General features: G+C 31.5%; 8 protein-coding genes, 1 non-coding gene and 2 pseudogenes across 17 annotated transcripts; 6 read left to right on the forward strand and 5 right to left on the reverse strand.

The window, feature by feature from the left end:
- Positions 1–20,250: 20,250 nt before the first annotated feature.
- Positions 20,251–21,093, reverse strand: LOC113851001 (ruBisCO-associated protein-like). The gene has a single exon (XM_027481500.1). It carries the CDS (start codon positions 21,091–21,093, stop codon positions 20,251–20,253), a length of 843 nt encoding a protein of 280 aa, XP_027337301.1.
- Positions 21,094–35,475: 14,382 nt separating this feature from the next.
- LOC113850313 (protein transport Sec1a-like) lies at positions 35,476–57,188 on the forward strand. Its single transcript, XM_027480801.1, has 21 exons — positions 35,476–35,551; positions 35,961–36,016; positions 36,137–36,218; positions 36,911–36,989; positions 38,327–38,377; positions 38,531–38,627; positions 38,725–38,757; positions 39,287–39,412; positions 44,748–44,939; positions 45,017–45,100; positions 45,186–45,284; positions 45,367–45,443; positions 52,530–52,626; positions 52,815–52,940; positions 53,028–53,123; positions 53,555–53,677; positions 53,907–53,984; positions 55,169–55,371; positions 55,600–55,690; positions 55,777–55,866; positions 57,135–57,188. Exons 1-21 carry the CDS (start codon positions 35,476–35,478, stop codon positions 57,186–57,188), a joined length of 2,010 nt encoding a protein of 669 aa, XP_027336602.1.
- A 5,277-nt stretch (positions 57,189–62,465) lies between these two features.
- LOC113849385 (ATP-dependent RNA helicase DEAH13) lies at positions 62,466–69,664 on the forward strand. Of its 4 annotated transcripts, XM_027479271.1 has the most exons (13): positions 62,466–62,572; positions 62,735–62,795; positions 62,892–62,964; positions 63,051–63,125; positions 63,215–63,264; positions 63,384–63,444; positions 63,539–63,850; positions 64,220–64,465; positions 64,561–64,776; positions 65,308–65,424; positions 65,550–66,764; positions 67,213–68,745; positions 69,054–69,587. In XM_027479271.1, exons 2-12 carry the CDS (start codon positions 62,755–62,757, stop codon positions 68,725–68,727), a joined length of 3,921 nt encoding a protein of 1,306 aa, XP_027335072.1. In that variant the 5' UTR covers positions 62,466–62,572; positions 62,735–62,754; the 3' UTR covers positions 68,728–68,745; positions 69,054–69,587. The 4 variants fall into 4 exon arrangements, with proteins under 4 accessions (XP_027335072.1, XP_027335070.1, XP_027335069.1 ...); XM_027479269.1 differs by lacking the exon at positions 62,466–62,572 and having other exon boundaries at positions 62,621–62,795; positions 69,054–69,588; XM_027479268.1 differs by lacking the exon at positions 62,466–62,572 and having other exon boundaries at positions 62,680–62,795; positions 62,892–62,988; positions 69,054–69,664.
- A 132-nt stretch (positions 69,665–69,796) lies between these two features.
- On the reverse strand, positions 69,797–69,869 carry TRNAK-CUU. Its single transcript has one exon. It is a non-coding gene; the product is annotated as a tRNA-Lys (tRNA).
- Positions 69,870–72,468: 2,599 nt separating this feature from the next.
- Positions 72,469–78,117, reverse strand: LOC113849501 (ATP-dependent DNA helicase 2 subunit KU80). Of its 2 annotated transcripts, none has more exons than XM_027479451.1 (12): positions 77,930–78,117; positions 77,645–77,737; positions 77,317–77,368; positions 76,771–76,902; positions 75,800–76,203; positions 74,671–74,957; positions 74,373–74,568; positions 74,047–74,253; positions 73,546–73,713; positions 73,144–73,467; positions 72,900–73,030; positions 72,469–72,732 (listed from the first exon to the last, which is right to left on the reverse strand). In XM_027479451.1, the coding sequence occupies exons 1-12, from the start codon at positions 77,942–77,944 to the stop codon at positions 72,672–72,674; spliced, it is 2,070 nt and encodes a 689-aa protein (XP_027335252.1). In that variant the 5' UTR covers positions 77,945–78,117; the 3' UTR covers positions 72,469–72,671. The 2 variants fall into 2 exon arrangements, with proteins under 2 accessions (XP_027335252.1, XP_027335253.1); XM_027479452.1 differs by having other exon boundaries at positions 72,610–72,732; positions 73,144–73,458; positions 77,930–78,050.
- Positions 78,118–79,765: 1,648 nt separating this feature from the next.
- LOC113850238 lies at positions 79,766–82,448 on the forward strand. Of its 2 annotated transcripts, XM_027480690.1 has the most exons (7): positions 79,766–80,124; positions 80,219–80,275; positions 80,633–80,758; positions 81,361–81,430; positions 81,547–81,639; positions 81,757–81,870; positions 82,153–82,448. In XM_027480690.1, the coding sequence occupies exons 1-7, from the start codon at positions 79,931–79,933 to the stop codon at positions 82,204–82,206; spliced, it is 708 nt and encodes a 235-aa protein (XP_027336491.1). In that variant the 5' UTR covers positions 79,766–79,930; the 3' UTR covers positions 82,207–82,448. The 2 variants fall into 2 exon arrangements, with proteins under 2 accessions (XP_027336491.1, XP_027336492.1); XM_027480691.1 differs by lacking the exon at positions 80,633–80,758 and having other exon boundaries at positions 82,153–82,433.
- Positions 82,449–84,321: 1,873 nt separating this feature from the next.
- LOC113849626 (proteasome subunit beta type-1) lies at positions 84,322–87,599 on the reverse strand. 2 transcript variants are annotated; one of them, XM_027479657.1, is made up of 7 exons: positions 87,434–87,599; positions 87,235–87,342; positions 86,922–87,003; positions 85,359–85,488; positions 85,141–85,283; positions 84,965–85,051; positions 84,322–84,889 (listed from the first exon to the last, which is right to left on the reverse strand). In XM_027479657.1, the coding sequence occupies exons 1-7, from the start codon at positions 87,478–87,480 to the stop codon at positions 84,815–84,817; spliced, it is 672 nt and encodes a 223-aa protein (XP_027335458.1). In that variant the 5' UTR covers positions 87,481–87,599; the 3' UTR covers positions 84,322–84,814. The 2 variants fall into 2 exon arrangements, with proteins under 2 accessions (XP_027335458.1, XP_027335459.1); XM_027479658.1 differs by having other exon boundaries at positions 84,492–84,885; positions 84,961–85,051; positions 87,434–87,583.
- Positions 87,600–88,264: 665 nt separating this feature from the next.
- On the forward strand, positions 88,265–91,065 carry LOC113851506 (pentatricopeptide repeat-containing protein At1g09220, mitochondrial). The gene is made up of 2 exons (XM_027482008.1): positions 88,265–89,993; positions 90,931–91,065. The coding sequence occupies exon 1, from the start codon at positions 88,296–88,298 to the stop codon at positions 89,850–89,852; it is 1,557 nt and encodes a 518-aa protein (XP_027337809.1). The 5' UTR covers positions 88,265–88,295; the 3' UTR covers positions 89,853–89,993; positions 90,931–91,065.
- An 857-nt stretch (positions 91,066–91,922) lies between these two features.
- Positions 91,923–97,577, reverse strand: LOC113850232 (tRNA 2'-phosphotransferase 1-like). 3 transcript variants are annotated; one of them, XM_027480677.1, is made up of 8 exons: positions 97,339–97,577; positions 96,355–96,471; positions 95,903–96,050; positions 94,699–94,788; positions 93,636–93,690; positions 93,222–93,344; positions 92,409–92,465; positions 91,923–92,255 (listed from the first exon to the last, which is right to left on the reverse strand). In XM_027480677.1, the coding sequence occupies exons 1-8, from the start codon at positions 97,518–97,520 to the stop codon at positions 92,131–92,133; spliced, it is 897 nt and encodes a 298-aa protein (XP_027336478.1). In that variant the 5' UTR covers positions 97,521–97,577; the 3' UTR covers positions 91,923–92,130. The 3 variants fall into 3 exon arrangements, with proteins under 3 accessions (XP_027336478.1, XP_027336480.1, XP_027336479.1); XM_027480679.1 differs by having other exon boundaries at positions 91,992–92,255; positions 96,355–96,456; positions 97,339–97,555; XM_027480678.1 differs by having other exon boundaries at positions 91,992–92,255; positions 96,355–96,462; positions 97,339–97,555.
- Positions 97,578–114,664: 17,087 nt separating this feature from the next.
- On the forward strand, positions 114,665–117,287 carry LOC113851002 (annotated as a pseudogene).
- A 358-nt stretch (positions 117,288–117,645) lies between these two features.
- On the forward strand, positions 117,646–119,957 carry LOC113851003 (annotated as a pseudogene).
- The last annotated feature ends 5,325 nt before the right edge of the window (positions 119,958–125,282 follow it).

The raw sequence follows: 125,282 nt of genomic DNA on the forward strand, positions 1-125,282 counted from the left end.
AAATTTACATAATACATTATTGAACTTGTATAGAATTTGATGTGAAAAAATGAAATAAAAAGAAGTTGTAACGGTGTGGTTTACGATAATATGAATAATTTGTCTTTAGTAAAATAATATGTTATTCAATAATGACTAATTAGTATGCTAGCTAATTTATTAGCTCAACTAGCTCATCATGACCAAGTGGATTATATTTTTTTAGACCAAGATCCTTGTTGTACTCTGTTATCTTTGCTAGACCAAATGCATTGGGTTTAAGTGTCTTAGATCTTGCTATTAGAATTTTTATTTTTATTGCTCAAGTGGTTCCCTCGTTTGATATATAAAAAAATATTTTTAAATTATGCATTAAGAAAATAATTATTAAATAAGGGAAAAATAAAAGAAAACAAACAAATGTGAATAAAAAAGAGGATCTTAAGAATAAACACCCGTTAATGTGAAAAAGGATGGGTCTTGGGAATTGAATGACTTGCTTAAATTTCAGTCATATAAATTTGTACACACTGGATAAGTGATTCTGAACTTATACCCAACAATATAGACAAATTGACGGACGAGGATTAAAAACAACGAAGTACACGTGCTTTGAACTACCTAATATTTCGAGCTAGTTAGAATGCACAAGATACACAGCTCGTAAACAACTTGAAATAGTTATAACCCCAAGGCAAGTAGAAAGCTAAAAATTCATAACAAAGTCTTTAGTTGATTTAGTATAATTATTTATTTTAGAAAAAAATAATATGAATTTTTACCAAAATAAATAAAGAGATAATAATGGGTTTAGATATTTTTTTTGTCTGCTAATAAAAAGGGCTTAAGAGAAAAAACAAACAAACCCTGTATTACAATCCTAGGATGCCGCATTCATTCTTAAAAAAGATAGTAAAGAAGGGTGAGCCTTGTCAAAATAGAAAAAAGCTACCTCACTCTCAGCGCCTATTTTAGCCAACCAATCTGCATGTTGATTGACTTCTTTAAGAACATTGCTAAAGCTAATGAGCCTAATACCTTTTAACAAATTCCTAATCCTCCTAATTACAGAAAATAAAGGATAAATGTAGTATAGAGTCAAACCTAGGTCGATTCATGAAGACATATTCTCAGTCAAATTTAATTTTAGGTTTTCTTTTAAAAAATACAAATAAGGTTTTTGGAGTTTTAAAAATTGCAATTAATCAAATTAAATTACGAATAAAATTAAAGTGAGTAAGAGATGAATTAAAAAATATCAATCCATAAAATACCAATTGCGTGTAACTCTGACTATCACAGTATCTAAAGATTTAAATCCATGTTTGAACAATCACCCAATTCAATTATTAATTCAATCAAATAACCTAATTGAATAGAGTTATGAATTAAATTAAATAATCATTTAACCTAATGCGCATTCAGGTGATCTTTATCTTGGATGAGACGATGATCTTGATTCTAAAGACCTGACAGAAATAGAAAGCTGGCATGAGATCAACTAGTACTTGATTCTTAGTGTTGGAATATATTTTGGGCTGTCTAGAACTTGAATTGTTATTTTTTTTTTGTGATATAGTTATTTTGGCCATGTAAATATTATTTTAAATCTCATGTGTTTGACAAATATTTTGTAAATTACTGTATAAAATATGTATAAATACAGGCCTTGTACCAATGTTTGTAAATATTTATTTCAGATAATTATAACTTATGTTTACTGCTATTTACTTAATATTTTTTGGATTGGCAGACTTTGTAAATAACCTTATTCACAAATAGATATTTTATCTATTTATACTTACAATATTTGCCATATACAAAAATTTTATACATTATGCTGAACTTATATAAATGGAATAAACAACTTTCAAAATTTAAAAATTTAAGATGGTACACATTACCATAGGAATCCCATCACCCATTTTTACAATTTTAGTGTTTTGATTCATCAAGTCCATCTCCTCTGTGGATCGTTTCTAAGTTCATGGTGCTCCGTAACCTTTGAATGAGGCCTCTCAATCTCACCTTCGAAGTGTTTCTAGCCTTCCTTAGCACGCAGATGCCTCGGAGCGGCTAGGGAAATGAACCATAGCAACGCCTCCTTAGCCTCATTTGTTTTGAAATCAAAGAATTTTAGGCAAAAAAAACCTTTAGTCATATATATAAATAGAAAGTCCCTGTAGAAGGGACATTATTTTCAATTTTCATGGGAGGATGATTTACAGTAACAAACAGACTATAGAGGGTAAGAGTTTAATGAAAAATTTGAATGACATATTGATGTAGAAATACAATGATAATAAATACTACGATGTTCAATCTGTTTATCACTATTTTTATAATTTCTTCACTTCATGTAGCTATATAGTTGTGTCTAGCGTAAGCCTGACGCAAAATTTGAAAGGTCACTGTACTGAGAAAAGTAGTAGTATTCATGTGGCGTCTATTGATTAAGGTAATTCCAGTGTAAAGGAATTTGACCAAACGCAGATTGACGATTCCATTACAAGCTTTTAAGTTGTGTGATACTAAAAATGATGAAATTTTATTTTTCTGTATTAAAGTATTTCTATGAGATTGTAGTACATGGCGTTTGAAGGATTTTGTATTAGAATATGCTTACCTAAAAATTTACATAATACATTATTGAACTTGTATAGAATTTGATGTGAAAAAATGAAATAAAAAGAAGTTGTAACGGTGTGGTTTACGATAATATGAATAATTTGTCTTTAGTAAAATAATATGTTATTCAATAATGACTAATTAGTATGCTAGCTAATTTATTAGCTCAACTAGCTCATCATGACCAAGTGGATTATATTTTTTTAGACCAAGATCCTTGTTGTACTCTGTTATCTTTGCTAGACCAAATGCATTGGGTTTAAGTGTCTTAGATCTTGCTATTAGAATTTTTATTTTTATTGCTCAAGTGGTTCCCTCGTTTGATATATAAAAAAATATTTTTAAATTATGCATTAAGAAAATAATTATTAAATAAGGGAAAAATAAAAGAAAACAAACAAATGTGAATAAAAAAGAGGATCTTAAGAATAAACACCCGTTAATGTGAAAAAGGATGGGTCTTGGGAATTGAATGACTTGCTTAAATTTCAGTCATATAAATTTGTACACACTGGATAAGTGATTCTGAACTTATACCCAACAATATAGACAAATTGACGGACGAGGATTAAAAACAACGAAGTACACGTGCTTTGAACTACCTAATATTTCGAGCTAGTTAGAATGCACAAGATACACAGCTCGTAAACAACTTGAAATAGTTATAACCCCAAGGCAAGTAGAAAGCTAAAAATTCATAACAAAGTCTTTAGTTGATTTAGTATAATTATTTATTTTAGAAAAAAATAATATGAATTTTTACCAAAATAAATAAAGAGATAATAATGGGTTTAGATATTTTTTTTGTCTGCTAATAAAAAGGGCTTAAGAGAAAAAACAAACAAACCCTGTATTACAATCCTAGGATGCCGCATTCATTCTTAAAAAAGATAGTAAAGAAGGGTGAGCCTTGTCAAAATAGAAAAAAGCTACCTCACTCTCAGCGCCTATTTTAGCCAACCAATCTGCATGTTGATTGACTTCTTTAAGAACATTGCTAAAGCTAATGAGCCTAATACCTTTTAACAAATTCCTAATCCTCCTAATTACAGAAAATAAAGGATAAATGTAGTATAGAGTCAAACCTAGGTCGATTCATGAAGACATATTCTCAGTCAAATTTAATTTTAGGTTTTCTTTTAAAAAATACAAATAAGGTTTTTGGAGTTTTAAAAATTGCAATTAATCAAATTAAATTACGAATAAAATTAAAGTGAGTAAGAGATGAATTAAAAAATATCAATCCATAAAATACCAATTGCGTGTAACTCTGACTATCACAGTATCTAAAGATTTAAATCCATGTTTGAACAATCACCCAATTCAATTATTAATTCAATCAAATAACCTAATTGAATAGAGTTATGAATTAAATTAAATAATCATTTAACCTAATGCGCATTCAGGTGATCTTTATCTTGGATGAGACGATGATCTTGATTCTAAAGACCTGACAGAAATAGAAAGCTGGCATGAGATCAACTAGTACTTGATTCTTAGTGTTGGAATATATTTTGGGCTGTCTAGAACTTGAATTGTTATTTTTTTTTTGTGATATAGTTATTTTGGCCATGTAAATATTATTTTAAATCTCATGTGTTTGACAAATATTTTGTAAATTACTGTATAAAATATGTATAAATACAGGCCTTGTACCAATGTTTGTAAATATTTATTTCAGATAATTATAACTTATGTTTACTGCTATTTACTTAATATTTTTTGGATTGGCAGACTTTGTAAATAACCTTATTCACAAATAGATATTTTATCTATTTATACTTACAATATTTGCCATATACAAAAATTTTATACATTATGCTGAACTTATATAAATGGAATAAACAACTTTCAAAATTTAAAAATTTAAGATGGTACACATTACCATAGGAATCCCATCACCCATTTTTACAATTTTAGTGTTTTGATTCATCAAGTCCATCTCCTCTGTGGATCGTTTCTAAGTTCATGGTGCTCCGTAACCTTTGAATGAGGCCTCTCAATCTCACCTTCGAAGTGTTTCTAGCCTTCCTTAGCACGCAGATGCCTCGGAGCGGCTAGGGAAATGAACCATAGCAACGCCTCCTTAGCCTCATTTGTTTTGAAATCAAAGAATTTTAGGCAAAAAAAACCTTTAGTCATATATATAAATAGAAAGTCCCTGTAGAAGGGACATTATTTTCAATTTTCATGGGAGGATGATTTACAGTAACAAACAGACTATAGAGGGTAAGAGTTTAATGAAAAATTTGAATGACATATTGATGTAGAAATACAATGATAATAAATACTACGATGTTCAATCTGTTTATCACTATTTTTATAATTTCTTCACTTCATGTAGCTATATAGTTGTGTCTAGCGTAAGCCTGACGCAAAATTTGAAAGGTCACTGTACTGAGAAAAGTAGTAGTATTCATGTGGCGTCTATTGATTAAGGTAATTCCAGTGTAAAGGAATTTGACCAAACGCAGATTGACGATTCCATTACAAGCTTTTAAGTTGTGTGATACTAAAAATGATGAAATTTTATTTTTCTGTATTAAAGTATTTCTATGAGATTGTAGTACATGGCGTTTGAAGGATTTTGTATTAGAATATGCTTACCTAAAAATTTACATAATACATTATTGAACTTGTATAGAATTTGATGTGAAAAAATGAAATAAAAAGAAGTTGTAACGGTGTGGTTTACGATAATATGAATAATTTGTCTTTAGTAAAATAATATGTTATTCAATAATGACTAATTAGTATGCTAGCTAATTTATTAGCTCAACTAGCTCATCATGACCAAGTGGATTATATTTTTTTAGACCAAGATCCTTGTTGTACTCTGTTATCTTTGCTAGACCAAATGCATTGGGTTTAAGTGTCTTAGATCTTGCTATTAGAATTTTTATTTTTATTGCTCAAGTGGTTCCCTCGTTTGATATATAAAAAAATATTTTTAAATTATGCATTAAGAAAATAATTATTAAATAAGGGAAAAATAAAAGAAAACAAACAAATGTGAATAAAAAAGAGGATCTTAAGAATAAACACCCGTTAATGTGAAAAAGGATGGGTCTTGGGAATTGAATGACTTGCTTAAATTTCAGTCATATAAATTTGTACACACTGGATAAGTGATTCTGAACTTATACCCAACAATATAGACAAATTGACGGACGAGGATTAAAAACAACGAAGTACACGTGCTTTGAACTACCTAATATTTCGAGCTAGTTAGAATGCACAAGATACACAGCTCGTAAACAACTTGAAATAGTTATAACCCCAAGGCAAGTAGAAAGCTAAAAATTCATAACAAAGTCTTTAGTTGATTTAGTATAATTATTTATTTTAGAAAAAAATAATATGAATTTTTACCAAAATAAATAAAGAGATAATAATGGGTTTAGATATTTTTTTTGTCTGCTAATAAAAAGGGCTTAAGAGAAAAAACAAACAAACCCTGTATTACAATCCTAGGATGCCGCATTCATTCTTAAAAAAGATAGTAAAGAAGGGTGAGCCTTGTCAAAATAGAAAAAAGCTACCTCACTCTCAGCGCCTATTTTAGCCAACCAATCTGCATGTTGATTGACTTCTTTAAGAACATTGCTAAAGCTAATGAGCCTAATACCTTTTAACAAATTCCTAATCCTCCTAATTACAGAAAATAAAGGATAAATGTAGTATAGAGTCAAACCTAGGTCGATTCATGAAGACATATTCTCAGTCAAATTTAATTTTAGGTTTTCTTTTAAAAAATACAAATAAGGTTTTTGGAGTTTTAAAAATTGCAATTAATCAAATTAAATTACGAATAAAATTAAAGTGAGTAAGAGATGAATTAAAAAATATCAATCCATAAAATACCAATTGCGTGTAACTCTGACTATCACAGTATCTAAAGATTTAAATCCATGTTTGAACAATCACCCAATTCAATTATTAATTCAATCAAATAACCTAATTGAATAGAGTTATGAATTAAATTAAATAATCATTTAACCTAATGCGCATTCAGGTGATCTTTATCTTGGATGAGACGATGATCTTGATTCTAAAGACCTGACAGAAATAGAAAGCTGGCATGAGATCAACTAGTACTTGATTCTTAGTGTTGGAATATATTTTGGGCTGTCTAGAACTTGAATTGTTATTTTTTTTTTGTGATATAGTTATTTTGGCCATGTAAATATTATTTTAAATCTCATGTGTTTGACAAATATTTTGTAAATTACTGTATAAAATATGTATAAATACAGGCCTTGTACCAATGTTTGTAAATATTTATTTCAGATAATTATAACTTATGTTTACTGCTATTTACTTAATATTTTTTGGATTGGCAGACTTTGTAAATAACCTTATTCACAAATAGATATTTTATCTATTTATACTTACAATATTTGCCATATACAAAAATTTTATACATTATGCTGAACTTATATAAATGGAATAAACAACTTTCAAAATTTAAAAATTTAAGATGGTACACATTACCATAGGAATCCCATCACCCATTTTTACAATTTTAGTGTTTTGATTCATCAAGTCCATCTCCTCTGTGGATCGTTTCTAAGTTCATGGTGCTCCGTAACCTTTGAATGAGGCCTCTCAATCTCACCTTCGAAGTGTTTCTAGCCTTCCTTAGCACGCAGATGCCTCGGAGCGGCTAGGGAAATGAACCATAGCAACGCCTCCTTAGCCTCATTTGTTTTGAAATCAAAGAATTTTAGGCAAAAAAAACCTTTAGTCATATATATAAATAGAAAGTCCCTGTAGAAGGGACATTATTTTCAATTTTCATGGGAGGATGATTTACAGTAACAAACAGACTATAGAGGGTAAGAGTTTAATGAAAAATTTGAATGACATATTGATGTAGAAATACAATGATAATAAATACTACGATGTTCAATCTGTTTATCACTATTTTTATAATTTCTTCACTTCATGTAGCTATATAGTTGTGTCTAGCGTAAGCCTGACGCAAAATTTGAAAGGTCACTGTACTGAGAAAAGTAGTAGTATTCATGTGGCGTCTATTGATTAAGGTAATTCCAGTGTAAAGGAATTTGACCAAACGCAGATTGACGATTCCATTACAAGCTTTTAAGTTGTGTGATACTAAAAATGATGAAATTTTATTTTTCTGTATTAAAGTATTTCTATGAGATTGTAGTACATGGCGTTTGAAGGATTTTGTATTAGAATATGCTTACCTAAAAATTTACATAATACATTATTGAACTTGTATAGAATTTGATGTGAAAAAATGAAATAAAAAGAAGTTGTAACGGTGTGGTTTACGATAATATGAATAATTTGTCTTTAGTAAAATAATATGTTATTCAATAATGACTAATTAGTATGCTAGCTAATTTATTAGCTCAACTAGCTCATCATGACCAAGTGGATTATATTTTTTTAGACCAAGATCCTTGTTGTACTCTGTTATCTTTGCTAGACCAAATGCATTGGGTTTAAGTGTCTTAGATCTTGCTATTAGAATTTTTATTTTTATTGCTCAAGTGGTTCCCTCGTTTGATATATAAAAAAATATTTTTAAATTATGCATTAAGAAAATAATTATTAAATAAGGGAAAAATAAAAGAAAACAAACAAATGTGAATAAAAAAGAGGATCTTAAGAATAAACACCCGTTAATGTGAAAAAGGATGGGTCTTGGGAATTGAATGACTTGCTTAAATTTCAGTCATATAAATTTGTACACACTGGATAAGTGATTCTGAACTTATACCCAACAATATAGACAAATTGACGGACGAGGATTAAAAACAACGAAGTACACGTGCTTTGAACTACCTAATATTTCGAGCTAGTTAGAATGCACAAGATACACAGCTCGTAAACAACTTGAAATAGTTATAACCCCAAGGCAAGTAGAAAGCTAAAAATTCATAACAAAGTCTTTAGTTGATTTAGTATAATTATTTATTTTAGAAAAAAATAATATGAATTTTTACCAAAATAAATAAAGAGATAATAATGGGTTTAGATATTTTTTTTGTCTGCTAATAAAAAGGGCTTAAGAGAAAAAACAAACAAACCCTGTATTACAATCCTAGGATGCCGCATTCATTCTTAAAAAAGATAGTAAAGAAGGGTGAGCCTTGTCAAAATAGAAAAAAGCTACCTCACTCTCAGCGCCTATTTTAGCCAACCAATCTGCATGTTGATTGACTTCTTTAAGAACATTGCTAAAGCTAATGAGCCTAATACCTTTTAACAAATTCCTAATCCTCCTAATTACAGAAAATAAAGGATAAATGTAGTATAGAGTCAAACCTAGGTCGATTCATGAAGACATATTCTCAGTCAAATTTAATTTTAGGTTTTCTTTTAAAAAATACAAATAAGGTTTTTGGAGTTTTAAAAATTGCAATTAATCAAATTAAATTACGAATAAAATTAAAGTGAGTAAGAGATGAATTAAAAAATATCAATCCATAAAATACCAATTGCGTGTAACTCTGACTATCACAGTATCTAAAGATTTAAATCCATGTTTGAACAATCACCCAATTCAATTATTAATTCAATCAAATAACCTAATTGAATAGAGTTATGAATTAAATTAAATAATCATTTAACCTAATGCGCATTCAGGTGATCTTTATCTTGGATGAGACGATGATCTTGATTCTAAAGACCTGACAGAAATAGAAAGCTGGCATGAGATCAACTAGTACTTGATTCTTAGTGTTGGAATATATTTTGGGCTGTCTAGAACTTGAATTGTTATTTTTTTTTTGTGATATAGTTATTTTGGCCATGTAAATATTATTTTAAATCTCATGTGTTTGACAAATATTTTGTAAATTACTGTATAAAATATGTATAAATACAGGCCTTGTACCAATGTTTGTAAATATTTATTTCAGATAATTATAACTTATGTTTACTGCTATTTACTTAATATTTTTTGGATTGGCAGACTTTGTAAATAACCTTATTCACAAATAGATATTTTATCTATTTATACTTACAATATTTGCCATATACAAAAATTTTATACATTATGCTGAACTTATATAAATGGAATAAACAACTTTCAAAATTTAAAAATTTAAGATGGTACACATTACCATAGGAATCCCATCACCCATTTTTACAATTTTAGTGTTTTGATTCATCAAGTCCATCTCCTCTGTGGATCGTTTCTAAGTTCATGGTGCTCCGTAACCTTTGAATGAGGCCTCTCAATCTCACCTTTGAAGTGTTTCTAGCCTTCCTTAGCACGCAGATGCCTCGGAGCGGCTAGGGAAATGAACCATAGCAACGCCTCCTTAGCCTCATTTGTTTTGAAATCAAAGAATTTTAGGCAAAAAAAACCTTTAGTCATATATATAAATAGAAAGTCCCTGTAGAAGGGACATTATTTTCAATTTTCATGGGAGGATGATTTACAGTAACAAACAGACTATAGAGGGTAAGAGTTTAATGAAAAATTTGAATGACATATTGATGTAGAAATACAATGATAATAAATACTACGATGTTCAATCTGTTTATCACTATTTTTATAATTTCTTCACTTCATGTAGCTATATAGTTGTGTCTAGCGTAAGCCTGACGCAAAATTTGAAAGGTCACTGTACTGAGAAAAGTAGTAGTATTCATGTGGCGTCTATTGATTAAGGTAATTCCAGTGTAAAGGAATTTGACCAAACGCAAATTGACGATTCCATTACAAGCTTTTAAGTTGTGTGATACTAAAAATGATGAAATTTTATTTTTCTGTATTAAAGTATTTCTATGAGATTGTAGTACATGGCGTTTGAAGGATTTTGTATTAGAATATGCTTACCTAAAAATTTACATAATACATTATTGAACTTGTATAGAATTTGATGTGAAAAAATGAAATAAAAAGAAGTTGTAACGGTGTGGTTTACGATAATATGAATAATTTGTCTTTAGTAAAATAATATGTTATTCAATAATGACTAATTAGTATGCTTGCTAATTTATTAGCTCAACTAGCTCATCATGACCAAGTGGATTATATTTTTTTAGACCAAGATCCTTGTTTTACTCTGTTATCTTTGCTAGACCAAATGCATTGGGTTTAAGTGTCTTAGATCTTGCTATTAGAATTTTTATTTTTATTGCTCAAGTGGTTCCTTCGTTTGATATATAAAAAAATATTTTTAAATTATGCATTAAGAAAATAATTATTAAATAAGGGAAAAATAAAAGAAAACAAACAAATGTGAATAAAAAAGAGGATCTTAGGAATAAACACCCGTTAATGTGAAAAAGGATGGGTATTGGGAATTGAATGACTTGCTTAAATATCATACCGAAAATTTCAGTCATATAAATTTGTACACACTGGATAATTGATTCTGAACTTATATCCCAACAATCTAGACAAATTGACGGAGGAGGATTAAAAACAACGAAATACACGTGCTATGAACTACCTAATATTTCGAGCTAGTTAGAATGCACAAGATACACAGCTCGTATCTATCCACATAAGTTTGAGCTGCATTTTAACAGGAAGTTATCACCTAACAAGACTTTGGCGACATTTATAATAGCAGCACCATTCTTATGATTAGCCTTGTCACAAAAGAGGTAAAATTTAATATCATACTTAATTTTATGCAACAAAGAGTTATTATTATGAGGGAAATTCTAGAAGATATAATTATTCCTATTTTTCCACAAATTTCAACTAATTATTCCAAACGAATTTTTTCATGGGGGTAAGAAAGAGAATTTTCTTTAGACAGATTGTAATCCAGCCAAATATTTAGGCCTTGGCTAAAGAAAGGAGTCCAATGTCCAAGAAGAATAAGTGATTCTACACTTGTCTAACAAACCAGTGGTCCCTAAGGATAAGAATAAGAGTTTCAGCTTTTTTCCCACACCTGGAATAGACAAGAGCGCTAGACATGCCTCAAAGCATCTTTCAGCCTTTGTTAAGAGACCATCATGGCCTACTTTCCATAAGACTGAAAGCTTTTTCGAGGAGTTTATCTTCTAGCTCCTAGACTGGAAATAACTAAAACTTGTAAAATTATTCTAAGTCCACATTCGAGGAGTTTTGAAGATTTTCTAGTCCTTGGACTGAAAATAACTAAAACCGATCGAAAAATAAGAATGACAAGAAAATTATTCCAAGTCCACAAGATTGAAAGTCTTTGTAGCATTTTCAAGTCCCTGACACACAGAAGCGGTTACTATCAGTTGAAGGTTTAAGACACAAAGAATGATCGTGGGAGAAAGTAGTTATGAGAAAAGTCACAACCGTTAGCACGATCAGAAGCAGTCGTGGCACGTGTAGAAGCCAGTTACTAAGAAATGACCGCGAAAAGAGGAAAACGGTGGTGGTCCACTTGACTATAAATACTACAAAGCTTCCTTTTCCAATGGGATGACTTTTTGGAACCCAAACACTACACCCAAACTCTCTGCATGCTGAAACATTGCACCGCGCTAGACACCAATTACCAAGAGACTCACAATCATTGTTTTTCACTGTGAAGAGTCGTACGTTTACATTCCTGCACATTTACATTTCTGTTCTTTATCTTCAATTTTGTTTTACTTGTTTCTGTTCCAACAATTTAGTTCTTGTTTGATACGCTTATGTAAAATTTCTATGTTTAATTCAGTTCTACGTTATTACTGTTCACTATTCCTACATAATAATATGCTTCACGACATCCATTTAATCATTTTAATTACAACACACTCAAAAGAAGCCAAGATAACCTAAAATTCATTCCCCATATTGCTCTTGGATTTATTTGTTTATAATTACATCAACTTATACCTATTCGCTTTGAATTTTAGGAATGAGGGTAATAGAAATCTCATTCATAGCAGCAATATTAGAAGGGTTTTTAAAAATATCAGAGACAAAGTTAATGATAAAAGGAGCTAAGAATTTCAATAATTTTTATAGAATAAAGCATCAATTCTATATGGACTAAGACCTTTAAAATTACCTATGCTGAACACAGAGATTTTAACTTCTTTTGTAGTTAGGTCAAAGTTTAAGATAGCTATCTTAGATTCTATAAAAAAAGGGGGAAGGAAGCTTCAGTGAGAAGGTTGGAATCACTAGAGCAAGGTTAAGAATAAAAATTCTTGAAATAGTTTACAGCCTGATTCCTAAGTTTAAGAGGGTGATATTCCCAATTATTTGTGTCAACTCTAAGAACCTCATTTAAATTATTTTGTCTACGGATCAAAACAGCTTTATGAAAGAAGCTATTGCTTTTATCCCTCAACTTTAACCAACTAAATTTGTAATGATGAAACCAGAAAACTTCTTCATGGTTTAGGATATTTTGATATTCAACCTATAGAGACTTTAAGAGCTGACTAAGCAAAGGATTATTACCTAAGGCTAATTTGCAGGAGATACCCCTAATCTTATTCAATAACCTCTTTTTTTTTAAAAAAAATATTGCTAAAAGTATTAAATTCCAACCAGTGATATATATATATTAAAAGAGCTTATATTTTCAGTCTAAGATTTAGAGGACACCCAATGGTTTTTTACTTGGTTAGGAAAATAACGGTGAGACAACCAAGGGGCCAAGAACTTAAAGGAATTATAATAAGGAACAAAGCTATTTTTATCTTTAATTTTGAGTCAAAGACCAACATTATCAGATTTAAGGAAAGGCAACTGAATAAGAGAGCTATTCTGAAACAACATCCTCCAAGAGTCATTTATGATAACTCTGTCAATTCTTTCCTTAAAGTTACCTTTGTGCCAAGTGAATGGATTTTCTTAAAATCCTAAGTCTTTTAAGCCACAACCATCCAGACATTCAGCAAATTGTTGAGTGAGACTCAAATTAGGTGATCTACCCCCAAATTTTTCCTTTTCATAAAGGATTGAATTAAAGTCTCCAGCTACACATCAGGATTTATAACAGTAGAGCAGAACTTAGTCAAAAGCTTCAAGCAATCAGCTTTTAGCCCTTCCTGGAGGAGAACGTGTATAGAAGACAAGATCCAATCCCTTTACCCCATACTAATATTTAGGTGGATAATGTATTTATTTTATTCCTATAATATTGACTTTAACTTTACTAGTATTCTAACAGCACCATATTCTCCCAGAAAATCTAATGGCATCCACTTTAACTGAGCCATCTAGGTTTATTTTTCTAATCACCCTATTAGCCTTATCGGAATAATTCTATATTCAAAAAGTGTAACACCTTATTCATTTCAAAATATTTCAAAATATAATATTTTTTGCAATTGGAAGGAGATAATAAAAATTTCATTTCAACTGACTTCGAATACAGTGTTCTAATAAAGTATTTCAACATATGAGATGGATTATAAATTTGAATCAAAATAATGCTACATGACCTATTTTGTACATCACAAATTTCAAAATAATTTCCTAAATCCTATAGCAGTTTCACGCATCTCATTCACTGAGCTTGGTGCTGGTTGTTTTAGTCACCTAAAAAATAAATATAAGGGTGAGTCCTCTACACTATCACATACACAAACATAAAGACTCACCTTGCATACTCCACACGTTTCCTAACTTAATTAAAATCATACATTACATAAACATGAATTAATTCTTTATAACATTGCACATGTCATATTCACAATACTATAGCAAGTCAACCATACACAACATCATTCCACATCGATCCATACACAAGTGCGCTCACTACACCTTCAATCAATCTACACACATGTGCGATCACTGCATGTTAGTCACGCTCACTATAGCTCTGTGATCACAGTTTCCGGACACCCCCAACCTAAAGGTCTTACTCAGTTTCATAGCATGGATAGTAATCGGTTAGCCCCTACCTCACGAATATAACGTGTGCGGTCACGGGCCCTTAGCAAAAGTGTTGGTTAGAGGTTGAGTCTGGAGAAGAGTGTATAGCCTGTGGTGCACCCACACTCACTGTTGGTGTCACCACCACCCTCTTTTTCCTAAGGTATTTCTACCGCCCCTATCTTCCACACCTCTAGTGTATCGCTATAACCATTCATGTAACATCCTCGTTTTTATATTTATTATTATAGTATTGAATGTTGGTTATATTTGTGAAGTTATTTCAATTTTAGAGAGTTTAAATGATATAGGTTGCAGGATATCTAGTTGTAGCGAGATATCTCTCGTTGTGGCGAGAAGCATTCTGATGCTCTCTCACTGTAGCTAGAATTCTCTCGCTATAGCGAGGATGCTCTCGCTATAGCTAGAATGACAGACAATAAAGTATAATTTTGTCTTATTTTTTCGCTGTAGCGAGAAATGGCTTGTTGTAGCAAGAATGTCACGAGTCTAGGAGTATTTAAGAGTTTCCAAGTTAGAAAACTTGGATTACAATCCAAGTTTCGAGCTCTCCCTTGTTCTCTCGACCCCTGACCCTCTCTTCTCAGAAAATCTCTCTAAAACCTCAACTTTCTTTCAAATCCAAGCTTGGAAACTTCATCAATCAACTCCAAATAAGTTCTTGGAGCTTTGTTTTCTCTTTTTGGGTGTTTTCTAAGTTTCTCCTTTCTCAAAATGTTCTTTTTTGTGATATCTAGGAAGATCTTGGTTCTTTCACCTAAAATCCTTCACAAAATCTCTTTCAAAACTTCATCTCAAGGTAAGAAGGGCTCTATTTTGTTATTTTAAGCATAATAATTATTTTGTAACCATGAGAATACTTTACGTCTGTGTTTTAGTATGATTCTTATGATTGATTGATATTGAATTATTATGAAAAATATGTTTGGCTGATTTTGGGTGTTAAAGATATGTTCGAGTAGTCCGTTTGTTTGGAATTTAGTTTGGAAGTGCTTTACTAAGCACGATCTCTTACTTGAATAATGAGTTTAATACGAAAGGGAGTATGAGATAAGTGTAAGAAGCTGAATGGTTCTAGTGTTAATAGTTACAAAGATACACTAGAGGTATAGAGCCTGGAGACGATAGGAAATCTGGGAAAAATGTAGGGTGGTGAGCGACATTTGCGCATGTGTACACATTCTTTCTAAGAGCGAATGCGCCATATGGCCTCACACTCATTTCTTGACTATACCTTTGCTAAGAGGCCCGTTATTGTATACGTTGTATCCATATGCATGGACTAACCGACGACTATTTACCTAGTTGTGTAAGACCTCAAGAACTGCTGGAGGTATCGTATAATTGTGATCACAATGCACTGAATGTGCGTATCCGAAAGAGAGCAACATAATAATTATGAATATGTGTATGTCTAATATATTGCTTTGAGATTTATGTTATTATGATTCCTTGTATTCCATGACATTGATTGTGTTGTTATGTTAGTCTTTAAAGTAATATTATGTTTTAAATGATAAGATAAGTGCTCATCCTTACTGATAATTTTAGGAAACCAGGATGACAAATCTGCAGGGAAGAGTTAGGCTGGTAGATAGTTTTGTAGACTTTAGATTAAATTACGTATTTAATGAATATCAACGTGTAAATCATTTTAAATTTGTTGTATTGGTAGAGAATGACCCTAGGGTTTATGTCATGATAGAGATGAATTTTGCTTGTAGTATTCCATTCGACTTTCCTAGGAGTAGGATAGACCAAACCTTATGTGTATATATGTATAAGGGTACAGTTAGAATCCCAGCAGCCCTTACTTACTTATACACCTACCATGACCACGACTCTCTAGGAAGACCTACCCGTTGGACCTTTGAGCACATCACGGGAACAGAGGTCAGAGCTGACTCTGGCAATGGGTATCTGGGATCTAATGACGATTTAGACTCCGAGGACCTAGTCGAGAAGAAGAGTTGAAAGGCTGGAGATGAGTATAACTGAGGCTGCTCTGGGATCCTTTTTGTAGTATTTGGTGTTGTAATTATTATTTTGATCTTTAAAAACTCAAACATACAGTTTGTAAATTAATATACTGTATTGTAAAGTTTATGTATAGCCTTTTTCTTTACTTTTGATTATGGTAATTTTGGAAGTTTTATGCTATTGCAATATTCTATGGATTTAAATAGAAATATTTGATTAAATTGTAGTAATTACTTCTGAGAAAATTTTATGGTATCCAAATTTCATATTGAAATAGAATTGAAATGAAAAATTATTTATATGTACTGAATTTGAAATAAGGACGTTACAATTCACACTTTTCAACCATTTCAAACACAATCACGTTCACCATGTCATTTGCACACATTCATCCACATTCTCAATCAATGGCATGTTTACATATGTTTAACCACGTTATACTCAAACACAAAATTTTCATCACAACTTATTGCGAATCACACCATTTTCATCACAGACATTATCCAATATCAATCACATTATGAATAACATGAAATTTTCATCAATACACACATTTTCCTACGCTCTATCTCAATCACAAGCCATTGCATAGCATCATAAACAAATTTTAAACACAAGAGATATGGTAGAGTCCCTCCTTACCTCGAAATGAAGACCCATTACAAAATCGATGGTAGAATGGCTCCCCACACGGATTTTTGTCCTAAATACATGGAAAACTCCATGAGAAACTAAGGACAACGAATAGAGGGTGAAAACAAAACCTTAACTCATAAAACTTACCTCCAAACAACCAAAACATGATAATAATCTTCAAGCTAGGATACAAACGGTATTGGAGGCAATTTAATTGGTGAAAACGGGTTAAGGGTCAAGACAATCGAAGGAGAGATGAAGGGAAAGAGTAGGAAATGAGTTTTCCGAACCCAAAACACCTCAAATACCTTAGGAGTCATAATATTTCGCTACAGCGAGACATCTCTCGCTACAGTGAGGCTCATTCTCGCTACAGCGAAAATATCAGATAAAACTGCACCTTATTTTCTGCATAATCTTGTTAAAGCGAGACCCTCTTGCTATAGCAAAGCTGAATCCATAAAACACCTCTTCTTTGTTGCCCTCATGCTATAGCGAGAACGCAACAGAGACACTCACATCTCCTATGACCTTCTTGCTATAGCGAGAAAGCAATAGAGACAAGCCAACTTGTCCAAGACTTCTCGCAATAGCGAGAATGACCCTACAGCACACATTAGCCTATACTCTCAGGCATTTTCAATCCAACCATAAGTCAACAGCCACACATTAAATCACCACATACACATACACACATATCGACATCACCAACATAAATCACAAAGCACATCTAAATCACGACATATATATATATATATATATATATATATATATATATATAGTTGACAAGTTACCTCTTTCTACACGCTTGTACTTTATTAGTTTGGTTAAATAAGGTAACTTTTCAACTGTTAGATTATTTGATTTGCACGACTAAGATTTTGTGTAAGTCTAAAAACCTTACACCTGATGTCAATAGATCCTATCTCATATATATATACACATATATATATATATATATATAATTGTTAGAAAATAATTACAAAACTCAAGGCATTACAAAAAGGGCAATGAAGTGCAATTTATAAATTGTAATTAGGTCATTTATCAATTTATAGAAAGTTTTATTCCCAGCACCCCTTCAATTTCAAAAAAGATAATTTATAAAGCTAAAGATTATAATTTGTAGCATCTATATCGTGCTGGTATTTGCCTAAATTACCATCCACAGAGAAGGGGATTTTAGAGTTATCAGGATCTATATCTTTTATTTAATCTAGGTCCATGCATAGGGGTATATAATCCTTCAAAAAGGATGTGTTTATAATCCTCCATGCTATCAAATTTTAAAGAATCATTTTTCCCCAAAATATTACCTGATTTTGTTATTTTAAAAACTAAAGCTAATTGATTTACCTAGGAGTTTCAGCAGAAGGGTATATTTCCAAAGGGAGCACCATTACTCATAATCATCTAGAGGAATTTTTAGATCTGGACACAAGTTTTAGGGTTTATCAGCAGTTTCATCATTATCTTCAGTCTCGGACAATATTCAAATAATCCAACACAATTTTAACTATTTCTTCATCATTTAAAATTGGATCTATCTCATTTGACTCTAAAACTTTATATTTATAGATAAAAGATTTAAAAGAGCTAGGTTTAGATGACACTTGGTTCGCTTTTGGTTCATCAGACCGCTCACCCTCTTGCATGTCCAAGACATGCGCTGCCATAGGAATTCCATCACCTATTTTTACCGTTTTAGTGTTTTGATCCACCAAATCCATCTCCTCTGTGGATTGTTTCTAAGTTCATGGTACTCCATAATCTTTGAATCCACTAGAGCAGTGAAGGAGGCCTCTCAATCTCACCTTCAAAGTGTTTTTAGCCTTCCTTAGCACGCAGGCTAGGGCAATGAATCCTAGCAACGCCTCCTTAGCCTCCTTTGTTTTGAAATGAAAGAATGAATCTTGGAGCTTATGTGAAACCCTAGTATCCTGGGTTTAAATATTTACCCAAACCTAAGCACCCACAAAGTATGGTACAACGAATCAATGTGTCCGGTAAGCAACAAATTCAAACCGTGACTAACTATTTTGAATAGAAAGTTAATTAAACAATGAAAAATGGTTTACATAACATACCTCTAATTGCAACTCTTAGAGCTTGACCTGCATAAAGAGATTGTTCAACTCATTTTATTTGACTATAACAAGGCTTCTCTTTTTCTTTTCTTTTTTTTGTTAGTATCATCTGTGTACTGGTTGACTAGTTAAAATTGATTAGAATTTATTATATTTTTAGGGGAACAACTTAGTACGTTTATTTATTAGCTAAATTGAGACATTAACGAAAGTGAAGAAAAATTAGATTCACACGTAGAACTTCTTGCCAAAGTACTGTTATGCAAAGAAAATAAATCATTATATTATGTGTGGACAATTTTTATTGGGTTGTTTTTATTTCTTTTATTCCATCTCTTAGAAAGAAAAATAAATAAATCAAAATATTTAATAGCATGACTATATATTTATACAAAATTTCTACCTCAAGCATATGCAATGTAGTCGTAAACAGTCAAGTAAAATCTAATTCACGAAATCATTCAATTTATAAACCACATCGTTGTTATAAAGACCATAATGTCAGAGGAAACATTATTATTGGACATAGAGGAAAAGTTATAAGCGTCTATGCTGTAAAATAGATTTTCAATAGAATAAAAAATACATCCATAGTAGAATCATAATTATAAAATATGACCCTAATCAAAATGCATACACTTGTCTTATACACTACCAAGATAGTGAAAAAAATATATACTTTATAAATTAGATTCACGCGTAGAACTTCTTTTAAAAAAAATAAATACTGTTCTGCAAACTAACGAATCAGTAGACCATGCGTGAAGAATATTTAAATATTATCACAGTTAGTGTAAGTCTTAGTTCATTTTTGTGACATTTTATGTTCTGGAAATATGTGAAATCATGCTCGCAAACGGAATTGATAAATTATTCATGAAACATGAAAGAGCATGTATAGAGATTTAACACACCATTTGCATTACTTTTTGAAATTCAAAACATAATATGTAGTATAGTAATTTGGCTTGCATGGCAAGTGCTTCACATAGGCAAATAGACCACGTACCAAGCCCATTTATTTAATTCAATCATAGGTCTTATTCTATGTATAGTAATACATACAGCTAGCTAGCTAGCTAGCCTATTACGATTATTATAGCTGGAAGCTTGAATTGTTCAGGCCAAGGCCATAGATAGCAGTCCAAGGATCCACTCTGATGGATAGGAGATGGAAGATGCAGAGTCAGTAACAATATTAATGGATGAACCATTAACTGTTCCCTGATTTTGAAGTGCATAGTAGGCAACAAAGAAGAGGGGTGGTGAAATGGTAGCCCAATCACTCTGTTTGGCGCTGTAGCCAACCAAGAAGTTATCTACCGTCGTATATTGTTTGGCTATATTTCCAACCTTTTCCTCCAAGTCTTCCACCGGATTTTTAGGATCAGGCGTAAACCCAGGGTAGCATTGATAATCAACAACATTAATAATACTGTTGTACTTTTTGAACAAGGGGACGTAGAACTTATCACCGTTAGCAAAGTTTGGAGCAATGGAAGCCCTAGTGATGACTTTATCTCCCTTTAGGTTGTCTATGAGTTGGCCAATGCAAGTGACAAAGTCATCTGCTGTGATTGCAGGCACAATTTTGTCATAGCGAACATCAATTCCATCCAAATTGTAGTCTGCGATGATCCTTTTCAGCGATTCAGTGGCATTGGTAATCCATGCACGTGTATCAGTGCCACAGTCGAAGGGGAATTGTTCACCGTTGTTTCCAATACTAACTAGCACTTTAACTGTTGTCCTGCGGGCACTGTCTTTGAACTGCTTAATCTTCGCCGGAGTGACTTTTTCGGTGTCCCAGTAAGGAATGAACTTTCCCTTGGTTGAGTTTATCCCATCGTAGTCTCTAGCATAGGCCAGAACCAGTTGGAATTCATTCGCACATCTAGGGATCTTTTTAGGGTATGAGAATGAGTCATCATTGGCGTATTCACGAAACACATTGAACCCCATTATGGCAAGTATAGAAATAGGAGTTTCGGATATGAACAAAACAGTTGTTGCTATTTTGTATGTTTGGTGTGATGAAACCACACTCCACTCCTTCCCTTATATAGTAGAGCTCAAAGCCTCCTTGCCAAAGTTGACTAATACAATCCAATGGAAAAGGAGTCATGAATATTATATACAAATCATAAAAATATTTACAAGAAAACTGTTGAAGGTTTTAAAAATTATTAGAAAGGAGAAAAACTATAATCAAAACTGAAAAAATTTGGCAAGTTTATGAATGTGATATATCTTTTTTATTTAAATATAATATTTTATATATTTATTGATTTTATTTATCTGTGCTTGCATATATATAAATTTTATGTGTAATTTGAAAATTGGTATTACGTCCGCCTCTTAACTGAGATGATTCTGATAATTTTATATACAAATCATAAATGAGAACAAGCTGAGTAGGCTTCAATTATATTCGAACGCGGCAAAATTAATGAGTGAGTACATATTGGAGTTTTAATCAAATAATTAGTTTGCGGAACCACTTATGCAGTGGGTACAAATTTATATCACTCGTTAACTTTTAGATATGAATAATGAGTGAGTCTTAATTTCCTAACTCCTACGACCAATCCTTTTTCACATTACTGGATTCTTTTGCGGAGGAAATGAGACATACCAATGATTAAATAGATTAGGATTCACATTAAATTTTTATTTTATAATTTATTTAATTTTAATAATTAATTACTAAAACATAAAAAATGTTATTTGATAATTTTAGGAAAAAAACTCTTTAGTAATATATATATAAATAGTGATGCATAAAAAAGTCCTTGGAAAAGGAAAATTGTTTTCATGGAAGGATTATTTACAATAACAAAGAGACTACAAGAGGATAGAAGTTCGATAAAAAATTTGAATGACATGTTCATGTAGAAATATAATGATAATAAATATTATAAATGTTCAATTCATTTATCACTACTTTTATAATTTGTTCAGTGCAAGTAGTTAGGTAGTTGTGTCTAACGTAAGCTTTACGAAAAATTTGGAAAGTTACTATAATCAAGAAAGTAGTAGTATTTGTGTTGCGTCAATTGCTTAATGTCTTAGATCCTGTTATTAGAATTTTTATTTTTATTGCTCAAGTGGTTTAAAAAAATATTTTTAAATTATGCATTAAGAAAATAATTATTAAATAAGGGGAAAATAAAAGAAAACAAACAAATGTGAATAAAAAAGAGGATCTTAGGAATAAACACCCGTTAATGTGAAAAAGGATGGGTATTGGGAATTGAATGACTTGCTTAAATATCATACCGAAAATTTCAGTCATATAAATTTGTACACACTGGATAATTGATTCTGAACTTATATCCCAACAATCTAGACAAATTGACGGAGGAGGATTAAAAACAACGAAATACACGTGCTATGAACTACCTAATATTTCGAGCTAGTTAGAATGCACAAGATACACAGCTCGTATCTATCCACATAAGTTTGAGCTGCATTTTAACAGGAAGTTATCACCTAACAAGACTTTGGCGACATTTATAATAGCAGCACCAATCTTACGATTAGCCTTGTCACAAAAGAGGTAAAATTCAATATCATACTTAATTTTATGCAACAAAGAGTTATTATTATGAGGGAAATTCTAGAAGATATAATTATTCCTATTTTTTCACAAAATTTAAGTAACTATTCCAAACGGATTTTTTCGTGGGGGAAAGAAAGAGAATTTTGTTTAGGCAGATTGTAATCCAGCCTGTTATTTAGGCCTTTGCTAAAGAAAGAAGTCCAATATTCAAGAAGAATAAGTTTATTCTACATTTGTCTAACAAACCAGTGGTCCCTAAGGATAAGAATAACAGTTTCAGCTTTTTCCCTACACCTAAAATAGATAGGAGAGCTAGACATGCCTCAAAGGCACCTTTCAGCCTTTGTTGAGAGCCTATCATGGCCTACTTTCCACAAAAAGATAGTAATTTTAGGAGGACTCTCCCAATCTCACACAAGTTTGAAGATATTATTATAATTTCTTTCCTTTTTCCTTAGTAATTAGGTTATATGCATTTTTTATGAAAAAAAAATACCATTATTAGAGAATTTTTAAAAAAAGAGATCCTAACATCGTGACCAAACAAAAGGAGGGATTTGAGCAATAGAATCACATGAAGAGGCAGAAAAAATAAATCTAATTCTAGGCCAATTCCAACCCGCTTAGAAGAGAACATGGCTATAAGCTCATTCAACTTAACCTTAAGAATATAGTACAAGGCATAACTAGAAAGATTCTCATGACTCTGAACTCAATTATCCTCCTAAAATTTTATGGTCAGCTCATCCTCTATAATACATCCTAACCCTTTAGAAAAAGAACTCCAAATAGACAACATTATTTTCTATAATTGAGAATGATTTCGAGTGTTTCTAAAGTTAGGGTTCCTTCTAAGGGAAAACTTATATTTGCAGCATAAAAGCTTAGATAATTGGGAGAAGTTATGAGTCTCTACCAAAGTTTCATAATATAAGCCCGATTCACAAGACGAATGTCCCTAAAGTTCAACCCTCAACCTTTAGGTTTAAAAATTTTATCTCAACTAATTAAATGGCATTTTTTGCTACCCAGGGACCACAAATAAATTTTTTGCAGATACTATCATCTCTTTACACACAGATTTAGGTATGATCATAGATTGGATAAAGTAAGTAGGCATGCTTATAATACAAGCCTCAGCTAGAGTTACTCTTCCTGTCATAGATAAAGCTTTCATTTTTCATAAAGATAATTTTTATTAACTTTATCAATTATAAAGGAAAACTCTTGTCTAGAAGGATTGAGATGGCTAATAGGGCTACCCAAGTATTATCCAAAATGAAAAGTATAATTAATTCCTAAACTAAGATAATCTCTTAAGATAGAAAAGGATCACAATATTTAGAAAAAAAGATAGAGGACTTTTCCTTATTTATTGAAAGACCTAAGGCTAAATAGAATTTACTTAGAGCAGTACTAATTACATTAGCATTATACCTACGCTGAACAAGAAGGTTTTAACTTCTTCTATAGTTAAGTCAGAGTTTAAGACAGCTATCGTAGATTCCATATGAGGTGAGAAGGAAGATTCAAGAGAATGTTAGAGCCACTAGAACAAGGTTAAGAATAAAGATTCTTGAAATAGTTTATAACCTGATTTCCAAGTTTAATGGGGTCATACTTCCAGTTATTTGTGTCGTCTCTAAGAGCCTCAATTAAATTATTTTGTTCACATATCAAAACAGTTTTACGAAAGAAGCTATTGTTTCTATCACTCAACTATAAACAATTGGATTTATAATGATAAAACAAGAAAACTTTTTCATGGTTCAAGATATTTTGGTATTCAGCCGATTTATGAGCTAAGGATAGAAACAATATAAAGGCTAATTTACAAGAGATACCCTAATCCTATTCAATAACTTCTTTTAAAATTGCCAAAAAGTATTTAATTCCAATCAATGATATATATATATATATATATATATATATATATATATATATATATATATATTAAAAGAGCTTATATTTTTCAGTTTAAGATTTATAGGTCACCCAAGAGTTTTTTTGCTTAGTTAGGAAATCACGGTCAGGCAACCAGGGCCAAAAATTTAAAGGAATTATTAAAAGTAGTGAGAATTAGTCGACTTTTTTGTAAGAATTTTTTTAAAATTGAAAGAAAGTTGATTACAAACAATTTTTGCGCAAATGTGTTTTGAAAATTAAATAAAAGTTGATTATAATTTATTTTTATATTATGTACAGTAGCAAGAATAAAATTAATTATAATCAACTTTTATAAGGGAACATTTTTGTAAAATTTTTCAACTTACGACTTACATAATATCCGATTTATGTAACATTTTGAATGTATGAAATATAGTTTTTAAAATCTGTCACAATTTTATCTAAATCGATGTAGTACGAACATTTAATTAGCTTTGAATATTAAAATTATTTATATTTTTTTCTAATTTTATATTAATTTTTAATATTATTAATTAAATAAATTTAAATTTTAAGATAAAATTTATTACATATACTCATCAAGCTCTAATTTTATTTTTTTGAATTGACAAATTTTTTTAATTTGAACAATGTTATTATATATTTTAACTTATAATTATTTATTTACAAAATTATCTTCTATGTAAAATAAGAGATTGAAAAATTTAATATAAATATTTATATTAATTTAATTAAATAATACATATATAAAAATATAAATATTTATACTATAGAAAATAGAAATTTTCATAAAATATAAATATTATTTGATAAAATTAACACATAAGTATATTTATTCCTATAATAAGCTATAAAAATTGTTAAATTTTTTATATTTTTGATAAAAAAAATTTATCAAATCCTAATGTTTTATTTTTAGAATGGCCAAATATTTTTATTTTGAATAGTGTTATTATATATTTCTATCTATAAACTAAAATTAGATCAAACATATTCATAGGTGAATAAATTATGTAAATTTTTTTTTAAAAACTATTTAAGTACAAAAGTTAAATTTTTTATTATTCAAAATATCTCAAATTAATTTTTTTTTTTGTCTTTTTGTTGTTTTGTATCCGGTTTAATTTAGATCTAGCTCAGATCATGTACTTAGATGTGATAGGTGAATTTATCATTCAAAATTTTTTGTATATACAAATACTCAAACATGAAATGTTTCTTAAGCGATATTGAGTTGTTTATCACTTGTAGCAATCTTTATTATTACTCAAATTAATATTTTGTGCTTACGTGTCACAATATATCATTTTATTATTTTTGCTCTGAATGAGTCTTAAATTCCTAAGACCAATCCTTTTTCACATTACTGGATTTTTTTGGTAGGAAGAGGGACGTAGAATTGATTCAATAGATAAGAATTAACAAAATACATTATTTTATATTTTTATTGAAGCAAATCTTATTTTTTATTCATTTTTCTCTTATATAATAATTATTTTGCTATCGCATATTTCAAAATATAACGCTGAAGAAAATTTTAAACGCTTTCTATTTTATATTTTATTTATTCCTTTAATAAATTAAATAATAAAACATAAAAAATGTTATGATAATTTATGGGAAAATTCTTTAATAATATATATAAATAGTGGTGAATAATTTTTTCTTATGCTCTTTATTTAATTTCTAAACTATAGACTTAAATGTCTAGCTATTCATTATTACATGTATGTATTTTATGTTTTTGTTTATTACATGACATAAAAATTTAAAATTAAAATAACTTATGAAAAATACTAAATAGTGCTTAGGATAATGGTTACAGAATTAAAAGTATTTTCTATATTTTTTTTATCTTTAACATTTAAGATTTTGTACTAGAATTAAAAAAAATCATTGGTAATTTAAAATTTATTAAAAAAATATACTACCTCTTATCCTATTTATAAAAATTAATTATATATTATACATTTATACTTTATTTTAAAAATGGTCAAATTAGTATTTTATATACTAAATGTATCAATACATTCGCTTAAGATAAAGGATGGGTGTGTATCTTATTGATGCAAAATCTTACAATAAATAAAGATATAAAAAAATAAAAAATTAATGCATGTGAAAATTAGTATCTATTTCTTATAATTAGAAAATATATATATATTAATAGTTATTTTTTATAAATAAGATCAAAAGAAATTTATTTAGCTTTCCATTACCATATTCATCTTATCTTCTGTCAAACAAATATTAATTACTAAAGATAAAATTATAAAAAAATTATTTTTTGATTTTATAAAACAACAATAAAAATAAAAAATTTGTCAAAGCATTAAAAAAAGACATAAAATAAATTCTTTTATCAATTGTAGATGTAAATACCATTGAATTCCTAAGATATTACAGAAGTCAGAACCTTCATTCTAAAAATTGTATACAATGCTCCTCAAGCTTAGAAATATCATAGTAAGCACGTTTATTATATATTTTAATATTTTTTAACCAATGCATTTCTTAAATCACATGGCAAATGATATTTTGAAAAGAAATGATGTGTTACTAACAGAAGCTTACATGTCTTATAAATATATTAGAAAGTTATTTCTTTTGAAGTGTATTTCAAAAATTAAAAAGTTATAAATCGTTGATACCTTGTTTAGAAAATAAATTGTATACTACTTAATAATATTTTAAAAAATATAATTTTAACTAATTTAGGTATTAGTTTGACTCCCAAAATAAAAGAAATTAAATTCACATCTTATAACTACTTAATACTACTTAACAAAACCCTTATATTTACTCCCAAAATAAAAGGAAATTAAATCCAAATCTTATGCAAATTAAATCCATTCATGCCCTATGAAATGTAATGACATGAACTCAAAGCAATAAAGTGAGTACGTATTCGAATTTTAAGAAAATAATTAGTTTGCGGAACCACTTATGCAGTGGGTACAAATTTATATGACTCATGAAATTTTAGATATGATTAATGAGACTTAAATTCCTAAGGCCAATCCTTTTTCACATTAGTGGATTTTTTTGGGGGAGGAAGGGGACTGGGCCAGGGACAGAGAAATGATTAATAGATAAGAATTGACACAAAATTTTTATTTTATAATTTATTTAATTTTTTAATAATTAAATAATAAAACATAAAAAAAATATTATTTGACAATTTTAGGAAAAAAATCTTTAGTGATATATATAAATAGTGGTGAATGAATTTTTTTATTTGTTCTATATTTTTTTTTCTGAACTGTAGGCTTAAATGTCTATTCATTATTATCATATTTGTTGTATGTATTTTTTGTGTTTTTTCTTATTCAAAATCGTTGGACTAAATGATATAAAACTTAAATGTCTATTCATTATTGGACATTGCTTAAATTTCAGTCATATAAATTTGTACACACTGGGTAAGTGATTCTGAAATTTTTTATTAGAATTTTTTATTTTTATTGCTCAAGTGGTTCCCTCGTTTAATATATAAAAAAATATTTTTAAATTATACATTAAGAAAAATAATTATTAAATAAGGGAAAAATAAAAGAAAACAAACAAATGTGAATAGAAAAGAGGATCTTAGGAATAAAGACCCGTTAATGTGACAAAGAGACTACAATGTCCAATCCGTTTATCACTATTTCTATAATTTTTTCACTGCAGGTAGTTGGGTAGTTGTGTCTAGTGTAAGTCTTACACACTTTACTGAAAAAAGTATTAGTATTCGTGTGACATCTATTGATTAAGGTAATTTCAGTGTAAAGAAATTTGATCAAACGCAGATTGACAATTCCATCGCAAGCTTTTGATTGTGATACTAAAAATGATGAAATTTTATTTTTTTGTATTAAGATATTTTTATGAGATTGTGGTACATGGCATTCAAATGATTTGGTGTTAAAATATGTTTACCTAAAAATTTACATGAAATATTATTGAACTTGTGTAGAATTTGATGTGAAAAATTGAAATATGAAGGAGTTGTGACGGTGTAGTTTATAGTAATATGAATAATTTGGCTTTAGTAAAATAATATTTTATTCAATAATGACTAATTAGTATGTTAGCTAATTAATTAGCTCAACTAGCTCATCATGACCAAGTGGATTACATTTTTTTAAACCAAGATCCTTGTTGTACTCTGTTATCTTTAGTAGACCAAATGCGTTGGGTTTAAGTGTCTTAGATCTTTTTATTAGAATTTTTTATTTGTATTGCTCAAGTGGTTCCCTCGTTTAATATATAAAAAAATATTTTTAAATTATGCATTAAGAAAAATAATTATTAAATAAGGGAAAAATAAAAGAAAACAAACAAATGTGAATAGAAAAGAGGATCTTAGGAATAAACACCCGTTAATGTGAAAAAGGATGGGTCTTGGGAATTGAATGACTTGCATAAATTTCAGTCATATAAATTTGTACACACTGGATAAGTGATTCTGAACTTATACCCAACAATATAGACAAATTGACGGACGAGGATTAAAAACAACGAAGTACACGTGCTATGAACTACCTAATATTTCGAGCTAGTTAGAATGCACAAGATACGTAGCTCGTAAACAACTTGAAATAGTTATAACCCCAAGGCAAGTAGAAAGCTAAAAATTCATAACAAAGTCTTTAGTTGATTTAGTATAATTATTTATTTTAGAAAAAAATAATATGAATTTTTACCAAAATAAATAAAGAGATAATAATGGGTTTAGATATTTTTTTTGTCTGTTAATAAAAAGGGCTTAAGAGCAAAAAAGAAAAAGAAAAAAACAAACAAATCGTGTATTACAATCCTAGGATGCCGCATTCATTCTTAAAAAAGATAGCAAGGAAGGGTGAGCCTTGTCAAAATAGGAAAAAGCTACCTCACTCTCAGTGTCTATTTTAGCCAACCAATCTGCACGTTGATTAACTTCTCTAAAAACATGGCTAAAGCTAATGAACGTAATACCTTTTAATAAATTCCTATTCTTCTTAATTACAGAAAACAAAGAATAATTGTAGCTGAAAAATTTCACAATTAAAGAGATAGCCTCCTTAGAATCACATTCGACCCAAATTAATGAATATCATTCAAAATAAATAACAAACTTAAGCTCTTAATAGATTCTATAAAGTTCAACAACTAAAGGGGGCAGGGGTCAAAGATACTATGGAAACTAGCAACAAAGCTTCCCCAACTATCTCAAATGAGCCCTCCACAACTAGCCAATCCAAAATAATGTGAAACAAATTTATCCACATAAGTTTGACCTGCATTTTAACAGGTAGTTATCATCTAACAAGACTCTGGCGACGTTTCTAATAGCAGCACCAATCTTATGATTAGCCTTGTCACAAAAGAGGTAAAATACAATATCATAAATTTTATGCAACAAAGAGTTAGTATTATAACGGGTATTCTAGAAAATATAATTATTCTTTTTTTTTCCACAAATTTCAAGTAACTGTTCCAAACGAATTTTTTTATGGGAGTAAGAAAGAGAATTTTGTTTAGAAAAATTGTAATTCAGCCTGTTATTTAGGCCTTTGCTAAGAAAGCAGTCCAATATTCAATATTGTACTTAATAATATGTTCGAGTAGTATATTTGTTTGGAACTTAGTCCAGAAGTGCTTTAATAAGCACGATCTTTTACTTGAGTAATGGGTTTAGTACGAAAGGGAGTATGGGATAAGTGTAAAGAAGCTGAATGGACTTAGTGTGAATAGTTACAGAGATACACTAGGTATAGAGTTCGGAGACGATGGAAAATCTGGAGAAAACGTAGGGTGGTAAGCGACATTTGCGCATGTGTACAAATTCTTTCTCAGAGCGAATGCGCCACATGACCTCACACTCATTTTTTGACTAGACTCCTGACTATACCTTTGCTAAGGGGCCGTTATTGTATACGTATCTGTATAAATGGGCTAGCTAGCAACTATTTACCTAATTGAGTAAGACCTGAAGAACTGCTGGAGGCATCGTATAATTGTGATCACAATGCACTGAGAGTACGTATACAAAAGAGAGAAATATAATGATTTGTGATGGAATATATGTATATGTAATATATATTGCTTTGAGATTTTTGTTATTATGATTCCTTGTGTTCCATGACTATGATTGTGATGTGATGTTGGTCTTTAAAATATTATTATGTTTAAATAATAAAATAGAACCTCATCCTAACTAATATTTTCAAGAAACAAGGATGACTGATCATGAAAGAATTAGACTAATAGATAGTTTTGTACATAATAGACTTAATTATGTGTTTAACGAGTATCAGAGGACATTTTATTTTAAGTTTGTTGTCGTTGTTAAAGATGTACCTTGGACTTTTAACTTGTTGTATTTTGCTGTACATAGGCACTCATGATGTCCAAACTAGCAAAGATGTTAGAAAATGCACTTGGAGAAGAGAAAGTTGCCGATGTTATTGCGTTTAGAGGAGGATAAGGAATTAATGAAAATGTAGATGAGGCAATACGAGAGAGTAATAGACAAAAGAATGGCTGATGAAGAAGTAGAGATTAATATTTTGCAAGAAATCCTTCTAGGAAGGGAAAGGGAGAACCACCTTTTGCAAAAGGAATGTGAAGATAAGTAGACAAATTTGAAAGAAGTGACCAATTATTTCATAAGCTAAAGGTGGAACTTTATGAACAATGATTGCATACATGAAGAAGATGATGAACAATATATAATAGTACATATGAAATAGAAAACTCACGAAAAAAGAAATTTTAAATTTTAGATTCGCAGTATACTTTAGGGAGCCATTATATGAACCGCTCTTTAAATGACATTCACTTTGTGAAAGCAGTTCCACATAAAATCACTCTCTAATATCAATATTTATGAGTGGTTATTTAACTGCTTTTTTAAGTATAACACATTAGATAACACAAGATTTTAGAACAAGTTCACATCTCCATTTTAGCGTAGTGATTAGTCCCTATTTGAAATTCTATTCAATTTTGTCTCAGTTGTTACAGTGACATTTTCATATAAATGTCAAGTGACATTTTTCTATCATATGAAGATAAGTATTCTAAATGATTCAAATAAGCCTTAGGTTTTTTTACATCTAATTTCATGTCTTGATTTATTTTTACATGAGTATCATCTTCAACATTTTCATCTCCAATACCATCACTTGCTTGCTTTATCGTATTCTCATCCTTCTCATATTTTTATTATCCCAATATATCAAATCTTAGTCATATTCTTGTGAGGCGTTAACTTGCATAAAGTTGGATGCTATGAATTAAAAATGTATGAAGTAGAATATAAAACTTCTTTAAAGAATTTAGAAACTCCTCTAATGATTATGAAAAAATATCATTTAACACTAACATGAAAATGTCAAAATACTGATAGGGACAAAATAGAAATTAATTTTTTGTACAGGGACTGGTATATATAGAGAGAGAGATTCAATAATAAAAATGATGTTTTTGTATATAAACTAAAAGACAATTTAAACAATAGATAACTGTTTACTAATTAGAAAAGAGGACTAACATGGTTATATATTCCATAACATCATGAATAAAATTGAAAATTTTTGTATAGGGACTAATACCTATAGATGCTAAATATAAAAAGGTGCATGCCTTGTTATTGTATAGGGATTAAAAGTTCATTTGTTCTTAAAAAATATTAATGAAGTTAATATTTTTAACAAAAAATGATTTATTTAAAATATTTTAAAATGTTAAAAATTAAAATAAATCAAAATAAAGTTAAAAGACATAATTGAATTTAACTTTGATAAAAATTCTAATTTTGCCTATTTAAATTACTAATTATTATTATTATACATTGCATAATAGCCAGCATTATTCTAAGGTGTTAGTTAAGGGGGGAAAAGATAAGATCGTCTATACAATAGGTCAAATAAAGTACCATCTATACAATAAGCCAGCCTCTATACCAAGACCTCTAATCCAACATAGATAATTAGTTGGAAGAACTTTCCAATGAAGCAACCACAGGAAGTACTTCACCTTTTTCTTCTTAATTGGCAACTTCTAAAGAGTTTTCCATTTGTTGCTATTAAGTTCGATACCCTGATGTCGTCTTCACCACGTATAGCCCCGTTAGCAATATAAGATTTGTTCGTGTTACTTGCCCAAGTCCACGTATCACTATTCTCACTTCCTATAGGCCCTGACAAATTTGATGTGGTGAGGTGCACTTAATCGGGTATTGGTATAGCCATTCTTATGAAGTCCCAATTGACTTTATCCCACAAATCTTTCATTGTCATCATACTATTTGAAATATGGACAAAATCCACCTTATTGGGCAGTGCTCCAACTTTCATCCAATCTTGAAACCAAACAGAAAAATTGTCACTTCTAAGCACAAATCAAAACTCATCCCTTAGAGTGCGGTTAGCCTTCAGTATACTTCTCCAAATTGAGGAGCAATTACTATTGGCTTTTGCATCCCAGAAAGATATTCCCCTTAAGTACTTCTTTGTCAACACTTGAACCCATAATTTTTCTGGGTGAGTAATTATGTCCCAAACTAATTTCCCAAGCTGCAAAATATTTATATTCCTTGCCACCCGCACCCCTAAACCCCCCACAAGATTTGGGTTTAGTAACTATATTCCACTTAACTAAATGCAACCCTTTTGAAGCTTGACCTCTGGATGACCAAAGAAATCTCTGTGTAGTCTTTCTTATTCAACCCATTACAGATTCCACTAGCGAGATGCCAAATCTGCATGGGGTATTCTGGTAAGGATGTGATCACTGATTTTGTCAAGCATAAACGCCTTGCCTTTTTCAACAGTCTTGTCTTCCAAGTGGCCAACCGCTTTCTGACTTTGTCCAACAGGAGGTTAAATGTCTCTTTTTTCAAACGACCTTAAACCAAGGGAAAGCCCAAGTACACACCCAAGTTCGAAGCAAATCGAATAGATGATATTTCATAGAACACATCTCTCTTGACTCTAGACACTCCTTTATAACACATTGCTCAAGACTTTGTAGTATTAACATTTAGCTCAAAAACCTCAGAGAATTCTTGAAGAACTTTCATCACCAACTCTACTTGTGGGTTATCGGCCTTACAAAAATTATCCAATAATTAATACTTATAAATTATATATAGATGCTTATTAATTTCTAATTTATTTGATTAATTTATATCGTTAAAGCTATTATATTAGCAATGACACCTTAAACTTTGATGACTAAGTAATTTCAAGTTTGTTTCGATGTAACTATTGGATTAACTACTTTCTAATATTCAAATTTTACTACATAAGTTTCAGTTACTTTCTTAATTTTTTATAATTCTTTTTGATAAAATAATTCATCTTCTATCGAAAAGTTAAATGAAAAATTATTTAATATATATTAAATAACATATTTAGTTAAAATGTTAGGTATTAAAAAACTAAAAAAGAATTATTAATGAAAAATACCAAAAAATAATAATTTAATTAAATATTTTCATTAAATTAAACACATTTACTCTCATTATTTCTTTTAAGAGTCGTAAGGATAATATTATATTTAAATAAAAATACTAAATGAATATAATATCAATGTATTTGTCTATTGTTTTGTTATTGAATATATATATATATATATATATATATATATATATTTGGTTAAAATAAACTATTTAATAAAAGTAAATAATTAAAATTAAAATTAAATTTAATATAAAAATTATCTCGTAACAAACTATTAGAAGAACTTTTAAATACTGGATATAGATTTCTTTACAAACTGTATAAGTGCTGTTGAGCTCATATCATGATATTCCAGCTGTATTTTAAAACTTATCTATGTTTAAATTTTATTAAATTAAAATTATTGAATAAAATTAATTATTAAATTAATTAATAAATTTGAACTGATATAAAAATATGTGTTTATACATCTTTTATCTTACAGAAAAATATTTTTTTAAAGTAATCATACTTCTAGGTGTTTCTGGTAAATTATGAACTCTTATTATTTTTAAAGATTAAATATTTCATTAAAATAAATTAAACAGTATAAAAATTAAAATAAAACTCAGTATTAACCGAATATTTTTAGTAAAATAAATAATATAGTATTACTAAAATATAGAGAATAAAAAAATAAAAAGGTATAAGTCCATCTGGTTTTTAAAATAATTACCAGATGGTACTTCAAGCATATAAAATAGAGATTGTATATTTATTATATGATTGCTTGGTGTAATAAGAAAGTTCAGTTATTTATAATAGCTTACCGTAAAATTTGTTGTAATAAATTAAAAATATAACTTAGTTTTTAATAAGAGTCATATAAATTATTTATATTTTAAATTATCTCTCTATATAATAAATACATGTTAATTTGTGTTTGGTAATCTATTATTTTTCGCTAATAATGTATTCTTGAATGCACTTTCTCGAAGGTACTTTTTATTCTTAACAAAAATTTAGTAAAACAAAATTTAACGATCTCATTCATATTTTTATAATTTTCACCAAATTTCAATTGATATGATGTTAATGAATGTGGTGGCGCAATTCACATCCTGTAAGACTCGTGTCAGGGTGATCTTAAATTGTTACAAGGGACGAGTCGCAAAATCTAGAACAAAACGACAGCGTTTGAAGCCGGCATGAAGACGCATTTGGCTTGACATCGATGGAGATTTGAGAGCACAAAGCGTAACCGAAACTTGAGTTCCAAATCACACGTCCTACGTTCCCCCACACATATAACGAACTTTCTCACAGGCTCATTCTTCCCTTCCCAACGACTTTCTCTCTCTTTCCCTCTCTCTCTCTCCCTCTCTCTCTCTCTCTCTCTCCACCATTCTCGATTTTCAAATCTGCGTTTAGAACTCCAATCACGACCAGTTGCTGCAAGCAACAATGTCGTTATCGGATTCTGAAACATCCCATGGCGGTTCGTCCGAGTACAAGCCCTTCCGCCAAATCAGTCGTGATCGTGAGATCTATTTCCTTCACCTTCGCATTTCTCTTTTCCCTCCTTTTCCGTTTGTTTCTCGAGAAATTTTGGTTCAGAACCCTGCCTTTGAAACTTAATTTTCTCTCTGTTAAATAGAGCTCAATGCCAAAACATCCGTTCCAAGTTCTACATCTGCATTTTCATTTGGTTTAGAAATTTTTAAGCTAAACAAATATGTCATGTTTGTGATTTTTTTTAAAACTTTGGTGCGTCCAATCTACTAGAAAATGAATGAATTTATGGGTTTCTCTGATGGAATTGTGTGAAAAGAAATATGAATTTTCATAACTTATTTTTTTAGTAAAACAAATTTTAATTAAGCACTGCACATGTATTGGCTCCACTCGTGACTTGTTTCGTAATCATTTTAATGGTTGGATGCTGACAGGCTTATTATATGAAATGCTTAAATCGGCAAGGTCACCTGATTCGAAAGCATGGAAGGTGTGTCTATAGATTTTGATATGAAGATTTTATACTTCTACGTGTTTATATCTTCGCATGTCATCTTTTGTTAATTAAAGTTGACAGTTGATGTTGGTCATTTTTTTGTTACTCTAATAGGTACTCATAATGGATAAAGTCACTGTGAAAGTTATGTCACATTCGTGCAAAATGGCAGATATTACAGACCAAGAAGTTTCCTGTAAGAACCCTACAAAAGGATATGGCTTTCCGGAGTTTATCGCTTATTCTGCATTTCTTATTCAAGAACCCATTTATAGCATATTTAGAATCGTGTTTGAACATACTTAAAATCACGTTAACACAAGTTCCTGCTATGATAGAAGGAACACTTCTCGTTATCATAAAATGGTCAAATACTCACGAAGTGATTATTGATGCCAATGACACTCTCTGCTTCCAAGAATTTTGAGAAATCAAACGATAAGATTTGGAGTGCTTCTCAGTATGCATGCTATTTTAAATGACTGGAGAAAAATAAAGATAGAACTTTGCAAATTCCTTATATTCTTAGTATTAAGTTCTCTAATTAAATTATGACACATTAACACATTTAATAGTTTATTAGTACCAAAGCCCACATGTAACTTATCGTTAAATGATAGGAGAACTTGATGATAAGGAATTTTATCTAAATTTTGTCTGAAAAATAAAATCATTTGCAACAATGTCTCATTCATTAAGCCATATTATCATGTCCCAAATGAGTATTTGTCAAGCTCATTTTGAGCTGAATATTGTGCTTTAAATTAGACGTTTTCTGTTCAGTGTCGCATGTTCTCTCCTTGTATTATTCAACTAACTTTACTGCAACATCTGTTATGTGGTTGCCCTGTTGAAACATTGATATAACATGTTGATTTCTCATTACAGTGGTGGAAGACCTTTTCCGGAGAAGGCAACCATTACCATCTATGGATGTTGTTTATTACATCCAGCCTTCTAAAGAGAAGTAACTTTGTTTCTTAATTAGAAATTTCCATTTTGTTTGCCAATAGATAAAAAAAATTATGTAAAAACTAAATAATCGTTTTCTTATTCAAGGAAAAGTCTCCTATTATAACACAACATTTACTGGGATTTCCATAAGTTATGGCACCATTTTTTAACTTCCTTAGTGTTATTTAAAACACAGACTAAAATTTTGCTAATATTTGCTTCACAGCAGCCACACGAGTATGTATAGATATTCTATTTGTTTGCTTCTTTCTTATCGCCAATTTCAATCACAATATATCAGATGTATATGCTTTTTCGATACAACATGTTTAATTATCATGGAAGAAAATGCTTCAAGCTGTATCGTGATGGAAAATTCTCAGGATTTACTTTCGATTATTTGTTATCAGGAAATTATTTTGTATGAATTGTGTTTGGATGCTGCATGATATTATTGATTGAGGGTACGCTATAGGTATTTCTTAATTCAATGATAGATATCTGTAATGGGTGGGCCGGGAAAGAATAAAAGAGAGAGCAATTAAAGAAAATTCAAAAGAAATAACTAGGTAACCTAATAGCTGATTCTTCTTAGTAGGAGCCTTAACCTAAGTTTAGTGAACCATTGACACAGAAAGATTTTCTGGTTGCAAATTACTCAAAATTTTCTTGTGTATCTACACAAGTCATAGAAAATTTCCTGAAGTTCTAATGCTGGCTCTAAAATGATTTATGAATTAGTAAATTATCATGTGCACACACGTACAAAGATTTGGGGTGTACAATGTATTTGCAGAGACTCAAAAAAGTAATTCTATTGAAGGACAACCATTACCATGAGTACCGAAACTTGTATAATGCAAGATGTCAACTAAGAGACCCAAAAAAATCCAGTAAATAGCATGCTTCTCCGTGTTTCCTGCCTTAAATTATACAGTTATCCCTTTATGTATAAGTGCATTATATTATCCAATATTGAACTGCTCCCTATCATTCAATTAGCAATGGAAGTGTTTTTCTCTACACTACGGTAAAAGTGAGGATAGTATACCAGAGTTGAGACTTAAATTTAAAGTAATTATGATGTCTACTCCAAACAAAAAAAAAATCTAGATTTCTATTCTTTCCTATCTATTGGCAGTACAAGTCCACAATTTTGTGTGTTTTGTTTATCTCAAATTCTATTTCAGGGTTAATTATTTCTCTAAACCTTTTTCCAATCCCATTTTTACTCATTCAACTGTCTTCTCTTCCATGCATTATTTTGAACTGTCTTTTCTGCTATGTTATTTATTTTGTTTTCACTTGCATATTTTATCCATATTAAGCATATCTTTTGCTAGCATGCAGTGTGGTCATGTTCCTCTCTGATATGTCTGGAAGGGAGCCTCTTTACAGGAAGTATGTGAAGAATTCTGGTTTTTCCCAAATTTTAATGTCGTTTCATCTTTTATAAGCTTAATCCAAGACAAAACTGATTGTCTCTTCTTCTTTTTTTCCCTTTTTCTATTGGGGGCGGGGCTGTGTATCCTTTGTTCCTATACAATGTTTCAGAGCCTATGTATTTTTCAGTTCACCGATCCCAAAGGAACTTGTAAACCACATCAAGAGTGACACTAGTGTCTTACCTCGTATAGGTGCATTGAGAGAGGTCAGGATGTTGTTGTCCATTCTTATCTAGTATTTATCAGCAAGTAGTCATCATCAAACTGTTTTGGACTGAAACTAGGGCTGGTTCTATTTTGTAGATGAATTTGGAATACTTTCCAATAGATGGTCAGGTATGCAATGATGTAAACTATTTCAAGTTGAAAGTGTATGTCAATGTGTTTCACCCACACACAATATTGTTGAACTATTTGCCTTATTGATTAATAGTTTAGTCAATTAACCGACCTAAACTGCTATACACGATCTTGGCGTATCATAAATCCTTATATAAATGTTCACTGTACTGTCTAAGGTGTAAAAATAAGTTATCCAATAAATTTACTGATTTATATGAGGAAGTCCTGTTAACATGGTTTTATCATATGATCCCAAGGTTTTATTTCTTTTTAGCTTGCGACGGCTGAATTTAGCAATGATCTTATGGAACTTGGGATTGTAATGAATTCAAAGTCGTGATTTACATGACATGCGCAATGTATAAATACTGGGAACAACTTAATAAAAATCACCTTGACCTTTTCAAGTGTCCAACATTATTTTATTTAATTTTAAGCGAAGAATCACCTTGACCTATTTACAAAATGTTCTGAATGAGGGAGAAATTGATTTTTCTTTTTTATTGAGATCTATATAATGCAGGCGTTTACCACTGATCAAGAAACAGCAATGGGAGAACTTTATGGAAATGTTGAGAATACTCGCAGATTTAATACCTGCTTGAATACCATGGCAATTCGAATAGCTACAGTTTTTGCTTCAATGAAGGTATTACTTTCAAACCTCACATTTTATATTGTAATTAACCTAGATCAAAGTTTTAACGGACTACTTCTGTCACTCACTGTAATGAGAGACAATAAGATGGTTATAGGTACTTATTGTTTAAGTCGTGACTTTTCTTCTTCTTTTAAGCATGTTATAGTTGATCAAGACGTATGAACATTGTGTCAATCTCTACTGAATGTTTTTCAAAATCTACTTATACAAGCTATACTTGACTCTCCTATAATCCCCTTTCTTCTCTATTGTAGCTAATATCTTAAATTTTTTATCTTCACTAAGTCTGAGACAAATCTGGTAAATCAAATGGTTATCATCCCGTTTACTATTATGTTCTTTTCTATATTGTGCCAAACATGAAATATAACTTTTTTTTTGTCCCGTTCTGTCATCTACCAATCGCTACATTAGTGTCTAATACTGCAAATTGATATATTTACAGAAATTATTATATAATTCTTATTTCATTAGTTTTATTTAATGCATAAATTATTGTGAAAAAAATTAGCTGTGATCACAATTTTTTATTCATTTATGAAGGAATAAGTCGACTATTCGGTGTAGTTCATACAGATGATTTTTTGTGTATATGAGATGAGTAAGATAGTTGAAATATATTAGTTAGAATAGTTAAAAATGATAGTTGAACAAGTTTTAGTAAGATATTCAAGATATGGAGAATTGATAATTTGCTTACTTCTTCTTGGTCTTTACGATGTGATAGCATGCCTATTTATGGGCATCATCTACCATTGTATTTGGGTGTTTAAATATTTTAATATTGACAATATTCTAGAACTCTCTCTAGAATTATCTTGAAACTAGAATATAGAAATGATTTTTTATAGATTATTCCTAATAATTTTCTAGACTATTCTAGAAATTTATATTATTTTCTAGTACTCCTCCTTGATGCAAATTTTTGTAACTCCAAGTATCGTGCGTAACTATTCAAATTTTGGTCTTGGTAATGTTTTAGTAAAAATGTTTACAGCTTGATCTTCAGTTCTGCATTACTCAAACTTGATTTCTTTAGTTCCTTCTGCTTCCCTGATGATGATTGCTATGTGTTTTGTTCTGCTATGATGCACGGGATATTTTGTCATTACTATAGTTGATTTGTTGTCGCAGTAGATTGTAGTAGGCTTGTTTTGTTTTTCTCCTGTTTCTTCAAGTATTCTTCGTAACCATATTGCTTGACTTGTAGTCTCAACAGTTGTCACATATTTTGCTTCTATTGTTAATTGTGCAACTATTGCTTGCTTCTTCAAAATCCACGAGATTGTTCTTGATCCTAGTGAAAAGGCATAATCAGACGTGCTCTTCATGTCGTTGATCGATCTTGCCCAATCACTGTTGGTGTAGCCAAGTAATTTTGAAGTTGCTCATAGTTTGGTACCATATACCATACTCCTTTGTGCCTTGTAGATATCTTAAGATTTTTTTTGCTATTCCAAAATGAATTTGGCTTGGACTTTGCATGAATCTTGAAAAAAGACTTACATATACATTATGTTTGGTCATGTGGCTATGAGATATAGTAATAAGCTTCCAATTAAACTTCTATAACATGATGCATTAGCTTTTGGTGCTCCATTTTTCTTCTATTTTCTCATTTGTCACTAGTGAAGTGCCAATAGTCTTACAACTATTTAAATTTCTTGAGTAGCGCAACAACATATTTCTTTTGTGAAATAAATATTCTTTTTTTTTAGCTTTACCTCTATTCTAAGGAAGTAGTTCACCAAGTCAAGGTTGGTCATTTCAAAGGTCTTTATCATATCTTCTTTGAACTTAGCTATCATCTCCACATTATTCCCTATGCAGATAAGATCATCTACATATAAGGAGACTATGAGTATGTCATAATGACCTTGAAATTTGGTGTATAAAGTTGGCTCACTTCTGCTTCTTCTAAATCCTTGATCCATAAAGTATCGATTGATTTTGCTGTTCCATGCTCGTGGAGCTTGTTTCAATCCATATAGGGGCTTTTTAAGCCTTAGTACTTTGCCATCATTACCTTTGTTGATAAAACCTTGTGGTTGCTCCACATAAATCTCTTTTTGAGGAATGTCATTGAGAAAGATAGATTTTACATTGAGTTGATAAATGTTTCATCCTTTTTGTGTAACAAGAGCAATTAGAGTTCTTATAGTATCCAGACGAGCAACTGGAGCAAATGTCTCATTGTAATCAACTCCAAGTTGTTGTGAGTATCCTTTAGCTACTAGCTTTGCCTTGTACTTATGTATTGTGCCATCAAGATAAACACATTTTACCCCCAATGATATCTTTATCTGCAGGGCAAGCTACTAGCTCTCATGTGTTATTTTTCTCAATACCTTTGTCTCTTCTTCTATTGCCTTGACCCATATTTCTTGTTTTGATATTGCTTCAAAGCTTTCAGATTCAATTATGACCAAGCTACAAGTTTTGTATATATCCACCAAAGATCTAACCCGTTTTGGAGTAGACTCTAGTGAGGAATTTTGTTGTTGTGGGGTTGTAAAACTCTTACCTGAGACTTCTTAAATTTCTGGAGGTTGCTGCGTTGATATGTAAACATTTTTCTTAACCTTTTCATCTTTCTAATTCCAAGTAGCAATTTCATCAACTTCAACATCTCAACTAATAGTGAGCTTTTTGGTTTGCAAGTTATAGACTCGATATCCTTTAGATTGTGTGTCATACCCCAAGAAAATAAATCGTACAGTTTTATCTTATAATTTATATCTCTTCTCTTTTGGAATGTGTATATAGTAAATCGATCCAAAAACCCTTCGGTGTTTTGCTGATGGCTTTTGCCCGCTCCATGCTTCAATTGGAGTTTTATCTTGGACAGCTTTAGTTGGGCATCTATTAAGTATATAGACAGCAGTATAAATTGCTTCAGCCCAAAAAGTATTTGGTAATTCTTTCTCCTTCAACATTGATCTAGCCATCTCCATTACTATGCAGTTTTTTCTTTCAGTTAGTCCATTTTGTTGTGGAGTATATGGGATGATAAGTTGTCGCTAAATGACTTCATTCTCATAGAATTTACAAACTCATGAGAGGTATACTTTTTGGCATGATCACTTCTTAATATTTTTATCTATTTATCACTTTACTTTTTGACAAGGGCCTTAAACTTCATGAATATTTCAAAGACTTCTAATTTTGTTTTGATGAAGTAGACCTAATTCATTCTAGAAGAATAATCAATGAAAAGGATAAAATACTTGTTATTATTAAGTGACGGTGTCCGCATTGATTCACAAATATCTGTATGAACAAACTCCAATAAGTCTTTTGCTCTCCAAGCTTTCCCAGTAGAGAAAAATAGTCAATATTGCTTGCGAAGGAGACATCCTTCACAAGCTTCATTATTTTCTTCAAGACATGGGAGATCCTTCATCATATTTTTTTGATATAACAGTTATAAGGCATAAGTATAGAAGTGACCAAATCTTCGATGTCAAAGTCGTGAAGTATCAACTTTTGTTTTCATGGCATGAAGTATCAACTTTTGTTTTCATGGCAATCTTCTTATTAAAAGCTTATTGAAAAACTTTTGTTCCTTTTCTTCATTTTTACTTGACCAATCTCTTGCTTTTTATTGTCATATATCTTACATGTGTCCCCTTTGAAGTGAAGAGAATAACCTTTCTCCATCATTTGACCAACACTCAAGAGATTTTCCTTGAGGTTGGGAACTAGCAAGACATTAATAATAAGTTTCGTACATTTCTTTGTCTCCACCATAACAGTGCCTTTGCCTTTTGACTCAGTGATAGTACCGTTTCTCATTCGAACTTTCACTTTAATGGATTCATCGATATTCTTGAATATGTTTATATCTTTGGCCATGTGATTGCTACAACTACTATCTAAGTACCAATTTTTGCTCGTTTTAGTGCTGGAAACTTAGGTAGCATAGAAAAGATATGGTTCTCGATCATACTCTTTAACAAAATTTGCTTGATACTTTTGTTATGATAATATTTTTTCACATGTCCAAATTTCTTGCAATGTTGATATTGTGGTTTTTCAATATACCAACATTCTTCTTGAGCATAATTTGTCCTCTTACAAATGCTGCATGGAAGATATTTATCTTAATTGTTTATAGAGAAATTTCTAGAATTTTTTTTGTTTCTAAAAGTTTCTTCATTATTCTTTCTTCCTTCATTCCCTTTATTCTAAGACCATAATTTGAGCTTTGATTGAAAGGCATTTTCAATTGAGCTCTCATCATGCCTTTTCAACCTTTGCTCATAAGCTTTAAGGGACCCTACCAACTCTGTCACTCATAGAATAGATAGATCCTTTGTTTGTTCAATAGTGGTCAAAATTGGATCATATTTACGGAAAACTATGATTAATTTTTTAACAACTTTTTTGTCAAGAATATTTTTCCGTAAACTCTCATTTGATTAACTATTTCTTTTATTTTGGAATAGTAATCCTTTACGATCTCAGACTCTTTCATTTTTAGTCATTCAAACTCTCACTATAAAGTTTGAAATTTTACAATGCGTACATTTTTGCTTCCTTCAAACTCCTCCTGTAACATACTACATGCTTCTTTGTCTGTTGTAGCACCCATTATTCTTGGAAAAATTGCATCAGTCACAGCTTGTTGTAGATTAAACAAGGCCTTCAAATCCTTTTATTTTTTTTCCTTCAATTCTTTTCTTTGAGCTACAGTAAGGAATGATATGTTTGTTGGAGTAATGAATTCTTCTTCCACAACATGCCACAAATCTTAGAAGGTAAAATATGTCTTCATTTTTGTGTTCTAAAAATCATAATTTTCACCATTAAAAATGGTGACACAAATCATAGTTGAGTAGTGTTAGCCATGAGTTGAAAAAATTTTGGAAGTCGTTTATTTTAATTTTAGAATAGTAAGGTAATAGAATGTAGCTTTAATGCCACTGACGATTTTTTGTGTAGGTAAGAAGAGTAAAATAGTTAAAATATATTAGTTAGAATAGTTAAAAATGATAGGTAAAGAAGCTTGAGTAAGACACTCAAGAGATAGAGAATTGATAGTTTATCTACTTCTTGATTTTTACAATGAGATAGCATGCTTATTTATAGGCATCTTCTACCATTGTATTCGAGTGGTTAAATATTTTAATATTGACAATATTCTAAAACTCTCTCTAAAATTATCTTAAAATTATAATATAGAAATAATTTTTTCTAAATTGTTTCTAATAATTTTCTAGACTATTTTAAAAATTTGTATCATTTTGTAATACATAAAGTACGAATTTATAATATTTGACATCTTCTGAATGAGTATATCAATATGTTTCTATATTATTAGGAGTTACCGTATGTATGGTATCGTGCTGCAAAAGGAAGTGATGAGTCTACTCCAACAGCAACTCGTGAACTAGTTCCTACCAAGCTTGCTTGTGCTGTTTGGGACATGGTATCAAAATATAAATCTACTATTCCCAGTTTTCCACAAAATGAAACTTGTGACCTGCTCATTGTCGATAGGTCCATTGATCAGGTTAAAAATATATCTCTTCACTATGAATCTTTCCTTTTATATCTCACCTTTTGATAACTGTTTTGAATCAATCTCAGATTGCTCCTGTCATTCATGAATGGACCTATGATGCTATGTGCCATGATTTGTTGAATATGGATGGAAATAAATATACGCAAGAGGTATGATTTCTTGATAATCAAGCCTCCCCTTCATCTTGTATGCAATTTTTAGCATTTTGTTGTTTCTGATTAGAAATCATTTCAGGTTCCCAGCAAAACCGGGGGTCAACCTGAGACAAAAGAGGTCATTCTAGAAGAGAATGATTCAGTCTGGCTTGAACTTCGCCATGCACATATAGCAGATGTACGTCTCATTCCCTCTCTAATCAGTTCAAATTTCATATATTTAAAATGAAACCTCAATGCTCTTCTTACTAAAACACCAGGCTAGTGAAAGACTGCATGAAAAGTTTACCAATTTCGTATCAAAGAACAAAGCAGCACAAATTCAACAAAGTGGAAGGTTCGCATTGGCACCTTTCTCCTTACTTTATGAAAAATAGTCGTCATTACATGAAACAGTTTTTTTAATACACGCGTTAATATGCCTCATTAGATGCTTTAAATTCCATAAAGAGTGAGTATAACATTTTTTATGAATTTTAAATAATAAATATTTTTATTTTTAATAAAAAAATCTATTTTTAACTTCTTAGAGCTATTGATGAAAATAGACTATGGTAAGATTTGCATAAATAGATCTAACTTATTTTATAATTTTAAAGCATAAGCATCTATTATGTGTCATACTTTTTATTAAGATTGGTCTGCCTTTTTTAAAAGTATATTTTAGCTTATTAGACTTTTTAATAACATTGAGATATTTAATAAGTTATTAAACTATCTAAATAAGTATATCTTTATAAAAGGCATAGGACTTATATTTAAATAAGTTATAAAAAAAAATAGTTCAACATCTTAAATATGTGTAATAAAATTATATATTCTTATTTATCACTTTTAAACTACATATTTGATTTAAATAAGTAAATCACTACACATACAATTAATACAATAAAATGAACATCAATCTATAAATTCTAAGTAAATCTAGTAACGTAAAGTTTCACACTTTAAATCAAACTACTACAACTAAATAAGTTTTAGACTAAAAATTAGCAAATGCAACAAATAAAAATATAAAATATACAAACTTGACATATTTAATTAATTATTTAATATATTATTATAAATTTTTTAATTTTAAATAAGTTAGTCTATTTAATCAATTAAGTCTTTTAAAAAGCTTGCATTAAGCTAGTTACTGAAATAGGTCAAGTTAAATAAACTTCAAAAAAGTTATATCATAAATCTCTATGAACAATTTGACTTATTTCCATCCTTACATACAGCTCTTTGATACACAATGGAAAACTATATATTGATGAAATACTTCCTCATTAGGTCTTATCTGTTATTAAATTATCATGATTCATTTTGAAAATATAATATGATTAGACAACCTCTCTTCCGGGGAAATAATTATTTTTCTTTTACAAAAGTTCTCTTATAATTTTTTTACTATATTTGTTTAAATTTGAACACAAAACAAGCTACTTCAAATAACTCATGAAACATTTAACTGAAAGAAAAGAAAGGAAGATGAGAGATTTTAATGTATAAGAGAGAAAAGTTCCTAATTTAATTACGTCGAAAAGAATGGAAGGGGATTAGAGGTACCGAAGGGGTTCTCCTTGTTTGCTTTTTAAGGAAAAGAGAGGGAAAATATAACTAATATATTATTATACTCATACATGTTAATGGAAGGAATGTGACATAAAAAAAAATCTCATAATAAAGGGTGCGTTTGGATAGGTGATTAAGCAGTTATTTAATAATTTTTTGAAATAATAATGTATTATATAAATTTAATTATAAAAAAAATTATTAAAATAAGTTAAAAAATTAAAACATCTCTCCATTCTCATCGAACCAAATTTTATTCCTTAAACCTTATAGTTTTAAGTAAAAGATTTGATTGTTATGATTATATAATAATAAGAAAATAAAATATCCTAAATCCGGAATATGCTGTTATTTTTTATATATTTTTTTTGGTCCAAGCTGTTTAATGAAAGTATAAATGTCCTGTTATTAATATAGGTAAATGTGAATGTCGCAAAAAAGTTCCTGAGATTGATACTTCAACGTATAAGTCAACAATACAAGGTTAGAATTGCGTTAGATAATGGGTCCAAATGTCAGCAATTAGGTAGAACAGAATAAGTGGAGAATTGTATCTATAGTTTTTTAACTAGAATAGTTTGCGGTGTATATAAAGAATAGGAGGAAAAAAATAATAGAAGTTAGGTTTTAGACTTGGAAGAGCGATTCGGGGAGAGCACTAAGTCTCTCGATATACTTGAAAATTAGAGAGAGAACTTCATTGTAGCATCCTTGACCTTGATTCTGTATTGCGCTGTGGTAGTTTTTGCATTAAAAACTATCATTTCGTCGTTTTTAGCCCAGTTATATCGGTTGGTATTAAAGCTCCAACCTTGAGCCTGATAATTCCATCATTTTGATTGAGAGAAGGCTTATTGGTGGTTGATTAATGTTGAGCATAATTTTGATCCTTGCGAAGGCTTTAAGTTGGCTAACGCTGTTAGCAGCCAAGAAGATGCCAGAACTAGGGGCATTTTTTAAGTAACGAAGAACACAAAACGTTGCTTGATAATGAGCAAATGTCGGGTGTGAAACAAACTGACTGAAATGTTGAACCACATATGTGATGTCTGGACGAGTAGCAGTGAGATAGATGAGGTGACTTATTAAACGTTTATAAGCAGATGGATCCGTGAGGGGTGTACCAAAAGAAACATGGAGACACATGCAATAATCCATTGGAGTGAAAGTAGGGTGAGAAGCAAGCATGTCAAGAGCATACTTACATTGGTATAAATGAATACCTGATGCATTATGAGCAACTTCGAGCCCATGGAAAAACTTCAAGTCACCAAGATCCTTGATCTTAAAAATTTGATCAAGAAGCAAAGTGATATGAGTAATTTTATCAATATTATTACCAACGAGAATAATTTCATCGACGTAAACAAGAAGGGTCGTGACTGTGGTTGTCAAGAACTTGAGAAAGAGAGAGTGATCAGAAGAAGACTGCTTATATCCATGAGATAATAAAAAAGAGAAAAGTCAAGCATACCATTAACGATTGGCTTGTTTGAGATCGTAGATGGAATGTTGTAAATGACTCACCTATCCTGGCTTGGGAGTAGTCAATCCTGCAAGAAGTTGCATGTGAAGAACTTCATGAATATCACCATGTAGGAAAGCATTGTTCATGTCAAGTTGTTTGAGGTGCCAATTATGAATGGCAGCAAGGGCAAGAAGAAGACAAACAGTGGTGAGTTTGGCCACAGGAAAAAATGTGTCAAGGAAATCAAGGCCCTCCATTTGAGTGTAACCCTTGGCAACAAGGCAAGCTTTGTAACGCTTAATGATACCATATGGATTATGTTTGACCTTGTAGATCCAACGACACCCAATTGCAGTTTTGTGAGGATGAAGATCAAGTGAGAGACCAAGTATTGTTTGGTTTAAGTGCAGTGATCTCGTCATGCATGGCTTTAAGTCAACAATCAATCTTAAAAGCCTTAGCATATGACTTAGGTTCAGAGGTAGACGAAATAGACATAATATATTTGTGAAAAGATGGAGAAAGATGTTTATAAGAAAGAAAATGTTCAAGAGAATAACAAATACCTTTGGAGGAAGTGGTGCCAGTTAATGTACTGTGAAAATCCATGAGATAGGTTGGAAGTTGACGAAAATGGATTGACTGACAAAGAGGAGGGGCAGTAGGAGCAAGTGTAGGGGCAAGGTGGAGAGAGAGATGATTATCAGAAAAAGAAGACTCCGTGGGCACTGTAATATAAGGAGAGGTGGAGTTGTCTAAAATGCAATCAATTGTAAAAGATGTAGGAATGGGTAATGAAGAATTTGAAGAAGACGGAGGGCATTGGTCATGAAAGTAAGAAAAATGATCTTTGTAAAATAGGATATTACGAGAAACTTCAAGAGTCCGAAAATGCATGTTATAGCCTAGATACCCTTTTGTGTGTGGTTTGAAACCAAGAAAAATAGAAGGATGAGCATGAGGGTCTAAATTTTTGCAATGAGCAGTTAAATGTGAAGATTAGAAATATCACATGGGTGGTTATACAATTTTTCAAAAGGAGAAATATTATGCAAAAACAGAGTAAGAATGCAGTTTATGATATATGCAACATGTAAAAAAGAGCAAAACACCAAAAATTTGGGGGTAAGTTAGACTGAAAAAGTAACATGTGAGTAACATTCAAAAGGTGCTGGTGTTTGCATTCAACAATACAGTTTCATTAAGGAGTTTGAATGCAAATAGTTTGATGTATGATGCCTTTGGACAAAAAATATTGATCTATGAAAAATTTAGTACCATTATCAATGTGAATGATCTTAACATGTTTATAAATCTGATTCTCTATTTGAGTAATGAAATTGATTATGTGAGTATGAATTTCAGCTTATGAAAGCATGAGAAAAATTCAAGTGAAACGCGTGTGATCATCCACAATAGTTAAGAAATATTTGTGTCCATGGATAGAAGTTTTCGAACATAGTCCCCAGATGTCCATATGTAATAGTTCAAAAGGTTGGGATGCATAAGAATGACTTAAAGTAAAATGAAGTTTTCTTTGTTTAGCATGATGACATGTGTTACAAGCAAACGTCTTATCATTGAACAAATAAGGATAATATTGTTTCATGGACTGCATACGTTCATGAGAAATGTGACTCATATGAAAGTGCCACAAATCAATAGGTAGCTTATTACATTGACAATGAACAATACTAGAATGCACGGAATGTGAAACAATAGGATTGAGACCAAGTTGATAAAGACCACCATTTGCATCAACTATACCAATCTTCTGCCTGTTGTTCATGTCCTGTATGATGCATGAATGAGGAGAAAAAATCAGTTCACATTTGAAGGAAGAAACTAATTTAGAAATAGAAATAAGGTTGAAGGTAAAACTAGGAATGTAAAGCACATCAACCAAATAAAAGGACTTAGTGAATTTGACCACTCCAGAATGGGTAGCCATAACATGTTGACTAGTGGGCATTTTAACTACAATGGGAATCAATAGTTATGTATGATGAAAAATTTGTTAACGAAGAAGATACATGATCAATAGCTCCAGAATCTAAGATCCATATAGCCATAAGCGGTGTAATAGCAGAACAAGCAATAGACTAGCATGAATCTAAAGTAGAAGACAAAATTGAACCAATTTGATTGACATGGGACGTGTTCAATGTTGAAGTTCCACTATTTGGTTGTTGTATTAAAGCTAGCAGGACTTGAAACTGCTGAGGAGAGAAGCAAAGATCTTGGTACTCATGAACCTGTTGTTGATCATTTTTAGTGACTCTGCTATCACCAGTCATAGTATTGTTCACAATTGCATTCTTAGTGGTGTGAAACTTGTGTCCCAACAGAAAACCGTGTTTGCGATAACAAACATCTATTGTGTGCCCATTTTTCCTACAATGAACGCATATTTTCCCACTGCAATTGAACACTCCTTTATTCTTAGCATCATTATTTGAAGGAAACCAATGTTTGCAATAATAAACACTTTCATTGTGACCAGCACATCAACAATAAGTGCATGTAGACAAAGAACTAGTTGTGTTAATGATGATTTTGTTTGAAATTGTTTCCAAAAAGCTGACATTCTTCTTGTGCTGCATATGAAAAAATCTTAGAAAGTGAGTCAAAGGATCCATGAGTAAAACATGAGAACAAACATTGCTATATTGATCATTTAATCCACGCAAGAATTGCATCGTTCGATCCTCCAATTTGCGTTGAGCAATAAAAGAAAGAACACTACATGAACATTTTGTAGTGCAAGTACAAGTTGGATCGGGCCTGAAATTTTCTTGCTCATCCCAAACAAAACATAGTTTAGTAAAAAGAATCAGTCACATAGGGATCACCTTGTTTCATCGAGGAAGTTTCAAATTGTAAATCTGATATGCAGAGGAGATCTCCTTGTGAGTAACGTGATTTCAAATCCTTCCATATGCCATCGCCTTTTTCCATCCAAAGGATACTGTGACGAATTGAGAGAGAAACTGAATGAACAAGTCATGAAACTACCATATTGTTGCAGTGACGCCATGCAGTGTAAGTCAAATCAGACTTTGACGGCTGTAGTGCACTTCCATCCACAAATTCAACTTTGTTCTTAGCACTAAGAGCAGTTAACATCGATCAACTCTATGAATGATAGGTAGTTGAATCTAGCAATGGCGATAAGGGGCGGTTGCAAGACTTTCAATCGGATAAAGATAGAGATAACTATGAACCCTAGGTGTGTGTTCCGATTGTTCACTCATAATGACAAAAATACAGAAAAGAAAAACAAAGAATGATGAGTATGCAACAGAGCTCTTCATTTGAAGAGCTCATACCATAACAAAGTGTGCAATTCCATAAGGAGCAACGTAAAATAGAGAAGGAACTCAATGTGTATGAATGATCAACAATGGCTTTCTTATCTTATTATTGAAGGGTACAATGGTATATATACAAGATGATGTAAAAAAAATTAATAGAAATCAGTTATAGGAAGATTAACTAATAACTAACCAAAAAAACTAACTGTAGTTAAGAAGACAAGGGGAAAAGTCTCCTCATGAGAAGTAAAATGGTGGGCAGAGAGACGGATGGATGAAGCGGAAGCGAAAGCCAAAGAAGGATTGGGTTTGACACAAGGACCAACCCATATCAACTGAATCACCTAACTCTCTACTCTTAACTCTTTTATGGACGAGGATGGGTCATCAGTTGTGACTAAGATCAGGATCTCAGCTAGATCAATTGAGATTCTATCACTAGACCTAAAAAGCTTGCAGATTTACCTTAGTTACTAGCCCATGACGAAGGAAAAGAAATGTTAATAAAAGAACAACCCTTCCTCAATATTTTAAAAATATATATGTATAATATTTTTTATAAAAGTTATAAATTTATAATTTATTCATATTCAATATAATATGTATATCGAATTTTATTTTTTTTACCTCTTAATTATTTTCTAGATATGTCCTATCGAAGTTACAAACAGTAATGGGAGAGAAATGATAAAAAAAACTCAAAAGTTTGAATTGCCTGTAGCTGCATGCGTGTTGAGTGGAAATGTTCAAATCAAGGCAACTTGATATGGGAGAGAAAAGGCCAAGAAAGGGATAGAATTAACATGGCTGCTAGAACAATTAAGCAAGCTATAATTTGTAATACCTTTAAGACGATTAATAAATCAAAAGTAAAATATTTTTACTAAAAATTATGTTAATAGTTATCAGAAACCAAGAGAGAAGGCACATTAATAACATCTTTTAATACAAACTTTCTACCTTTAATTTATTAATCAGCACCTTTAAGGTATTAATTGGTTAACATTTGCCGAAAATTAATGGGATCAGGCAAATGTTTTAGTGCCATGAAGTTATAACCTATAAATTTGATTCTATGCAGAGATGGTAGTGAAATATCTACACGAGATTTGCAAAAAATGGTTCAAGCTTTGCCCCAATACACTGAGCAAGTCGAAAAGATTTCACTCCATGTAGAGGTGATTTAATCCTACTTTTATTGTTTTTATTACTGTTTCTAGTTGTATAGGAATAGTACGTTGCAACTTAATAATAATGGCAATGGAATGTAAGGGGACACAAGCAACATATTTTTAAACTCATGTTGATAAGGATCACAGCAAACAGAGTGTTATTTATGCTAACCGTTCTGCTTGATTCAAAGCAGATAGCTGGAAAGATCAACAAAATTATAAGAGAAACAGATCTTCGAGAGCTTGGACAGTTGGAACAAGATCTTGTTTTCGGGGATGCCGGAGCCAAGGAAGTTATTAACTTTTTAAGAACAAAACAGGTTTTGTACTGACATGTATCTGAAAGGTCAATATCATTTGCTTTTCAATACAAAATGCACACTTCATTAATTTTTGAGCCCATGCAGAGTACGACTCCTGAATATAAGTTGCGTTTGTTGATGATTTATGCCTCTGTCTATCCTGAAAAGTTTGAGGGTGATAAAGCTTCAAAGCTAATGCAGGTAATTACTAACTCCTGCACCTATGAATGTAATCTGCAAATATGCCTAGTATTCCTGCATTTTGTAACGCCAAAATTTGTAAAACAAGATATTCAATACTCTGATCAATTTATATTTTTTAAAGAAGGTTAGGGTAAATTGACTGAATCCAACTTGTGTGACTACCTAACTCTGACTGAAACCTGGATAAGGTGTCCAAGACAGAGCACGAAAAAGGCTCCTTATTACATTCAATATATTTGATTTCTGAGATCCAATCTAATTTTACAAGAAACTCAGCATCTATCAACTAATGCAATATTAAACTTTACAACTCTAGAAAAAATAATTTACCACTAGCAAGCATTATAGAATTGTGAAGTAGAAATGTGATCTTTTTAAGCTCAGCCTAAGCAGAGTCGTTACAAATATGGTTTTGTTTATCTAATCAGTTGGCAAAACTATCACCTGATGACATGAAGGTTATCAGTAATATGCAACTACTAGCAGGATCTTCAAACAAGAAGGCATCATCTACTGGTGGTGGTTTCTCGCTCAAATTCAATAACCAAAAGGTAAACATATGAGTTCATTTCACTCTTATAGAAATCAAAAGAAGAAATATGTTAAGTACGAATTTTATATTTATAAAAAGCAACTGAAATAAATATATTTGAATTGTGGATTCCTTTTCTAGGATTTTAGATATTTTAGGTTGAGGGTGATATTCATCTTGCATGCCCTTGTGTGATAACTTCTCTTTCACACCAATTTATCTGTAAAAAGGTTGTTTTCCTTGCATAGACAAAGCAAGCAGCACGCAAAGATCGTGCCGAAGAGGAAGAAACATGGCAATTATTTCGATTTTATCCCATGATAGAGGTATGATTAAATATCACACATGCTCACTTCACCAAATTTATTGCATACAAAATCCAACCCTTTTACAACCTAATTCCTTCCTTTGTATGTCTTTTTTATGTGGGGATATATTGATCTGACTACTCATTTAATTTATTATCAAAGAAAAAAGTAAAAGATGCACAAGAAGATTGATCTGCCTAATTTCCGGGTTTAGTGAAACAAGTCTGCTCCTAGTACTTTACATATTTATTAGTTATGATTAGATTTCACAAGTTACATATGAAAAACAATTTTCTCTCTACCTTAATATCATCAAATGTCATAGTTTAATTATTTTGTGCTGAGAACATTACATTTTATGCATTGAAAATGCTAGTTTCCCGCTATATTGTTCTTTCCAGTCATATGGTGGCACGTACCCATTAATATAATATAGATGGAGACATATGAAAATATGACTCGAAAATAGGATTTATAAAATAAGTTTAATGAATTAATGTTATCATTGTTTGAAGTGATATTGATTGGATAAGTTATATTCTTCTGATTTTTATTGCTAAAGAATGAAGATGAATTCTAAATTTAGCTGCTGGTAAGTGGAAGTTTTGTAGACTTAGAGGGTTAACATGTGTCTAATAAAGTACGTTGTACATTCATTTCTCTAAGACTTTGTTTGAAGTTTGGCAAGGGAAGGGAGGCAAGGAGGAGGGTGAGTTAATACAAAATCCTCCAAATTGGATAAACTTAAAAAACATAAGAATAAAAGGATTTTGGAAGGTTTACAAACTTTACCCCTCTCAGCTAAAATTTCCTAAACAAGGATAATCATTACATAAACCTTCCCCTTCACTTCCTTGTCTCCAAAAAACTAACTTCGGAACAAAGCCTAAGTTAAATCACATCGGGTGCCAACTGAAAGGTTGTAATCTAACCCACACTAGAAGAAATTTACTGCAGCCCTTCTCTTCTCCTTCAACCAACGTAAAATATGTTAAGTAATGCTTGCCTGATGACAAGGGTCGAGGGCAATTTCCTTCATGAAAGTTCTACACATGGCATATTTTCATGTGTGAGAAAGAATCTGAATAAAACTTTCCAAGTATATTACATAAGAAATCTTTTGTTTGCTTAAACACAAATATTCTTCGTTTCAGTATTGTATATGATCAAATGCAAATTATAGATGGAATTGCACTTGTCAGGAGCTCATTGAAAATCTTAGTAAGGGTGAATTGTCAAAGAATGAATATTCGTGTAAAAATGAACCAAGTCCTACTGCCAAAGGGGGCTCTGTTAGAAACAGCCAAAACACCCAGACAGCTCCCACTACTGCTCCTCATTCAATGAGATCTAGACGCACAGCAAACTGGGGACGGTCTCGTGCTTCAGATGATGGATATTCAAGGTGACATGAACTAAAACCTCAACCAAAATTTGTTTCTTTACCAAAAATATACGTGTTTGGTTTAGCTTATTTTGAATAAAAATATATCTGCCACCTTCCTGAGTGAGCTTTTGAAAAATAAGAGATTATTTCTCAAAATTTAAGTGACTCCGAACATGCTAGAATTGTGATTTAAAATGCAAAGTTTCAATTCATCCCTGAATTTATAACTTCTCCCACTTTCAATAGTGACTCCACGTTGAAGAACATGAGTACTGATTTCAAGAAGATGGGACGGCGAATCTTTGTGTTTATCATTGGAGGGGCTACTCGATCTGAGGTAGAGTATGATCAAAAACTTCTGTAACTGAATCTGGGTATATTGCAATTGTAATCTCGACTTATACTATTATTTGGTTATTTCAGCTGCGAGTTTGTCACAAATTGACAACAAAATTAAAGAGGGAAGTAATCCTAGGTACTACTTCCATGGATGATCCTCCACAATATCTTACGGTAATTAGTCCTTGTTATTCATTTTTGCAAATTTTCACACAATGAGTAGTACAGGGCCCTCATCATGCAGATTTTTATTTAATCAACGTCCTGATTGTATTTGTAGATCATCATATAGGTGCTTTATGATGTTTAAGGTTTCTTTTATGAGTTCAATCCATCTTTAATGATTCCAGTTTTTATTGCCAGGATACTTTTCTGGTCCAACTAAGTGTTTGCTTGTGTGACACTTTAAAACTGAGTTACCAAGAATTGAATTTTATTTTTTCTCTGAGAAAATTAACTTCCCAACATGATTTTTTACCTTGGTAAATGTGTAAACTCCTTTGACACAGCTACACAGACCGAGCCTAACATGATTGAGTACCTTCATTTGAAATGTTATGGTGATTCCATAGTTAAATGATATACTATCACGTCCTTGACTATGGCTTCTTTCCCATTTCAATTGGGACTGTATTTTAATCTTTGGGTTTTTTCTTTCTTCTGAAAACTAAAAATCATGTTAATTAATCACAAGGAGCTATGTAGAACATTTTCAATGCAAGAATAAGATAAAGTTAAATATAGATGGAAATATCGAGGACGAAAATTAAAACAGATTTATTCAGAGACATTTCCATCAAAATATATATTTGAAAAAATATTATAACAATAAGCATAGCTTGCTACTACATCAGGTGGATCACTTGCATAGCTTTTGTAGCACATAGAATTCAACTTTATACCCAGAAAATAGCATTCGAAGAATCAATAATCAGATGCTTGGTCACGAAGTAGAATATAGTTGGATGTCTATTTGCATTCCATGAGAGAAAAATATTACATAAAGAGTAATGTTATATCCTCTTTCTATGTATTTCGAATAATCGTCCAAAGGCTTTATCGAGTAAGTATCAGATGAAAATACGAATGCAATTAATTACTTAAAAACATAAAATGCATTCAATTCTTCATTCATTTAACAAGTAGAAGGATCTATAGGAGGATGTAAACTAATAGTAGTAAGATTTTATTAAAATAAAAATATTTATTGCACTGTTATACCTTTAATGCAATGAATGTATTTTTTTCTCAATAAAAACGTACCACTTTTAGATGCTCTCTTAGAGTTATAGTTAACAAAACTTATAAAATTATTCCCGTATAAATCATGATAGGCATATATATAGGGATTGGAAAGAAGAGTATGATCAAAGTAGTTGCTGATATTTATTTAGTTTCTCTTTTTGGTTAATTTTAATTTCCCTCGTGTGGTGAATGTGCAGAAATTGAAGTTATTGTGCGACAGTAATGTTGCACTGGATGGACTCGGGATATAAACTGTTCTAAAAGACTACTAATTATAATTACCAGCAGGTTGGCTATCCCTTTTGTATCAATTACTCGTCCATTATTGGTTAGACATTAGAAAGTTTATGCCCCTTGACAAGGGATGATCACTAGCCACGCCCTCCCCCGCCCTCAATTTTGTTTTATACAAAGTTTCTCAGGTCTGTTCGTAGTAAACACCACACCATGCTCTCATATATGAAGGGCATTTGTTCTAAGCTATTAAATTATATGTATTTCCGACGTCGACTTCCGGCAAAGGGATGCCTACATAAAGTATATAATTTTTTTTACATTTTCCATTTTTATATTCTCCTTTTTTTAATGTTGAGTATATGTTGATAAATATACATCAACAAAAAAATAAAGTTTATGGTTGAACTTCAGTTTATGGTCAAATTATAATTTAATTGGCATGTGTTGAGTTTCCGGACCAAATTATTATATTACTGAGTTAGCACCTACGTAGTCTCAGAATGTTATTGTTTATCCTTTAAAAGAATTTTGCTTTTGGTTTGACAAACTGTCATTTTCTTGTCGTCTCTCACAGCACTGTAGGCTCAGACCTTGCTTCCTCACTGAGACAATAACATCAATAATTACCACAAGAGTATCGCCCTTTCCACTTTATATATATATATATCCCTTGAGAGAATTTTTAGAAAGAAAAAGAAGAAGGAATATTTTTAAATTTTAAATTTTAAATTTTAAATATATTTATTTAAAATATAAATTTTGTCTTTCATTCTTTTCTCTTTTAAAAATTTTCTTTTCAAACAACTTTTTAAGGATTATACTTTTAAAAAAATAATCAAAAATTAAATATATGAGTATAAGAAGTAATATTTATTTAAAAAATAATAAATTATTTAATATTAATTTATGAATTATTTTTGTATTTTTCTAAAAGCCCTAAATAGCTTTTTATTTTAACATTTTTTCCTATCCTCATTGTCCTACAGAAAAACAGATCTCAACTGTTGTGTAGAATAGTGTGTATTTCTAAGTACTTTAAAATTGAAAACTAGAAAAGTTCCTAAGGTCATATTCAAATAAAACAGATAAATATTTTATATTTTTTAATTCAAAATTTATCGATTAAAATATTGAATTTTACTTAAAATAAAAATATTCAATTTTTAATTTTATAAATTTTTAAATTTATCTCACAATGTAGCATTATCATAAAATTTTACATATCTTCCGTTATATTATAAATAAGAGTCAAGTAAATAGAAATTGAAACGTACACTCTTTATAATCTACCACGTTTAAGAAAATCATATTTTAATTACATTTATTTAGTTATAATGTAACAAATTCCACGATATTAATATTTAATTAATTTTATTGGACTATATTGATTAAGAAGATATTAATTGGATTTGAATTATTAAAATATTTTAATTTTAAAATTTTAACAATTTTTACTTATATTTATTATTTTGATAATATCTTAAGTTGTAAATCGATTTTTGAAGTGATTCTTAGTTTATTGAAAAGCATTTTTTAAGGGCTTCAATTTGATAGATAATTTTTCAAAAAATAAAATTTGTAATTTATAATATTAAAATAAAACAATTACATTTTGTAATCATATTAGATCTAATTAGGAGTTGAATTTGTATTAATCATATTAGATCTAATTAAGAGTACTGTGATTCTGTAAATAATGTAGTCTTCCTCTACCATGTTTTGACTACCTTTTGAATTACCTTCATTTTTATTTCATTTTATTTTTGTTATTTTTGGATTAAGTATTTCAATTTTTAACATGAGTTACCATTTTTGTTCCTGTTTATATTCCTCTTCTGTGTTTTACATTTTTGTCTTTCTGAATCTAAACGTAGAAGACTGAAACACATTAGAATTAATTCTCTAATTCAAATTTAATAACTGATATTTGAGCTTTTGTTTTTAATCAAATTTAAATTTATTTTATCTTTTATTCTTAAGATTTGTATAATTTTATAATGTGCAGGCTTTAAGATATTTGAATTACATTATTTCTTGTGATACATTATTAACAAAAATGTATAGTTAAATTAACATTTAATTTTGCATATTAAATTTAGAATGGAGAATCACATTCGAGTTATTTTAATTTTTAATATGAGGCTAAATAAAATTTTATTAATAATAATTGAAATAAAATAAAGAAATGCTTAATTAACTAACATAAATTTAATAAATATTATATATGTTATTCATAGTAGTGAAAATTTATTTCATATGAAATAAATAATAAATATTATATATGTTATTTAATTAATTATTTATATCAAAATAATAGTGAAAATAAATTCATATTTAATAATTAATATCATATGATAACTTTGGTCTTGAATTATTATATATAATTATTTATTTTCAAATTTATTTTAAACAAATAATTTATCCAAGTTTATAACATTCGTTGCAACTGTAATATATATATATATATATATATATATATATATATATATTTTAAAATATTTGAAACTAGAACAAATTAATTATATTCATATGAGTTTAATATATATTTATCATATATAATTAATAACTAGATTTAAATAATTAAATATACTGTGAATGTAAATTAGATTAATAATCTATTGATATGTATGGTAAATTTTCTTTAAAACTATAATGATTTAAAGTATTTCACCTTTATACTCAAATTTTATCTTTAATAAAATGTTAATATTTAATAAAAATTTAAATATATTTTTTTTATAATGATAATTTGTAATAATATATATATATATATATATATATATTAGAAAAAGACATTATTCAACAAAAATTAATTGATTTTTTAACAATTTCAATTCCAAAATAAAAATATAATATTAGAATTGTGGTATTATATAATTTTTATAAAAAAATAAAAATAATAATAATCAATCAAATAACAATATATAAAAATAAAAAATATTAAATAATAAAATTAAGGCTTAAATATATCATTGGTCTTATAACATATTTTGTAATAAGTTTTTATAAATTTTTTTATTATGAATTAATCTCTGTTATGTGCTAATTAATCAAAAAATAAGCGTCATTTAATTTTTATTATTTAAAATTAATATTTATAAATAAATGTATTTTATATATTTTCAAATAAGTTTATTTTCTTTTCTTGTCACTCATTCTTCAATAATTATTTTTTAATTTTTTAATAGAATTATATTTGATATTATTTATATAATAAAATTTTATTGTTATTTAATAAATGATAAATTTATGAGAATTTTACATAATTAATTATTGTATTAAAGAATATAAAATGTAATTATATATGTTTTAAGTTTTTATATATTTTTAATCTTGATTTCAGTTCCTTTAAATAAAATTAATTTTAAAAGATAATTATTTCTAATTGTGTTAAATATTTATTATCTTACATTATATATTTAATTTTTAATTTTATTTAACATAATAAAATATTTATCATAAATAATTATAGTATTTACTTTTTAAATATATAAAGTTTATTAAATTTTAAAATAACTATATAATATTTTTTTAATTTTTATTAAAAAATCATTTTAATTTTACGATACCGTACAGGTTGATTGCTAGTTTATTAAACTTCAAACAATTTTTAAAATAATTATAAATATTAAAATTTATTATACATGAAAATAAAAATTAAATCATAAAAAATAATAAAATAAAAATATATTTGCTATAATACTCAAAAATTTGAAAGAAAATTATAAATTAACAATTATAAATTTTTTAATATTATAAAAATTAAAAAGTATTTATGGATTTTCTAATACTAACTATGTATTTTTAGTGTTTGTTATGATACCTCTTGAGAAAAAATTATATATTTTTCTAAATTTATGGTCATAAATACATAAATACTAAAAAAAAAATTTCAAATTTGTAAGTAGATTACATCTTATTAGATATAATGCTTTCTTAAAATTTGTAAGTAGATTACAAGGTCTGCTTCAAACAAATGGGAATAATTTTTTATTGTAAAAATTGAACCCATCTTATTCAAACTGAATTCAAAACTAGGGTTGGACGAAAAAATCTAATTATGCAAGTTTAATATATAACAAATATTAAATTAATTTTAAAAAATTGAATTTATATTAAACTGGTTTTTTTAAATTATCATATCTTTATAACCGATTTAATATTTTTAATTTACTTTTTATCACTAAATTTTTTATTTATTTTTTATCCAAATCTATATTGTGCATAGAGATATTATTTTATATCCTACCTCTAGACCTCTGCGGTATATTTTACGGCTGATATTTTTTTACATTTTACAAAAATTTACATCTAATATTTCACAAATTTTTTCATGACTACATTTTATAAATAATATTTTTTTAACCTTAATTCTTATAATTAAGACTAAATATTTAAAATAATATTTTCTAAAATATAATTATTATATTTAATATATAAAAATATAATAAATATTTTGAATTAATTACTAATATTATTTTTATATTTAAATATATGTTTTTAATTTCAAAAAATTTTATAACAATATTTTTATCATTATTTACTATTAGTATTTTTTTATAAGTTTTAATTTAAAATTTTATCATTAATTATTTTTAATAAAAATATATTTTAAAAATAATATATTTTATAATATAATTAATAAAAATTACTAAAATCTTTTTAAAATATACTAATTCAATTCAACAGTGTAGTAAAATAAAGTAGTTTTACATTAAAAATTAAATTTATAAATGTATTAAAAATTAATTTTGCTTTAAAGTTAAATTTAAAATTAATTTAAGATAAAACTAGATTTAAAACTAACTTAACATAAATTATTAGATTTAAAATTAGTTTCAACCAAAATCATATTTTAAATCAGTTTTAAAATAAATCTAAAATTTAAAAATAAGTTTAAAAGATAAAAATAAATTAATTTAAAATTTAATTTATATAATTAATTTTTATGCTAAATAATGTAAAGTAAAAAATATAAATTTAATTTTAATACAATATAAATATAAAAAAATTATATTATTAATTTATTAAAATATATGCAGATATAATATTATATTAATTATTATAAAAAATATTTTTTAATATAATAATCTAATAATAGTATAAAAATTATTTATAGTATATTTTATTAAATTTAAAATCAGTTTTAAATTAAATCTAAATATTAAAATAAATAAATTAAATTAATTTAAAATTGAATCTATATAATTAAATTTAAAATAAATTTAAATTTTATATAAATCCAATGCATGCTCACTCTTATCTAAAACTGGGCATGAATATGTGTTCTTATGTTAAGATGGGACTCTCTTTACCCTTTAAAACCCGGGATTTATGAAATTAAAAATTAAGCAAAGAAGAAAAGAAACCCTAGAACTCAAATTTTCTCTCAAGCACCGTACACACTCCAACTCTCATATTTATTTAAATTATATTTTAAGGATACATCTTTTCTATTTTATTCTTACTTTATTTCTTTTTTTCTTTCTGTTCCATTTGATACCTTTTTCACCCTTTACCTATGTACCTTCGGAGTTCACAAACCTCTTTCATCGTGTAGGGTAGTGCTGGTCTTGCAAGATGGAAAGTTCTGGAGGCCATCTTCCTTTCAGTTCTCAAAGGTAAATTGCCTTCTCTGATGGAAACTGAAAAAAAGGACACAAACTTGTGTAAATTACACTCTGAATGATACTTACATTTTTATTTTCTTTTTGTAGTTTGGGAGATGGTGATAGTAACACGCTAATTTTGCCGGGCAAGAGGATGAAGAAAAGAAAAGGGATGGAACGGGTAGGGACAGTTGAACATGGCTATGTTTGTCTTCATTCAATTTACATGTTTTCACAATTGGTATGATCAAAGTCCTGTTGATTTAGGAACATTGCAAAGTCCAATCAAATAAGAAACAGAAGCTGAGCAAGCCTCAGAAGAAGAAGCTCAAGAAGTTAGAGGTTTGTTGGATGGAGAAAAAGTGAATGCTTTTCATTCTCTTCTCTTTTGTTTTCAGTCTCATTTTGTGTGGTTCCCTTTGTTTATGCAGGATGACAAGGAGAAGCAACTTCTGTTGGCAAAAGCCATTAAGACAATGAAGTATGTGTGTGAATTATTCTTAAGTTGTAGTTCCTGCTTTAATGCTGTTTTCTGCAGGAAGCACTAAGCTGTTGATCAAAATTTGGAATGCCAATTTTTTCATTTGTTTTTAATTTCAGTGAAAACACACTTCCGGACTATGCATATCCTCTTTTGCAGTCGTCGTGTAATATCAATCGGGTTTGTACCATCGAAAAGCAGTGTTAATTTTATGAATAAAATAATGTGTTGAGTTGAGACAGTTTATTTACTGAAGTCAGTTGTATATTTGTAGGATGAGACTATGAAGGAAAAACGTAGGAGAGCTGTACATATATTGAAAGAAGGATTGGAGGTTTCACTTGATGGGCCCTCTAAGAAACATGAGACAGAAGAGATTCATTTGTCCCCAGTTCATCAAGTTGAAGAAAAAGACATCATTCAAATTCCACCCGTTAGAACAGGAGTTCATGGCACTGAAGTTGTAAATTATAACTATGTTCCTAAACCTATTGCTGATATTTCCGTCGACAAGAAACCTGATGAAGTCAGAAGTTCTTCTCCCACGTCTTGTTCTATTGATGAAATAAGAAGCACCTTGTCAAAGGTATAGTTCCTTCTCAAATGGAATATTGCTGTGTATGATCAAGATACAAGATATAATTCAAATCTGTCATTTGGACCATTGGATGAATAGCCCATATTTATAACACGTATGAATTAGTAAGAGTAAGCCTTAGTCTTAATATTTGTCTGTCAATTTACCTTCTTTTTGTGTAAGTAAAAATTACTCCAAATTTCAGATTCTATTTTGTTAGAAGGAATTAACTTGTTTACGCACTACACTATGCTTATATATCTGTAATGGCTGTTGAATTAAGATGTCATAGTTTGTTATTGATTGACATCATAATGATCTCCTTTGTCTTTCTGTATTTTACTCTAATACTATTTGGCATTTTTTAACATGGGACAGGATAGGACAGATGGGAACCCTAACTCCAATGTCAATGAATTGAGTAACCTTCCAGATATTTCTTCCCTGAGGTCTTCAAATGTTCCTACTGTTGTGCATGTATACAGACCAACTGAGATTGAAGACAAAAGAAAGGATCTGCCGATAGTTATGATGGAGCAAGAGATAATGGAAGCTATAAATGACCATTCTAGTGTTATCATATGTGGAGAAACTGGGTGTGGTAAAACAACCCAAGTTCCTCAGGTGAGTTTGTCTGATACCTGATTATGATGATAGTGCCTATCATTTGAATTAGCTTATCCTTTGATTATTTTCTTTTTAATTTCAAAATTTATCAGTTTCTTTATGAAGCTGGCTATGGTTCAAGTAAGGGTATTATTGGTGTTACTCAACCACGTCGGGTGGCTGTTCTTGCCACTGCCAAGCGTGTGTCATATGAGCTTGGTCTTCACCTAGGAAAGGAGGTTGGTTTTCAGGTCAGATATGATAAGAGGATTGGAGAAAGTTGCTCTATCAAGTTTATGACTGATGGAATTTTGCTACGAGAAGTTCAGGTCATTATATTTTACCCCAATATTTTGTCTAGGTTTTCATTTTGAGAAGTCCTATCAAGTTTTATCAATTTTTTTGCTGATTAACAAATGATAAATTTGTCGAAATATTTGTTCAGTTTGTGGAAATGCTGATAAGTTCATAGGAACTAAGAAACATTTGTCTGTATTAAGGATTCTTTTATGTTACTTATACTTGATAGAATGTTTGAATTTATTATTCATTATGTAATATCTTAATTCATCATTCCAAGGAAATCACCAACTTGGGAACTTCTGTTTGTTGGTAACATTATTCTATATGTGTGCATGTGAGCACATTTTAAGATGATATATATATTTCATATCACTTTAAATTGGAAAGTAAAAGTTGATTTATTTTCCACTTTCATTTGTTCATACCATGTTAACTATCATTAGCAGTTGCAAGCATCATTCTTATCAACAAAACTTATTAGTTATGCTTAAACAAGATTGGTAATAGAGTTACAGAATCATATGTGCTGATGATGTTTGATTGAATAACTGGTGCAGAATGATATTTTACTGAGGCGTTATTCTGTCATAATTCTTGATGAGGCTCATGAGAGGAGCTTGAACACAGACATTCTGATCGGAATGCTCTCACGAGTAATTAAAACTCGTCAAATGGTGAGTAAGAGAGTGATTTATTTTTCAAATGTTTACAAATGAAATATTTTAAAATTTCTTTATATAATAATTGTGGATCCAACATTCTAATAAGGATGGCCTTTTATTTTACTATTAAATGACAGATTTATAATGAACAGCAGAAGATGATGCTTTCAGGGGAAAGTATAAGTCCTGAAAAACTGGTTTTTCCACTAAAACTTGTGCTTATGAGTGCCACCTTGCGAGTACAAGACTTTACTTCTGGAAGGTTATTTTGTACTCCTCCACCTGTGATAGAAGTTCCTACAAGGCAATTTCCAGTAACAGTATACTTCTCAAAGAAAACAGAGAAAACAGATTATATTGGAGAAGCATATAAGAAGGTCTTGGCAATTCACAAGAGGTTGCCACCTGGGGGCATACTTGTCTTTGTTACAGGACAAAGGGAAGTAGAGGACTTGTGCAGGAAGTTACGCAAAGCTTCAAGGGAGTTTATCAAGAAAAATGTTGAAGGGTCCATGGAAAGTGATAGTACTGCAGTCCATGAAACAAATTCTGTTGAAGGAATCAATATTAATGAGATCAATGAAGCATTTGAGGTTCATGGAAGCTCGTCCATTCAGCAAACTGATAGATTTAGTGGCTATGATGAAGATGAGAAAGATGTAAATGAGGATGAATCAGATTTTTCTTATGATTCAGAAGCAGAGAGTGAACTGGAATTCAATGATGATGATAATCTTCAGCATTTGGAGAACAAAAGTAATAATGTGGATATCTTAGGACAGGAAGGAAGTCTTGCTTCACTGAAGGCTGCCTTCGAAAAATTGTCTGGGCAAGCTCCATTAAGCTCCTCAAATGGGGAGCAGACATTTCCTATGAATACAGAAGGTAATTTAGACCAATCAAAAGTTTTCAGGGAGAAAAGAGCTAGAGAAAACTGCAGTCCTCCTGGTGCACTCTTTGTTCTGCCTCTGTATGCCATGCTTCCTGCAACAGCTCAACTTCGTGTATTTGAGGAAGTCAAGGAGGGAGAACGGCTTGTTGTCATTGCCACAAATGTTGCTGAAACATCTTTAACAATCCCAGGGATAAAGTATGTGGTTGATACTGGAAGAGAAAAGGTGAAAAATTATGACTCCTCTAATGGCATGGAAACATATGAAGTACAATGGATAAGTAAGGCATCTGCCGCTCAACGTGCAGGCAGAGCTGGAAGAACTGGACCTGGGCACTGTTATCGTCTCTATTCTTCTGCTGCCTTTAATAATGAATTTCCTGAGCACTCTCCTGCTGAAGTTGAGAAAGTACCTGTTCATGGTGTGGTCCTTCTCTTGAAATCCATGCATATTAAGAAGGTATGTTTAGTATGATACTTTATCCTCTCTGTGTTTTCATTCCATTTGCTTGTTTATGTTGGGTGCTATCATTAGCAGACAGAGGAAGAAATAGTTCATCATGTACTTGTCCTTTCTGATGGCTTGGCTATTTATCAATTATCATGTAATGAGTGAGGGAATGGAGTCCTTTTTAAGCCAAAAGGTCTTCTACATACATCATTAACAAGATTGCATTCATTTAGATTGCTGCTGTTTGATTGCAAGACATTATGTGCTACTTATAATCTTAAAGCTCGCTCCTGCATAGTCTATTTTGTTCTATATCAGGAAATTTATTGAGCACAATTGCCTGGCTATGTAATTTACTCCATTCCTGCCTGGTCAAACTGAATATTCTTTTCACTTTTTATTCTTTGTCTTTTAGTTTGAGGTATTTCTATGCTTATTCTTATTGCATCTCATCCAGGTTGCAAACTTCCCATTTCCTACTTCTCTAAAAGCTGCTTCTCTGCTCGAGGCTGAGAATTGTTTGAAAGCTCTTGAAGCACTTGATAGCAAGGATGAACTTACTGTTTTGGGCAAAGCCATGGCACACTATCCCTTGAGTCCTCGTCATTCTAGAATGCTCCTCACCGTTATTAAAAATACAAGACACCAGCATAAATGTAATCAAAATCTGCTTTTGGCATATGCGGTTGCAGTTGCTGCAGCTTTGAGCTTGTCAAATCCTTTTATAATGCAATATGAAGATGATAGCAGCAGAGATTCAGAGATGTCTGAGAAATTTAGCATGGGTGACAGAGGGAAAGACATTGATAAAAAAGAGAAGTTGCGGAGAAAGAAACTAAAAGAAACTGCTAAAGTTGCAAGAGAAAAGTTTCGAGTTGTTACTAGTGATGCCCTAACCATAGCTTATGCTTTGCAATGTTTTGAACATTCACGAAAGTCAGTAGAATTCTGTGATGAAAATGCAGTGCATTTCAAAACAATGGATGAAATGTCCAAGCTTCGACAACAGCTACTCAAACTGGTCTTTTATCAGAGTGATAGAGGTGGTTTTGAAGAAGAGGACTCTTGGATTCATGGAAATTTAGAGGATGTAGAACATGCATGGCAGGTTTCTTCTAAAAAATATCCTCTTTCTCTGGTTGAGGAAAGGCTCATCTGTCAAGCAATATGTGCTGGTTGGGCAGATAGGGTTGCTAAACGCAGTACAGTTTCTTCTAGGGCCTCCAATGGAGAGAAACCTTTTCGTGCTGTTAGGTATCAATCATGCATGGTTGATGAAAGTGTTTTCCTTCATCGTTGGTCATCTGTTTCCATTGTAAGCCCTGAGTTTTTGGTTTACAATGAACTGTTAGAGACCAAAAGACCAAACAAACAAGGGATAACAAGTGCCAAGAGAGCATATATGCATGGAGTAACAAGTGTGGAGCCAGCTTGGCTAGTTGAACATGCAAAGTCTTCATGCATCTTCTCTCCTCCCCTGACGGATCCCAAACCTTATTATGATGCCCAGACTGACCAAGTAAAATGTTGGGTAATCCCAACCTTTGGACGTTTCTGTTGGGAGCTTCCAAAGCATTCATTGCTCATTAGCAATTATGAACATCGGGTGCAAGTGTTTGCCTATGCTTTGCTTGAAGGCCAGGTGTGTCCATGTTTAAAATCTGTTCGAAAATGCATGTCAGCCCCTCCTGAAAGTATTATGAAGAGAGAAGCATTTGGTCAGAAAAGGGTGGGAAATCTTTTAAGCAAGTTAAATAGCAGGCTGATTGATAGCTCAGCTATGTTAAGAATAGTGTGGAAAGAGAATCCAAGGGAATTGTTTTCAGAAATTTTGGATTGGTTTCAGCAGAGTTTTCACAAACACTTTGAAAACTTATGGTTACAAATGCTTAATGAAGTGCTTATGGAAACACAAGAACGCCCTCTGCATAAAAGTATTAAAAAAAAGGGAAAATCTAAAGCCGTGCGATGATTGCTCAACTCTTAAAAGGTGAAACACACATTATTTGATTATTTGCAACTTTCTATAATAAGAGTTACTGTTGTATTCCTGTATTGACAAAAATGCGTCAAATATTTTACATATAGTTTTTCGTCTGCAAAGTAGTTTTACATATAATTAGTGAGAAATTTTACTAAGAATCTGCTGTATAATTTGGGGGAGACCTACATTTATTTGGCTGTTGTGAATGTGTTGGGTGGAAGATTGAGTTGCAATTTGATATGGTGCCTAGATTGCATCTTCTATGAAGCAGCACGTCATTTTTTGTGTCTTGAATATTTTGTTGCCTTATGCAGGAAAAGAATGCATCACAGTTTTAACCACAGCCAGCGGTGGGTTGACAAGAAATGGTGGGCATCTCCATCACTGTATTCATCCTAAATTACCTCAGCACGCTAATTTCTACCATAGCATGCTCAACCACATTCCTTTACTAATTTACCCGCACGAGAGATGCTTTTCTTTCGTCCTTTGGTATACCCAAACTTGATGGAAGCTGTGCAGCATCATGGAGGAAAAAAAATAAAAAATTGGATGAGTTGAAACATGACAATTTTGTTGCTTCTTAGCCTTGTATCATGCTGAATTTATTGGCTAGGAATTTTTTAGTGAGTAGACAAAAAGTAGGTGGTTATAGTTGCCAAATTTAAATTATTTGGTGAAGTAAAGATTACTAGCAACTGGTGAAGAAGATATACTGCTTCAAGCTACACCATTAACAATTTTATACTCCCAAGCTTACATCCAATCTAGGTGATTTCTGCTCCATGTTTCAGGAGCATAGAAAATGTATACATCAGCATAATGAAAATTTATGGTTAGTGTTTCTTTTCTACGGCTCTCCAGTGCATAATTTTGATGTAACGAGAATTATAAAGCCATTGAAATTAACTGCGACAAAATGCTTCAACATGAGATGTCAACGAAAAATGATATATACGATGAAAGATCGGTAGCGTTCAATCAAAAAGTATAACAAAATGATTTGTTTGAAAACAATCTCACACCACATCTTTTAAAAGGTAAAGGCACTCGCACACGCCCACCGTGGGGCTCGAACCCACGACCACAAGGTTAAGAGCCTTGCGCTCTACCGACTGAGCTAGACGGGCAATTGGTAATATGTTACTCTCTTTGAGCTTGGTCACTTCATCATAAGGCTAGTTTTTTTATGAAATGAATAATGGATAAAAAAAGTAAGTAAAAAAAATAAAAAGATGTGTTATTTAGATTGACAAATAAAAAAATATATAAATAATATTTTTTTATTGCTTAGACAACTAAGAGAGTAAAAAAAGCAAATTTTATAAAAAAATATTTTAATCGTAATTATTATAAATGAAAACTTTGATATAATATTTTTTTTATTATGTTTTTTAAAATATTTAAAAAATATATGGAGAGAGTGTGTGTAAGGATTTGTTGACTTAAATAATTATACCAATTAATAATTTTTCATAAAAATACAAGATAATCAATTTAATTATTAAATTATCTCATTATTTTTATGATTATGTATATTAAATTTTACTTGATTTAAATATTTATAGATAAATCTAAAATATAATATTTATTTATATTTTAAAAACATTTATCATTGAAATAGAATAATACAATACCTATTCATTTTATTTTTATTTATAATTTATAAAATTAATTTATATATATAAACTTTTAAATTAATAGTTGAATTTATTAATCTCACATAGTAAAAAATAAATAAACTATAAATCTCACAAATATATATATATATATATATATATATATATATTACTCACAAAAAATAAAAATACAAACACATGAAATTATTATTTTCCTACATCTTTTGCATCTCTCTTTAATCTTTTCATTCTAAACAAAGAAAGCATATCGGAAAAAATGAAATATAAAAAAGTTGTCTATTTGGACATCAACTAATACTGGAACATAATGCAGAGGATTCAATCTCTCGAATTCTGAAATTTAAGAATTGATGAATAGTTATTGAATTTGTCTCCTAAAGCACTGCATATACATTATAAAGCTCTGAATACCGAATTGCTCTCCTTGTAAAAAGACCAGTATTAGGCATAGCTATTCTTGATTCAGAGAAGAAGATGCTGCAATGGATTTCATTTTTAAGGGAGGAATTTTGGGGTGGGGGTTGTCATTCTCTCAGAATTTCAAAACAAAAACCCAGAAATGGAAAGTTATAAAAATTTCATTTTTACAATTGAAATGAACAAGGGGATTAAAATAAACACAGAAAGGATAAGTTAACAGTTGAAAAGCTCTTTAAATAATTAAAAACAATATACTAAACTTTTTATTATTCCACATTGAGGCATAAAGCGAAAACAGAAAGAATACAACACAAGATTGGATGCATTCGTGTCACTGCCATCGCCACTTTTCTGCTCCATTTTCCATAAACATCAAAACATGATACTCACTCATAATTAAACACCAAAGCATGTTGCTCCTTCTCTCATTCGGCTAAGTGTTCTGTTTTTCAATGTAAACTTAGTCAACTTTCATTTCAACTCGATGTACATTGCATTAAGAAGACCTGATTGCAATAAAAGTAGAGTTATTTTATTTATCTAGTGCTTTTGAATAATTATAAATACTCTTATCTTTTATTCTTATAAATATTTCTAATTATTAGATAGAGAAAGTATTTAATATAATAAATATATGTACTATTTTATTTAATACTTATTTCATAAAGTAATAAACAAATATTAAGATAAATAAGAGGCTATAGCAAAATTTAATACTTTATACAGTTTTTTTTTATTATGTCATTTATTTTATTTTAGATTTTTTATTGTATAAAAATTATATGAATGTGTTACATATATGGTATCCATTAAAATGAAGTTGATTATTAAAGTACTAACTCATTCTTCTTATTTGAACCAGGAACATTTATATAACAATGCACGAGAATTTATTTTTTTACACAAATTTAAATTTAAAACCTTTCTTAAGAGGATTAAGTGTATATTATTTGAATTAATTTTTATTTATTTTGAATTCGACGACATATATGGTTATGAATTTTTGGTGTATACATTGTGATTTCTTGTGATGCGGCTAACATAATGGTCCAATAATTATCATGGGTTTTGGGTGCTTCTAATGCACCGCATGCTTCTCGAAGTTATGCCGATTATAGACAGTGTTGTTATATTATTATTATTATTATTTCTTTAAGTAAACTGTTATTTAATACTTGTATTTTATTATCACTCTTATACCTTAAATCTCTACTTAATAATAAATATTAAATACAAAAATTAATTGAAATTAATTGTATGTCTTGTTTTAAGACAAAAATAGGATTCAGACGTTTTATTTTTACAGATATTTAAAAATCAATTCAATTTATCATTTAAAATTAAATGTTTTAGGTTTGCCAAAAAATATATAATTTTCAATAACATGTAATATTTGAAAATAAAAAAAGAAAATATTAATTTTAAATTAAGTTAATAAGTATTGAATATTTGAATACGAAATTCAAGCAAACAAAATAAAGGTTGAGCTACATTCAGACAAAAACAGAAGACCAAAATCCATTGGTCTATTAGCACACAGTGCTAAAATAGTATCAGTTCATGAAAACTGGGAATATAAACCAACTTTAACATTCATCATACGACTGCGTCAAACTTCCTACTGGTTTTATCATATCATAACCAAAACTAGATTGCGAAAGTTTTATGCATTAAGCTTAATGAATTTGATTTAAGTTTGCCAAAATCTGATTTCTCACAATTGCCATCAAGTGTCACAATCCCAGGTGAGTACATATAAATTTACAATGCACTCCTATTTTTTACCAGAACAGTTGCCTATACAAGATATCTATTCATTACTGAGGCATAAAAATAAAGCTCTCAGATGTTTAAGCACATATGGTGAAGGAATCAATCAACTTTTGGTTGAGATTTAACCATGAAACTTCTGGCTTCATCATCGGTAACTTCACTGCATAGCAAAACCATATGACAAATTATGATCAAAGAAAAGAACAATTCAATGAATTGAATCATAAACAAAAACAAAAGCCTTATTCCGTTCTAAATGGATCACACGAAGCGATTGGATTTGGTCAAAAACCAAATGAATTGATTCATAAGAGAGATTAAAAAAACCTGTCTACAGCTTCTGTTTTGGAGATCAAAGTGAGTCCCTTAGAAGAAAGAAATTCACAGAAACTATTAAGGTTTTTCTCTTGACAGAAATTGCAAAGATGTCGAAGAAAATCGTTGAACTGTTTTGGTTCCTTCACAGAAAAGTTTGTGGATTTAGTAAGTTTAGAATCCTGGGCAGATAAAAACACAGAAATTCAAATAGGGATACCAGAAAAATTAAAGGTTAAAGTGGAAATGTTCTTACCTGCTCAAGGATGCAACCTTTGCGAAGCACAACTAAACATTCCAGTGCTTTGGGATAGTTATCACCTGCATGGGAATCCTCTACAAGGTCAAATATTTTATTTTTCATATCTGTAATTGCTTTTACAACCCAATCTGGACTATCTCGGCGTGAAACCATGGCTTCAAAATCTTGGACAGGAGTCAGGTCGCCAATTTTCTCAACTTTAATTGATGTATTTTCAATGAGATTGGCAGGCTGAGCAATTATGTTTCCTTTACCCTCTTCGTCACTTGAAATAGATCTCTTATCTCGCAAGAAACGCCTTGACTTTTTCTGCGGCAACTGGCAAGAATGCAAGATGTTTCCAATGTAAATCATAATTGATGTTTGTAATGACCAGGAGCAAAGCACAATTCTTACCAAGGGATTCCCCTTTAGCTCAAAGGAACTACAAAATGAGTCTATCACAGATTTGTTTTGCAAAAGCAGGTCAGCATCAGGCTCTGTAATTTTCTTGAGTGTGTCATCAAGAGGAGGTACTGTGGCATCTGGATCCTTTGATTTCAGCTCAAGAAAACGATAAAAACGCTGAAAAGATTGGAAAAAACTTTATCTGCTAACTGATCTTCAAATTCATCTCAACACTAATTTTTACACAGTGGAGACGTTAAAATATACAAGATAGCTGAAATTAAGCACACGTTCTCTACATCTTAAAACATTCAGTACTAACTCTTAACTCTAGCCAGCAAGGGTATGCTAAATTCAGATTCTGAGTAACAATAATAAGAGAAGAAAATCCATGTCATGAACAAAACTTTAAATTCTTCCAAGTTAAAAAGAACATGGAAATATAAGTGAACAATGAAGGCATAAGTTACAAAATAAGCTAGAAACAAAATGAATGGATAGAATATGTACCTCCAGGACTGGATTTGGTGTAAAGTCAGGTAGCAAAACTTCCTCTTTCCCATGGGGTGCAAGATCAAATGTTTTTATTAAGTTAGCTGTAGCTTCTAGCTGTTGCTCATTCGGCTGCCATGATGCTGGGAAATTAGTGAAGGAAGGGAATAGATACTCTCGCACATCCTCAGCAAAAGGAAGGACGTTGAAGTAAAATGAATCAGGCTGCATGGCATAATCAGAGAACCAAAAAATAAATAATTAAAATAAATAAAGAGGCTGAATTGAAGGCTGTACAGATAAACCAACACATAATACAAGAAACAGAGAAAAGAAAAACCTACAATATTTTCTCTATCAGATAAATTGGGTGTTAAGAGCCCAATGACAACATGTGCTTGTCCCTTTCTCCAGACACACCGTAATATTGCCACCTTATTCATTTCCTTCATAGCCCTTGCTACTGCAGAAACTGCAAGCATGGCTTTTGTATTTCCAGGTTCAGGTAGGAACACATAGACATCTTTCATGTATTGGTGTCTTTAGTAAAACATTCAGACAGAAAAGAGATATAAGGAATCAGGAAATCTCCATTAACAAAGTTAAATCAAATATATTTTATTAAAGCATATACAATCTTGCCTCAATACATTAGAAGAATCAGTAAATCCCAAAAGCTTCACACCCTTTTCTGGTTTGAACTTTACTGCCTCCCACTCAGCAGAGGATATGGGAACTATTTGAGGCCCATAACGATAACCTTTAATTCTTTGATCTGGGGGGACAACTTTGTCATGATCTTCAGAACTCTTGTATTCATAATCTACTTTGACTTCATGTGTGGCATATTTATCATTTGGAGGAGCCTTATCAGAATATTTCTTCAGAGTAGGAAATTTCTCTTCTGCTGTCTTCTTGTATACCATCACCTGATTATCATTAAAGATTTTATGAAAACATAGAAATGTAATATTTGAAACTTTTATGTATGTATTGCATTTGACACAAAGGTCTGAATTTATACAAGTATATAGGAATCTATATTAATTACAGAATATTACCAAATAAAAGTAATCCTGATATTACATTCCTAATTATTGTATCTATATATCAACAGGTCTAATTACTATATTTACATATCAACAGAAAAAAAAAAACAAAAAAAAAAAACGCATTTGTTACTAACGTTTTATTTAAAAAGCCAATTGGATAACCAACCCACTTGCAAGGAGCACCTACTTGCTAAACTGAGAAGGAAGAAAAATAAATAGAACAGATAAGTAATCTTCAACTGTAAATTCAGCACACTCATCTTGAATTTATATGCATAAATCCAAAACAAATTATATTCACTATTCTATCCATCAAATTGAAATTAGTAAATTGAGGCACCAAAATATGAAGCATGAAATAAAAGAGATATGATGTTAAATATTAAGCTGCAGATGCAAGAGAATACATTGGTTATTACCTTCCATGGTCACCTTGCCTCAAAATACTCAACTTTAATTAGAGATAAAGATCCATATTGTCCATGGAGTAATTTTAGCATTTGATGAACATTTACAGTAGAAAAAAAAGTTTGTAAGATGGCATAACAACATTAAATATCAAATTAATATGACAATGGAAATGAAAAACATACACATGGCATGATTCTGATTCATCAGCTATGATGGGTTCTATCAGATAAATGAATATAAATGACACTAAAACAATTCAATCATCAAGGGCTGGAAATTAAATTTATATATCAGACCAAATATCTCACCTTAATCCTCAGTTGTGGGCTGAATTCAAGATCCCCTCTGAAAACTGTAACTGGAGTTATATTTCGGGTTCTAAGAGCACCAAACAAAGAAATTGGATTCTCCACATACAACAATCTTGTTGACGTTTCCTTTGAAAAAATATTTAACAGGCGATCATTTTCATCCGTTATTTTCTTGTTTGCATCTTGACTAAGTTTTCCTCTCAGAATTATACTTTCCATCCTCATACCATGGACAGTCATTTGTTTAGCAATGGCAGTAACTTGATCATCCTTTGTTCCTTCATAAGGTTCTTTTATTGGACATTGTGCATTTGTAATAAGACAGAGACATTTTTTTCCCTTGTTTGTGTCTCCAAATTTTTTTATTAAGATATCCATGCCAACAATGACAGCATCAAGGACTAACATCAAAGTCAAGGTATCCAGAAAATTACAGGAGGAAAGGATCAAATTCCTCTTGGAAAATTAAATAATTAACCTTATAAAGTTTTCCATTCCTTTTATTTTAGCAAGACAAACATAATGGTGATCAGGAAAATATTAACTCACTATACCAATCATGCAAGAAAATATTGTTGACAAATATAAATGAAACAAAAGTGTTAAATGTTAATCTTGAAGAAGCAAGTAAAATGTATAATGGAAAGTCAGAAACAAATGTTTTTCTTATGTAAAGAATTAGAGATTTATAGCAAATTATTTGAAAAGGAAAATTTTAATCATAATGAAAGATAAATGGCATTAAGTAATACAGTGTAATCAGAAACACAAATCTCCAAGATTTCATAGTCTAAAAGTAAATAACTTGCAAAGGGAATGCTTTTTCCAGAAGCAACTAGTATGAAAAATTTTTAATGCAGGGCAGAACTCAAAATCATACGATTTTTTGACAAAATAAGTTAAAAAAAACAGATAATAATCAACAAGTAATATTTTCCACAACAGAAAACCAAAAACTTTGTGGATACAGTCACCATCATGTGTTCCTCGAGGCAGTAGTTGTAAGGCCTCGACAATATCTCCATCAACAACTTTAATATTTTTCAAAACCACAACATGTTGATACCCACCCACTTCCGTAGTAAGTTCATTATCAGTGTCTGATAAAAGTCAATATCAACACAGGTAAGGGATGCCTTTGATCAAACTCCACCATAAGAAAATGAATGAATTAAAGAAAACCAAAGGCATAGTAGAAGAAGGATTTTTCCAGTGGCACATTAGAGTATGAATAATAGTAACAGTAACAACAGGAAATCAAAATGGAAAAACTCTGTGTAGTCAACAGTGCAAAGATTCTATTTAGAATGAGACTGAAACACAACAAAAAAGATACTATAGGAACTTAGGAAGATCCTCTAATTTTTTAAACCCCTTTCTGCATTACGGGTAGCTAACAATTTTGAATGTAAGGAAAAGTTTGTAATCACATGACAATAAAACCAGCGATGAAACAAAAAAAAAAAGCATCAAGTCAACATGATCCACTGCATAGTAAATATTAAAGTGAGTACCTTCTGTTCCAAATAAGACAATTCCGACTTCATCATATTTGTTATGGATCAACTGTAGCAAGAGGGAAAAAAAATCATGTTCTCGAAGCACTAACCAATCATACTTCTAAATGGTGATATATGTCATAAATTCAACCATGAAGCTTATTGAGATAAGCTAAGAAAAACTTAGTTTGATAAGATATACCAAGCTTATGTAAGTAAGCTAAAAAGAGCTTACATGAATCATAAGGTATTTCCACAAGTTATTCATAAACTCTTCCAAACGGATCCAAGATAACAAAAAACTGAAACTTTGAATAGAAAAGACGGTTGGGATGATTAATACCTTCTTCTGTACAAGCATGGAACAGACTTTCTGAATTTCAGGAAGAACGGAATGCATGGATGGGCCCACATCAAGCAGCAAAACCAATGCTTCCTTTATTTTTCAGAATTTAATTATGGAGATTAAAATCAAATAAACTCTTAAGCATTCAGAAATAATGAAATTTAAATAAAATTGTAAATGGGGTTTCAGCGGAAAACGAGTAAATTAGAAGTAAAGCCCTAAACCCAGAGGAGTGAAGTAAGGAAATACAAAAGGGTATTGGAAAACAAGAAAAAACGGAACCTTGTTTCGAGCCATGGATGGGTGAAGCTTGCAGAAGAAGAAGAAGACTTATATTTTACTCTTATGGTGCCTCGTTCGTCTTCTTCTGTGTTGCCGCTTCAAAGGGTGAATTTAAAAAACCAAGTCACTGAAGAGTTGTGATGGAAACTGCACTGAGTTCAATTCATTCGTAATGTGCCCAAATATTTGCTAATGCTCCTCTTAAGTCTTGCTTTTGTCACACTTGTTCACGCTCTCTTTCTTTTTTTCTGTTTGTCTGAGGGGGGACTAACAACACACGAAAAAATAATAATAATTAAGAAATAAAAAATATTAAAAATTATAATATAACTTTAAATGTTTTAAATACTGTAATATTTATAAAAAGTTGCTATATATTTTTATTATCTATCATTAATACATGCTCTTTTTCTATAAACACACTTATGCATGGATTAAACTTGTGCAGTAATTTTTTTTCTCTCTCTTATTTCTATCCCTTCAAACAAAATATTTTTATCATCTCATTTTTCATCTATATTTTTCTCACAATTTACTTCCTTACTTATTTTATTTCTATTAATTTTCTATTTTATCTAAATATAATAGTACCTTCTTCGCCTCACATGATATATATACAGTTATAATATTATCATTTGTACAAATATAATATTATTAATTTCATGATCCTTTTAAAAATTAAATATTGAATAAATTTTTAATATAATTTTGATGTATTATTTATATAATTTTTTTATATTGTCAACCAATTAAAATATTCAATAAATATAATTTTTTAAACTAATTACTATAAAAATTAATCATTTACTTATACAATAACATGTGACTAAATAATTATAAAAATATTTTATCTTATTAATAAATTCAATTAAGTTCATAAATTTATTAATTTAATATATTTTAGAAAAGCAATTAACAATAAAATCATATTTTTATAATATTTTTTAAGTTGAGACTGTAAATTGATTCATTAATTTTTTTTGTTTGGTTTCTTTTATATATATATATCCCTTTACCCTTAATCATTAGAAGCGTTTTAAATAAGCTATTTTTATAAAAAGAGTTAACTTTATTAAAATAATTAACGTTCATTTTTTTCGAAGCAAATATATAATATATTTTTACAATTTTTTTTATTTTCTTTATTTTTATTTTACTCTTATTCACATTTACAATATATTTTTCTTCACTTTCAAACTCTAACAAAAAAAATATATCTTTTTTTTTCTCTTACTCTTCATTCATACTTTTTTTCCATTTGAATTTTAAATTTTTTATCTTTTTCTAAGAATATTTTAGTTACGTCCTCGAGTTATTAAAAAGAAATGAAAAGCTAAGCAACAGAAGTTTCATTTTATTAGATATTACTATTATTGCTTCTTTTCTTGTTTTTTTCTACAAATCAAATATTCAATTACAAAACTTACCTTTTAAAGTTAAAAAAAGTAAGTAATGATTTATAAAGACACAAATGAAGGGAAGAGGGAAAAAAAAATAAAAAAGAATATTTTTATTAGAGTCAAAGGAAATAATTATTGAAATATGAAAGAGAATAAAATGAGGGAAAAAAAAAGCAACCAACGAATTTGTAGAAATATTTTTTTTCAGATATAAAAAAAGATAAATAATAAATTTTGAAATAAATTTAATATATTTTTAAAAAAAAATAACTTATTTTAAATACTCAGAGGTTAAAATAAAATAAAATAAAAGCAAACCAAATCAAAATCAAAGTTAAATGGCAGAATTTACTAATTTAACTTATTTTTTTATCATTAATTATTATAATAAAATTAATTTTACATTCGGGCAATTAAATATAGTTTTGAATAAAAATTCAGTGGACCATATCCAAATCGGCGAAAAAATTTGGTCGGAAACGAAGAATCCCACCGACTTCCTATTGATTCATCACATGATTCACATCTCATTTTTATTTTCAGATTTCTTACATAACTTTCTGGTGGTGCGGCCAGGACACGTTCATAAACATAGTATTTAATGCTCTCAAGTTCCTTAGTTTTCTCGTATCGTCATTTTCACCTTTCAACAATGGCTTCAATGGCATCTTCATGCACTTTCTGCAGCCTCAAGTTTCCCACCAAACGCAACACTACTACTACTTCCTCTCTTCCCTCTATTCTATTCTGTCAGAAGCAGCACCATGACAACCCCACCGACCAAATCAATCGAAGGTTCTCTCTCTCTCTCTCTTTGTGCTTTGTGATGCTTATGAATCGTGCTCATCTTCTGAAATCCCTCACACATGAAATATTTTTCTTCTTGAAGAGAACTCATTTTGAGAAGCAGTGAACTAGCCACCATTGGTGCCATCTTCAACTTCAGGTACCCATCTTCTGTTTCTCTTTATTATCCTTGAAAATTTACTTTTTCATTTTGATTTGAATGTGAATTTGGATTTTTTAAGTTAAAGATTTGATTTTTATCACTTGATGAATGATGGGTAATTAAGGGTCTGTAAATGAGTGTTAAGTAATAACCTTTTATTCCTGCTTTTTCTTTAATTTATGTATAATAGTTTTTTATTGAAACAACATAATGTTGCAAAATTTAGTACATTAATAATATTTAAATATTATAATTTCTGATAAAAAATATTATTTATTAATTATTTATTACTGAGGCAGAAAATTTGTTATTTTCATTATAAATGGGTTTGGGTTTTGTGTTTTGGTGGTGCAGTGGGAAAAAACCTGATTATCTTGGAGTGCAGAAAAACCCACCAGCATTAGCTCTGTGTCCAGCAACTAAGAACTGTGTATCAACCTCTGAGAATATCAGTGATCGCACCCATTATGCTCCTCCTTGGTACAAGCTCCCTTCTTTTGCTCTTTTTAATTTTAACCTTTCTTTTATTAGGATTATTTGAAATAATTACAATTTTGTTTATTGAAGACTAAGTTAAAGTATGATGTTTAGATTTTGATTATGTATTTTATATTGGGGGCCTTAATTTTCAGTTAAGTTACCTGTGGTGTCAAAATTGCATTTTGAGGAGGATCTGCTAAACCAGATTTAGAAGATAATCAACTTGCTTGGGTTTGTTTATTTATTTATTTATTTTGGATACACAATCACTTTTTTATTTTAGTCCAAAAGGAACCAATGTTTGTGAGAATCACGTTGCAATAGACAATAGTGCACTTGGAATAATTTATCACGTTTTAAACCACGTGAAAGTAGTGCAACAGGTTTTGAGCTGTTGACTATTGAACAACATGGACTTGACATAAGTATTAGACTGTTGGTCACATGATCATTGGTCGGTGAAATTATTGCATTTTTTATTTATTTTAAAGAAATAAAATCTCTAGCTTGGTCCTTGCATATATCATGGTCCCACCAAAATCCAAACCTAATTGGATTGAATCATGGTGTCACGTTGTTTTAAAATTTTAATTCTTGTACAGGAACTATAACCCTGAAGGTAGGAAAAATCCTGTGACCAGAGAAGAGGCAATGGATGAACTGATAGATGTGGTAATAAATATAACTGAAATTATGAGTACTTTATTGCAATTTTCTTTACCTTGACAGTGGATATCAACAACGACTTTAATTTACTTCTTTTGCTCCTTTTATGTATAATTTTACAGATAGAATCAACAACACCAGACAAATTTACGCCACGAATAGTTGAAAGGAAAGAAGACTATATTCGTGTAGAGTACCAAAGTTCAATCTTGGGGGTATGAGACTATGAGTAACTTGCATCTAAGGAACTCATCATGTGAAATTCATTATTTTATTCATTTTAGATGATATCAATAGCCATCTCTAATCCCTTTTATGTCATATCCTAACAGTTTGTGGATGATGTTGAGTTCTGGTTTCCTCCGGGTAAGGGTTCTACCGTGGAGTATCGATCTGCATCTCGGTTGGGAAACTTTGATTTTGATGTGAATAGAAAAAGAATCAAGGTATGATAGTATCACACCTGTGTGCTTTCTCTCTCTAGTTTCCTATAAAGAAATTCATGGTTCCAGGGGAAAACTCCCTTTCGCTTCATATCAAGTTAAACACTTTTTGGTCAGGTTTTTATATGATTAACTAAATTTGAGTCTAAATTGGTTATTTTTATTCAAGATGAGTCACTTATTTCAACTGATGGTAAATTTAGTTAACTATACTTTGATTCCAGGGGACATAAGAATCCCTTCCTTGAATGTTTATGTGATGAAAAATATCTTGGTTGCTGACAGGCATTGAGACAAGAATTGGAGAAGAGAGGATGGGCATCTCAAGACACAATATGAGTAAACTCATGCAGGAATCACATGAGCATTTAAGCAACTATAACTAATTGAATTCAATTATATGCATCTATTGTTGCATATACTTTGTAACCTTTTATAATTTTGTATTAGACTACAAATCTCACAGAATCGTTGAAAGAAAACTTTTCTTTGATTATTGGAATTGTGGAAATTATTGAGAAAAAAAATACTTAAACTCTTTGGGATGGAATGAAATGAAGATGCTGTCCCAGATTTTCTTGGAAGTTCATTCATTGGTATACTTATTTACCCTTTCACTAAGTTCAATCTACACTGAATCGTTCAATAATGTTTCAAAAATCTTAATGTGTTTTGTTTCAGATGCAATTTTCATGATTTCACCTTTGTTGTTTACTATAATTGTTGTTTCGGATGTATGGGGTTAAAGATTTGAGTTTTAGTTTATTTTTATTTGTGAAAATGTTTTGCTGTAAATGGAGACATTTATTTGAGTTGTCATGGGATGGTTTAGGTGGTGGTTCAGTATTTAGATGGTATTAAATGGAGATGAAACCAACAAGGCTGGTTTTGGACTCTGATTGAGACCCTAGCCAAAAATAAATGTGTTGAGCATCACATAGTAGAAGATATATTTACATTGAATGCCATACTTCGCGATCCCTTTTTATACCTTTGTGGTGAGTTTAATTAATCTAACTTGATTTATTAATTCGTTAAGTTGGTCCAATAAATAAATGTAAAAAAGAAAACCCAAAAAATAAAAAAAGTGACAATTTTATCTTTACTAGTTTATTAGTATATACAATGTATATAATTTAATAATTAAAGAATTTTTATTTCATTTTTTTACATGTTTGGTCATATTCAATTTAAAATTTACTTTTGAAAGTGTGCAACACAATGTCATGCACTTTTGAAAGCATAAAAAAACTCATTCTCTCTAATTTCTTCATTTTTTAAATAAAAATACTCAAAAAATGTTTGTCACAGCATAGAGAGGGGAGTTTAGAAATTTTGGGATACTTTTATTAAGCGAGAGAGAGAGAGAGAAATTAGATGGTTGAGAAATGGAATTTTTTTTATTATATACTTTTAAAAGTATAAGACATTGTATTGCATATTTTCAAGAGTCAAGATTTAAATTGCACATGATCAAATATATAGGAAGGTAAAATAATTTTTTTCTATAATTATATATTATAAAATTATTTTAAATAATAATTTTAAAAAAATTATTTTAACCTAACTCTATAACTATGAATAACATGTATCAACGTTTTAAAGATTTAATAAAATTAAATAATTTTAAAATAATACTTTTAACTTATAATGTAAAAAAATGTTAACAATTAATATATAGTAATAAATATAAATTTGATATAAAACTCTTAAAAGTAAATTCTAAATTTAAATAAAAATAAATTTTATAAATAAAGAAATAGACATTTATAATAATATAAAAATTTATATAAAATAACAAAAAAAATTAAGTAACAACCTCAATTTTCAAAATTTAGAATTAAATTAACAAAGATATAGGTAAAACGAAATTTCATTAAAGCTAGATAGTATAATTTACACATTTTCAATAAATTTTAATCTTATAATGTACTTAGAAGGATAATATTTTTACTAATGTTTGACTTCTCAAGTAACAGATTCTCATCTACAATATAAAAGTTGATTACTTAAAAATATAATAAAATTTAAGATTTTATAATAACAGTCGAGTTGACTCCTCTCTTCAATTTTTCTTCAAAGTTGGGCATAAAAATTTCTTATGAAGTGTGACTATTGTCGCAGTTAAGTGTCTATTATCACTCTTATTTAAATTATTCTGTCTAAAATATTTTCTTCTCCATATTAACAACAAAGACATTTCATTCAAAAAACATTTAAACGAAAATGACAATATAATACTACACGCTACTTTCTTATATGCTGATATGATGCTACGTAGTCTTTTTGATGCTTCGATTACGAAAACCATTCAGCTGAATTATTTTATGTATGAGGAAAGACAAACATTTTGGACAACTTTAACCCATTCACCGCCGCTGAAAAATGGATGCGACTAAACTGAAATAACGCTCGGAACGGGATTTACGCCGATATAGCTTCACATATTTTGTCCAATGAAATGCATGTATATTTAGCATCATGAACAAAAGACAAAACAATTGAACAATTTAGAACAGAATAGAAAAGCACGCTAAACACACCACATTATCTTAAGCCACTTCACACACTAAACTGGACATAGATGTTTGTCAACGCAGCTACAAATCATTTTGTTGCACACAGAATAATATATAACGCTATGGATTAATATCAAGGAAATCTAAAACTTGGGATTTTATGCCATTGATTCCCCAAGTAAATTAAAATACATACTTCTCCACATAATTAAGCCGGTAAGCACTTGCCAAAATAATTCATATTGCATAAACATAGTCTAGTTACGATGTTAACAGACTAGTACTTGTTCAAACCAATTTCACTGGAAATGCTATTCCAAATTTCGCCTCGTGGGAAAAACCCACCATATCAATCAAAGTACTAGAAGCATTTCAAACATTCACAATCCCAGTCTGGCATCTCCAACCACAAATTTATGTCTAAAGCATCAATCTTTCCTTAGGTCCATGTATTCCCGACGAATACCACTAGCATTTAGGATGACAATTTCAACCTTATCTCCCTGTAAAAAGATCCACGGTATGTTACAGGTTTATTCTACTGTCAAATGGAAATTATTAATGTATCATGAACTTACAGTGTATATATCTCTCTCAGTTGCAGACGCAAAAACAGTTTTGACCAGATCAACTGCTTCTGTTTCAGACAATGGAGTAACAGCATCCTACAAGAAATCATATTTTTAATGTAGGTGTTAGTCAAATAAAATTTGAATAAAAAATTTCAAGCAAACGACCAATTTCAGAACTTGACCTTGGCAGGTAAGAGAAGTGGGCTGGGAGACTTCAGCTGGTTATCAAGAAATGGCATAATGAGTGTGGATCCAGAACCCTGAGAGCTATATCCAACCCTCTCATAGGAACCAACAGCATCATATGTGAAGACACATCCCTTTCCTATTTAAGATTGAAGTTGCAATTAGCAAATCAAAATGAGGTATGAACAAGCACAGAAAGCTAGAAATACTGCACCTTCATTGTCAAGGCCACCCAAAACATTGAAAGCATAATAGGGAAAGAAACGTTTGTAATAAAGAGTGTTTGAAAGCAACTGAGCCATTGCAGGGCAGCTCATTTGCTTGTTGTGTTGATGCTGATAAATCTGCATTCAGAGTCAAAAGATGATATCATATCAGTTACATCAAAGGCTTCCAATTTTGAGTCATATTAAACTTAAAACAAGGGAGAAACTGAAAGTTTGTAACAATTTATGAGTCCAATACTAAAGTTTCCACAGGTTTACAACTAACATAAATGGGTAGCCTGGTGCACAAAGCACTAAGTCTAAGGGGGATTGATATATGTGTAATATTTAGTTGAAAACTAGGTGAAGTTAAGAGTCTTAAGACTCAGCCATTTTTTATGGTACATATCCACGTCCACCTCTTATGTTATTACTACATGGGCAGAAACTAGTAATGTATGCATTCCCTCTGAAGCATGTTTACATATTGCTTTCCCCTTTCCCTCTGACTTGTAATGTTTGTGATTACTTTATGCATTCCATGAAGACTCATCAGTCATCACTTCATTGAACACAATTCCAACTCTAAAACTGGGTAATTTATACAAATCTAAAAGTCATATCCACTGCTCATCAATTTTAAACATCAATATGGATATACAAGTTTATGATATCATGTACTTACCATAAAAATGTCTAAATCTTAAGTTTCAGAAATTTATAAAAATGGGAACTAGGTCAGTTAGGAAAGACCAGTGACAGGATAGAATTAAAAACATGATGAATTATGAGATTATTGTGATGGTTCATAAGTAACTAAGTTTAAAGTATCAGTTGATACCACTGACCCCTGAAATCTAAATGGCAAGCTGCTAGGTACCTTGGGAATTAATCTGAAACTTTTCAGCAATGTGAGAGGTTTCTACCAAACTTTGATCTTACTACACACAGTATAGGCATATCAATGAACTAAAATTGAGATGTATTCAAATGTTGAATTTTCAATTACTAAATTCTACAGTTAATGGTTCATGGTGGTTGTTCCATTTCAGTTAAGTCCAGGGCAGCACAGATTGTTTTTGGATCGCAGAAGAACAAATTACAGAAATTTTCTTTTAGTTGTGTTCTGCTTTGTAGTTTCAAAAATCTCAATTAAATATTTGGTGGATACATGCAAACGCATGTTGAGTAGAGTGGTTAAATATTTGGCAGTTGGTGGATTCTGGCGTTTAGTTGTCTGCGACTAAAATTGTAATGTCCTGAATTAGTTTACAGGTAGCATATGCATAATAAGATTAGGAGAGATGCAGCACTACTTATGAGAATACTTGTGTCTCATTTCCTAAGGTAAGAAAATAGCAAAAAGTTGTTTTAAGTGTTTCCTGTACAAATGCTTGAAAACGGGAAATAGAATAAAAGCAAGGTAACAATTTTGAATTAAAAGTGAAAAAAAAATACACATTTCTAAAACCAAACAAACCCTAAGCCAACCTAAAAGAATTTTCAATTTAAAACAGTACAATATATTTAATTTTGTTTCAACTTTCAAGTGTTGATACTCTTTGACTCACCAAATGCCTAGCAGACAAAACCTTCTGCAAAGCTTTTACATCAGCTTGAAAACCAGAAGAAGCCATCACAGACTTCTCAGCTCTGTCACCAAACAAAAACAGTGTTCACATCCTTAAACAATACCAAAAACAAAAATCTACAATATATATATAACCCGTCCCCGTCCAATGCCATGAGTAAACAAATGAACACCTCCCAAATCCCTCAACTGCGCAATAATAATCAAATCCAATTGAAACAAAGCAAAATTAAAAAAGAAAAAGAAAAAAGAGAGGGTAATATATAATAATTTATTAGAAGTGAAAACCATACAGTTGGGAGATTTTGGAGTAATCGCGAGTAAGGATGTTGTAACCGGTAGACATCCTCGTATCCGCAGCGACCACACAGTAATCCGCTCCAGCAATTGCAACACACGATCTACAACAAATAATTAAATAAATAAATACTTGAAGAGTTGAAAATATTCCATCAGGAGAAAGAGAGAGAGAGAGAGAAAGAGAGAGAGTACCCTCCATTGTTATCGTAAGGAGACCAGTTAGCATGTTGCTTTGTCATGGTTAATGAAAGTGGAGAACAGAGAAAACGAAGAAGGAAGAGTAGGGCGTGAGAAAGAGCAAGGTTTTGTTTTGTTTTGTTTCCCTTCGCTTTCTTTCACTCTACACTTTAAGATCTGTCTTTGCGAACACGAAACGAAGCCCTCTTAAACGACGTCGTCTACTTCACTCTCGTGGCATGGGCCTTTTACAGAAGAGCCCATCCCTCGGCTTGTATAATTGGGCCCGCAGAATATTATTAAAAAGCATGAAAATAATAATTAATATAAAATAATTTGTTTAATTTTAGTGCAAAGTTATTATAAATTCTTATATATATTATTAAACAAATTAAAATATTATAAATTTATTTTTATATTAATTTTTATAAAATTAATGTTCTTGTTAAAATAATAATAAATAATTAAATGATAATGTAATTTTTTTTACATTATTAATTTATTGAAACTAAATTCAAAAACATTATATATGTAGGATTGTTTAAAAGGCAGGGAATTGACAGGGTTGATAAATTTCTTTTAAGCCCTTTTTAGAAAACAATGAGCATCAATTATATTCACTCACACACACACACAGTTATAACTCATAGATAGATAATACATATTTTTTTCACATATAAATAAATTATACGATGCATTTTTATTTTAATAAAGTTACATGTTTGTCACTTGTTTAAAACAACATCAAATTAACAAGAGTAAATCTATTCCTTGTCACTTGCCACACTCATAAACCCTCACTAAGAATGTGTATTTTCTTTTCAATCCAAATTGCACTCCTTACACAACATCATGTGTGGTGCCTATCATGTCGTGAATGAAATACACTAGACCCTGGCATAGCGTGCTTACGCTTACTATGTCACACTCGAAGTTGAGACAGCATGTTTCATCTTGTGTATCAGCCATCACTCACCAATCCTTCCACCATTTCCCACATCCCAAAATAACCACGGTTCCTCCTTGCTCTTCCCAACCCAAACACCCACAACACTTACTCTCTCTTCTTCTCAAAGACCCATCTCAAAGCCAAGCCATTCAACAAGTTCACTCTCACATCATCACCTCTGGTCTCTTCCACTACGCTTCTCACAACACACTCACTTGCTTACTCCTCTTCAACAACGTTATTCGTTGTTACTCCCTTGGCCCCTTCCCCCACCAAGCTCTTCACTTTTTCACATACACCCAACACTGCCACACTTTCTTGACTTACCCTTCTCTTGACTCTTTCTCTTTTGCTTTCCTCTGCCACTCTTGTGCCCACTCAAACTACACCCACTTCGGGATTCAGCTTCACGCCCTCATTTTCAAGGTGGGTTTTCAGTTTCATGTCTATGTGCAAACTGGGTTGTTGCAAATGTACTCAAGTTGTGGTCTTTTAGTTGAAGCAGCACAGGTTTTCTATGAAATGCAACAGAGAAGTTTAGTTACTTGGAATGTTTTTATTACTGGTTTGATTAGATGGGGTGAGGTTGAACTTGCTTGTTCTGTGTTTTATCAGATGCCTGCTAGGAGTGTAGTGTCGTGGACTCTTGTTATTGATGGATACACGCGAATGAATTGGCCTATGAAAGCTTTGACTTTGTTTAGGGAAATGGTTGAATGTGATGGTGTAGAACCTACTGAAGTTACTCTTTTGACTGTTTTTCCTGCTATTGCAAATATTGGATGTGTTAAGATATGTCAATCAGTTCATGGTTATGCAGAGAAGAGAGGGTTCAATGCCTTCGATATTCGTGTTGTGAATGCGCTGATAGATTTGTATGCAAAGTGTGGATGCATAGCGAGTGCGAGTAGGTTCTTCCAGGAGATACCTGACAAGAGGAAGAATTTGGTGTCATGGACCACGGCTATTTCTGGTTTTGCGATGAATGGGATGGGGAGGGAAGCTGTGGAGAGTTTTGAGAGCATGGAAAAGGATGGGATGAGGCCAAACCGTGTGACATTCCTGAGTGTTTTGAGTGCCTGTAGTCATGGAGGATTGATTGAGGAGGGACTTAAGTTTTTTGTTAAGATGGTGAAAGATTGTCAACTTGTGCCAGATATCAAGCATTATAGTTGTGTGATAGATATGTTGGGAAGGGCTGGGAGGTTAGAGGAAGCTGAAAAGGTTGCTTTACAGGTGCCTCATGAGGTTGCCAACGCTGTGATGTGGAGGACACTTCTGGGTGCTTGTAGTGTTCATAATAATGTTGAAATTGGTCAGAGGGTGACTAGAAAAATATTGGAGATGGAGAGAGGACATGGTGGGGATTATGTTCTTATGTCCAATATTCTTGTTGGTGTTGGGAGATTTAAGGATGCAGAAAGGTTAAGGGAAATGATAGATAAGAGAATTGCCTTCAAACTTCCTGGCTACAGCTTATTCTAAAATGATATATGAGTGATGTGCACCGGAAATGGATAGATCATTGCTCTGCCTTTCTTATTGCTTGGGGGGAGGTGGTATTGAACTTGTGAATATGGGAGAAGAATTTATCCAGACACTCATCACTAGGCCAAAGGCTTATTGGTATGTCATTGCTCCTTGCTTCAGATATTCTAAACTAGCTCAAGGCATGAAATTGCGGCAAACATACTTTCAATTACTTTTCTTCAATAAATCTTGTGTTCAGCTGCATATGAAATACTTAATAAAATTATAAATAAATTTTACAGATAAACTTGTTAAATATGTTCTGTTCAAAAGCATCAGGTTCAATGAAAAGAAAATTTTTTATCAAGCTTTTGGAAGTAGAAAAATGTCCTCTCTTTGGAGTTTAAACTCTTTGGAAACAAGGTAAAATATTTTGCTACTCAGCTGATTTCTATGATATCTGAAAATGATGGACCGCGGGTTCTACCAGGATCCTTTTATTAAATAATTGATAATGTTAGACTCAATACAAAAGAAAAAAAAACACTGAATTCGGAAAATATTTTCCTCCTTCAAAACACCAGAAATAGAAATCTAACACCTTAATGACTTCTACAGGTCTGTTACACGTCCCAAAATAAATATAAAAATGACTGCCTAATCCCACACTAAGAAGTAACTGCCTAATAACTTTCGTATACAGAACTGTAATTGCCTAATTCAGAACTTGACCTATCATATGATTAGAAACTTATTTGTGCCTTGTTTTTCTAAATTTTTATTTGGTTCAAATGTATCCCATTTTCTTTTGGAGAAACTATTGAAAGGTACTAATCAGCCAAGCAAGCACAGTTTAATTCATGATATACCCTTTGCATTAGAGTTCATCAACCTATTTTTTTGAAGTCTTTCCTTTACTGCATCATTATCAGTTATCACTATCCTTTGGTTTTGATATTACTGGTAAGTTGGCACCAAGATCATACAAGTCTTCGTGGCAGTCAACAGGAACATGATCTTGTCTTTCCATCAATTAAAATTTTTTCCCTCAAACCTGTTCAACTTGATTAAGTCTTGATTCATGACTTTGCAGATTCTGCAGAAGATTCCATATTTAGGGTTTAGGGTGAAGAAGGAAGAAAATGGATATAGAAATCGTGTTGAGAATGTGAAGGGCACTGTCTTTGGGATAAACTCTGTCACACTTTTTGCTTCAAGCAATGTTTTATAAACAAAATGGAATTGAGTTCAACCATGAACGGACCATTGGCAAAACGATCAAGCCACTTAAACCACCAATTGGAAAATCAGCTCTCCAATTGTTGAACCAGCCGAAAGGTGAACCACAGAAGCTGACTCATTCTTTACAGACTGGTTCTCTGTGTGATTGTAAAATGTAGTAAATTGCATAAAAAGACTCAAAACCAGCTGTGTTAATGGGCTAGCACTTTACCAGCAGTCTAGAAGCCATTTTGTTAATTATGTTTTGGTTTTGTATATATGATAATCTTTCATCTCTTTGTACTTACGTGAATTCCGTGCCTTCATTGATTTAATGAATGTTTGATTTTAAAAATATTAGTTACAAGATTATGGCAAATCATCTATGGAATATGATCGTTGGCAGACTATCATTTAACTCCGTTTATAGATGAATGCTCGCTTGTTTTAAATTTTAACAAAATTAATTCTCAATTGTCAAATATAATTGAAATATATATATTAAAACAGATATCATGATGTATGAAATTACGTAGAAATTAATTTTACTTATAAAGCATCTAAACCAAGCAGCACCAAAGTCTCTCTATGACTTAAACAACTGGCTAAGTGGTGATTGCTGAGCGTGTAATTGCGGAACTGGGAGAAAAATATTATACATTATCCCTAATATTTGAAATTTTGCAAAATAAACACGTGAAAAAAAAACATTTCACCGATTTAATAATAATATTGTTTAACACGAAAAAAATTGTGATGTGACAATAAATAATATAGTTAAATTACAGTACTCAAAATAATTTTATTATTTAGTCCCTAAGCCCTATCATAAAGATAGTTACCATAGTTTTCAAATAAGAATAAGTAATTAAAATAACAATAATATAAATGATAATTGTACATAATACTCTCTTTACAAATTACTCACATGGTCCAAAGAAAACTAATCTGAATCATTTAAAAGAAAACAAAATAGTAAATTTTGCAAGAGGTTTACACAATCATATGGTAATCCAATCCTCCTCGTTCTGTGATCCTAACACTTATAAAAGAAAAATTGTGCAGAAAACTTTCAAAAAGGAATGGGCTGTTTGCCAGGCCATGACTCAATCTTTTCGAAATACTTGGGTGCAACAACACCATCAAAACCTTCTGTCAATATCACCTTGTTGTCAGAAATGTAAAGCTTCATACCTTCTGAAATAGGGTGAGAAAAAAAAATATAGAAGCAGCGTCAGTGGACTAGTTGATTTTACTTACTATCAACAAAGACCAAAAATGTTCAACAACTCAATATGAACTTGTTCGCATTAAGATTTAAGAACATGTTTGGAACATTGTTTGTCATACCATCTAATGCTTTTCTAACGTCTAGAAAGATCAGAACATTGACATCTCGCCTCATACCTGAGAAAACAAAAAAGAAACATAAGTGATCAGGTACACAAAGGAGCATCTAAGGGAATAACTGAAAACTGCTACAGATCATGCTACACGTTAGTTCAAGAAAGACCATTTCAAAAAATTGAATAAAATGGTCCGTGCAAAACTTTAATATTCTTAACAATTTAATATGACACAATAGTTCCCAAGCCTGTCAAAAGGAGACTTCCAATCCAATGGCCTACACCCTCCAACAGATTAGATTGAGAAAGGGTAAAGACTAAAGAGATGCTAATAGATCCAAGCTCCGGTACTTCTGAGAGAAATATTGTATCACTCAATTGTAACAAGCAACAGCAATATGATTAATCAATTGCAGACGAGAAATGATTTGTTACTAATGAAGAACTGAAGTACAGGCATTTTGCTTTGATGTTACTGATTTAACTAACCCCATATTGAGACTTTGGATGGTTGATAAATTATTATTTGGATATCTTCTATAAAACAAGTTTAGCATTCCTACCTGGACTTTTTGTAGAAGTACTAAGCAAAGGGTAGTGGGAAACAGTACAGCACAACTATAAATGTCACTTGTCTAAATTATCAATTATAATAGACATCTCTTTTGTCATTCCTTCAATATTTCAAAGTTAACCACCATCCTTAATCTTCCTGAAGGAAAATTAACTTTTGCCTAACCAAAACAAAATGACAATATCTAATAAGTTTAAATTTCTGGGCGTAAATAGGATTCTTTTTAATTTTAGATCGCATTACCACTTATTACTTCTCCATCTGTTGGCAAACCAGAAGAGAAATGAACATGCAATCTCTTCATGCGCTTCAGACCAGATCCCAGAATTGATTCCAAGTTCTTTCTGTAGGTTCCATGCACACAAACTGCATACAGCAGCAAAATCAAGCAAGTGAATTAAATAAAATAGCATATAGAAACAAAAATACAGAATATGACTTGCAAAGACAAATATAAAGATCTTCAGTAATTAGAGTTATGTGAATATAATATCAGGTTAATGATGAACCCTAAATATGGCAACATATCCACCATTCAATTTTAAATTATAAATAGGTACAGACCTAAAATTCAGTAGTGAGTATGTTGCTATGTATAGGGTTCACCATGAACAAAGTCTACGGTAACACAACTCCAAATGTCCAATAATATTGCACCTGGAATTTCTTCAGCTGAAAGGATTGGTTTCAATAAGCTTTCAGTTTCAACAGCCTACAGATGAAAAGTCAATAATAGTATTGTTAGACTAGATGAAGAAAACTGAATGACTTCACAATCTAAAGTTCAACATAACATCAGTGAGAACATTAATCTCATATTTATTTTACTGTTGAGCAGTTGGAAACAGAACAGTATTGGCGCACATCTGAGTAAGGGCAAAAGGGAGACAACAGAATTAGGAAAGGCTGTGGACAGCATTACAGACAGGCATTACATTTTCATTCACTTGACTGAAGAATTTTAAGATATCTTCCACAAAGGGAATATACAGCCAAGTGCAAAAAAGGTTGACCTCATTCACAGTATAAACCATTGATATCTATCATCAACATTTCTCAGTTTTCCAGTCAGAATGTTGTCTGTTACAATCCCAATTCCAACTAGTGTTTGTTTTGTTTAAACCCCTTCAGTTTGTATCTCCAACAACCTTAAGGCAACGTTTGGTGGACAAGTTAAAACAAGATGGAATATAACACAAGGATTTTGTTCAGTGCTTGATGTAAAAAGGTGGAACCAAAGAGAACAGAATAGAACAAACTGTTCCATTCCATTCTATTCGCATCACAAATACCACCTAAAGTCTAAAGGCATAAAAGTAAAGGAACAGCATATCATGTTACTTACATGACAAAGATAAGTTTTTTTAACATATCTAAAATGCTTTGAATTTTAACAAATAATGAAAGCAGGGATTTAATAGTGTAACACATCACTAATGAATATATCCTGTAAGTCCAATTTCCAGTTCTTATAAAGTAAATATAACACTCATGCAGTGAATGAAGGAAAGAGATAATGAAGACAGATATTAAGTATTATTCAAGTTTTATATTAATGGCATCTAAAAATGACAATGAACAAAGCAAATTTCAACAGCCAATTAGGGGCATTACTATGGTGTTATAGAATACAGACCTAATTACTTTAAGTTCAATTATTTCTTTAAAATTTTAAAATCCAATTGTATGGGTCAGCATTTGATAAAAGGGAATATTTTACTGTTAATGTGTGGCCTTGGTTTGCCCGTATCAGTAGCTCCCCATTCTCTTCTATGAGGCTGAAGCGCTGCTTATTATCCTTTCCAACAGCCTGAGGATAACCATGAGTTGATTTAAATAAACTGCTTTTTCTTTTAGTTAATTCATATGAAAATGGAATAGAAATTACAATAAATAGTTTATATCAATGACATAAATAAAAGCAAATACAAATAACATTTTAAGCATAATTTAGAGATAAAGGAGGTTATATAAGCATAATCCGTCATTTAAAAGCAACATAAGCCATAGACATTTGATAGAAACAAGTTAAGACTTAAGACTAGGTTAAAACCAGTAATGCAACTGACATGTAAATATTCCTAGTCAAATTTACTAAATAATATGTAACAGAAATAGTTGTGGAACGGATATGATAAAATGCTCACTGATAAATTGATAAAATATAATACAGAACACAAATCACACACAATACAGCAATACACTTGCGGTCCCAGAGACAAAAGTCTTCTACAAAGACTATTCTCTGTTCACAAACTGCAAATAACAACACATTTGCTTAATCACACACCCTACTATGAGATATATTCTTAAGTCCTAATACATAACTATCATTCATTATTTCCATGAATAACAGCCAATAGACAGTTTCTAAGACACAACTAATTCAAAAATGGTAACATAGAACTGCTAAGTCAGGATAGGTTATTCTCTTAACACATTTACTCCTAATTATAACTGCAACAAATCAATCAATGGATCCTTTTCCTTGCCCACTTGGATATTAGTTCCCATGAGGATGGATCAGGTGAATTCTTAAACCATATGCTGACTGCTTTTATAAGAGAAAGACAAGTATCATTCTTCTAAATTCTGAGAAGGTACTGAGATATGAAACTACTAAAACAATACAAGGAGAAAAAGTAAACTAGCATTGAAGGTTCAAAGTGTCAATAGACTCAATACAATGAATTGGTCTTTTATACTTCATGACAATAAACATCATACGAAAATGAGTCTGGCTAGTATCAAGAATATGACTATTTATATTATTTTTATATTTTCACCCAAAAGCTTCTCAAGTAATACGACACAAGAATCTAATTACAAATGAAATGGTATTGACATGACATGACTGCATAAAAAACAGAATGAGTATGGCATGTGTGGAAACAGAGAAGAAAACAAATATGAAAATAACTGACCTCCCTAATATCATCAATAGTGTGGGATCTCAGTGGAATATTAGCAAATGTCTTCAGATTCAGCTTTAGCAAATCATTTACTTTCACATAACCATCGTTCCGCATATTCAAATTCAATTCAGATGCCATATGACGTAAAATTCTTGTACTGCAGATATTAAAAAGAAAAATAGACTGAGTGAATTTGTTTCGTTCAAGAATCAAGCACAAAACAGTCTAATTAAAACATATAACAATGTTCATTCACTCTGTTGCTCAAATGCAAAGGCAAACTAATTACATAACGTTTTCAAAAGAATCTGTTTTTTGTTGGCTAAAAGTTACAAACTTTGTTTTACAAAAAATAAAAAAATAAAAAAAAATGAAATCACATTTGGTACTATAAAGTAAGAAAATAAAAGAGGAAACATTCATGATAAATAATAATTATTAAAGGGTAAAGTAGTGCTTACAGGAGCCTACCAAGAGCGTCAATTTTGTCCTTTCCTGAGGCACTCCCACCACCCCGCCCTCTTGTTCTTTCTCTGTCATTTCTCATATCAAAGGCCTTTCCTCTGCCACTGCCAGCACTGCCCACAAAATATCAAAAAACATAAACTCTGATTGATTCTGTACTATCAAATGATAAGTGAAATATATAGCAATGAATGGCACTGAAACTTATTTCACCGTATTGACAGATTCAGCACATGACTCAACAGTCTTTACACTATCTCCCTCATTAAAATAGATCTTGTCCTCAAGGTCAAAGCTAGGACAGAGGCGCACTCCGGAAGTGACTTGTATTATGCCAATTCCCAATGGAATAAAAGTTACGATACACCCACTCCATAAGTTGCACTATGCAGGCCCCACAATTCTATCACTCTAACCACTCACAAAATCGATGTAATCACAGCATTGTAATTTGTAGTAGAGGATCTCGAGCCTCAAAGTGTTGTACATATTACTGGAACACTCCCAAGATAACTACATCACTTCCCAATAGATTTTTGGATCACCAACCATGCAAACCCAACAAAATGCCCCTATTTCCCCTTCTTGAGTGGTGAAAACATCAAAATGCTCAATCACGTTTGGGAATTCAATGATTACAGCCTCCATAAACTAATCTACAATAGAAAGATAATCATCTCCAATAGGATAATAGTATTACTGCAATTCCAAATATAAGGAACAACACAGGTTCTCATCTCATTGCAAGTATCTACATCAACCATCTAGTAGCATAGAATTGAGTAAACAGCCAAGCAACACATACTATGTCCATAAAATGTAACGCTATGATTCACAATCAAATCCTTGGAAATTCGCAATTTCTCTCACCGTAAGTGAACAGCCAAAAAAACATGCTTATCGGAATATGATTGAAAATGAAAAGAGAAAGGAAAATGGATAATATTGAGGAAGGTAAAGAATAAAGGACAGAGAAGGACCTTGGAGAGGCGCGAGCGTAGGAGGAGAAGGGATTGGTGTCGTTGTCCATTGAAAGTGAAACTGAAGCCAACCTTTTAAGCAGAGGTGGAAATATAACAGGGACACGTGGAAGTACACGTGGAAGCATGTGAGCCCAGTGGCGTAGAATAACGGTGCTGTTGTTGGTCACCGAAGCAAACATGAATCACAGCCACGCCAATAACTTCTCCAGCAATACTGTTCCCACCGCCACGCTCTGCCCCTTCCCCTATGTTTCTATCATTTAATTAATGTAAATCACAGTTATCACTGTGCTTATCTCTTTCTTTTTTAATCCACAATATATAACTTTGTTTCCAGTATTAATCTTGTTTTTATATATCTTTTTAATAATATATCTTCTAATTGTATGTAGCTATTGATATCACTGTGCTGTCATAAGATTATTTTTATCAATTCAAAAGTTTTAAAAAAAAAATTGTACATAAAAAAGTAAAATTTTGGCACCGTTAATTTAAATAAATTTTTTTATAAATTTAAATTTAAATTAATAACATGATTCTTATTTTTTTAGTATTTTAAACTCTTTTTTTTTGTCAACACACTTCTCTTTAATTTAGATGAGCCCTAGTTCATACGACTCCATAGTTACTTTTTTTTTTTTAAACGGGATATTATTCGTAAACTAAAAATGTATTTAAATGTGATATTTTTTTAATTGAATATTTATTTAAAAATTATAATTTTATAAGTTAAAATTTGTTGTTTAAACATTTAATTTTAAAGAATTTAAAATTTTAAGAACTTGAGATTTTTAAAAGAATAAAATTTCAAAATTATAAATCCCAGTAAAAGAGTGATAATGTGGAATTGCTATTTCCATTTATTGTGTACTATATTTAAATTTTTATTTAATTATGATTTATTTAATAATTATATTTTTCATTAATTTTGTCTATAATTATAATTACTTTTTAAGAATGTAAGTAATTTAATTACTCTATCCAAATAAAAATATTTAAATTAAAAAAAATTAATAATTTTATTTAAATAAAGTATTTTAAAATAAAACTAAATAAATGATGTAATTTAAATTTCTTTAAATTTAAAATTCTTTAAAATTTTTAATTATCTCGTTTAAATGCAACTTTGTTTATGTGCAAATTTACAAAAGAAAATATTTTTTTATAGCTTATATTTAAATGCAGTGAAGCTTTCAATTATTGATTGGTTAGGACTTAAGAACATTAAGCAACATTAATTGAAGTGAAAACTTGCATGAAACGGCAGTGTATAGTCATTGTGACATCCTCACACTTATTTGAAGCCATAAATCAAGTTGAAAATACCAATATATTAAAGTTCATAAATCAAAAGTATTTGAAACCATGAGAATTTGCATTAGGGTAGCAGTTTACTGGTACTGACACTTATTTTTGGTAGCTCCTCTTATGCCATATTCATATAACCTATATTGCTACCAGCATGCCACCACCTAATGTAAGCAATTTTTATCCTATATAAACTATAATTTAGAATACCTAACTAATACCTATGACTGAACATGAACAATCATTTCTTTTATTATCTATAATCTTTTTATCTTTTCTAAACATTTCCAAAAAAACTAACTAGAGTTATTTATTTTTATTATTTAATATTCTTATTTTTCCGTGCAATAACTTTTTTTAAATGAATTAATTAATTTATGGTTTAAATATTTTTTTCTCCATTCATAACATATTTATTTTATTTGGTCCATGTATTAAAAAAAAGTTTATAAATAAGTCTTTGAAGACTTTGTTTTAGAGTTTAGAGAAAAAAAAATTTGAAAAGTGAGGAAAAAAAAGAATAAAGAAGAAAAGAGATTAATACAAAATATTTTTAATTAGAAAATTTTAATATATAAAATTAAGAGAGTTTATAAACTCTAAAAACCTTTAAACTACGCATTACATGAGTCTTTTTCTTTCTTTTTCTTTTTCTTCTCCCTAAAAACTAAATCTTAAACAAAACTTTGGTGAAAAATTAGTTATAAAATAGTCTTGTCATTATCATGTTTTATATAATTCTATTTATTTTATTTTAGTCCTTATATAAAACAAATTATAAAAAAGAAAATGTGAATAATTGAATGTATTTAAAAAAATAAAAATTAATTAAATGATTTTCATATTAATTAGGGTTATGAAACTAAGAAATATTGATTAACTTAATCGGCGGGTTAGTGATGAACGTAATTTTGGGGGTTGAAAGGGGACGGAAAGACTTTGAAAGAGTGGAATTTGGGCCCAAATTTGAGAAGTGTGAAGTGCGGGCGTATTGAAATGAAAATGAGTTAAGACTTTAAGAAGAGCGTAGAATAAACGATGAATAACTTGAAGGAAACGGCAATATGGATATGAGTCGGAATCAGCCACACAAGTCACTGTATTGCACTTTCTTCCGAATGAAGAAGTTGATAGGAAATTGGGAACACATTTTGCATTTTAACTTGTATTATTGTTTGGGATAAGGAAAATTTTCTAAGTTAAAAAGGAAATTACATTTCAACAAGTTTTGAGGGTCAAGAAGGAGCTAAAGATAAACCTGAACATAAGAGAATATTGGAAGATCTTTGGTTTTAATTAAAAGGAACACATTTCCTAAGACCACAAAACTAAAGGCTTTTTCAAGAAGTTTTGAGGAGTTTTTAAGTCATTAACACCAAAAACTACTCCAAAAATAGAACTGGCAAGAAAATATTCCAAGTCCACAAAACTGATGGTTTTTCGAGGAGTTTTTAAGTCCTGACACCCAAAGCTGCTCGAAAAACAGGACTAACAGGAAAATATTCTAAGTCCACAAAAAATTGATGGCTTTTCGAGGAATATTTCATGAGTTTCCAAGTACCTGACACCCAAAACTGCTCGAAAAGCAGGAAGTGGTAAGAAAATATTCTAAGTCCACAAACTTGGCTGAGTTCCAGATTTCCTCCAGAATTGCTCGAAAAACAAGAAGTGGTCAGAAAATATTCTAAGTCCACAAATCTGGGCGAGCTCAAGAGTCCCTCCAAAATTACTCGAAAAACAGAAATGAGCAAAGAAAATGTTCTAAATCCACAAGACCCAGACAGACTCTCAAAACTCCAGAATGGCTCGAAAAGAGAAGCCAAAAAGAAACTATTCCAAGGCCATAACATTAAAAGAGTTTTCTAAGTTTCTCTCAGAAATACTCGAAAGATAGGAGTATTGAAAAATCCAAAAGCGGTTACCAGTAGTTATCAACATTCACCACTACGCAAAGGAGATCATGGGCGATAGCGGTTACAGCCCCAACAAACAGCACGATCACAAGCAATCGTGGATAGTGAGCATCAACAGTTGAAGGCAGTTACTAGGAAGTGTCCGCAAAAGGAGGAAAACAGTGGTGATCTTCATGTCTATAAATACTACAAAGCATTATTTTAGAGAGGACGACTTTTTGCACCCAGACACCGCACCTAAACATTCTGAGACGCTGAAACCCTGCACCGCGCCAGACACCAGCTACAAGGAGACCTATGGTGGCCGCTGTTCGCCGTTGTGAGGAGTCGTACGTTTACATTCACGCACCTTTAAATTCCTGCACATTTCCATTCCTGCATTTCAATTCAAGTTGCTTTGTTTAAATTGCTTTTGTTCCTGTTTCTGCAATTCATTTCCTATTTTATACTCTTCTATAACCAACTTCTACGTTAGTTATTCAATTCTGTACAATTACTATTCCCTATTCTTGCTTAATACTCTTTTTCGCCGTTTATTTGAGCATCACGTTAACAACACACTTAAAAGAACCCAAAGAGGACCTAAATCCAGTCCCCAGATTGATCTTTGGATTATTTGTTTACAAATTGTCATTTTTCGCCGTAAACAAATTGGCACGCCTGGTGGGACAATATTGTGTGTTTTGAATGATTGCTTGCTTTGTTGCATGATATTACGTAATGGACGTTGTATTATGGCTAATAGAGGAAGAAATAGTGATTCTAGTTTTGGGAATGGCAATTCCAGAAGTGATGATAGTGATACTAACCTAGATGTAAGCGGCAGTACTACTCCTGCCGCACAACCCACACCAACGACGGCGTTACCTACGCCGTCATCTCCCGTAGTTAGCCAATTTATGGCTACTATGCCGCCAACCAATCCCAGCATAAATCCTGGCCCAAGGCCAAGGCTGGGTGATCACCCATTTGGCTTACCTCCCGTGTGTATGCCTCCTATCTATGGAGTACCAACCTACTCTAACCCTGTGGTGACAACCGTGTCACCCCAGAGTCACACCATTCCACCAGGAATGGGTGTACTCCATACTATTCCACCGGGAATGGGTACGATTGGTGGAGTACCTGAAACGCAATTTGCGTTTGGAGCTTCGAGTGGGGATTCACTTCCTACTAGCTCGTTTTCGAATGTTGCCTTACATTCCATGAGGCAACAAATGGATGAAAGCAATCACGAGATGGTCAATATGCTGACTCATCAAATGACCACTGTGTTGAATCCCATAGTGGAAACAACTAATACCAGCTATCAAATTTTGGCTGAACAAATGCGTCGAATTGCTGACGTTTTTGGGGCACCTCGAGTCCCTATAAGGCAAGGGCAAAATGTTGCCCAAACACCTAATCAAGATGCTACAAATCTTGGTCGAAATGGTCAAATTTTCGAGCAAAATAGACCAAATTTTGGTCCAAATCTTCCGAGACAAAATGAGGGAAATTTTCAGGTAGACCAACCCCTAGTTTTTGCTCGAAATCCAAATGCTCCGTTTGAGCAAATTGGTCGAAATCTCGACCAAAACCTTCTGAGACAAAATGAGGGTGATTTCAAGGGAAATCAACCCTTTATTATTGCTCGAAATCAGAATGCTGATGAAATACTTGAGCAAGTTAGGCAAAATAATGTAGGGGGGCATCAAATTCAATATCCAAACAACCCGAATCCTCAAAACATTGCCAATGTAGTCGAACAAGTCTTGAATCAACATGGGTTCGACGTAGGGTATGCTAATAGACCCTACTTTGTCTCAGCATTCTCTGAGGCAATTTTGCAGGCTGAACTGCCTCGGGGCTGGAAAGTCCCAAAATTAACTAAATTTGCCGGAGATTCCGGTGAATCTACAGTAGAACATATAGCTAGATACGCCATAGAATGTGGAGATTTAGCTCGAAATGAAGATTTAAAGTTAAAGTACTTTCCTAGTTCTTTGACTAAGGGGGCCTTTACCTGGTTCACAACCTTACCCCCGAATTCAATTCATAATTGGAATCAATTAGAAAGAAGGTTTCATGAACAATTCTTTCGTGGTGAAGCGAAAGTTAGCTTAATGGATTTGGTTAATATAAAAAGAATACATAATGAATCCATTGACGATTATCTAAGCAGATTTCGACAAATGAGGTCGAGATGTTTTACTCAAATTCCAGAATATGAACTAGTCCAAATGGCTATAGGCGGATTAGAGTACTCGATTAAAAAGAAATTGATTAATCAGCAGTTAAGAGACATGTCGCAGTTAGCGACGAGAGTGAGGTAAATTGAGCAACTTAAGGCTGAAAAATTTGTCCCTAAGAAAATAGAGAAATTTCTTCGAAAAGACAAAGTGGCTTACATAGGTCTCGCTGAAGGAGAAATAGGAAGCGAGAATGATCTCGACGAAGAAGATGTCAATTTAGGGGTAAATGAGGTAAATGTAGCTGAATTAAAACCAGGACCCCCTTATGTTTGCCAATCTTTAAAACCACTCGAAATTAAGGACAAAACTCGACCTAATAAGAGTTATGCCTTTGATGTATCTAAAGCTTATCATATTTTTGACATTTTATTGAAAGATGGGCAAATTATATTATCTGATGATCATAAAATCCCTACTCTAGAACAAAGAAAGGGTCAAAAATATTGTAAGTTTCATCATGTTTATGGACATTGGACTAATAACTGTGTTCGTTTCAGGGATCTTATTCAGGACGCCATTAAACAAGGACGATTAAAATTCGAGCAAAAAACCAAAATGCCGATGAAAATCAATTCTGATCCCATGCAAATAGAAGCTAACTTCGTGGAACCTATCGACATACTGATGGTCGATGTTGCTGAACAACATGGGTCATTCGATCGAGCTGTAGAAGAGTTAGAAGGAAAAGGCTCTTTGAATGACACCCTCGAAGCCTTCGAGAAGGAAGAAGCTGAAATCTTCCCAAAGGCTGGTGACTCGCTGCTGGACTTTCTAACTCGAAAGAAGGAAGCAGACAGTGAGGTCATGCTGTGCCCGAGGTGCAGCGCCGTTTTCGATAAAGCGGCGGCCAAAGCCTTCGAGCAATCAGAGATGAAGAAACACTATCAGGTGACCACCAACCAGGTGATCACCAAGAACAAAGGGATCCAGACTCAGAATGCTTCTATCACCATACGTGATCCCCAGACTGTTCAAAGCAGGACCTTCGTACCTGCTCAAAATGTTCCGAGCAACACATGGGTTCGAAATGTGTTGCACCCATCATTAATTCGACCAAAACTGCAGATGGTTGAAAAGGGTGGACCGTCACATTCGACGGTCATGCCACAACAAGTTTTCTCACAACCCAAGTTTTTCACTCAAACTGGGTTCCAAAATCCATCCGGGAGCCATTTTCAGTCGAAAAAGCCATATTTTAAGGCTCCTATGACTAAAACTCAGTGGCGAAGAGCTCAAAGAATCAGGAAGGCTGAGCATGAAACACAAGCCTTGGCCCAAGCTCAAGCTCAAGTCCAGGCACAAGCTCAAGCTCGAATCCAAGCCCAAATTCGAGCTCAAAATCAAGTCCAACAAGCCCAGGGAAATGCCGCCAGAAAGATGCGGTGTACCCCGGTTAGTGTCGAAGTCAAAACGACTAAAGAGAGGGCACCAGCAATGAAGAAAGACTTGAAGATGAAGAGTCCATAAATCGAGTACGATGCGGATGATGAATTGATCACCGATGTATTCGAATCAGGCTTTGAAGATGACCTCGAAGACATACTTAGGGTTGTATCCATGCTGCCTGCTGAATATGCCGAAGGAATCGGTGAAGGAGATGAAGAAGACTTCTATGCCGATGACGAACCCGATAATAACCCATGGGGTTATTGTTATTTGGCAGAGGACGGTTCACTTGCTAAATCGTCGGCTGTTTTTGAGAAGCCGACACGTGAAATGAAGAGTCATATGAAGCCGCTATACATTGCGGCTCGAATTGACGAAAAATTTCGAGTGAACAAAGTCCTCGTTGATTCTGGGGCAGCTATCAATATTATGCCAAGTTTTTTACTGAAAAAGATTGGGAAATCTGAAGAGGATTTACTCCCACACAACTTGGTACTAACGGACTATGAAGGGAAATCTTCAAGTTCCAAAGGAGCCCTAATCGTCAACTTGAGAGTTGGATCTGTTTCTCGAGTAACCATTTTTGTAGTGGTAGCTTCTAAGGCAAGTTATAATCTACTGCTCGGGAGAGAATGGATTCATGGGGTTGGAGCAGTACTTTCGTCATTGCATCAGAAACTCTGTCTTTGGAATAACAACGGAGTGTTGAAATACGTCGATGGAGATCAGAGCTATTTTAAGGCTGAAGTTCATGTAAGCAGTCTTGATAGCAAAACATTCGACAAGTCTTTTGCCAACATTGCGCCACTTCGTATAGAAGATATAGGCGGCCCTCATTTTGGCCGAAATCCTCTCCTGCCAAATGCTCGCGAAATTCGACACGAGATTCGCCTAGACCCTTCTGTGGGTTTTTACGGCTTCTAAGAAATAGTGGAGGCCGAAAAGAATGAAAATGAAGAGCCTTGAAAAGAGCCTTTTGTCTCAAATTTCGGCTTACGTAGCCGAAAATAAAATAAAAACGGCTCTAGAAGCCGGGGATACTTCAGAGGCCGATAAATTTAGTTCGGCCATAAAATCACAAAAAATAGAAGAAATCTCGGCCCATAAAGTCGTAGACCCAATCCAAGGCCATGCAGATATCAACATGGTCGAAAGTTCGGTTCATCTAGCCGAAAGAAGAGAAGCGGCCCTAAAAGTGACTGAAGGATTGGAGGCCGATTCACCATATTCGGCCATTACGACAAATTCGGCTTATCTAGCCGAACAAAGGCACACAGAACTCGAAACATGTGTGATTCAAGAAGAATCGGTTCTAGAGACCGAAGGCAACGATGTCCGGCTTGATTGCATCTACGATGATGCACCAATTAGCTTCGAGGAAGATTCAGCTCGAAAAGGGCCAAAAATGGAGGCACAAGATCCCTTAGAAGAAGTGAACCTTGGAGATGAAAAGGAGCCGAGGTTAACTTTCATCAGTAAATTGGTCGAAGAAGAAGTGAAAGACCAATTAATCAAGTTACTAAGGGAATTTAAGGATTGCTTCGCCTGGGATTATGATCAAATGCCAGGCCTTTCGAGGGAATTAGTCGAACATCGACTCCCAATTCGACCAGAAAAGAGGCCAGTAAAGCAACCACCTAGGAGATTTGCGCCAGAGATTTTGCCAAAAATCAAGGAAGAGATCGAAAGGCTTCTTAGAGCAAAGTTTATTCGTACTGCCAGGTATGTTGACTGGATCTCGAACATAGTACCTGTGATTAAGAAAAATGGATCTCTTAGAGTTTGCATTGATTTTCGAAATCTAAATACTGCTACACCAAAAGATGAATACCCTATGCCAATAGCCGATATGTTAGTAGATTCGGCAGCAGGGAATGAAATTTTAAGTTTGTTAGATGGATATTCAGGGTATAACCAAATTTTTATCGCTGAAGAGGATATATCGAAAACAGCTTTTCGATGCCCTGGGGCTCTAGGAACTTATGAATGGGTAGTAATGCCATTCGGATTAAAAAATGTTGGAGCTACATACCAAAGGGCAATGAACACTATTTTTCATGACATAATAGGCGAATTTTTGCAAGTTTATATCGATGATATTGTTGTGAAATCTAAGTATAAAAGTGACCATGTTGGTCATCTTCGACAAACATTTGAAAGAATGCGAAAATATGGCTTGAAGATGAATCCTCTAAAGTGTGCTTTTGGTGTTATTGCAGGACAGTTCCTTGGCTTTATTGTTCACCAAAAAGGAATTGAAATCGACAAGAATAAAGCCAAAACAATATCTGAGACACAAGCCCCTTCGACTAAAAAACAACTGCAATCGTTGCTAGGGAAAATAAATTTTCTACGAAGATTTATTTCCAACCTTTCTGGCAAGGTTAAAATCTTCTCACCCCTATTGAAGTTAAAGAAAGAAGAAGAGTTTCGATGGGAAGTAGAACATCAAGCTGTTTTCGAGGAGATAAAGCAATATCTGACAAAACCACCAGTAATGGTTTCGCCAAAGAAAGGTTTTCCCTTGAAGTTATATATCTCAACATCAGAACATACTATTGGGAGCATGCTAGCTCAAGAAGACGAAAATGGTGTCGAAAGAGCTGTTTATTATCTTAGTCGAATGTTGATAGGTGCAGAATCTCGATATAGTCCAATCGAGAAATTATGTTTGTGTCTATACTTTTCTTGTGAGAAATTGAAATATTATATTAGACCTTTTGATGTACATGTTTATTCACATCATGATATAATAAAATATTTCTTGTCGAAACCTATCCTTCACGGTAGAGTTGGAAAATGGGCGTTGGCTTTAACAGAGTATTCTCTAATTTATAAACCACTAAAATCTGTAAAAGGCCAAGTTGTTGCTGATTTCGTTGTTGATCACTCAATTCCAATCAAAGAAATAGATTTTATAAGTCTAAAGTCATGGAAATTGTACTTCGATGGATCTAGTCATAGAAATGGAATTGGAATCGGAATACTGATAATTTTACCAGACGAAATCCCAACGAAATTACTCTTCGAGATAAAAACAGCTTGTTCAAACAATGAAGCTGAGTATGAAGCATTATTAGCTGGACTTGAAATACTGTTAAATTTCGGGGCAAGATATGTAATCATTCGAGGAGACTCTGAGTTAGTAATAAAGCAGCTAACCAAAGAATATAAATGTTTAAGTAGAAACCTCGTCGAATATTGGGTAAAAGTAAATAAATTATTACAAAAATTTGACGAAGTCATTCTGGAACATATTCCTCGAAACAAAAATCAAGAGGCCAATGAATTAGCCCAAATTGCTTCGAAATATAGAATTTCGAGTGAAAACCTGGCAAAATTAACAGAGATAAGGGAGAAGTTAGGGTCAACAAACCTTGAGATCTTAAACATAAATGACTTAACTGACCAAGATTGGAGGAAACCTTTAGTCAATTATCTCAAGGACCCCAACGTTCCAACTTATCGAAAAACAAAATTTCGAGCAGTTAACTATATAATTGTGGTTGATGAATTGTATAAAAAGGGTGTTGATGGCACTTTACTTCGCTGTCTCAGCGAACATGAGGCTTATATTGCCCTGGCAGAAATCCATGAAGGGATCTGCGGAGCTCATCAAGCTGGAGAAAGAATGAAATGGATGTTACTTCGAGAAGAATTGTACTGGCCCTCGATGATTAAAGATTGCTTTGAATATGCAAAATCTTGTGAAGAATGTCAAAAGCATGGTAATATTCAACACGTTCCAGCCTCTAAATTACATTCAATAATTAAGCCATGGCCTTTTCGAGGTCGGGCTCTGGATTTAATTGGCCAAATTCATCCTCCTTCAACAAAAGGCCATAAGTATATCATTGTAGTTGTCGACTATTTTTCAAAGTGGGCTGAGGCAGTTCCATTGAAAGAAGTTAATCAAAGTGATGTTGTTAATTTTATCGACGAATACATAATTCATCGATTCGGCATACTAGAAACTTTAACAACAGACCAAGGAACTGTTTTTGTAGGTCGAAAGGTAACTCAATATGCAGAGTCCTTGAATATAAAAATGATAACTTCAACCCCATACTATGCCCAGGCCAATGAACAAGTGGAGGCAGTAAATAAAATTTTGATCAAATTGATTAAAAAACACATTGGATCAAAACCAAGAAATTGGCATGAAACCTTAAATCAAGTATTGTGGGCATATAGGAATTCCCCAAAAGAAGCTACAGGGACAACTCCATTTCGACTCGTTTATGGCCATAAAGCCGTTCTACCTGTGGAGGTGAATCTACAATTAGTTAGATTACAACGGCAATTTGAATTACCAAGTGAAGATTATTGGGCCTTAATGTTTGATGAATTAAATGCTTTGGATGAAATTCGTTTAAGTGCCTTAGAAAAGATGATTCGACAAAAAGAAAGAATTTCGAGGTCATATAACAAAAAGGTATGAAACAAGCATTTTAATCCTGGTGAATTAGTGTGGAAAGTAATTTTACCGTTCGACAAAAAATCAAGAAAACTTGGAAAATGGTCACCCAATTGGGAAGGCCCATTCGAAATTGAAAATGTGTTTTCAAATAACGCGTATTCAATTCGAGAAATTGGAACTAATAGTCGAATCATGTCGATTAACGGTAAGTACTTAAAACCATACAAACCAGAAACATATGAAGTAAGAATAACTTGAATTAAGGCAAATAAACAGGTAATTCAAACAATAAGAGGACAAATAAGTAAATTTCATTCAAAGTAAAATTTGAGTATTTACAAAAAGGCCTAACTATAAGAATTCAAAGGAAAATACAAGGAAAAATGAAAAAGGAGGCTTTGAGCGCATTTCAGTATAAATAGCTCTCAAATTTTGATATCTGGTTTCAAGAGCTGTACATTGTGCATCCATACTCGAAATATCCTCCATAGCTTGAGCTCTCTCAATAGTCAGGGTCTTCACATTTTCTATAAAGTTTTTTCTTTTCTTCTCACAAGCCACACTAGCTTTCTTCAGCATCTCTGACTCCTTTCGAGCTCTTTCGAGTTGTTTCTCCAAATCAACGATTCTAGCATCAACTTCTTTCTGCTTCATATCGGCATTGGTAGCCGATTCCTTTAGCTTGACTAACCCAGTTTGAGCCTCTTTCAATTTATTAGAAGCAGAGTCTTGCTTTACTCGAGCTTGATCTTGTTTAGAACCCACCACAGTGGTTTGGTCTATAATTGCTAAAGAATCGATGAAAAGAGACTCAAAACGTTGGAGTCCTTCAGGAAAGGTCGAGAGTTGAGCCTTCAACGAAGAAAGTAGGCCTTTGACCTTGGCAACCAAGTCCTTGTCAGTGGGAAGGTTCTTCATCATCAGTGCATCAAAGACCAAGGACCTAAGCTCTTCGAGCATTTTTTCAGTTGATTCAGTGGGCTTGGAGATTTCTGAATATGACCCTGAGGGAGTATGAGACGAAGAAGAAAAGGTAAAAGTACCAACCAAGATTTTGTCGATGGCCCTCTCTGGATCTTCCTCCACCATGGCATTAAAATCATCCAAGTTCATTTCTGAGTTAATGGATGATGCTGGTGGCACAACTTCAAGGCTGGGAGGACCTTCGACAGAAATTGGGAGGTTTTCAGGAACTTGATTTCCCTCTGCAGCTACATTCTCCTCACCTTCAGGCAAGGGCCCTTCCTCTTCTGAGTGATATGTAACAACATCAACCTCAGGAGAACCCAGAGGCGGTGTTTGTCGAGATAGAGGGGGCACCTAGAAAGAAAGAAGAAAAGTCTCAAGTATGAAGATCAATTGTGAAACAGATTAAAAAGATCAATTTCGAGCAAAATCACGCCTTACCTCAGAAGCTTGCTCTGTTTGAGCTTGGTCTTCAGAACTCGAGCTAGATGAGCTCGAAGAAGCATCTGAAGAAGAACTCGAAGTCCCAGAACTTGAAGACGAAGTTGCTTCATTCCCCAGCGCCAAGTTTTTGGAAACAACTTCACGGTTCTTTTTCGAGCTTTTTTGAGATTCCTCAGGAATAGGGGTCAAGCGCTTTTTTGACTTCTGTTGAACCCTAGGAGGGGAATTAACACTTGGAGTGTCATCAATTGAAACCTGTTACAAAGAAAAGGTTAGGGTATTGCTCGAAAAAATAGAATTTTACTCTAAAAAGCACAAAATACTTACCTCCGCTGACTGAGTCGAAGGTTGATCAGAAGTTGGTCGAACAGGAGTTGGAACAGCCATTTCGACAGAAATTTTGGATTTGGCAGGATTTGTGGCTTTGGTAGTCTTAGCCTGGAAGATGAAAAAATTTTCAAATAATAAGCATCTCGAGAAAAGCAAAATAAAATTAAACCCAGATCAAATGTTTACCTTAGACACCCCAGAGGCAGCTTGGGGTGTAGATGAATCCTTTTGTAGGAATTTTGAAGAACTTTTTCGAGTAGATTTCTGTTTTTTCTTAGGAGGCTCATCTTCTTCCCAATCCTCTTGGTCATATCGACCAACAAAAGGTTCTGTTGGAAGAGCTGTAAAAGTACTCGAAAAAGGTTTAAATCAAATAAAAAATACAAAAGGTATTTCGAGGAAAAGTAGGGTAAACCTTACCATCTTTAAACTTTGTAAGGATTCTCACATCTTGAATATCAAGGTGAAGAGGGTAAGGATAAGTTTTAAAAGAAAATCTCGAAGCTGTTATTCTACTTCGAGGAGGGGATAATTCGTTCAAAAGAGTCGAAGGTAGATCGACCCATTTAGGTGAAATTATGGGTAAAGCCAGAGCAAAGTTACAGTTTGGCAAAGGTGGAAAAGTTGGTCAAAATTTTTTAAAAAGGATTTCTTCTATAAACTTCTCAAAAGGATGAAAATCCCTATACCTATTTACTCTTTCTTTTGTTTTTTCTCTCAAGGAAAGAGCAGCTTCAAAAATAGTTTGGGATATTCTTTGTGGTAAGTAAAGTACTTTAAAAAATCGTTCAAAAGATTGGATTTCTCGAATATGCGTACCTCTTGTCTTGGCCTTTGGATCCCCCTTCTGAAATAGAGAAAAAGCAGAAGTCATCTTCTGGTTGCACGCTTCGATAGATATCTCAGGGTGATGATAATAAGTAGACCACCAACTTTGAAAAGTGCTGGTACAGTAGAAAATAGGCTCGAACTCAAAAGGGGAAATTTCTGGCCTACGTTTTCGAAAGAAACTAATAGCCTCATTCAGATCATCAATACTCTTTCGAGCGTTTTCAAGAATATCGAGATTTGACCCCTCCAGCATAAAAGAAGGTTTTAACTGGCCCAACCCAAATTGTCGAGCTACCAGATTTGGTTGATAAGCAACCACTTGATAGGGCCTATGAGTGAAACTACAAAAAAGAAGTTGACATGAAAGAAACTGTCTCCATGTCATTAAAACTTCAGACTGGGCACTTGGGGTTCTCGAAGGAAAAGGATGTTTGAACCATACTGGCCCTACCTTTCGAGCAGAAAAAGGAGCAAGTTGAGGAGTGAAAGATTGAAGAGATAAGAAAAAATTGAAATACTGTCGAAAAGCATTACAATAGTGTTTTTTGGCTATGTTAGTAGTCAAGAAAGTCAGACGAAAACCTTCAATCTCTCGAGAAATATTGGGTGGTTCAGAGCTTTGTAATTTTTCTTCAAAAATAGCATTCAACCAGAGCTGAAGCAGCCAAAAGGGGCCACTAATGACTGAAGGAAAGTCATTAGACTTAAATGAAGCTACGGCCTCATTTAAATTTTCATACAAATTCCCTAAGATAAGCTTCCCAAGGCATATTGAAGACTCTTCATGCAGTAATTGGGCCAAAGTAAGCAGTGTCTTTGGTACTTGGAGCAATCTCGAGCAAAAAACATATGCGGAAAGCCAAAACATCAGAAAAGCAACATGCTCCTCATCAGTAACGGGACCATCTCGATTCATATTCAAGGTTATGAAGAGTTGGTAAGAAAGCTTTTGGAAGTTGGGGGTTACATCAGGATTTTTGGGGTGAGAATCTGGTCGAAATGAAGGACCAGTTGGCCTAAGCCCAAGAATGGCAGCCACATCGAAAAGAGTTGGGGTAATCATACCACAAGGCACGTGGAAAGAGCTAGTTGCTCGATCCCAGAAGAAGAGAGAACTCATGATCATAGGGAAGTTGTAAGACAGATTGTACCTAGACAATTGAATGATATCATAGATTCCTATGGCCCTCCAACTATCTTGTTTTTCACCCTCAACTCTATCTAACCAAGGCAAATATAAGTCTTTGGTTACAGGAGGCATAGTTATAAATATTTTTTGGGCATTCTCGAGAGAGTCCAAGTTATATTTGGAAGAGAATGCCAAGACTCCATCAGCAGAAAAAGAAGACTCGACAGATGATTGGGGAACAAAAGGACCTAAAAATGCATGAGGTTTCGAGCCTAATGAAAAGGGAATGAGTACCTGAGATTTCCAAATAGCCAGTTTCTCCTCCTCGAGAGGTGGCTCAGGAAGGTAGCTCGAATGACCCAAAGGAACGAGCTCAGCATTGGAGAAAGCAGAGGGAACCTTAGACTTGGAGGCCATTTCGATGAGAAATAGGGAAGATAAGGACTAACCAGAAGAAATTTTGATACAAAAAGAAGCAGAAGAGAGAGAACAGAGCTCTTAAGAAAGAGAGTAAAAACGAAAGCGTAAAAAATGAGAAGGTAACTTCGCTTTTTATACTGGTCCCCAACCTCGTACAAGGCCCATACAAGAGCCCAAGTCTAGAGTATTTTGGCACTTAGTGGGAAGATGAAAAGATAGTGGGGTGTCTTTTCGATCAAAAATGGCCTTGAATCCCCAACAGAACAAAGCACGTCTCAATAATGGGACATTTTCAGTAACTGCCAAGCAGTACCTGCATTTATTGCGCTGACTTTGGACAACGTGCTTGACATAAAGCAGGTAAGTGGCAGAGACGCCATAAGAAATGGCGGGAAAATTAGAAAATGAAAATTTTCCAATTAAATTAAAAAAATATTAAAATCTCATCTACTTGAGATATTAATATTTTGGGGGGCATCTGTTTGGGATAAGGAAAATTTTCTAAGTTAAAAAGGAAACTACATTTCAAGAAGTTTTGAGGGTCAAGAAGGAGCCAAAGATAAACCTGAACATAAGAGAATATTGGAAGATCTTTGGTTTTAATTAAAAGGAACACATTTCCTAAGACCACAAAACTAAAGGCTTTTTCGAGAAGTTTTGAGGAGTTTTTAAGTCACTAACACCAAAAACTACTCCAAAAATAGAACTGGCAAGAAAATATTCCAAGTCCACAAAACTGATAGTTTTTCGAGGAGTTTTTAAGTCCTGACACCCAAAGCTGCTCGAAAAACAGGACTAACAGGAAAATATTCTAAGTCCACAAAAAATTGATGGCTTTTCGAGGAATATTTCATGAGTTTCCAAGTACCTGACACCCAAAACTGCTCGAAAAGCAGGAAGTGGTAAGAAAATATTCTAAGTCCACAAACTTGGCTGAGTTCCAGATTTCCTCCAGAATTGCTCGAAAAACAAGAAGTGGTCAGAAAATATTCTAAGTCCACAAATCTGGGCGAGCTCAAGAGTCCCTCCAAAATTGCTCGAAAAACAGAAATGAGCAAAGAAAATGTTCTAAGTCCACAAGACCCAGACAGACTCTCAAAACTCCAGAATGGCTCGAAAAGAGAAGCCAAAAAGAAACTATTCCAAGGCCATAACATTAAAAGAGTTTTCTAAGTTTCTCTCAGAAATACTCGAAAGATAGGAGTATTGAAAAATTCAAAAGCAGTTACCAGTAGTTATCAACATTCACCACTACGCAAAGGAGATCATGGGCGATAGCGGTTACAGCCCCAACAAACAGCACGATCACAAGCAATCGTGGATAGTGAGCATCAACAGTTGAAGGCAGTTACTAGGAAGTGCCCGCAAAAGGAGGAAAACGATGGTGATCTTCATGTCTATAAATACTACAAAGCATTATTTTAGAGAGGACGACTTTTTGCACCCAGACACCGCACCTAAACATTCTGAGACGCTGAAACCCTGCACCGCGCCAGACACCAGCTACAAGGAGACCTACGGTGGCCGCTGTTCGCCGTTGTGAGGAGTCGTACGTTTACATTCACGCACCTTTAAATTCCTGCACATTTCCATTCCTGCATTTCAATTCAAGTTGCTTTGTTTAAATTGCTTTTGTTCCTGTTTCTGCAATTCATTTCCTATTTTATACTCTTCTATAACCAACTTCTACGTTAGTTATTCAATTCTGTACAATTACTATTCCCTATTTTTGCTTAATACTCTTTTTCGCCGTTTATTTGAGCATCACGTTAACAACACACTTAAAAGAACCCAAAGAGGACCTAAATCCAGTCCCCAGATCTTTGGATTATTTGTTTACAAATTGTCATTTTTCGCCGTAAACAATTGTTATATATGGCAATGTTACTTATATTCTATGATTAGCCATAGCCACTGCTTAATTGAATCTAAATCCATAACTATGGTCAGTTCAGTGGCAGTGACACTTTTCTCTGCCATGCTCATGATCATGCTAATGCCCACTTGCACCGCACTTTCCAATATAAATAAAGAAAAACACGCTCTGCTCCAAACGGGTTGGTGGAGTCATTACGCGAATATCTCAAACCATTGTGAATGGGTGGGCATCACATGCAATGAAGATGGAAGTGTTGTTTATATTTCCGGATGGGAATTAAATAATGACTATCCGTTATCAGAAGAAATGCTGGAGATTGGGAAGTTGAACGTCACTGCCTTCACGAATTTAGTGACTCTACATCTATACGGAATGGGACTTAGAGGAAGCATCCCTACAGAAATAAGCAGACTTACAAAGCTTGTATTTCTTGACCTGTCCAACAATCGCCTAAGTGGTAAGCTCTAGGATTAACGTTTAGTGGTGTTGAGTTATCTCTTTTACATTCAATTGGTTGCACAATCTCATACATACATCTCTTCCTTTCTTTTTCCACCACATTGCAGGTTCAATCCCTTCCACATTGGGTCAATTGAAGAATTTAATCTATCTCTACCTTGATTCAAACCAATTTCAAGGTCCTATTCCAATGGAACTGGGGAATCTAACACTATTGACCGGATTATATCTCTCACATAATTCACTTTCCGGTTCAATTCCTTCCACGTTGGGTCAATTGAAGAATTTAACCTATCTCTACCTTGGTTCAAACCAATTTGAAGGTCCTATTCCAATGGAACTGGGGAATCTGACACAATTAAAAAAATTAGATCTCTCTCATAATTCACTTTCCGGTTCAATCCCTTCCACGTTGGGTCAATTGAAGAATTTATCCTATTTTGACCTTGGTTCAAATAAATTTGAAGGTCGTATTCCAATAGAACTAGGCAATTTGGCGTATCTAAATATCTTAAATCTATCACATAATTCTCTTACTGGGTTGATACCATCGGAGATGCCCATCGGTCTTTCAGATGTAGACCTTTCCCACAACAACCTCATAGGGTTTATCCCATCTTCAATCCTAAAGTGTCCCTATATCCAAAATGTGGATTTAAGCTATAACTTGCTATATGGAACCATCTCTTCCCAAATCCACTGTGTTTATCACCTTCAGCTTAGCCATAATTTTTTGAATGGTGAGATTCCATTTCTTCCAGAAATAGACTCTGCGTTAAATAGTTTGGATCTTAGTTATAACAATCTCACAGGCAAATTGCCCAAAGAACTTGCTGCTCTATCTTACATAAATTTGTCATACAATTCTTTTGACTTCTCACAAGACCTTGACAGCAACTCACGGTTACCAGATTACTGTTCTTTTAAGAAAGACTCAATAATTAGTTACCACATGCCAAACTTCACATCATGCCATTTTGTTCACCACCGCAATTTTTTCCACCAAACCAATCCTCTTGCAAGCAAAAACAAACTCCTCCTGTTAATTTTTCTCCCCACCATCTGCTTCATTCTTTTTGTATTACTTTCAGTATTTTATTTTGCAAGGTTGATGTTAAAGAACAAACCTGAAGAAAGATCAACAAACAATGGAGACTTATTTTCTATATGGAACTATGATGGTAAAATTGCATTTGAAGACATCATTGAAGCAACAGAGGACTTTCACCTCAAGTACTGCATTGGAACTGGTGCATATGGTAGCGTCTATAGAGCACAATTGCCTAGCGGTAACATTGTTGCATTGAAGAAACTTCACCAAATGGAATCTCAAAATCCAACTTTTGACAAGAGTTTTCGCAATGAGGTCAAGATGTTAACAGAAATCTGCCACAAAAACATTGTAAAGCTTCATGGGTATTGCCTTCACAATCGTAGCATGTTTCTTGTCTATCAATACATGGAAAGAGGTAGCTTATTTTATGTCTTGAACAACGATGTGGAAGCTGAGGAGTTGAATTGGAGTATGAGGGTGAATATCATTAAAGGAATGGCACATGCTTTGTCCTACATGCATCATGATTGTACCCCACCAATTATTCATCGAGATGTAACAACTAGCAATGTTTTGTTGAACTCACAATTGGAGGCTTTTGTTTCAGACTTTGGCACTGCTAGACTCCTTGATCCTCATTCCTCCAATCAAACCTTAGTAGTCGGCACTTATGGCTATGTTGCCCCAGGTTAAGTACACTTTTCCGTTAAAAAAAAAAAAAAACCACTGTTTTTGACTAACTTTAATTGATGGAGTGATTTAGTTGAGAAGTTGTCTTAACTTTGATTTTTTTTTTTTTTTTAATCTTTTACAGAGCTTGCATACACATTGAAGGTGACAGAAAAATGTGATGTTTACAGTTTTGGAGTCGTGGCTTTGGAAACATTAATGGGAAGGCATCCAAGAGAGCTGCTCTCATCTTTATCAAACCCATCTAATCAAAACTTCTTGTTGAAGGACCTCTTGGATTCACGTCTTCCCCTTCCTTCCAGTCAAAAAGATGCTCAAGATATTGTACTTGTGGGAACAATAGCATTAGCATGTTTGTGTTCCAAACCAAAGTTCAGACCATCAATGCAACAAGTGGCTAGGAAACTCTCTTGTTACAAATTGTCACTGCCTTTGCCTTTGTATGAGATTTCAATCCATCTCTTAATGTCTCAAGAAATATGACATGCTTCCTATAACAAGTGTCAAGAATGAAATTTAGTTGGCAAAACCTAAGGAAATGGTTATTTTTCTTTTTAAGGGTAAGTAGGAAATGTATGATTGTTGTTGTCCTTTAAATTCGTAGGAAAGCTTGCTTTGTTGACTCGCTTTGGCTTTGAATCGGAGGTCTTCTATACTGTAGAGGTTCGTACACATTTGCTATGCGATGACTTTGGTTTAGTTTTTATTAGTTAGCTTTTTTCTCTATTTTTTTTTTCTAATTTTCCATTGTATAAAAAAAATAGACCCATCGTGCCGGCTTCTATCTAGCGTCTTCAAGAAGTTTTTATTTTTGGTAGCTCCTCCTGTTATTGCTACCAGCATGGCAGCTTCTAATTCCTCATCCATAAATCAGGAACTTCAGGCTTTACTCCAGAGTGGTTGGTGCAATGATCATCTAAATATTTCAAATCACTCTGATTGGAATGGTATCATATGCAATGATGATGGAATTGTTACGAATATTGATGCATGGGCATTCAATATTCCTCAGTCAGAAGAATTGCTGCAGATTATGAACTTGAATGTAACTGCATTCACCAATTTAGTTCGTCTTGATCTCTATGCACTGGAACTCACGGGAAGTATCCCTGTGGAAATAGGTACACTTACAAAGCTTACTCATCTTGACCTCTCTAACAATCATCTTCATGGTAGGATACCTAAAGAACTCTTAAATCTCACTCAACTTGAGAAGCTTGATCTTTCATGCAATTCTCTTGGTGGTGTTATCCCTTCTGCTTTTGATCAATTGGAGTAACCAAATTCAAGGTTTCATACCAAAAGAACTAGGGAACTTAAAAGGGTTAAAGCAATTGTCACTTGGTCATAATTCACTCACTAGTTCAATCCCATATACTTTTGGTCAATTGAAGAATTTGGTCTATCTCTTCCTTGGTTCTAACCAACTTGAAGGTTGCATACCAATAGAACTAGGAAATCTAACACGTTTAGGGGTCTTAAATCTTTCAAATAACTCTCTTTCGGGTTCAATACCATCAGAGATTGTGCAAGCTGTTAGTATTTGGAACCTTGATCTTTCCCATAACTGCCTTAGAGGGTCTATTCCATCTCCTCTCTTGAACTGTCCCTCTTTTGCAACAGTGGATTTAAGCAACAACTTGTTAAATGGAAGCATCACTTCGCAAATTGCTTGTGTTACTAACCTTAACCTTAGCCATAATTTTCTCAGTGGTGAGGTTCCATCAGTTTTGGGAATGAGTTCCATTTTATATAGCTTGGATCTCAGTTATAATAATTTCACAGGTAAACTACACAAGGAACTTGCTACTTTAGCATATATAAACCTCTCATTCAAATCATTTGATTTTTCACAAAACCTTGACTCAAAGTCACAATTACCAGACTATTGTTCTTTCTCAGAGAAATCATTAATCAGTTATAGCAAACCAGATTTCAGATCCTGCCATTCTGTCCACCAAACCAATCATCAAACTAATAAAGCTAAGTCTTTAGTTGCAATTGCGCTTCCAATCGTTTGTTTCATTCTTTTTGTACTTTTTGCAACATTATATTTCACTAGACGTGTGTCTAAAGCCAAATGTGTACAAACAACATCAAAGAATGGAGACTTGTTTTCTATATGGAACTACGATGGTAAAATTGCATTTGAAGACATCATTGAAGCAACTGAGGATTTCAATATCAAATATTGCATTGGAACTGGGACATATGGTAGTGTCTACAAGGCACAATTGCCAAGCGGCAACATTGTTGCATTGAAAAAACTTCACCAAAAGGAATCTTAAAATCCATCATTTGACAAGAGTTTTCGCAATGAGGTCAAGATGTTAACCAAAATTCGTCATAGAAACGTTGTAAAGCTTCATGGGTTTTGCCTTCACAAGCGATGCATGTTTCTTGTCTATCAATACATGGAAAATGGTAGCTTATTTTATGCCTTGAACAATGATGTGGAAGCTGCAGAGTTGAACTGGAGTAAGAGGGTAAACATCATCAGAGGAATGGCACATGCTTTGTCCTACATGCATCATGATTGTACCCCACCAATTGTTCATCGAGATGTAACAAGTAGCAATATTTTGTTGAACTCACAATTGGAGGCTTTTGTCTCAGATTTTGGCACAGCTAGACTCCTTGATCCTGATTCTTCAAATAATACTTTGGTAGTTGGCACGTATGGATATATTGCTCCAGGTTAAGGATGTTTTTAAAGAAGAAAATCTATTTATAACTTCCCTGAATTGATTTCATTATGTATTTTGATAAGCTAACTTTCTTGTTTTTCTTACTATTACAGAACTTGCTTACACATTGACTGTGACAGAAAAATGTGATGTTTATAGTTTTGGAGTGGTGGCATTAGAAACATTAATATCAAACTTGTCCACTCAAAGCAAATTGTTGAAAGATCTTGTGGATTCACGTGTTCCGCTTCCTTCAAATCCAAAAATTGCTAAAGATATAGTTATTGTGATAATGCTAGCATTGGCATGTGTGAATTCTAAACCAAACTCTAGACCATCTATGCAACAAGTGGTTCATGAACTCCACGGTTCCAAATTGCCACTATGTTTGCCTTTATCTGAAATTTCAATCCACCACATCTTGACTCGAGATATACCTTCTTTATGTGTTACCGGACTAAAATAAATGGAATAGTTGTAATTATTATAAGTTAGTCTATTAATAGCTTAGTTAATTAATCAATTTCGTTGAGTAATTAGGCTGATTAGTTCTACTATAAATAGTTTTTTTTTATTATTTTAGACTTTAAGCTCTCATTCTTTCTTAAATTGAAAAACTAAGTTCAACATTTTTTTTCCAAAATTACTTGTCATTTCTTTCGTGTATTTTTTATTTTTAACCTTCTACACTAATTTCATTAAATTTGACATCATGTTATAACAGTTTGCTTCCTAAGGATGTAATGATCAATGTTTCATAAGTAAACATTAGATCAATGCATGCTACTCTGTGATTTTGATTTATCTATGTTCCTCTTTTTGTATAAGCTCTTTAATTGGCCTTCACTACTGTAATTGAAAGTTGCAAATATATCAAATCATACGTGTTATAGTGATAGAAACCTTTTGCTATTTTGTTTATATTTAAATTGAAATAACTGATCGATGGTTTATTTACTTGACAATACCAAACAGTTTATAATCTGTATAATATTTTCTGTTTTTTATTTTATTTCACTCCATCAATCATCAGTGACAGAAGTGTTAAATTTTTTTTCATTTTTCCTTATATAACAAAGCCGAACTCTCCCACTAATTCAACTCCTCGTCGCTTCCCCTAGCCATGTTTTAATGGAATTTATCTAAAGTGTGCTGTGGTATCCTAAAACATTTTTATGGTTATTGTATCTAAAAATTTTATACTAATAAAAATAAAATATATAATAAGTTAAAAATATTATTATGTATAATTTATTTAAAATTATATTATTTATATTATTTGTTACATAGTCTTATTATTATTATTATTGACATTGTATATTAAATTTTTATTTTATTTTTTATTATTTTTATAAATATTTAACTTTGAATGAAATATAATTTATATTTAAATAATTTTTATTTATTATAAATATAAAATTATAATATAATATATTAATAAAATAATTAAATATTAATAATAATAAAATTAAAAAATATATTAATATAGTATTATTATTTTTATTTTAAAATTTTAATTTATTTATTTTAATTGTATCCTTTTTCTGTTCAAATATTTATGCGCTCTCCAGTTTGTTTAAATGTAGCAAATATAATAATTTATTATTTAAACACATATAAAAATATTTTTAGTTTCAAATAAAATATAATTTCTATTTATTATAAATAAAAATAAATTTAAAATAATATAATAATTAAATATTAATAATAACAGAATTAAAAATATGAAAAATATATTAATATAATATTATTTTATTTTTAAATTTTAGTTTGTTTATTTTTTATTACATCCAATCTTATTTAAAAACTTAACTGCTTTTAAACTTATTCAAATATAATAACTTATTATTAAATAAATTTATTATTTAAACACATACTTAAATATTACGGGTTAGAATTTTTCATGTATAATACTTTAAAAAATTTTAAGAGTACTACATAATTTACCTTTGTCTAAAACTTATTCTAATAGTTGTAAATAATAGCATTGAAAGTCTAAACACTAATTAACGATAATAAATAAATTTCATTCCATTAATGATGATAAATCGTACACTAATTCAATTTCACTACTCATATTGTAACTTATAGGAAGGGAACATGAGGATGAATTCTACTTATTGAATTGTGTTGACAGTACAATGTTAATAATTGTAAGGTAAATGTTGGCTTAAATAAAGTTTTGATTTTTCTTAAAATTCACCATTTTTTTCATTTGATTTTTTATTTTTAATTTATTTTAAATAAGTTTCTCAAATTTATTTTATTTTTTTAGTCCATCTATTATTAATTTTTCTCTTTTTCATTTATCTATATAACATTTAACTTAACTCATATAATATAACGTGAAATTGATGGAAATATTTCTTTTGATCAATTCAACTAAGTTAAGAAATAACGTTGTGTTATAATAAAAACTTATCTTATTCTCAAAATTTCATATTTTATGTTACCAAAATAAGATGACGTAATCATGAGATATAATAGTGAAATAATTTGAACAAAATTAAAAATGTAAAAAAGATCAAAAAGATGAAAAAAAAAATGAAGTGTCACAAATTCAACATAACAGAAAACAAAGAATAATAAGTTCAATGTAAAATCATCACAAAAATGCAAAAAAAAATTTGTAAGATTCTAGTAATAAGTTCTTCAAAGATATAATTATTAATTTTTATTCAAAATTAAAATTGTCTCTTTAAGAAACTTTCAACCGAGTATTTAGGATCAAAAGTGAAACCATACAAAGCTACAGTAAACAATATGACCAAGCCAATAACAATAATTTTGATAAAAATTTTAAAAGGCTTCAATAACCAATATAACTAAATTCACTAAGCATAATAAAACATAAAATTTTAAAAAGACTAAATAATTATTTACAATTCAGCCCATAAACATAAAATATAATAAGTCATTTACTTAAAATATAAAGTCTCAACTCAAAATACAAATGAAAAATTATGTAAACATGGTTGATTCTGAATACTAAGAGTTGATTTTGAAGATAGAAATTTGTAATTAAGAGAAAAATTATCATATTGTCTACACAAATTTGAGTAAATTAAGCTATAAGAAATTATTTTCTTTTGATAAATTTGTACATAAACAAGGTTGCATTTAAACGGGATAATTAAAAATTTTAAAGAATTTAAATTACATCATTTAAACTTTAATATTTTGAAATATTTTATTTAAATAAAATAATTAAATTTTTTATTTTAAATATTTTTGTTTGGATAGAGTAATTAAATTACTTACATTCTTAAAAAATAATTATAATTATAAACAAAATTAATTAAAAATATAATATTTAAATTATTAACTTCATCATAAGTAAATAAAAAGCTTGAATAGAACAAATAATAAATAGAAAAAGCAATTTCACATTATCACTCTTTTATTAGGATTTAGAATTCTTTATTTTTAATCTATTAAAAATTTCACTAAAATTATTAAAATTTTAAAAAATTTTAAATTAAATATTGAAACAATAAATTTTAACTTACAAAATTAAATTATTTTAAAAATAAATTACTCAATTAAGATATCTTATTTAAATACATTCTAAGTTTACCAATAATATTCCGTTAAGAAAAGAAAATAATAGCTTTGAAGGCATCGACCATATGAACTAAACCTCATCTAAACTAAAGAGTAGTGTGTTAAAAAAAATTTAAAATAATAAAAAATAAGAATCATGTTATTAATTTAAATTTATATTTATAAAAATTTTATTTAAATTAACGGAGCTAAAATTTTACTTTTTTATTATACATTTTTTTACTTTTTTATTATTTAATTTTTTTTAATTTGGTAAGTTCACATTTGTTACCATGGTTTAAGGATGTGTATTGATAAACTTTTTAAAGACACTAGATAAAAGTATGCACGATGAGTGTATTTTCTTTATACAATGGAAAATTAGAAGAAGAAAAAAATAGAGAGCAAAGCTAACTAATAAAAACTAAACCATAGTCATCGCATAGCAAATGTGTACGAACCTCTACATTAGAAGAGCTCCGATTCATTGCATGTGATACCCTCTCAATGACAATGGTCAGAGACATTTGGGTGATGATTCCACCAACCCGTTTGAGGCAAAGCCTGTTTTTCTTTATTTATATTGGAAAGTGCCATGCAAGTGGGCATTAGCATGATCATGAGCATGGCAGAGAAAAGTGTCACTGCCACTAAACTGCCCATAGTTATCGATTTAGATTCAATTAAGCAGTGGCTATGGCTAATCATAGAATATAAGCAACAGTGCCATATATAACAGTAGACGTTCATGTGCAAAATGTGTTCCCAATTTCCTATCAACTTCTTCCTTCATTTGGAAGAAAGTGCAATGCAGTGAGTTGTGTGGCTGAATGTGATTCATATCCATATTGTCGTTTCCTTCAAAGTTTTTCATTGTTCATTCTACGCTCTTCTAATTAAGAATTGAAAATTGAATAAAGGTATAGGGTGTGTGAGAACCGTGGAATGTCTTTTGGAAAGTGCTATGTTGGGTTGAATCTTGACTTTGACCGATTTGCTAAGTTATTTGCTATGCTTCTGCATAGTCTTAATTCACTGCATTGCTTTCCATTCATTCCTCATATTTGATCAAATTGTTGAGACTCAGATTGATCCACTTCCTCATTGGGACAACTACCATTCTCTGTCATAGGGATTAAGCTAACAGATATTTTTTAATTTGAAAAGCTTAATCAATTTGAATTATAAGTGTTAATCAATTTAGTTTTAAATTTTATAAAAATCTCACTTTTAAAGTGGTTGATGTTTATAATTTGAAGAATAAAAATAGGTATTAACTTCAAAAACGTGTATAATTAGTGAGATAACGTAAGGGGCTATTTTAAAAATATTTTTTATTTAAAGATTTATTTACAATCCTTTCATTACACAAGAACTAAATAAAAAAATTATAAGAAGACTAAAGAAGTATTTCAGTCATAATTTAATTTATTTATTTGAAAAAAGTGATTGTACTAAAAAAACATAACATTAAACAATAAAAATGAAAACTTTGAAAGAGAGAAAGAATAGAATCATGATATTATATTAAATGCAAAGATATTATAAAAAATTATAACTTGTTAGATGTAAGTTAAATGAAATACTTAAATTATCTAATATGTTATAATTTATTACTTCACTCACCGCTAGATGTAAGTTAAATGAAAGACTTAAATTAAATGTAAAAATTTATAAACTTACAATAGTGTGAGAAAATCATTTTTCAACATGCCACTTACTAGTTAACTTAAATTCATATTCATTTTTTAAGTTACTTAACATTTCAATTCACTTTTATATTCCTTAAACTCTCATTGAGTTTATATTTATAATATCTTTGCATTTAATATAGTATCTTCATTCTATTTTTTCTCTCTTTCAAAGTTTTCATTTTATTGTTTAATGTTCTTTTTTTAAATACAATCACTTTTTTCAAAAAAAATTAATTAAATTATAACTGAAATATTTCTTTAGTCCATATAAATTTTTTTTATTTAATTCTCGTGTAATGAAAGGTTTGTAAATAAATCTTTAAATAAAAAAATATTTTTAAAATAACTCCTACCTTTATCTCACACATAGTTTTGAATTAAATATCTATTTTTATCCTTCAAATTATAAGCATGAAATTTTATAAAATTAAAGAATAAATTGATTAACATTTATAATTTTAAGGACTAAAATAAGTATTTACTCATTGCTTATTTGGTTTTATTTTTAATCCTGGTACAACAAATTATAACAATATATATAATAAATTTAAAGT

Source organism: Abrus precatorius, unplaced genomic scaffold (assembly GCF_003935025.1).
Source record: "Abrus precatorius isolate BTA unplaced genomic scaffold, Abrus_2018 Scaffold9, whole genome shotgun sequence".
NCBI lineage: Eukaryota > Viridiplantae > Streptophyta > Magnoliopsida > Fabales > Fabaceae > Abrus > Abrus precatorius.

What these genes read in the sequence shown, in the direction of transcription:
- LOC113851001 (XM_027481500.1), bottom strand. Translation starts at nt 21,093, where the DNA reads ATGGGGTTCAATGTGTTTCGTGAATACGCCAATGATGACTCATTCTCA.
- LOC113850313 (XM_027480801.1), top strand. Translation starts at nt 35,476, where the DNA reads ATGTCGTTATCGGATTCTGAAACATCCCATGGCGGTTCGTCCGAGTAC. An exon ending in CAAATTCAACAAAGTGGAAG is followed by an intron (nt 45,444 to 52,529) that starts GTTCGCATTGGC and finishes GATTCTATGCAG; the next exon opens with AGATGGTAGTGAAATATCTA. An exon ending in TCAAATTCAATAACCAAAAG is followed by an intron (nt 53,678 to 53,906) that starts GTAAACATATGA and finishes TTCCTTGCATAG; the next exon opens with ACAAAGCAAGCAGCACGCAA.
- LOC113849385 (XM_027479268.1), top strand. Translation starts at nt 62,755, where the DNA reads ATGGAAAGTTCTGGAGGCCATCTTCCTTTCAGTTCTCAAAG. An exon ending in GGACAGTTGAACATGGCTAT is followed by an intron (nt 62,989 to 63,050) that starts GTTTGTCTTCAT and finishes CTGTTGATTTAG; the next exon opens with GAACATTGCAAAGTCCAATC. An exon ending in TAATTAAAACTCGTCAAATG is followed by an intron (nt 65,425 to 65,549) that starts GTGAGTAAGAGA and finishes ATTAAATGACAG; the next exon opens with ATTTATAATGAACAGCAGAA.
- LOC113849501 (XM_027479451.1), bottom strand. An exon ending in CCATGCTTGTACAGAAGAAG is followed by an intron (nt 77,369 to 77,644) that starts GTATTAATCATC and finishes CTCTTGCTACAG; the next exon opens with TTGATCCATAACAAATATGA. An exon ending in TGTCTTATTTGGAACAGAAG is followed by an intron (nt 76,903 to 77,316) that starts GTACTCACTTTA and finishes GACTTTTATCAG; the next exon opens with ACACTGATAATGAACTTACT.
- LOC113850238 (XM_027480690.1), top strand. Translation starts at nt 79,931, where the DNA reads ATGCTCTCAAGTTCCTTAGTTTTCTCGTATCGTCATTTTCACCTTTCA. An exon ending in ACCGACCAAATCAATCGAAG is followed by an intron (nt 80,125 to 80,218) that starts GTTCTCTCTCTC and finishes TTCTTCTTGAAG; the next exon opens with AGAACTCATTTTGAGAAGCA. An exon ending in ACCAAAGTTCAATCTTGGGG is followed by an intron (nt 81,640 to 81,756) that starts GTATGAGACTAT and finishes ATATCCTAACAG; the next exon opens with TTTGTGGATGATGTTGAGTT.
- LOC113849626 (XM_027479657.1), bottom strand. Translation starts at nt 87,480, where the DNA reads ATGACAAAGCAACATGCTAACTGGTCTCCTTACGATAACAATGGAGG. An exon ending in CCTTACGATAACAATGGAGG is followed by an intron (nt 87,343 to 87,433) that starts GTACTCTCTCTC and finishes TATTTGTTGTAG; the next exon opens with ATCGTGTGTTGCAATTGCTG. An exon ending in CTGAGAGAGATATATACACT is followed by an intron (nt 84,890 to 84,964) that starts GTAAGTTCATGA and finishes ATCTTTTTACAG; the next exon opens with GGAGATAAGGTTGAAATTGT.
- LOC113851506 (XM_027482008.1), top strand. Translation starts at nt 88,296, where the DNA reads ATGAAATACACTAGACCCTGGCATAGCGTGCTTACGCTTACTATGTCA.
- LOC113850232 (XM_027480677.1), bottom strand. Translation starts at nt 97,520, where the DNA reads ATGTTTGCTTCGGTGACCAACAACAGCACCGTTATTCTACGCCACTGG. An exon ending in ACCAAGGCCACACATTAACA is followed by an intron (nt 93,691 to 94,698) that starts GTAAAATATTCC and finishes TTTCATCTGTAG; the next exon opens with GCTGTTGAAACTGAAAGCTT. An exon ending in CGTTAGAAAAGCATTAGATG is followed by an intron (nt 92,256 to 92,408) that starts GTATGACAAACA and finishes ACCCTATTTCAG; the next exon opens with AAGGTATGAAGCTTTACATT.